The 142,829-nt window shown below is 50.8% G+C and overlaps 2 protein-coding genes across 4 annotated transcripts; both read right to left on the bottom strand.

Moving 5' to 3' along the window:
* Positions 1 to 5,135: 5,135 nt before the first annotated feature.
* On the bottom strand, positions 5,136 to 63,921 carry Rap1gap (RAP1 GTPase activating protein). Its single transcript, XM_077109971.1, is given in 26 exon segments — positions 5,136 to 5,988; positions 5,991 to 6,049; positions 6,051 to 6,142; positions 6,656 to 6,759; positions 7,044 to 7,146; positions 7,811 to 7,934; positions 9,163 to 9,276; positions 10,187 to 10,296; positions 13,083 to 13,214; positions 14,824 to 14,961; positions 15,349 to 15,435; positions 16,016 to 16,087; positions 16,490 to 16,645; positions 17,635 to 17,764; positions 17,896 to 17,996; positions 18,146 to 18,229; positions 19,248 to 19,301; positions 19,717 to 19,795; positions 20,057 to 20,160; positions 23,131 to 23,316; positions 23,769 to 23,807; positions 24,560 to 24,607; positions 25,579 to 25,614; positions 31,651 to 31,744; positions 48,008 to 48,043; positions 63,846 to 63,921. Coding segments are annotated over 23 exon segments (2,232 nt in total). The 5' UTR covers positions 25,597 to 25,614; positions 31,651 to 31,744; positions 48,008 to 48,043; positions 63,846 to 63,921; the 3' UTR covers positions 5,136 to 5,890.
* A 7,123-nt stretch (positions 63,922 to 71,044) lies between these two features.
* Positions 71,045 to 137,631, bottom strand: Usp48 (ubiquitin specific peptidase 48). Of its 3 annotated transcripts, none has more exons than XM_076861097.2 (28): positions 137,532 to 137,631; positions 136,889 to 137,095; positions 121,105 to 121,225; positions 120,042 to 120,198; positions 117,258 to 117,385; positions 116,461 to 116,585; positions 115,851 to 115,959; positions 114,003 to 114,136; positions 113,096 to 113,178; positions 109,392 to 109,571; positions 107,133 to 107,261; positions 106,324 to 106,473; positions 101,840 to 102,037; positions 100,515 to 100,629; positions 99,516 to 99,646; positions 95,401 to 95,472; positions 90,867 to 90,991; positions 90,579 to 90,701; positions 90,255 to 90,316; positions 89,889 to 89,999; positions 88,289 to 88,419; positions 87,855 to 87,961; positions 86,017 to 86,121; positions 81,506 to 81,661; positions 77,351 to 77,476; positions 75,095 to 75,143; positions 73,005 to 73,031; positions 71,045 to 72,083 (listed from the first exon to the last, which is right to left on the bottom strand). In XM_076861097.2, the coding sequence occupies exons 1-28, from the start codon at positions 137,534 to 137,536 to the stop codon at positions 72,061 to 72,063; spliced, it is 3,189 nt and encodes a 1,062-aa protein (XP_076717212.1). In that variant the 5' UTR covers positions 137,537 to 137,631; the 3' UTR covers positions 71,045 to 72,060. The 3 variants fall into 3 exon arrangements, with proteins under 3 accessions (XP_076717212.1, XP_076717213.1, XP_076717215.1); XM_076861098.2 differs by having other exon boundaries at positions 107,133 to 107,258; XM_076861100.2 differs by lacking the exon at positions 137,532 to 137,631 and adding an exon at positions 137,428 to 137,472.
* Positions 137,632 to 142,829: the final 5,198 nt, after the last annotated feature.

Below are 142,829 nucleotides of genomic sequence, written 5' to 3'. Positions count from 1 at the left end.
TGGCTCCTTGCTTCTGGGGGCTGGGACAGGCGACCGTCAAGTGGACACACAGCCCTGAGCTGGAGGCCGGAGGTCTGCAGAGCAGGAAAGACGGAGGGAGAGGGTCTTGGTGATCAGCAGGGAAGGGGCAGGTGCCTGGGAGCAGACACGGATGGCCGGGGCGGCCAGCACAGTCCTGGGCACCTCAGAGCCGCTCGGGAGGGAGCCTCGACAGCACCGGGTCACTGCTTAGCCTCCAGACCAGGACACGACCCTGGAGCCCACAGAGCTGAGTTCAAATTCAGACTCTGCCCACATGTGACTCTGCCTGTCTGAGCCTCAGTTTCTCCCTTAAAAAAAATCACCTCCCCTCCCCAAAATTGTCCCTGCCTCTCACAGCCCCCGTGGGGAGTGACACGTCCCCTAGACAGAAAGTGCCCAACCCAGAACATGGCACCCAGCAGGTCCTCAAGAGACAGGAGCTGCTGTCCCACGGCTGGCCCCGTGGGAGCCCGGACAGGCCCTGGGGGCGCCTCGGCCCGCGGTGGGGCAGGCCAGGACAGCCTCACTGATTCACTCCAGCTGGGGGTGGGGGTGGGGGTGCATCTGACTCCACTAAAAGCCACAATTAGAGCCCAATTTCAAGAAACGCTGGGTTAGTTCTTCCCTGGACAGATGTGATTATAGGCTCAGAGTTAGAGCGTTACTAACAGGATGACACAGAGGCCTGGCCGGGTTCGGCCGGGTGACCAGCCCAGCCCCCTTGACACATAGGGGGGAAAACGAGGCCCAAAGAGCAGGGGCCGGGCTCCAGCCCACCGTCAGGTGAAGGCCCCTCTCGCTCTCTGACAGCCCCTCCGTGGCACCTAGACCCAGAGGGACCTCGGAGGAGCCGCGGCCCTGAGGAGGAGGCTAGGGCTCAGCTGGTGGCAGCCCCGAGGGGAGAGGGGGCTGCTGGGATGGCAAGTGGGGCGCAGGCCATGGAGCCGGCCAGCTGCCCTCCCCGCCCTCTAGGGGCCTTGACCTGACAATCAGCAGCAGCAGCAGCTGACCCCCTCCAGAGCACTTCGGGCTGGTGTCCCTGCAGAATCGTAGAGGGAGGGACCAGCCTTAGTCCTGCTTTAGGGTTGGGTAAACTGAGGCGCGGGACTGCCCAAGGTCATGCTGGGAGCCAATGGCCCGGCTGGCCTGGGGACAGGGGTTCCCGGTGGGAGTGGCCACCCTTTCAGCAGGAGGTGTGGGTGTGGGGGATTCACCTCAGTGAAGGAGGGACAATGAATGAAAAAGCCCAAGAACGCTGCCCCCGGAGGCTGTGACAGGGCCACAGGCCCAGATGCCACCCCACCTGGGGAAAGCCCTGAGGTTAGTGGACCACAGGATAAAGGTCCAAATCTCACCTCCCCAGACTCTGATCCCCAACTTTCTGGGCCTCCGGAGTCCCCCCGGCTTGTCCCAATGCACCAGCTCTGAGCTGCGCCTCCTTGGCCTGTCCCTCCTGCGCAGTGCCAGCCATCCCTCCAGAAGCCAAGGTCACCCTGCCCTAGGTCCCCCTCCGTCTGCACCGTGGTCCAGCCAGCACTCCAAGAGAGACTGGGGAGAGGACAGAGGAGGAGGGGACCTCCCCGCCCCCGTCCTTTTCCTCCCCTCTGTAGCTCCCTTTGGGGACCCCCGAGGGTGGAGGCAGTGCAGGCCCCCGCTGGCCCCAAGGAGCTTGGGAGTGGGGTTCTACAGCCTCATGCTGGCCAGGTGCCCCCCCCCTAAGCCCAGGGGACGGGCTGGAGGCTTTTTATTTATTCAAGCAACACTAAGGAAGTTCCTACTGTGCGCCACCCCAAGCGCCCAGCAGAGCGCATGGACCCTCCCTTCTGCTGCCTATGACTTTGCTGAGAAGGAGACTGTGTTTGGGTGCCATGTACCCCTCACCTTGTTCCTAAGGACCCTCCCCACTCCCAGAAAATTGAGCTCCCTGTGGGCAGGACCTGTGCCTCCCCCCTCAGAGTAGGATTTTCCCAGGGCCTGGAGTGTCCCCCATCAGACTGGCCTAGAGAACTCACTGTCCCCGAGAAGCCTCCCCTCACTCCTGGAGCCTCCCTGGACTGGGGTGCCAGGTAAAACACAGGACGCCCAGTTCAATTTGAATGTCAAATAAACATTTCTTACTATAAGTATGTCTCAAATATTGCATGAGGTATACTTAAAACTAAAAACGATTCCTTGTTTACCTGACATTCAAATTGAACTGGGCACCTTGTGTTTGTGTGTAGCGCCTGGCAGCCCAACCTCTGGAGCTATTTCTCCTGCTGGCTGGCACCTGGCCTGGCCAGATGGCCCAGGTCGTGCCTGGACTTGGCCCCTGCCTGCCCGGTTATAGCTACTGTCGGCCAGCCCCAGGATGGCCGCCCTCCCCACGGGCCCCACCTGCAGCCCTCGCCCCCACACCTGGTCTGGCCTGCACCGCCAGCTTACGGCCCCTCAGGAATGCTGTGTCCAGCCTCCTGGGGCCCAGAGGGAGGTGCAGAGTCACAGCTGCCGGGGAGACACCACAAGCATCAGAGACAGAGAGGGGCAGAGACACTGAATAAAGGGATGCAGAGACCAGGAAATGCAGACGGGGGAGAGGTCAAGACAGAGACAGGGTAGGGCCCTGAGAGCCACCAGGCGGACCCTGGTGGACTGAGGCAGAAGGGAGCCTGGACCCCTGGAACCCAACAGCTTGGGGGCTCCGGCACGGGTAGGCAGAGGGGGAGCCCATTCCGAGCCCCTCCCAGGGGCACACACAGGGACATTCACGGCTTCCCAGAAGGGCCCATGGGGCAGCCAGAGTGGCTTTTAAAATTAGCCTTGCTAACCAGATTTGGTTATTTCAGGAGGCTCCGTCCTGGGCTGTCCCCTTGGTAGGGCAGGCACGGGAAGGAGGGAGGGACCTCAACATTCCAGGGTCCCTGGCTGAGCACCCCCTGTGGCCTGAGCAGTAGAGAACGTCCAGGTCCCAGTCCCCTGGCACTAGGCCAGCCTGGGCCTGTGGCCATCTCTTTGGCAAAGTGCCCTGGGGTTGGACATGGATGTCCAGGGGTGCCCTAGCTGCAGGGGTAGGGGGGACCCTTGGGTTCTGTGCCAGGCACCACGAAAAGAGCCTTAGCAGTTTGACAGCCTCTTTGCGCAGCAGGTAGGGCCTTGACCTGGGCCGCAGGTGAGAAACAGACTTGGAGAAACAGGAGGCCCAGCTGAGCCGCAGAGATGGGGCCGGTCAGTCCCGCAGGTGCCCCTGCTGTCCTCCTATGGGAGAGCCCCCCCTCCCAGGACTTTCCACCACAGGGTTGTTTCTCCACTTCCCGGAGCCCAGCGCCCCCCGCCCAAGCCCTAATTCCAGCCTGGGGTCAGTGTCCTGGCTCGCCCTCCCCACCTCCGAGCCCAGGGCGGGCGCAGAGCTGGCACCTGCACAAGAGAAACAGTGCCGGACACTTTGATCCCAGAGGCCAGGACGGTCCTCAGCCTCCCCCGGCCCCACCTTGGAGCCCTGGGGGTGGGGCCTGGACTGGACCCTGGCCTAGAGGCTCTCCCTTTCCGCAGACAGGGTCTGGCACAGCGGGGAGGGAGGGGCCTGGGCAGGTGGCCAAGCTCCGCACCTGCTCTGCCACTGGGCCCCAGCTGCTCCATCTCAGCCTGGGGAGGGGCTGCACGGCGAGTGAAAGGTGCTTAAGGATGTCGCCCCAATGAGGCCGGGACGCCGGGGCTCAGGGAAGTACCTGGTGGCTGTCCATTCCCAAAGCCAGGCTGGGCTGGGCTCTGCCCAGTGACCACTTGGAAGGTCAGCTGATCACCCCGTTGAGGGCCACTACCCACCCCGTGAGCGAAGCCACACGGTGAGGTCAGAACCGTTCACACCCAGGGCTGGGGTGCAGCACTGGAGGACTCGGCATCCCGGCGGTCCAGATGAGGACTGAGAAGACGGAGGCGCGGCCGAGCCCTGCGGAGCCGGGGGCCCCAGGGGCCTCCAGGAGGTGCCTGGAGGCTGCTCTGGGAGGGGGCAGGTCCCAGGGGACCACCAAGCCCCGAGCAGCCTGGGGCCAAACCAGCTGGGTGGGGTTGGGGGTGGGTGTGAGTCACAGCCCCAGGGTGGTCTGAGGCTTCAGGGTCGTGGTAGGGTCCTGTCAGGGAAGGATGGCACTCCCCAGGGAGCCCCCAGGGTGCCCTCAGCACCCTCACCCTGGGGAGGAGATGGGAGCAGGGGAGGGGGCTGCCAAGCTGTCGGGGAGGCCCAGCGGCTGACCTCACCTGGCTCCTCAGTGCCCCCCCAGGCCAATGCCTCCCAGGCCACCCTGAAACCTGCTCTTGCACCCGACCCCAGGGGAGACCCTCGCCCGCCCCACCCCTACGCTGCACCCCTAGAGCCGCACCAGGCTCTTTGTCCAGACCTCATGCCTCCTAGCACCTTCCAGCCTGCCCACTGTGCTCCTGGCCACCCCTGCCCCCAACAGCCCCCTTGCCCTCTCCTCCCTCCTCTGACCTGCCCAGACTCCAGCGGCACCCACTGCCAAGTTCTAGGGCTCCTGGTTGCCCTGGGCATACAGCCCTGGTTCCTGGCCTGGCATTCAAGGCCACGCAGCCTCGGGCCTCATCCCTGCCCATCTCCCTGTCCCCTCCATCCCCAATTCCCAATTCCAGGTGCCACTGCCCTCAGGCTCACACATGCAGCTCCCTCCCCATCCCCACTCTCCCACGCCTCCCTCCCTCCCCTCCCTTTCTTTTAGGGCCGGACACAGTGAGCACCTGCCTCAGGGACTGACCCACTCATCCCCCTCCCGCCCAGCCAGCCGGGTTAGCTATCCCTTGGTGCCCCCTGGTGGCCACCAAAGGGAAGTTCTTAGGATTTCCCGAGCGATCTTTAACTGAGCCCTTGTTGTGTGCCTGGAGTTTGTGTGCACCAGCCCACTGAATCCTCATAACCAGCCCTGGCGGGGAGAGCGTCCTGCTGCTTCTATGATATGGAAGTAAAAAGAAGCTGGTGGTCACAGACCCTCTGGTTTGGCCTTGGAGGGGTGCCCGGACCCAGCAGCTCTGCTGGGGACAGGTCTGCCCCCTCTACCTTGGAGACACTGGACATCTGCTTTGCTGTTGGCCTGGCGGGGTCACACAAAGCCAGGCCCAACTCCAGGTACAATAGCGATAAATAGAATTTATTTTGTACAATGTCACTGACATACACACAGCCACTGGGGCTTCCAAAGTGGGTGGTGGCCGGAGGCTGGCCTTTGGTGTGGCACCTAAAAGTGTGGACAGACACACGAGGACAGGGACTCACAGCAGCTGTGCCTGGCTGACCCCTCCATAGCAGTGAGCGGGGGGTGGCAAGGCCCGAAGCTCCAGGCCAGCTGAGACCCCTCAGCCTTGGGTGGCCAGGAGCACAGGACAGCAGGGGTTAAGCTGGGCTGGAGGAGCCAGGTGCCCCCCCACAAGGGGTCACTTTTCTGTCACGTGTAGGCAGTGGACAGGGCATCAGCAGATCTGTGGCCAGGCTGAGGCTCCAGGAGGGGCAATGGGCACAGCCACCTCCCTGCCATTAGCCCACCTGGGGCCTCAGGGACCCCAAGAAGCAGATTAGTGTGATGGGAGGTTCTGGGGGACACATTCCCCCTTCTGGTGCAGGTGGTGGAACCAGTCTTCAGTGACCTCTGAAATAATCGTGTCCAGTTGTAGCAGATGCCCAGAGAAGGTGAGTGACTTGCCCAGTGTCACACAGCCAAACCCCAATCAGAAGCCAGGACTCCCAGCCCAGTGCCCACTCCACACATCTCGTGTCTTGCCGCCTACCTGGTAGGCTCTGTGTGCACTGACCTCTCCCAATCCGCCTCTCCCACCCTGCCCCCAAGTCCAGGAGGGCACCCAGGGGTGACAGAGACCCGGGGGGAGGCTAGCTAGAGCTGCAGTCCTGCTTCACTGACCAATCCCTGGCCAAGCCCAGACCTCCAGCCTGGGGGACAGGGTGGTGCCAGCAGCTTCCCCCGCCCTGGTCTGGATGGCTCCGCCCTGCAGAGACAGCCCAGGGGGTGGGCCAAGGGGAGGGCTGGGAGGCCGGGCAGCTCCAGGGCCGCTGGCCTTGAGGCAGAGGTCCCAGCTGCCTGGCTTGACACAGAATCTTCACCTTGTGCTTCTGTGGCCTCATCTGCAGGGAAAAGGGGGGCAGCGACATCATGATGCGGAGCCCCAGGCTCTGGGTCCCCACCCCCCCCAGCCCTGCCCAGCTCCTTCCGGCTCCACCAGTTCCTCCAACACCTCTTCGGGGGAGGCCAGGGGCCTACAAACCCACCACAGAGGTAGGGAAACTGAGGCAAAGGCGCCAGCCCGGGGCCGCGTCCCCACTGGGGACATTCGGCTCTCACAGAGACACCTTCCCCTCCCTCCAGGCGGGAGCTGCTGACCTGCTTAGCTGCACCTTCCGGGCGGGCGGCTAACAGCCCTGCACACGAGGTGGCCATGGAGAGAGGTGGCCATGGAGAGAGGTGGCCATGGAGAGAGGTGGCAGCACAGACGGAGTCGAGGGGCAGGAGACAGGAAGCACAGTCACTGGCTGTGCCCAGGCTCGTGGGCCCAAGCCCTCCTGGCCTCTGGGTCCCCTGAGAACCCCACCCCAATTAGTCCCCTCCCAGCAGGATGTCCCCCAGGGTGGGCCTCATACCAGCTGCGGCAGGTGCTGCTCAGACGTTTCCAGCTGGATCTTGATCTCGGGACATGCAGGGTCCCCCGACTTGCCGGCGTCTGGGTGGGGTGACCGTGAGGGGCCTGGGGAGGGGGGCAGGAGGGAGCCACCTCACTGGCCGCGGGGAGGCACCAGGGAGATGGGGCATGGATGGGCGGTCGGCACCGGTGCTGCCCAACACCGCCAAGTCCCTCCCTTAGGGACCCCCACCCCTAATCCACCCCCACTGTCCTGGGAGGCTGATCCAGGAAGCTACCAGCCCTCCAATCTGTGTCGGGATAGTCACATACCCACCACCTGGGGCGTGGGAACGCACCCACCCTCTGTTCCCCACCCCCCACCCGAGTGGCCCTGCCCGGCCTGGTACCTGGGGAGCTGCCCCCGCTGGTCGTACTGACGCTGTCCTCCAGCCACGTGCTGTAGAGGAACGAGTCCCGCTTGTGGGGTGTCCCTGAGGACGAGACGCTGTCCTGGGGACAAAGGGAGGAAGGTCAGCCCCATGGGCAAGAATGACAGGGAACTGGGGCAGGGGCAGCAATGTGGGCCCCTGGGAAGCCACGGGCCAGGCCTGGGCCGCCCTCTCCACCCATGGACGTCTCCACCAGGCCACAGCATGAAGCAGGAAGCAGCCAGTCCTGGGGGCTGAGGTCTAGGAGGCACGCCAGGCCCACGGGACCCCACAGGGGACCCGGACTGCCTGGCTCCCCGCAGCACCTGGAGCAAGGCCAGCAAGGCACAGGTAGCTGCTAAAGGGGAGCTGGAGGCGGGGTGGGGCAGCCCAGGCCCTGGGAGGGAACAGGGTGCTGGGAGGAGGCCGCCGCAAGTCAGCAGGGGAAGAGGGCTCCAGGGAGAAGTGGCAGGGCACCGCCTGGCAGTGGCCCGCCCGGCACGCGTGGGGGCTGCGGAGCAGCCTGGAAGGTCTGAGGTGGTGAGAGAGAGGGGCAGGAGGCCAGGCCACCAACCGCACAGGCGGGGCTCCCAGGCGGCACTGGGCGGCCAGCCCTGCCCTGCTGAGCTAGGTTCCCTGATCACGTCTCGGCCACGGCCGGGCTCATGCTTCTGCCCAGAGCATCTCCAGGGTCCCCTCCTGTCCCCTCCCATAGTGGCAGAGCACCCACCCCCAGGGCGTCTCACCAGGCCCGTGTCCTCCCCGTCCACGCCCTCCGTCTCCTCCACCACGCTGGCGAAGCTGCTGGCGCTGGACGAGGAGCGGGAGAAGTCCTTCAGAGCTTCTGCTCTCTGGGCTGTGGTCTCCGCCCTGGCACAGAAGCCCCCATTAGCCACACCCACGGGAGCAGGCCGGTCACTGTCACTACAGCACAGGAAGGCCCCGCCCGGAGCCGGCCAAGTGTCTCAGTGGCCTCCGAGAGAGCTCCTGGGCCCCCGGGCCTCCCAGTGCAGCCCCCAACTGTCCTTCCTAGTGCATGGAGCTGACCAGGTCCCTCCCTGCTCCACGTCAGTCTCATGGCTCACCAGTGTCCCCGGACAGCCCCACGCCAGGACTTGGTGTTCGAAGGCAGTAGTGATTAACTGTCACACGGCCACACACAGCATGCTCACAGGGCAGGCGTGGACCAGCACGGTCACCCAAGCTCCCTCAGCCAGACCCATCGCCAGATGAGGAGAGGCCGTGAGGGGGGCGTGTGGCTGGGGGACAGCGACCTGGGCCCAGGCAACCACGGCCTACTCCCCGACCCTCGCTGCCTGTTGCCCTGGGTCTCTGGCCTGGAGTCTCACTCCTTCGCTCAGACCCCAGAGAATCGGACTCCCAGACATCAGCCTCTCCGGCCCGGCTCGCCTGGTCTAGCTCCTGCCACTCCTCTTGAGCCAGCAGAACCCAGCCCAGAGGGACTCAGCCTGTGCACACGGAGGGAGCAGCCCCTCTGGCCTCCCTGCTCCTGGGCCTGTCCCGCCAGCCCCTTCTCCAGACCGCACCATGGATGGGGCTCTCTCATGAGAATCTTCTAAAGGCTCCTATTCCACTTGGGATCAGATTCAAAGCTCTCATTCAGGCTTAGCCCTCTGCCCTCTTTCCTGTCACCCAGCACAGCCCCTCACTTGCTTGGCTCCAGCTGCATACTACCCTTCCTTACAGGTATCCAGCATGCCTCAGGGCCTTTGCATTTGCTGGGCTCCTCGCTGGAGACCCTCTTCTCTCTGTCAGGCAGGCCAGACCTAGCAGGGCAGACTCCTCGCTCTGCTCTCAATTCAGATGCCACCCCTTGGAGAGATCTCCCCTGGAGACCCACTGAGAACACTACGACCCCAGCCATGATGGAGACCACACCCCCTCACTGTGCTGTCTGGAACGGCTTGTTACACCTTGCCGAGGTGGGGGCTGGCGTGCACAGGGTGCTCAGTGGGTGTGTCAGAGGGGGCCCAGGCCTCCCTGAAACCTCGCGGCAGTGTCAGGGCTCCTGGGCAGCCCAAGGCCCAGGATGTCAAAGGGCCACTCCCAAGCCCCAGCTTGGCGGCCAGAGCCCAACCTGTTCTTGGTGGTGGGCATCTCCGGGGAGCTCTGGGTGGACGAGTTCTCCGACTTGGGCTCCTGGGAGACGTGCCCGCTGTCTGGGGTCTTCTGGCCAGCCGGAGGGCTCTCCCTGCGGGGCACACGGGGGCAGCGGGGGGATTCAGCGCCAGGCCTGGCATTGGGGTAGAACGAGGCCCAGGTGGTGAGGGGGGGTCAGAGCACCTCCTGCCTTCACCCACCCACCTTCCAGGGCCACGTCATCCCCGTGCACATGTGGCCAGCGAGGGGGACAGGCACCAGTGCAGCGCCTCTACATGGGAGGGAGCATAATGGTCCCGAGACAGACAAGGAAACTGGGCCTGAGAGAGGGAAAGGGACATGCCCAGACTCGGCCAGCTCGAACCTGGCAGTGCCAACACCTGAACCTGGGATTTATAGCATTCTGAACGTTGGTGGCAGTGAGGACAGTGTTGGCTCCATTCTTGGAATGCTCTTGGTGCCCCTAACCCCCGGTTCACAGGCACAGCACAGAACCCTCACAGCAGCCCCCTGCTATTGGCTGTTTTCTTATCCCAGTTTTTCAGATTAGAATAATGAAGTTCAGAGAAGTACAGTGACTTGCCCTAGGTCACACAGCCCTGGTATGGTGGAAACAGGTTCATACCAGCAGATTCTCTGCTGTCTGGGGCAGCTCTGCTGCTAACAAGGGTTTGCGGTCTACAGGGCCCACAGGCATGCACGAGGCCCCACCCACCGGGTGCCTGCCCAGACCAGCACTGGCCCCTCTCACACCTAGGCAGCAGTGGAAAACCCGGGTGCTGGTCCCAGACAGGGCTCAATCCCAGGTGCCCTGTGCTGGCCCTGTGACCTGGGTGAGCCCCTTGACCCTCCGACCTACAGCCTCCTGATCTGCAGGGCGTGGGCGTCCAGGGAGGCTGTATGCTGCCGAGGTCACGGAGGCACTTCCCGTGGCACCTGTTTGCCACTGGGCAGGGGTCAGAGCAGCTCAGGGGACAGGGCGGTCCTGCCGCGCCACCCACCTCTTCTCCTGCACCTCCTGGATGTTCTCGATCCCGATGGCGCTGCTGCGGCGGGAGCCAAACGGGCCCGACTTCTTCCTTGTGGGGCTCTTCCCAGGGACAATCAGTGACTGTGGGGAGAGGCCCCAACTCAGTGCCCACCTGCCCTGGGAGCCCCAGGCCCCCCACTTCCCCCTGGGCCCTGCCGCCCACCCCCGCCCCCCTGAAGCAGAGGTAATGAGCAAAAAAGGAGAGAAGACGTGCGTTCGGAGGCAGCCCCTAGTTCAGACAGGAAAACAGGCCCAGAGAGGGCCAGGGCCTCTCTGTGTCCACACAGCAGGGATGTTGGTCCAGGAGAAGGGCAGGGACCTGAGGGGCTGGGGCAGCCATGCTGGGCGGGGAGGGAAGGAGACCAAGTCATCAGAATGGCCACCGTCCTGCTCCCTGGGCTTCATGGGGCCTACGGCTTGGACAGGTGGTGACTGTGAGGTAGCAACCCCTGCCCCCCAGAGAGGCTCTGGCCCAGCAGTTGAAAGACCCCATCTGCACACACCAGGGGGCAGGCAGGAGGTGGCCCTGAGGCGCGGAGGGCGGGACCCCCCAGGGCAGTTGGTGGTGGAGCGGGTCAGGGCGGGGGAGGAGCGGCACTCCATGCAGAACCAGCGATATTGGGGGACGTGCATCTGGCAGAGGGGCCTGGGCACCAGATCCCGGCAGGGACTGGGCAGAGCCAGGAGCCCCTGGAAAGGGCCCCTGGCTCTGGCCCAGGTGCCAGCCCCCAGAGAGGTGTTGAGTGCCCTCAGCGCTGCTGGCACCCCGTCCCGCACGCCCTTGGGCCTGTCCCGGAGAAAGGGGGCAACGTCCCCAATATGGCCTCCGTCCCGAGAGTGAGCAGTGGACAGCGCGTGCAGGCAGCCTCCAGAGCCGCGGCCCGCGGGCGACAACCTCCTCCACGGTTCCTATGCCTATGGCACTGCCCCGGCGTCCGAATCTACTCGCGCTTTTCCCAGGAATAAGCAATGACTGGCAAGCAGCAGAGGGCGGGGCAGAGACGGCGAGGGACAGGGATGGCGAGGGAGGGGACAGAGAGCAAAGGGGAGAGCGAGGTGGTGGAGACAGAGACGGGAGGCACGAGGAGGAGGAGGAGACAAAAAGAGATGGGGCCCAGGGGAGGGGGCAGAACAGCAGGACACAGATGGCCCAGGGAGCGAGGGGCAGAGACCGATAAGAGAAGGCAGGGGTGAGGGGAGAGAGAGGGCGTGAGGAGTGGGCAAGAGAAGGGAGAGGAGCAAATGACGGGCAAGAGAAGGAAGAGGCGGGGAGGCAGGGAGGCCAAGGGAACAGGAAGGAGGGGAGACAGGAGAAAAACAGAGACAAGAAAGTGGAGAGAGAGGAAGTAACATGAAGAGAAGAGATTGTGCAAAAACAAAAACAGAAATGGGTCTGGTTACTGCCATGGTGGGTGCCGCTGGCCTGTCCCTGTCCCCGGGGTCCCTCGGAGGCCACCCACAGGAGGCTGGGCCACTCCAATAGGGAGGAAGGGAGTGGCTGGAGAACCTGGGTTGGGGGAGGTTGGGCCATTTCCTCGGATAACAGTGGTGAGCTTGGTGACTCTTGGGCAGCAGAGGCCTTACCTAGCTCCCCAGCTAGATCAGCCCACAGGGCAGGTGCGGGTGGCCCTGCCACATAACAGCCTCAAAGCACTGAGCACAGGGCTTGGCATGCAGAAGACAGGGGCAGGTGATGGCTGATGGAGGGATGGTGGGTGAACAGACAGGTGGGCGGGCAGGTGGATATGTGGGCAGGTGGGTGGATGGTGGGTAGATGAATGGGCAAAGGAGTGGATGGATGGATAGGCAGGTAGAGGAGTGGACTGGTGGGTGGGTGAATGGGTGCGTGGACAGATATGTAGACAGGTGGGTAGATGAGTGGTGGATGGGTGGGTGGGTGAATAGATAGGTGAATGAGTGGATGGGTATGTAGACAGGTGGATGGGTGGATGGATAGGTAGATGGATGGGAGGGTTAACAGGTGGAGGGGTGGATGGATGGATGGAGTGTGGATAGGTGTGAGAGCAGAGAGTGCAGTGTCCCGGGAGGCCAGGAGGTGGCGCAAAGCAGCTAGGCCCCCACGCAGACAAGTTTCTCCTGCCCACAGCACTCCCCGGAGTGAGGGGCCAGCTCTCACAGGGTCTGGCAGACAGTCAGGAGGGGCTCACTCAGGAGGCGTCCACACAGAAGTCCAGTTCCTGACACACAATAGGTAGCCACAGCCCCAGAGGCCCAGGCTGCTGCAGACACACAGTAGGAGGTGCCACAGAGGAAACGCCCACATAGCAGCCGGCTTCCTGACACACAGTAGGTGTTCACTGATATCCCAGGCTCTGTACACATCATATGCTCACACAACAGCCCAGGTCCTGACACACAATAGATGCTCACACACCAGCCCAGGGCTGGCCACACAAACTCAGGACCAGGCCCACATGGGTGCTCACAGAGTGCATGTCTACACAGCAACGCAGGTCCTGACACACAGTGGGTGCCCACAGCCTGACACACATTAGGTGCTCCCAGAAACCCCAGGCTGGACAGTAGGTGCCCACACAGCAGCCCAGTTCCCAGCACACACAGACAGTAGGTACTCAATAAGGATGGGACACAGAGACTGCCCAGGAGCTGACCTGCAGAAAGTCACATCTAAATAAAGGGCCAAAGAGCTGGGGAAGGGGCTGCAGGCTCTCAGCACCCGGGTCCTGGCAGGAGCACTTGACCCCCGTGGAAAGCAGTGGTCAGACCAAGTCCAGAGCCCAGGGTGGGCATGTGGACAACAAGGCCATGGAGCGAGGTGGGCCAGATTTCAGGAGGTGGGGGCACTGAGGGCCCTGGGAGGGGCAGGGGAGGGTGAGGACACTCACTATTCCAGCAGCCTTGGCCAGGTCAGGGTTGTTGGGTGCAAAGCTTCCACTGTGGCTGGTGGACACGGTGTTGGGCTTCTTGTTGCTTAGTCCCATGGCATCCATGGACTGGCTCCGGCTCCGGATGACCCGCTATGAAGGTGAGAGCAGGTGTGGAGGAGGCATAGGGGAAGCCCAGGCCTCTAGTCCCTCCCTATTAATACCACCCTGGTGACCCTAGGAAGTCCCATCCCATCTTCTTGTGAGTTCTAGGTGTCCTTATATGCCACCCAAGAGGCAGGTACGCATAGTGCATAAGAGTAGTTTGGGCCTGGCTCTGTCACCAGTTTGCTGGGCAGCCTTGGGCAAGTCACACTACCTCTCTGAGCCACACAGGCTGCTGTGTGCTGGGTCTCAGGCAGTTGTAGGAACAGGAGAAGATGCTGAGTCATGATGAAATGTGCACAGAACCCTCCAGAAACCTGTTTCTTGCTCTTTTTTTTTTTTGGGGGGGTGTCTCTGAGATCTCCTTTCTCCTTCCTTCCTCCCTCCCTTCTTGTGTGCTCCCTGGGGGACCAGGTGCTTTACATTCACCCTGCTGCTCAGTCCCCCCACAGGGTGTTGATCCTCATGCCCACTTTACAGGTGATGAGATAGGAAGAGGTGAGCTAGAACCCATCTGCCAAATCCTATGCCCTTGACTGTGGACTCTGCTACCTCTGAGAAATTCCCTGACCTAACCTAGGTCGGCACCTTCCTGATGTGAGACCTCTGGAATCCTTTTCAAAGAAACCACTCCAAACCCATGTTCACCCCCGTTTCCTGCCTCCAGTGGGCAGAGGCAGGGCGGCTCCTTCTGGGTCACTGGGCTGTCCCTGTATACAAACCCACAGCCTGGTGGCCTGCCCTAGGGCAAGGGTACAGCTCAACTACCTGGCTGGGCACCCAGAGGAGAGACAGCCCTCTGTGGGTGGAGGAGATGGTAGCCAAGAGGCCACTGCCGAGGTCCCTGCTGCCCAAGCCCCTCCAGGGGTGAGACAGTCTCCTCTGCTTCTCACCTGGACACTCATGCTGAGGCAGAGGAGCAGGCTTGCATTTTCCTTTTGAACTTACATTGTGCCAACCTGACTGCCTTACAAGTAGCTACAGTGGTCTGAGGTGGTTTCCCATTACCCAAGTCCACGGATAAAGAAGCTGAGGCTCAGAAAATGCCTGTGCTGGTAAGGGGCAGAGCTGGGTCTGACCCCTGGGAACCTGTTCTCTCAACACTGAACCAAACCAGGGGAAGCCACCGTAGGTCCCACGGGTCAGGTCCTTCTTCAACAGTTACAGGCTTACAAACCCCTCCTAGGACCTCTATTTCTTCCCCTGGGTCAAGACAGAGGTCTCTTCTCTGCTTGCAGACCCTGGCAGCCACAGCCCAGGACACCAGCAGCACCACGCTGCCACCCCAGGGACTTCGACCTTCAGCGGACTTCCCAGAGGTATTCTGCCCCCAAGCCTCAGCCTCACCTCCGGCCACTACCTCCTCCCCTAGTCACTGTCCCCGCTTACACTCTTCCCCCAACCGGGTACTACCCAAGGCACAGGTACCTCCCAGCTCACCCAGACGGGAGGCACCTGGCCCCGCCCACAACGGGGAGCCCGCCCCTAGCCCCGCCCCGCCCCGCCAGCTGCTTGTAGCCACGCCCCACGCCGGCCCTCGCCCCGCCCCGACTCCGCCCCAGTCCCGCCCTGCGCCGGGGCCATCCGGACCCTCCACCTTGAAAGACTCGAAGAAGCCGCCCCCGCCGCCGCCGTTCTCCATCTTGTCCTCGTCGCCGCCCAGGCCCATCATGGACTGGCTGTGGATGTGCAGCTCCTCGTAGAGCGTCTCTAGCAGGGCGGCGCGCGTCCGCTCCTGCATCGGGAGAGCCCCGGTGACCCGCCCGTCCTCCCACAGTTCCAATCCTGCCCCCTCCCAAGCGCCGGCCACCTTCTCAGAGTGAGGGGGTGCGGGGGGGGGGGGGGGGGCGGGTCCTGGACCCCGGAGCCGCGCCGGCTCCCTCCTTCCCCCACAGGTCAGGCAGCCCCCAGGACTCTCCCGTCCCGGCCCCCTCTTTCTGCCCAGCTGGGGCCCCCGACATGGCCCTCCTGCTTCCTCCCGCCCATGCCCTGCTCGTCTTAAACTCCTCCCCAGGTAGCCCCCAGGGCCAAGGTCTGAACGAGCCTTTCCCTCCCTTGAGCCGGCTGAGATTCTAGACTAGGAAAGGGAAGAAAGGGCTCAGGCCCCAAAGCCCACCCTCACCTCCAGTTTGGCAAACTTCTCGGCCTTGTAGCACGCGTATTCAGCATTGATCAGCTTCGTCAGCAAAAATTCCTGGAACTCAGGCCCCTGGGAGCCCCCAGTGCCGAGGAGATGGGAAAGGGGGTGGGGTGGTAAATGAACGGGAAAGGCCTGCTGAGCCCTGTGAGGCAGGGGCTGGAGCTCCTGCGCTGTGCCTGGCCTGGGTCACCCTGGGCACTCCTAGAAGGGCATCTCCTTGGCTTAGCCCCCAGCCCAGGCACTAAGGGTCATCCACCCCCTCGGGAGAGCAGCCTCCACAGGTTTTAGGGCCTGGGGTAACTGGGGATGAAGCCAAGGCCTGCAGTGTGGCTTCTGAAAGGTCACAGAGACATGGGCCCTCTTCCCAAATATTTTAGAGGAAAGATTGAACTTTCAGAAAGAATAAGACTGAGGAAAGGCCAAGGTCTGCTATAAAAATGGCAGTCATGTCATTTACTCCATGACCTTGGGGGGGGGGACCCAATTCTTATCAAGATCAAGAGAAAAGCCAGATCCCAGGGTTAGGTGCAGGGTTAGGGTGCCCCAGCTGTCCTGGCTTCAGAACCTCATGAGGCAGAACCTGGGCCTCCCAAGACCCTCCCCTTTAGTCCTGCTCTGCACACCACAGGGCTGGGGCAGTCTCTCTCACCTTCCTAAACACCGCCGGGTCCGGAAGGGGGGGTCCAAAGAAGGGCACATCATCCCTTGCCGTGACAGAGACCTGAAAGAGAAGGGGCAGTTGTCCTTGTGGAGTTGGGCGGCCTGTTCCACCCCACACCAGCCAGAAGTCCCTCATTCCCTTCCCCTCCTGCCCCTAGGTGCAGGAGGCTCTGATTGCTGAGTGGAGAATCCTCTTGACATTTCAGCTCCTCCATCCTTTGCCCTGAATTTGAGGGGTGGGGCTGGCCAGGGGACCTCAGATCATTGGGAGGAGGCTAAAGGAGGCAGAGGGCTTGGCAGGAGGCAGGAGGTGGGGGAGGGAGGAGTCTCTCTGGGGAGTGAAGGATGTGGGGGTCCTCCCTGGCCCCTGCCTACAGTGGGAAGGACCGAGACAGGTGTGCTGGGGGGCTGAGCTGTGGCAGGGCCCTTGCTAGTGCCCCTGGAGAGCTCTGAGACCACCCACCTTATAGAGCGGGCCATCAGGGCCCCCACCCTCAGCCTGCACCACCACATAGGCATGCAGGAAGTTGGATGCGATCATGTCGGGCACGAAGGGCGTGTTCTCATCCTGGAAGACCACAGCGACGATGTCATTCCCAATGTGTCGCTTCCGCTGCAACTGAGCACAGGGCCACAGGACTTACAGCCTGCCCGTGGCGGGTGGGGGTGACCAAAGGGGTGGGGGAGGGTTTGGGGTAGACAGAGAGCACATCTTAGGATTTGCTTGCCCCCCCACCCCACCCCCGCTCAAAAATAAGTGTTGAATACTAGTCTTTGAATTATTTTAGTTCTCTTGGAAACCTGTGGCAGGTGAGAAAATCGAGCCCAAGAGAGAAGTGATTTGCAAGGACCTACAATGAGCTCAGAGACCTGGATCCAAATCCTGGTTTCCAGGCCCTTCCTCTCAAATCTTCTCCTATCTATCTAAATGCCCCCAAATGTGACCCTCCATTAAATAAACAAGTTCTACTCCACGTATATTCATGTTGCTCAAAAGAACAGATGATCTTATGAAAAGAGAAGAAAAGAAAAAGCCACCAAGAACAGGAGAAAGTGTATTTCCATTTTTCTCAAGTGCCCCTTTAGCACCCTGGGCTGGGGAAGGGGGTAAGGCAGATGGCCTAAGGCAGCTCGGGTCAAGGTGACACATTTCTTAGTTCAGTTCCTGGAACATGGTGCCTGCGCCTCCTTGACTCCAGGACTTGGCAGAAGCTGGTCTGAAGCATTCTGAGCCTCCTGCCAGCTCCTTTGCAGCCTGTCTTAAAAGCTCTTCCTTACCCCCAATCGGCCAGATCTCAGAACCACTACCAGACCCCATAATGCCCCTCACTTCTCACAAAAATCCTAGCTCACCTTTTTGGCTCTTGCTATGTATCAGAACCTATCCCTATGAGTCCCTCCTCACTCTCACCCACGAGGTCACGCCATTACTATCCTCACTTCACAGAATGAAGTGAAGGTTTCCCAGGGCCCTCTGTTGGAGGAACTGGATGATTTCCGTGCCTGTATCCCAGGGCCCAGCACCAAGCCTGGCGTGGTAGATTCTGAACAGAGGTGGGTGGGGGCACAGGTGGACAGTGAGAGGCAGGTGGTTGGGTGCCAGGCTACCTGCTGGGCGTCCCCTTCTGTGTAGGGCAGCTTGGTGGACACGTGAAACATGATCTCCTTGTTGCGGAAGTTGCAGTACACAGACTCGGTCCCCGTCTGCCCATGGGTCACGTCCAGGCCTCCTCGGAACCTGCCCCCGGGCCCCCCAGGCCACGGCTCAGTCTCAGCCCCAGCCAGGCCTCCATGGGGCCAGGATGGGGGCTCCCTCCCTGCCCAGATGCCTGGGTCGGCTCAGCTGTGCGTGTCCACCCCAGCACTCACCCCTTGAAGTCCTGCAGTTTGACCTTCTGACCCAGGAACTCCAGGAACTCCACGAAGGCTGGGCTTTCCTCATTGGTACTGAAGAGTTCTTCCTCTGAGGTCTGGGAACCAACACAGCGGCCATGGTCACCAAGCTGGGTCTGAGCTGCCCCGCCCCCAGCCTCACTCACTCCCAGTGGGGGACAGTCCCCTGGCAGGTCTAAGGTGCCAGACGGAGGGCAGGGGGTGGGGGCAGGTGGGAGGCACACACCTGCCCGAGCTTCTGATAAATGACTCCAAACTTGAAGTTATTGCTGATGACATGCTCATCAAAGGTGACGATGAGCCTGGAAGCCTGCAGGGGCATGGGGGGACAGTGGTGACCGGACTGCACTTACAAGTTACCCTTCTCTGAGCAGCACATGTCCAGTGCCGTATCTGGCACCATAGGTAAAAGCCACAGCAAGCCCACAGGGAACCTCAGGTTGCCCTGGGCTTCAGAGAGCTTTGGCAATGTGTCCCCAGCCAGCAGCCTGCAAGTGTGTGCAGCGTGGGACTTGACCCCAGTCTGCTGGGTGCCTGGGCTTTGCTATGAGCCCCCCAGCCTGTCCCAGACAAAGATGCCCCACTCTACGCCAGAACGCCCACCTGCTCCCTGGGTCCCCTGCAAACCCGCCTCATCCTTCTAGCATGGCCAAGTCCCACTGGCGGGCTGTGGGGCCTTGAGCAGCCCCTCCCCACCCTGGCCTCAGTTGCCCTTCCATAGTCGAGAGGTGAGACCTGATTCCTGAGACCTCATCCACCCTTCAGGACACCTTTCCCAGACCATGACACCCCGCAGGGACCTCACCCTGCTCCGGGATCCAGTCAGGACCCAGGGTTTACATGTCTTCAAGTCCCACCTCTTCCAGGAAGCCCCCCTGGCTGGCTGCAAACAGAAGCCTCTGTCCCTATCCCCACATGGCCACAGCACCTGGAACTAGCAGGCCCAGCGGGAGAGCAGCTGCTGTGGATGGCAGCATCTCCGCAGGTGACCATGACCCCTCTGGGGTCAGAAGTCAAGGCCCGTGGTAGTCTGGAGAGCAGCTGCCCTCAGGAGGATCCCAGACAGCACTGAGAGTTTCCCAACATGACTGAGGCCTGCCTCCAGGCAACCCTGGATTCAAATGAAGCCTTCCGTATCTGCTGTGCATCCTTAGGTAAGACCCAGAGCTCTCTGTGCTTTCTGTTCTGCAAACTGTGGACTTTCCAGAGAAGACACGAGGATCAAATGAGAGGACTTGAGGGAAATGGCCAGCACACAGCAGGTCGCCAATAAATGCTCAGCTCCGGGGCACCCACCCTCAGTGATCAGGGCCCAGGTCCGGTCATACCTTGGGGTAGAGCACAGGGTAGAATCGATCCACATTGACGTCTTCACACACCAGCTGCAGGAGGCAACAGGGAGGGGCGTGAGGTGTGGGCCAGGCAGGAGGGAGAGGGCCTCCTGGCCTCACTGGCCAGCTCTGGGAGGACAGCAGCAGAAAGGGAGAGGGAAGGGTGTTCTGGGAACAACTGAGGCTGAAGCAGGACCAGGGGCTCATGGCTATTCAGAACTGGACTTGGAAACTGGGGTCCCCCGATATCCGAGCGTGCTGCAAAGAGTGCCAAAAGCAGCCGGGGGGGGTGCGGGGGCACAGGCAGCACGCAGACCCTGTGGGAGCAGGTGGGAAGCAGGAGCGCAGGGTGGGCTGCGGCACTCAAAGCAGAAACGGAGGGAGAGCTGGGGCCCAGCCGCCGCCCAGCCCTGTGTCCCCCCTAGGCAGGGGCCAGTCACGGGAGGCCTGGGAGCAGAGGCCTTACCTTTGCCATCTGGACCACATTAGGGAACTCAGTGAGGCAGGAGATGGGGATGACATCGTGGTATGTCCGGCACTTGGTCCTGGGAGGAGAAAGCCCACAGTGAAGGGCTGGGCGGTGCGGGGAGCCCTCCAGCCTCCACACCAAGACCAGAGAGGACAGACTTCAGGGAGGACCACAGGTAATGATGGCACCAGGCCTGGCTGGGGCACTCACTTGCTGTGTGTCCTCAAGCAAATCCTGCCCTTCTCTGAGCCTCAATTAGAAGAGTGGATAAAATGAGACGGGCTTTTGTAGACCCCAATCTTCCCTGCTGTCTTGGGGTCCCTCACACTGTCCTCACCTAAGCAGCAGCCGCAGGTGCTCTTGATCCCCAATGACATCATACTTGAGTGAAAAGACCAGGTGGCCGAGGGCAGTGTCCAGTGAGTAGTAGTTGAAGTGCTCCTGTGGCGGGGGAGGGGAGGAGTGGGCATGGCTAAGCTGGAAGCTTCTGGAAACCAGAAGCCAACTTGCCCCCAGATGGGTCCCTCACCAAGCAGCAAGTGTTGTGGCCAGTAGCCGGCTCCGCTTCAGACAGATCTGTCACTGGCTGGGTCACCTCACCTCTGTGCCTCACCTTCCTAATATATAAAGTGGGAGTGATGCCACCTACCTGGATCAGGTGGCAGGGACTGGCAAAGATGCAGTGTTCAGAGCGTCTGTAGTGACTTTTGCTCTCTGGCTCCGCATTAAAGTCGGGCCACACTGCCCCTGCATGCCTGTCACAGGCCCTTGCCTTTCTTGGGGATGCACACAATAGGTGCTCAGAAGGAAAAAGCCAAGTAGCACGGCCCTGGGTTCCAGCCAACTATCTGACTGCCGGACCTGTGGCTCTGTGGCTCTGTGGCCCCGGCCAGGACCCATGGGAAACAGGAAGTGGACCATCTCACAACACACATGGCAGCTGACCAGGTGGGTCCCACCCTCCTGCCTCCTGAAAAGAGGGATCGGCAGGGAAAGACACCCCAGAGGGCATGAGGGGTGGCGGCTTCGGGTGACACCAGGAGGGAGCTGGCTGACGGCTCCAGGTGGAGAAGTCGGAAACCAAGTGCTACGAGTGTGGCAAGGTGCCACCCCAGCCTGGCTCCCGGCTCCCTGCCAGTCCCAGCCCTGGGTGGAGCCGGCAGCCCAGCCACACCCACCCGGGGATCAACCTGGAAGTGAATCCTGTTTCTACATGAACCCTGGTGTTCAGCAGCCCGGTAGGAAAAGGGGGACAGGGGATTGGCCCCACAGATCTGCAGTTCAGGGACATTCTGAGTGGACAGGGGCAGGGAGTCCACCCAGCACTGCCTTGCCCCGAGGAGCAGAAACCCCCAAATGCTCAGCACTGTGCCCTGAGGAGTGGCAGGCACCTGCAGGAAGGCCAGTGGCTGGGGAGTTTCTTTGGACACCTGCCTCCCAAGCCCAGAGGATCCCAAGGGACACAGTGAAGGATGGACTCAGGGCCCAGGACAGCAATGCCCACAGTCACCCTCACCTCCTTCCTCACACAGAACAGGCTCAGGGCCCGCACACCTGGCTGCTTCCCGAGGCACCCCATCTGGAGTCCGGAAATAGCCCTGGAGCCCCATCCCCTGTCCTGCTGACCTAACCCCAGTCTCTGTGCCTCTGACTGCCACCTGTACCTCTTCGAATCCCGCTGGGCTCAAGGCCCAGCACCACCATCTGCGGCTCCTCACTGCTTTGGCAACCTCTCCCGAGTGCCAGCGTCTGCTCTTCCCCGGATCCCGCCTCTGCCAGACCCAGCCAAGAGCCTCTGGCAGAGGCCACCTCTGGCTGAGGCCACCTGGGGTGCAGTTCTCTCCACCCACAGGGCTCATCGGAAGACAAATCCCTCTGCGCTCTGCATTTGTCCCAGGCCATGGCTCCTGAGCCCCGCCTGCTGGGTGGACCCTCCTCCAACCCAGACAGTTAGCACTCGTGTTTCCCAGGGTCAGGCCGGTGCCCTGGGCCCAGGCTGAGGTCACGCAGCTTCTCAATCCTCCCAAAGGGCCACCCCCACCTCCTGGGGTGGAGGGTGAAGAGAAGGACACACGGACACACACACACACACACACACACACACACACACACACACACACACACGGCTAGAAGCCCAGTCCTCGGCAGTGCGGCAGGTCAGCCAGGGCGGCTGTGACTCTGGGCTCAGTAACTGCAACCTTGACCAAGTCACTTCACCTCTCTGAGTTTCAATTTCCTCTTCTGTAAAAACAGGATGATCTTGACCTCACCGAGGGATTAGGAAGAGGTAATAACAGCTATGGCTAATTGCTTATCTACTATGCGACACGCATGGTTCTATCTGCCTTCTGTGGCAGCACCGGGGAATGAACCCCAGGGCAGCTCTACCACAGAGCTACCTCCCCAGCTCTTTTTATTTTGAGACAGGATCTTACTAAGTTCCCCAAGCTGGCCTCGAACTTTCAGTCCTCCTGCCTCGGCCTCCCAAGGGGCTGGACTTACAGGTGTGTGCCATCACACCTGGCTCTATATGTTTTAAATGTACTTTTATTATCCCTGTTTTTATAGACAAGGAAACAGACTCCAGAAGGCTAAATAACTTTCCCAAGATGACACCATCAACAGAGGGAAGAGCCTAGACCTGTGCCTGGGCCAGGAGGCTCCACACCTGGGGTGTGCTCCCCCGTTCTGTCTGTGACCCCGCATGCACAAAGCACCGCTGTGGAGCCTGACTGGCAGGAGGCCCGAGCAGGGGACCACCCCTCCGGTCCCCATGGCTCCACCCAGCAACTCTCAAGAACACCGTGAGTGACACTCTGACAAGCTCTTGCAGGCAGGGTCCCTGCTCTGGGGCTGTGGTCAATCCAGGCCTAGCCATCAGGTGACACTGTCCTCCCAGCCCCACCCCAAGCTGCTCCAGGGCGGGCAGAGCCTGTTTTGTTTGCTGCCTTCCGCAAGGTGCGAGAGCAGCGCCCGGCACACAGCTGGAGCTCATTATTTGCTCACCTGAGGAGCGCTTACTTTGTTCCAGATGCCATTCAAACCACCTTATAAGCATGGTCTGTTGAAACCTCACAACAGCCTCGTGAGGTGGGTGTCATTATCCCCATTTTTATAGACAGAATCTGAGGCGCACGGAAGCTAAGCAGCTCACCCCGTGCCTGGGTAGCAGGTGGCAGAGCCGGGGCCCACCCCCTGGTATCTCTCCTGTTAACCGCCATGTCATCCCACCTCCTTTTGCAATAGATGTTTGTTGAATGGATGAATAACCCCACACGCATGCTCCCTGAGACTCAGGACTCTGGGACTGTCACCCAGCCCCATCATGAGGGCGCTCTTCCTGGGCCCATCCTCCCATGAGGCTGGACTGTGACAACCCCAGCCAAACCCCAATACCAGCTGGTCACCCACCTTGCCAAGAAAGTGCTTCCGGTAGACGCGGGCTGTGGGGTTACACTCCAGCTTCACCTTGGTGGTGGGTGACTGCAGTGGCTCTGTCTCGGGGATGCTGGTGATTTCATGGTTGGTGCCCTCGATCCAATAGCCCCCAAACTGGGGCAGCAGGATGAGGGGGAAGGGCCCTTCTCGCCCCAGGACCTGAAGAGGGACTCAGCTGAGAGCCACCCCCACAGCACCTTGATGGGGCCTCAGGACACCCCCAGCTCAGACTTGGGCCCCTTCTGTCATGGCAAAGGGATACTACGGACCGGCCAGAGCTGGGGGACTCCAGGGTGCACATCCACTCTCTCTGGGTACCTGCTCCAGCCCTTTCCCTCCCCGACCCGACAGCACCGAGCCCTCTGTCCCAGACTCAAAGGATGGGAGTTGGGGGCAGGTAGGAGAGGGGGACACATGGCCTTGACCCAGGAGGTGGAAACGTCTGGCTCAGAAGCCTACGTTTCAAGTCAGTCCAAAGTCTGGGGCCTGTACACTGAGCAGCCCAGCAGAGCCTGCAGCCAGGCCCCTGGGAGGGAGGACCTGGTGTCCAGATGCCCTTCACAAAGGCCTCCCTGGGCTGGGAAGGGTGGCTTGGGGGTCCAGCCAGGTACCTCATGGACGCTCGGGTAGGGAATATAGTCCTCCTCTGTCTGCAAAAGACAAGCGGGGGAGAGGCACGGCTGGGTGGTGTCCTCACCCTCCTCGCCTCATCCCCCCAGCTTACAGATGGGGGGTGACTTGCCCCGGGGGGACCCTACAAGGCCAGGTCAGAGGCAGGCCAGGCTGAGTGCTGGGTCTCCTGGGTTCACTCTGCCTGGGGAAAGGAGGCTCTTGCCTCCCCGGAGGAGAACTCTGGGCCACCAGGAGGCCTGGAAGACACAGGGTGCTGCGCCTCACACCAGTTCTTGGTGCAGCCAGGCAGGTGGCACCCGGGGTCTGGCATCCTAATGCTCCCAGATGACCAGAGGCCGCTGATCTGAGCACCATACTCTGAGACCCCTGGCCCTGAAGAGGCATCTGACTTGCTGCCCAGGAGCCTGCTTAGCTCTGGGCCCACTCCCCCAAGCCCTGCTGTGTCTTCTAGGGCCATTCAGCCTTCTAGGGTTGATGGGTCCCAAATCACCAAGAGCAATGCCCCTCCTGGGTGGGTCTTTCTGCAGCTGCGGACGGTAGAGGGTCAGGGAAGCTGCCTGGAGAGGCCACCAAGGACAGCAGGGCGGTGGGCAGGGAGGAGCTCCAGGACTCAGAGCTCTTGGGGCAGTGGCCACCCAGGGCCCAGCACAAGGCACACAGTAAGACCCTTCGCAACTGGGTGGCTGTGGCGCCACATGGAGCCCCTCCCCCAGCCCGCAGGGGGGACCTCTGCTGACCTCTGCTCCAGAGGTCAGGCTGCTTCACCTACTTTGAGGGGTGGCGGGAAGGAGCATCGCTGTTCGTCCATCCTGCTTCCCTGAAAGACAAGGCATCACCCATTACACCCCCACCTGCTGCCAGGCGCCCTTCCGTGCGTGGAAGGCTCGCTCTCCTGCTCTCCTGCGCTCCTGCCCATGTGGAAGGGAAGCCCTGGGAGAGCCCTGGACGTGGGGAGCAGGACGGGTACTCCCAGGGTAGTGGCTGGCCAGCTCATGCCTCAGGCCCCTCTGAAGAGCCAGCCCAGCAGGGAGGGGCGGGGGCTGTGTTCAGGAATGCACGTGCTGCTGGGAGTGGGGGCAGGGGTGCGTGCGCAGGCCCATGTGTGAGCGTGGGGAGGGGGCCACTGCATCATCCAGATCCGTGGAGAGCGGAGAGCGGGAGGAGGTGGAGAGGGAGAGAGGCCGGGAAACAGGAGCGCAGGAAAGAGCAGGGCTGGGGAGGGTGAGCTGACGTCAGGCAAGGCTCCTGAGGCCCCTGTGAGCCACCCCCACGCCACCACCCTCCCACCCATCTCCCCCGACACACGCCCACACAAGACACAGGCGAGGGCCCGGAGACCAGGACTGGATGAAGGTGGCAGGGGTGCGGCAGGGGCAGAGCTGCTCCCCAGGCTGCCCGGATCCTTAACAGCTCCCCCACAGCAGCGCAGCTCTGGCTGACAGGCACCCTGGCATCTGTCCCCTCCGTCATTCTGCCTGGGGTCCAGTACAGCTGTGATGCCTCTTATGGGGTGAGGGTGAGCTGAGCTGATGCAGCCCTGCTGGGGACCTACACAGGGAAGGGAGCTGGGAGCCTGGGTGGGTCCCCAGGTAAGAGAGGTCCCCTCTTCCACTGGACCCCCAGACAGAGGACTCTGGACAAAAACTGCCACCATCTTCTCCTGACATGGTCTATCGAAGACTCCTGGCCTGTCCTCAGAAAGACGTCGGGCTAGAAATACTGAAAGGACCCCCACTTCCAGCCCAGCAGCTCGGTGGCTCCCAGGGCTGGCGTCTCCAGCGTCCTCACCTGCATCTTTTCAATCATCTCAAACAGATCTGTGTTCTGCAACAGAGACGGGAAGGCAGGTCAGTCCCGAGGTGGCCCAGCTGGCCCTGTCAAGCCCCAGGAGTCTCCCCAACCCCAGGCTTCCTGATCCCCTCGGTTCTGACCAGCCATCAGGGCTCGAGGCAGCAAGAGGGGGTGCAGCAGGCATCATAGGAGGGGGCTGCGGCACAGGACTTGGCCAACTGCCAATGGAGGTGAGCCCACACCCAGGTCCTGGGTCCCAGGGAGCCCACCCCACTCAGTCCTTTTTCCTAGGGAGGAGGCTGTGACCCTTGGGGAGGGGCAGATCTCCTTCATGCCACTGCAAGGTTGGCACTGCCAGGACAGGCCCCTGAGAAAAGCCCCTGGTGCCAGCCCCAGAGATGAGCCCAGGTGGAATGAGAAGGAAGGGCCATGGTTCCATCTCCAGGACAGTCAACCTAGGCCACCGGACACTGCTCACACAACCCAACAATACGGGGTGGGGGCCCTGCCGGAGAGGATGCTGAGGTGCCCCATGGCCTGACACCTGTGCCTGAGCCCACTGGCGCCCTCTCATGCCCAAGCCAGCCTGTCCTGAAGCTAGCCAGGGTACACGCAGGGTTAATCAGCATCTGCCAGCTGCCTGGCAGCATGGGCCTCTCCAGCGCCAACTCCCTGAGAACCTTCCTGGAAGGCGGCAAGGATGCCCAGTGGCGGCTGGCAGGGCTGGGGCTGGGGCTGGGAAACCCCCAGAGTCTCTGGTGGTGCCCCTCCCCCAACCCTTCCAAGGCTCCAACAGTTCCTGCTGCCCACTGGGGGCACTGCCTGAGCTCACACACCCATGTTATGGGGTTGTACAGCAGGAAATATGTGCCCACGTGCACACACACACACACAATCTCTCCCTCTCCTGCTCAGACACACAGAGGCTTGACACCAATACTTATTCTCTCAGCACACTACATGTTTTGTGTGCGCTCGAACACACACACACACACACACACACACACACACGGTGTCTAGGTACAGTGATTCTTAGAGCTCTATATGAACACACAAATACACATATTGACATCCTGAGTTATACAACAGCACACCAATTTACACAAACACACAAGTCCACGGACCATAAGAGATACACAGACTAGTGCAAACCCACACCTCACCTGTGCAGTTCTGCACTCTGTACCGCACGTGACGCAGCATGAACATCACAAAACCACCCTCCTGTCTGAAACCAAGACACAGTGACATGCACTCTGGGGGACAGGTTGTCAGGGACACAGAGTCCCCTTTCCCCATCTGGCTACACACGCTGTGCAACAGACACAACAGACCCCATCCCACAACAGGCATGAGAGTTCTGAGCAAAGGAGGCTGCACAGGGCAACTCCAAGGTCATTAATGTCCACAGGAGGGACACAGCCCTGCATCCCCCATCCACCCAAGTCACCTCCCTCCCCCCATGCACGCGCGCGCGCGCACACACACACACACACACACACACACACTGCGCTGAAGGTCACGAGACACAAACACCGCATGTGCAAGCTCTGAAGCCTGCCCACAGAACAAGACATCTTCTGAAGTCCACCTCAGGAGTCCCCAGGAGACCACTTCATGGTCACACAGCCACACCCAAGACCTGAGTGGAGAAGAGACGATTCCATGGGCAGTTACCAGACACTCCTGTCAACTCCACACTCTGTGGGACAGCAACGCTGGCATCTGGGCAGAGTCAGACAACCTCCCATTCCCCTGTGGTTCCTGCAGTTGGGGGCACTTTAATGACCTCCAGGGACCCCACTCAGGGTGACCTAACAGGCAGGACAATGAAATGCAATGCCTTGTTGCACTAGCGAGAATCACTCACATTAACACTGACACATGGTCCTGTCACCCTGAGTGTACACAGCAACAAGTGACACCTACAGTTACAGCCGCACAGGCAGCAGCAGCAGACGCCCTGACACATGGCAATGGAAGGCTGGGAATGATGTGGCCCCGATGGGGGTCCCCATCTCACTTGGGCACCACCACAAAGTTACACTCTGACATTAGGATCCCCAAACCTGGCAGGGAAGACATAAAGTGGCCCCAATGGCAGGACTCACACGCAGTGCCACTGTACCGCGGGGCCACAGTTTCGGGGGTAGCGGCAGGAAGAACCCCAGGCCCAGACCCCCCCCCCCCAGCAGGGTGCGCCCTTGGCCGCCGTGGCCGGTGTCAGCCCAGAAGCTAACACACCCGCTGGGACGGAGCCTGCACACCCCCCTGCCTCGGGTACAGCTGCCGCGCTCCAGAGAAGTCGGGCCGACCCGGGCCCGGGATCCCCCTCCGCCGGGACGCCCCCGCCCGGTCCTCACCTGCCAGCCGGCCCCAACCGGCAGCGAGCCCCTCCGAGGACGGCCTTGGGGCGCTGGGGGCCGCGGCTGCGCCATCCCGAGCCCGGCCCGGCCCGGCCCCCGGCCCGCCAGCGCTTCGGCTGGCCCGGCCGGCTCTGGCCACGCGCGCCCCGGCCCGGGCCCCGAAGCGCCAGGCTCCGCGCTCCGGGTTCCCGCGGCGGCGGAGCTGCCTGCGCTGGGCTTGCCCCGCGGCCGGGCCCGGAGGGGGCGGGGCGCCAGGTACCGGCGGCGCGGGGCCGGGGCGGGGCTGCGGCGGCCCGGGGCGGGGACACAGAGGCCACGCCCCCCGGTGCGGCCCGGCCCGCGGCCGCAGACACTGCGCCTGCGCTCTCCGGGTGGCGCGCTGGAAGCTGGCTGCGAGTTGGGCTCTTGGGGGCACCCCCTGTGGTGGGTCTTCCCAGACTCTGGGTACCCCGATTCGGGGCCTCCTGACGAGCTACTTTGGACAGGCTGTGAAGACGGGCAGGAGGAGGAGAGGTTCCCTGGAGACAGGACTTTTTGTGAGCACTTAGTTTTTGTGAGCACTTAGTTAATACGGACCCTTTGCACATCTCACCATCTCGCCATAACCCAGGAGTTCCAAATGTCATCCCCATTATGCAAATGAGGAAACTGTTCCCGAGAGGTGAAATAGCTTGCCCAGGGCCACACAGCTAGGAAGGGGCCTGGAGCTGTTATTTAGGGCCTCTCCCCTCTCCCCACACCTCTTCCCCAGCCCACAGTGGCTGACTGGCCTATACCCCCTCTTCCCAAAGCCCTAGCTGTCCCCTACCCTGGGGGAGACTGTCACAGTGCTGGGTGGTATGGAGGAGAGGATTTAAGTGGGCTTCAGGACATATGGGTTCTAGCTCTGGCCTTGCTGCAGTTTGCTAGGTGGTATGAGTCCTTGCCACTCTCTGGGTCTCAGTTTAACGGTCAGTAAAATATGAAGCCTTTTCAGATCCTCCCAGCTGACTCTGTGATGTGTCCTGACCTGATAGAGCCACTGTATAGCAGCTGGGCCTGGCAAACCCCTCCTCCAGACAGATGTTGGGAAAGTAGCAAATGCTTCCTGTTCTGTGGCCAAGTCAAAACCAGCTGCTTGGTGCTGCAGGGGCAGGGTTACCCACCAGCCCAGTACCAGACCTCTCTGCAGCTCCCCAGAAGAGCCACCAGCAGCTGCCCACCACCTCCATCCCTCCAGGCCAAGAGATCCTGGAAAGAAGGCAAAGTGTGATCTCTCCTCCCCCACCCCAGATCTGGCCCAGGGTCAGGTTTGGGCCCCACAGCAGGCAGAAACTCCAAGATGTGTGTTCCAGGCACAGAGTAGCTTTGGTTTTAATAATTAACAGCAGCAAATATTGATTTACACAACCACTTCCAGGCCTGCACACTTCCGGGCACCCATTGAAATGCAGCCAGAGGAATATCCATTCCCACACTGGCCCTGGGGGAGGTGAGACCTGCTTGCATCACCAGACCTCTGTGTTCCAGGTGGACAGGAGGGTATGCACACACAGGCTGACCTGGCTGTGTGTACATGGACATATTGTGTTTCTGAGTGCGTGGGAATGCCTGGGTGTGTGTGTGTGTGTGTGTGTGTGTACATGTGTATCTCTTGCACATGTGTATGTGAAAGTCCCTGAGTACACTTACAGTGGGAAGCTGTATCTGTGTGCTTTGTCTGTCACTGTGCCCCGGTACCTAGGTGCAACTAGGCCGGGTATGTACCTGTGTGCAGATTTCCAAACCCTTGAGTGGAGAAACCCCTGTAGGGAGCAGAAGGGCGCTGGGTAGTTCACTGTCTCTTCAAGTATAACTTCCCAAAGAAAAGGCAATGTCCCTGCTCCGTGTCTGTCAGCAATCATGCTGTAACAGTTCAGCTTCCTGATTTCTGCCTTCCAAAGTATTTTCACAGAATGTCCAATTGCGAGCCGGCATGGTGAGTGGGGAAGGAACTGTCAGACCCATTATACGGATGAGGATAGAAGCCCTGGGGAGGTCACCTGTTCCTCAGATTGATTCCATCAATGTTAGAAACGTGCAGATTCAGGGACACTGGGGGAGAAATGGAGAATGTGTCCCAGGCTTGTGTTCCTTCAGCCTACTGCTGGCTTGCTGGGGACCCCACATGAATCACTCAACCTTTCTTTGCCTGATTCCCTCCCTGTCAAAGGAAGATGCTCCACAAACTAGGCTTGATTCTGGGGTAGGGATGGGGTGACTTGGACCCACAGTCTGGGCTATGCTGATACAAACAGAGGCTGCCAACCAGACTGGGCAGGGGCCAGGAGGCCTGAGGACAGGCAGCTCGGCACTAATATGGGAAGCCCAACCCCAGGCTGTCTGAGAGGCAGGACGCAGGACAAGGGGCTGCTGCAACCCTCCTCCTCCCCAGTCAGGATGACTGAGGTCCAGCAGGGGAAGCCATGGTCTGGGGCGTGCAGCCATTGGTGAGAAGCCAGGCCTCCTCCTGGAGAGGGGCCGAGAGCCTCATTCATGAACCAGTGTCTCTGCGAGCAGCTGCCACTGAGTCTCTCCTTCTGTGCTGAACCTTGGAATCCACACAGGCCAGTCCTAGGCAGTTACCCAAGCAGAGAAACCAAGAGAGGGTCTCAAGAACTCCCTTCTGCTACCACTAGCACCTCTGCCTCGGACCCCCATGAAGGTGGTGTCTCCACACATGGACTCCATTCCGTGGCCATCTGCCCTCCCACCCGGGAGAGGAGCCTGGCCCTTACTCCAGGCCAGTGCGATCAGGAAGGAGCTTAGTCAATCCTGCTTCTGCTACTTCCTGGCCACATGACCTTGGGAAGACCCCCCGTTCACCTTTCTGAACATCTGATCCTGGCAGGATGTCTGTCCACAGCTGTAAAGCTACACAGTGCCCTCCCTAGAGAGCAGGAGACCTTCAGTCCTGGCCCCACCACACCCAACCTGCAGGGCTGTGGGCTAGTAACGCAACCTTCCTGAACCTCAATCTCCTCATCTGCGAGATGGGACTAATGACGGTAGCTGCGACACAGCACTAATGGCTGGAGAGTAAGGCAAGATACTGCAGGCGAGCACTAAGCTCTTGGCCAGCCGGGGGTGGACCTCGGGAAGCACTGGTGGGTCTGGCTGGCACAAGTTGCTCGGTCCTTTGTCTCTTTACCAGACCATGGTTCCTGGAGGGCAGGGCCTGTGCTAGGTTGATTTCTGGCCCTTTGGGGCAAGTCCAAGGTTTGGCACTAATCAGGGGCTGGAAAACCTTGATGATGGTAATAAGAGGAACAGCCTCATTTACAGGGCTCTTGCTGCAGGCCAGGTGTCGTGCCTGGGCTGCTTTGTGGGCGCCGCGGCGTGCCCTTCGGTCTGCACAGTGCACTGCCAGGTAGCTGCTGCCCTTCTCCTGACCACAGGTGAGGACGTGGAGGGGATTGTTCATGGTGAAGATAAGAGCTGGGTGGCCAGTTGACACCCAGCTGTTTTACCTAGACCAGCCCTAAGCCACTCCCTTGGACACTTCTCCAGACCTGGGCTCAACCTCTCAGATTATACAGGCCACTCAGGGGTCAGGAATGGTATCCCTTTGGGTTAAACCCCAGCAGCATCTACCCACACATTTTATATCTGATCAATAGCCATTCTTCATCATTGCCCAGCCCTGGCCAGGAAAGGGGCAGTAGGTGTGGAGGGGGACATTTACCTTAGGGTAGAGTGAAGTAGGATGAGAGGGAACTAAGTCCACTTGTGACAGGTCTAGTGCCTGAGGGAAGCGCTGGCTCTGCCCATCACTCCTCCTAGAAGAGAAGAAGATTCTGAGGTCAGGGAGGGCCCCAAGTTGAGGGATTTGGGAACTCTGGGAGGAAGTCCCCTCAGAGCTGGGGGAGCTGAAGGGAGACAGACTCCATGGAGCAAGTGTCCTGGGCTTCCGGGGGGGAGGGAGGAGAGGGGCTTCAGAACAGGACTGTGAAGCAGGCTCTCCTTCCCAGAGACCAGAAGTGTGGGCAGAGTCTCTCCATCAGGCTCCAGGCACAGGATGTCCACAGCCCCTCTGAAGGGGGGGAGACTGGGGCGGGCAGAGAGGAGGGCTGTGGAGGCTGAGGCTTCTGGAAAAATAGGGTGCCCAGGCTCTACTCACTCACCACCCCATGCTTCAGAGAGTCACCATCCCAGGCCAGCGGCTGCCGCCCTGCTAATGACAACAGCTGCAGGCTGGGCCCTGTGCCGAGCCCTCCCTCCAGGCCCAGGACACAAGCCTCCTGCCCCACTGGTCTTCCCACTTTGCAGACGAGGACCCGGATGTGCCCCAGGGTCACACGGCAGGTCTGCAGCAGAGCTGTCACCTGTGTGAGAGCCGGGTGACTTGTGGGGCTCCAGCCACACCCACAGCTCCCACACCCCCACCCAGGAAAGGAGCAGGCCTGGAGAGGGTGGCGTCAGGGCCTGTCACCCTGAGAAGCCTGCTGAGGCCATCTCTGGGGTCAAGGGGAGGAAGTGCCCAGAGGTTCCCAGCATCCAGGGAGCCTGGGGCCGGGAGAGCAGGCCCAGCTTCCGCTGCCGCCTAGGGCCACCCTGACGTGGCCGCACCCCCCACCCAGGTCCCATGGAGCAAGGCTGGTCCCGCCAGGCTGAGTCACCTTCCAGACACTCCTCAGTGGCCTGTGGCAGACTTGAGTCAGGCAGAGCTAGGCCCGCCACACCCCAAGAGGGACCGGCCCTCAGGAACCCAGGCCAGGCAGGAGCCACCCCAGCCCTGCTTGGTGACAGGGCCCCGCCTCCCAGGGTGCTGGCATCTTGAAAGAAGGTCTGTTCTAGACAGCGCTTGACCCCAAAGGATGGATCTGGTGGCAGTGGCATTTCAAGCCGCTGGCATCATTGTGGGGGAGATTCTCGGGCACTGGCCACGTGAAGCATGAGTTGAAGACACACCCTCTCACCCCCAGTTGCCAAAACAATCCGCCCTGGGCTCTGGCAGCCTTCAGGGCCTCAGCCCATGGTCGCTTTCGGCCTCACACATCCCAGGAATGAGTGGGTCTCCCCGTTAGGGTCCCATTGAACATTTGTTCAATGACTGACGGAGTGAGGCGGCAGCAGGGGGTCACTGAGGACTGTGAGCACTTCCTGGGTGCCAGGGTGCACCCACGTGGGGAGAGGCTGGAGATGGGGGCAGGGCCGGACAGAGCCCCATGGAGATGTCCAGGCAAACGCCCCTGGGACCCCACAGGGGCCCTGTCGAGACCTGCTGTGGGCCTGGAACTGTGTCTGCCGTGTTAGACGCCCGCTCCCCTGTCCCCTGCTGGAAGGTTGGTGGCATTGATCCTCATTACCTATAGAGAAACAGAGGCTCAGAGAGCCAAAGCCACCACTCCTACTAGTGGTGACAGAGCTGGAATTTAAAGCGTGTGCCCTGGAGTGAATAGGGACAGCACTACGGGTGGACAGCAGGGGCTGCCCGGGGGCTAGGAAGTCCTGGGGTTGGAGTCTCGGAGAAGCCAGGCGCCCTTCATGGTGGGGACTGCTGTCCTGAGTGGCCCTGTGTGGTGGCTGCTGCTGGATCAGCCTAGTTGAGTGGTACCCTCTGTCCACCCCTCTCAGCCCAGGCTCAGACACTGGCCACTGCAGGTCAGCTCCTACCGCACTTCCCTCCAGAGCACCTCAGCCTGCCTTCCCATGTCCAGGGGCCACTTCCCACAGGATCGCTCACGTTGGCACAGGACCAAGGAGCCGCTCAAGGCTCTGGGGCTCCGCGTCCATCTGGGACCCTGTGCCTGGCCTCTTGGCTCTAGTTCCTGTTGGCCAGAGTCCTGCCCCCTGCAGGGAGCACCCAGCCCTCCCCCACCCTGCCTGGAAGTCCACCTAAAAGGCCAGGACTGAGCCTAAAGGGCAGGGCAGGGAGGGGCAGCAGGATGGGGCTGAAGAGGAAATTCCTCCCGGGCCCTGAAGGGCAGCAGGACAGTAATGACAAAAGCCACCACCTACTCTGTGCCTTGCGCTTTGTTTAATTGCTCAGATGCCACCTGCCTTGCACATGGGGAAACTGAGGCTCAGAAGGGGCATCGACTTGCCCAAGGTCAAGTTAATGAGACACAGCAGGCGTCTGGACCCAACTCCACGTCGAGACCTGAACTTCAAAACGCAGGTGGCCAGCCTGTGGGCCCCGCCTGCCCGACTCCAGCTAGGAACACAGCCGCTCAACAAGGCAAGTAATAGTACCAGGGACAATGGCCGCCAGGGCCCTTGCTACGTGACTGGACTTGTGTGCACTCACTGAACCCTCATCTGCAGAATGAAGGAACTAGGACAGAGAGGTTAAGTAACTTGCCCAAGGTCACAGTCACACACAGTCAGTGAAAGTCCAAGGACTGGACACTGACCGTCTGGGTATCCATGTGGGCCTTCAACACTACCCTGCCCGCCCCTCACCTCCTCCCATCCCAACGCCCCTCCTGCCAGGCTCCCCTCCTCTGCCCTCCTTCCTGCCCGCCCCTCCATCCCCTTCTGCCTCTGGCCCCTCAGGCCTCCTCCCACTGGGTCACTGTCTTCCCTGGTCAGAAAGCGAACTCTCCAGTCTCTCTCCTAACCCACCTTGTCTTCTGGTCCCCACATTCTGTTCACATGGGGTCCCTCAAGTCTCTGTCCCCTCCCACTTTTCTCAAACCCCTCTGACCCCATGGCCAGCTTTGCATTTTTCCAGCTACCACATCTGGGAGGAGCCCAGAGCATGCCAGGACACGGCAGCTGTCCCTCCTCCCTCCCCCTCTGCCGTGACCCCAGTGGCACCCTGGAGTTCATGCAGGCATTATCTCCTTCCACCACTGCAGAGGCTTTCTGAGGTGGGACTTTATCAACCTTTTATCCAGATGGGGAAACTGAGGCTCAGAGAGGTTAAATGATGAACCCAAGGTCGCACAGCCAGGAAAGGGCAGCCATCCCAGCTGCCTTCCACTCAGTCTCCCTGCTCCCCAGGGACCTCCCTAGCTCAGCCCGAGTCTTGCTGCCACCACCAAGCATCCTGCCCAGGCCCAGCTGCAACCCTGCAGGGTCTGGCCTGGACACCTACCCACTGCTGCCTCGGACACAGGAAAAGGCAGCAGCCAGGGAAGAGGGGACTTGTCCAAGGTCACCGGGGAAGCCAGAGCCAACCTGAGTCCAGGCCAGGCACATTCTGGGGTCACCTTGAGCCCTGCAGCTGCCTGGCCACCGGCCAGCTGGCCCCAGCTCCCCTCCCGCTACAGCACCCAGCGTTTTCCCGGGAACGGGAGAGGCAGGGCGTGGGGGGAGGGGCCAGGCGGAAGCCGCTGCTCGCAGCTCCCGGTGTCTTGGCAACTGTCACTACCCCCCCTCCCTTATCTCGGCATCAAGGTAACAATAACAATGGCACCTTCGTGAGAAGGGCTCCTTGTACTCTTCAAAGCCCTCTTTATCTGCTCTCCTGGGACTCTCACTGGAACTGGAGTGGGAGATAAGGCGGTGGCCAGGGTCCCCAATTCCCAGGAGGGCACACTGAGGCCGGGGGAGTGGAACCGCCACCTCACGGTGACCCAGCCAGGGAGCAGACCCGGGAAGAGAGCCCAGGGCCTCCACCCACCCACGGCCGAATGCCACGGGAGGATGCGGTCCTCGGAGGGGTCCAGCGGGGAGGTAGCCGGGGGACACCAAAGACAGGTGACAGGATGCAGTCCTGGGGCGTGTCCCACCTGCAAGCAGCTAGGCGCTGGGGCTGGCCGAGGCACCTGTGTGGTAGGGACTGGAGAGGCTGGAGAGGGGCTTGTGGGTGCCACTGTCGGTCACTCCTGGAGAAGCCAACCTGGGGCCGCCCTGCTGGCCGGGGTGCCCATATCTTTGGACGGGGTCCCCAGGCGGGTCTGGCCCTGCTGACCCTCCCTCCCAGTCTCTGCCTGTCCTATCAACACCCTGCTCCTGTCTGAGGCTACCCACCCTGTCCCAGCCTCCCTCAGCTGCAGGTGTCCCCAGGGGAGCCACACTACCCACGTGGCTAAGCTTTTGAACTTGCTGTCCCCTCTGCTGGGATTCCTGTCTTTCTCTTCTCCCTGGTGACACGTTCATGTTTTGAAACAGGTGACCTGTGACCGTTAGGCCGGAAGACCATGACTGGGAGCAGGGGGTGCTGCACCCTGAGGAGCCCCTCAGCACCCAGTTCAGGAAACTAGACCCAGGAGGCCGAGGAGGGGCCCAGGGAGCCAATGAAGGGAGAGCGCAGAAGGGGCGGAGGGCGGAGGGCGGAGGGCCAGCCTGCAGCAGAGGCCAGGCGGGGGAGGCCCAGGGCATGTCCCTTGGGTCTTCCTGGCTCCCGGACACTAACTGGTTCCACCCAACTGGAGACACCTGGAGGCAGAGGGGCCCCAGGAAGGGGCACTGACTGTGACGGACACTCCCAGCCCAGCCGGGTTCCCCAGCCACTGACACCGGATCTGGGGGGACTCTGATCAAAGCCACAGCCACGCCCTGCCTTGGAGCTGCCTCATCTTGGGAGCCACAGAGGCCCACTGTCCTCGGACCTCCACCAGCCAGCCAGGGAAGGAGGCCAGGGACAGCAGACGAGCAGGTGTCCAAAGCCAGGTCTTGAGGGGCCGCCCCGCCGCCCCAGGCCCACTGGGACCCAGGCAGTGGGACCCAGGCCAGGTCACTCCCAGGCACCTTTGACCTCTGCCAGGTCTGGAGAAGGGGGCAGGTGGGGAAGGGACTGAGCAGGCTTGTTTGGCAGTGACACTGTGATGTCACTTAATCTTTATGACAGCCCCCGAGGGCAAGCAGGCGACCTCGGCAGAGGTGAGCAGGCAGAGGCTCCACAGGGCTTCGAGGAGGACCAGGGGCTCACAGGGACCAGGCGGCAGAGCTGCCAGGGCCCTGTGGGCAAGGGAAGGGGCTCAGGGCTCTGAGCTGGGCAGAGCGGGTCAGGAGGGAGGTGGGTCAGGAGGGAGCGGCACAGGGCCCCACGCTGGCCCAGGGCCTAGACACCCGGGTCCCGGAGCTGGGCCAGGCAGCAGCCTGCTAAGCAAACAGGTTGGCAGCTCAGAGAGGAGGTCACGGGATGGTCCTCCTGCCAGGGCTCAGCACCGGGGACCAGGCCAGCCATCCACCTGCTGCCTGCCCAGGGCTCACCTTTCCCACCAGGTGGCCGGAGCCCAGCTGGGCTATACAGAAGCCTGACCCTCCCCGCTCCCTAGAAACTGCAAGGACAGACTCCTCCCCTCCCCTGGGACTCAAATGACCTGGCCACAGGGCGGGGCCTCCAGCTGGGAGAACCCACACCTGCTCTCCCAGCACCGCACTTCACAGTTTATAAAGGGCCTTCACCTGGACCCTGTCAACAGCCTCCCAGGAGCCTAGACAGGTCATCCCGTCCCCTGCCACCAGGGAGAAGGCAGAACCCCAGTGGACACGGTGGCTTGCCCAGGGTCCCAGCTGAAGCTCAAGCTGGTGCCACCCGACCCTCCCTGGCACAAGACACCGGGGCATCCCGGCCCACCCCTCAGCACCCAGCACAGGGGCTGCCAGGGTACCCCTCAGCACCCGAAGGCCTCCCCACAGCATTACAGCCATCTCCACGTGTCCCCCACACCCCCGCTGGCCACACTGTCCCTCGGAGCTCCTGCATTCCTCTGCTCGCTCGCTGGCCCACGCCACCGGCCCTGCCCCCATCTGCCCTTCATTCCTGTGCTCAGCCATCCATTCAGAAGGCAGGATTCGATGCCCACTCTGGGCCAGACAATGGTGCTACGTGTTGGCATTAGAGTGGGTGGGCCAGGCCTGCCGCCCTCAAAGAACAGTCCCATCCAGACTACCCTCCGTCTCTTCCTGGGGGCTCCTCTGGCCTTACCACCCAGGCGCCAAATCTTCCAGGCCTGAGACCTTGTGGAATCCATCCCCCCCACACACACCCTAGTTGATACTGAAGCTGGGCTTTACCCCCCATGGGCTCCAGGTAAGTCTGGTGAGCAGAAGTCGCTGCCTCTCATGACTGCCCAGGGTGGCCACCAAGACCAAGGCACAACACCCAGGAAGAACAAGGCCACCATCTGCTAACTGAAGACTAAGGAAAGCCCTGGTTCCGTCTCTAAGTCTCCGTGTGCAGCATGAGGTCGCCATAAGCTCCCTAAGCCTCAGTCTCCATTGGAAACTGGTCCCAGACTAGAGGACCCTGAGGTCCAGCTCTGACAGCCCACTGAGGGCGAATGGATGACAAGGAGCTTGGAACTGGGCCCTCCGAGGCGTGGTGGGGAGCAGCACCCGGAGAAGGGCTTTTCCCTGCAGAGAGGGTCCTTAGCCTCCTCCAAGTTGCTTTTCTTCTCTGAACCTCAATTTCTTCATCTGCAAAATGGGCTAGTAAATACCTACTCTCAGGGGATTGTCATGGGGAATAAGTTAGACCTAGGTACAATCTGACTCGCCTGGAGCTGAGCAGATAGTATGTGCTCAGTAAACGACAGGCCGCCTCCGGGAAAGGCAGCAGACGGTCAGACTGCCTGGCTGGAGTCCTGGTTTTGCCATTCAGCCTCGTGTGGCCCTCGCTGAGCCTTGGTTGCCTCATCCATAAGATGGGCGAGTGGGCGTAGTGTGCTGGTGGGCGCCTACATGCCCCAGGCCCTGGTTTGCCCCAGCACCGCAGAAACCAAGCATCATCCGTGTGCGGGTGTCAGTGGGTTCAGGTGTGTCCTGTGCTCCCCGTCAAGTCCAGGCAGGGGGAGTCCTGGGTGGGATCAGGAGACCCTGGCGTGGGGGAGCAGGAGAGGCCAGGAGCTGAGCGCCAGCCTGGGGACCCGAGCCAGGGGAACAAAGGCGGGGTGTGTCCTGGGCCCTGCTCCCTGAGCACCTGGCTCTGTCTCAGTCCTCTGGGAAGGCTGCATGAGTCACCCCTGTTCCCCTGACACCAGGGAGGTCAGCACCGTGACCAAAGTCCTCCAGGCAGGAGGGACAGAGTGCAGGCTCTCCCCTACGCGAGGCAGAGACAACCTGCCCCGAGGGCCAGGAAGAAGTGAGGCAGAGACAGAGCGGCCCAGACCCCGGCTCGGGGCTGTCCTGACGGGGCCAGAGCAGCGGGCGGGCCTGAGCCTGAGCAGGGACAGTCTGGGCACCTCATTTGTAAATGCAAACGCAGGCCCTGCGTCCAGCTCTGGCTTTGTCCAGCTGGCAGGTGCCCGGCCCCACACAGCACCATGCACCGAGGGCTCCCGGGCAGAGGGCACGTGGGCAAGGGCTGCCAGCCCCTACCCCGGAGCTCCAGAGAGCGGTCAATCCTGATCAGTCTGTTGCTGGAAGGACTCGGCCTTGCAGGTGGCTCATGGTCTTCTCATTGAGGGCTTGGGAAGGGGCAGATGGGCACTCGGGTGTGGGCTGGGCCAGCAACAGACCTGGAAGTCAGACAGCCCTGCACTCAGACCCCGCTATGCCAAGCTCTCGCTGTGTGGCCTGGGGCGAGTTCCCTCACCTCTCTGAGCCTCAGCTTCCTCAGGTATAAAATGGTGTCAGTAACAGGGACCCTAAGGGCTGGAGGATTCGGCTGGCACACGTGAAGGGGCTCCCCTGGCACTGCCCCCGGCACATGGCAGCCAGGGCGATGGCTGCATGTGGGTGCCGCAGGCCTGTGCCAACGAGGGGGGAGCCAGTCCTGCCGCGGCGCCGACACTTGTTGGGCCGGGTTTCCTGCAGCTCCGCATCTCCGTGGGTGGGATCGTGACCGGGAAGTGGGTGTGGGAGGCAGCGCGTGTCTGGGTGTGCGTGGCCTGCGTGATCTCGCCACCCACCTGCCTAATGGCTCCCCGCCGTGCGCAACCTCGTGGGGCCACGTGCCTCCCTGCAGCCGCCCACAGCCTGCGGCTCCGACCTCCCCTCTGGCCTCTCCTCCCTCGCAGGCCTCCTTTCAGCCCCTGGACCTCGTGGCCTCCGCACTTCCTGTCCTCAACACTGTGCCTGGCGCACACCTGTCCTCGTCCCTCCCTCCCAGTGTCCCCTGCCCAGGCTGGGAGAAGCCCCTGCCCTGCCCTGCTCTCGCAGGAGCCTGGCCTGCAGGGGTCAGCCAGTCGGCTGCGCCCATCTCACGGAGTGACCAGGGGACGCCCTCAGCCCCTCCCATCAGGACCAGGTGTCCGCAGGTGGGGACTCTGGCGGGTGGACGGTCAACACCCCATGGCCGTCTGCGCCTGTCTCTGGGCAGGACCGAGCTGTCACCCAGGCCAGGGAGGGGTGGGGAGGGAGCGTGGCCGTGTGTAAGGGGTCCCCCCAGGCCCTTGGGCAGGTGGGCAGCCAGGGAAGGCTGAGGCCCTCTGGGCCCCCTTCCCCATCCCAGGTCCCTCCTGAAACGGGCCTGGGGTCTGCGTGCCAGGGCCCCGCATCCCTGTGGGCACTGGGAGAAGCAGCGGGCTCTGCCGGCGGAGGTGCCACCCGACTGTTCCCCGCGAAGGGACCCCGCTTTCTGCGGGCCCAGCCACAATGCCCACCTGCCCTCAGGCCTGCCTGTGGGCACAGCTCTGGGTCTGAGAGGAGGTGGCCTCCAGCCTCTGCCGGGAGAGTATCTGGAGTGGGGGGGGGGCCAGGAGGAGGAGTCCTGTTCCTTACCCTGAACGGGCCCTCTGCCTGGACCACCAGGTGGCCCTGTGAGGGCAGCCCCTTCACTCCACCCTGCCCCTCACTACCCAGCACCCATCTGAAATGACCTTATCTGTCTGCTGTCATTTGTCCTTTACGTCTCGAAAGGTAACCTGTGTGGAGTAAGGGACCATAGCATCTGACCCCAATTCTTACACGAGTCCCTGGCTCAATACGGGGACTCAATAGTATTTGCTGAATGAACAAATGGCCAGTGGAAGCCTTGAGAGAATCCTATGAGGCAAATATCATCCTTATTTGCAGGCATGGAAACCGAGATTCAGAGAAGTTAAGTCTCTAGGCTAAGGTCACACAGCAAACAGGTGGATCAGGCCAAAGATCAAACCCCACTAGAACGGCATCACTCTAGCGGCGTAGCAGAGCGGGTCCTCCCCAGGTATGAAATGAGCCTCAGAGAAGAGTGATATTGCCACAGACCACCCGAGTCCAAATGCTTCTCCCCTCCCACAGCCCGTGCCAGGTCCTGGTACAGGCCACAGCTCGTGCGTCTCCTCTCTCCCCGCGACAGGTCTCACGGTGGCCACGCACCGTCCCCATTCTAAAGGCCAGGGGACTAAAACCCAGAGAAGCCACCGAGTCCCTGAGCCCAGCAGGCGGGCAGCCCCACCAGGAGCAGGGCCCCAGAACCACAGAGCCACACGGGCCCATGTCACAGGGCAAGTCCACACGTAGGGGAGGAGAGGGGGACAGATGCCCACTAGGGCTCCGATCCCTCCAGAGCACACCACAGGAGGTCCCAGAGGGGCCTCGGCCACCGCCACCTGCCAGGCCCATCTCAGGCCCAGCAAACACCGCCCCCTGCCTCTCTCCTCCATGTTGCTGCCCTCCCGCCCCCTCTTCTGGAACATTCTCTCGCACTGGCCTTCCCTCCCCACCAGGCTCCGTCTCTCCTCTGCTCTGTCACGAGGCACCTGGCTCATTTCCACAATGGTCACCTTCTCCAGGAAGCCCCGGACCCGTTCTCTGAGCCTTAGTACCCAGGTCACCCCAGTCAGCACCGTCACCACCATTAGAACAGCCTCCATCTTTCTAGACCAAGAGTCCTGGAGGAGCCACCCAATGGGAGGCTGAGGCAGGAGGATCACAAGTTGGAGGCCATTTAGTGAGAACTGTCTCGAAATAAAAAGGCCTGGGGCTGTGGCTCAGTGACAGGGTACCATTCCCAATGACCCCAACCAAACAAAACAAGGAGAGTCCGTGAGAAGAGTGGGCTGTCCACTAGCTACGGACCCGGGCTTGGGCCCTCTGAGGGGGTCCCCCAGCACCGCTTGTTGAATCAATCTGCTGAGTGAATGAGCAGGCTCCCGGGGAGACCCTGAAAGCCCTCACAGGACCCCGGCTGTCAGGAAGGTCCCCTCCTCCTCAGCACTCCACCAGCCACCCCAGGCCTGACGTCCCCCGCGCGAGTCTCCTTTTGGATCAATGAATCTTTTCTTCCAAAATGCAAATACTCACGGAGGGGAAGAACGTTCCCCAGGACCCACACTGGATGCATTCATGCTAAGCCCTGCCGTTTCCATGGTTACCGATCTGATGCTCAGAGAGGCGAAGCAGATTGGGGTAGGCCACTCAGCGAGGAAGTAGAAGTCAGAGTGAGTGTCTGGACTCGGTTCCTCCTTTCTTTTTGGTCCTGGGCATTGAACCCAGGGGTGCTTTACCACTGAGCTCCATCCCCAGCCCCCCATTTTAAAAATTATTATTATTATTATAATTTTATTAATAATGCATTAATGGTCAATGGACAGATGTCACCTGAATTAAGTATCCTGTGTATTTTCTATATTATCCAACTTAACAATGATTGTTGATAAGCTGGTTTAAAATGTCATCTTGAACCCAAGTTACATAATAAATAAATCTAACTTTTACAATCAACCATCAATCATATCCTTAAAAAACAAGATACAGGGGCTGGGGTTGGGGCTCAGTGGTAGAGCGCTTGCCTGGCACTTGTGAGGCAGTGGGTTCGATCCTCAGCACCACATAAAAACAAAAATGAATAAATAAATAAATAAATAAATAAATATATATATATATATATATATATATATATATTTTTTTTTTTTTTAAAAGCATACCTTCGACTTTTTTTTTTTTTTTTTTTTTTGGACCAGGGACTGAACCCAGGAGTGCTAACCACTGAGACACACCCCAGCCCTTTTTATTAAGTTGCTTGGGGCCCTGCCAAGTTGCTGAGGCCGGCTTTGAACTTGGCGATCCTCCTGCTTCAGCCTCCTGTTTGCTGGGATTCCGGGCATGCGCCACCCCACACAGCTTGAAGGCTTTTTTAATGGTCAAAAGGGTAGGAATTAGACAGGATTCCCCTGCTAAGTGAGGGGCCATAGAAGTGGACCTCAAGAGCCTCTTCCACTTCCAGTGTCCAGGAGGCCCAGATTCTGATTCTGAGATTTGGCGGAGCCAGGAGCCCGGACATGCCGGCCACTGACCCAAGCAAGCTCCTGTCCGACCCAGTTCAGCTTGACCCCCTCGCCGCGCTCCAGACCCGCCCCGACCCCAGCCTCGTCATCCCTCCAGCCACCCTAAGGTCACCGTCCGCAGGGTGTTCTGTGCTTGTGTGTAGCAGCTCCCTGTCTGGGCCCCCTGTCCCTGCACTGCAGGGCCTGCTCATGGCTGGCTCCTCTCCTTCTTCAGGTTGGGTTCCAAGGCCACCTCTCCTGAGTGGCCACACTGAGGGCCAAGCAGGCAGCTCAGGCTGCACTCTGGGCTTTGCTGGAGGCTGAGCAGGCCACGGCCCCTCTGCCTCAGTCCCCTCCACCTTAACCCGGGCGTAATGGCACTGGCCCACTGTGCTGGGGAGCCCCGCCCAGCCCACAGGGAACTCAGGAAGAAGCTTCTTGTGAGCGCATGACCCTCCTCCAGATCCCGCCCGACGCTCCCGTTTGGTTTTCTTGTCTCTTTACTGAGGGTCTCTCCCACCCGCCCCCATTTCACAAGTGAGCAAACTGAGGCCGAGGGAGGGACGTGCTGGTCACGTCCACATGCTGGCCACATCTGGAGGACAGGCACTGAGGCTGGCTAATTTTCCACTCCCTCGCAATCCCCGGACCATGCCCGGCACACAGTAGGTGCTCAGTGGTTACTTGTAGGTCAGTCAGTGACGACCACACAGTCAGGAGCTTGTGCGTCTCAGATCCAGGCCACCTCTGTCCACCTCAGTCCCAGTGACCAAATCCCCAGCCCCTCTCAGAAGCGGCTGTGAGGATGGGCAGGCAGGAGCTCGGGGCCGCATCCATGCTTCTGTCCCCTGTGGGCCCCAGGCTCCGGCTGGGCTAGGGGGACAGGACAGGTGCTGCCCAGAGGTGGTGGCAGGTGTGGGCTCAGGAGGCAGCAGCCAGCTCCCTGGCCGGTGCCCGCTGGGTCCTGCCCACCAGATGCATAATAGATGAGGCCGCCCAGCGGGCTGTGCCTGCCTGGCATTTCAGAGCCACTAATGAGCCCGCCTCGTGCTGCCTGCTGCCGCACACAGGTCCCCAGGGCCGCTGGCCGGGCGACTGCTGAGAGGAGCCACCTGAGGAGGGGGCCACCCACCCAAGCCCACCAGGCAGGCAGGCAGCCTCCAGGAGAGTGAGGGCAAAGGCCGGGGCTCAGGGTGACCGTGTGTTTGCCACTCACTGCCTGGGTGACCTGGGGCCAGCCACATCCCTTCTCTGGGCCTCAGTTTCCTCATCTGTAAAATGGGGGTGCACAGTAACAGTCTCCACCAGGCTGGAGTCCGCTGCCATGAAGCAATTCCAGTGAACACTGGCCCAGGCCCTGGGACCCAGGAAGCTGACCACATGCAGATATGACTGGGACTCACACCGTCAGGAGAGACACCCCAGTGGCTAGGCGGGCCCCTCAGTGGGACACGCTGGGCTGGGCAGTGACTCCTGTTTTGGGGGCATTCAGATGCTGGACTGTTTCACTTTCCCCCTCTTCCCTTGCCCCCAAACCAGCCAGGTCCCCTCCTTGGCAAGAGACAGCGCGCTGGGTTCAAGCCCAGCCCTTGCCAGCCGTGTGACTGGGCCGGAGCCTCCACCTGTCCCACACTGACTCTGGCCTCTAAAACGGGGCCACAAGACCGACTTCCAGGACCGAGGTCACTAATGCGCTAATGAGGCCACCCTAATAAGACGCCAGCCCACTCCAACACTAACCCTGGCCAAGTTCCCTCCCCCAGGGTCCCAGTTTCAAGGTCAGAGTCAGCTCTCCTCGTCTGAGAGGTACTCCCAGAACCCCTGCCCCGTGCAAGCCCACCTGACCACCTCCCACCTCCGCGCCCCCTGTCCCCTCGGACTCTACCTCACATGCCCAGCCCCAGGCTGAATTCCTGGGTCCCTCAGGACCAAGTCACTCCCTGGCTCCCACCCTTCCGCTGGGCCTCCTGCCTCTTCTGTTGGTCACCTACCCAGAGCTCTCGGCCTGTGGACGCCCTGCTGATAAGGGTGGGGGTGGGGACTCCAGCCAAGGTCACATCTGACCTCAGCCAGACCTCAGTACCTTAGGATCCAAGCCCTGACTTAAAAAAAAAAAAAAAAAAAAAAAGATGAGGAAAACCCGTCTCCTCCAGGAAGCCCTCCCAGCCTGCTGAGAGCAGGCTTGCTCCGTTCTCTGGGTGCACTAGAGTCAACTCCACCTCAGGAAGCATTTACTGGACTGGGGTAGCTCGGAAAGACCCGGTGGGGGACACAGACCTGAGGAGAGCAGAGCCTGGCCGGCGGTCAGGGGACACACACCGGGAAGGGGGGTAGCACAAAGTAACTTCAGCAGCCCCTGCTTCGAGGGGCTCAGAGCCTGCTGCCTGCTTCAGGGTGACTGGGACACATTCAACTCCCTGAAGCCACCTGTCTGAAAGGTTCAACTCAACAAACACCTGCTGAGCATCAAGGGGGGCTCAGAGAGGGGGAAGGACCTGGCCAAGGTCACACAGCGAGGACAAGGCACAGGCTGACCCCATCTGCATCCGTCAGATTCAAAACCCACGCTCTCTCCTCTCCTCCAGGAATGAGCAGGGACGTGCCACTCCAGGAATGAGCACTAATGTGTGACGGTGACCTTGGCCGACAGCGGGGAGGCCAGCTGAGGGGACAACAAGGGACCGGGACAGGAGCGCTGGGCCTGGGGAGGGGGACCAGGGCTGTGGGGACTGGAGGTGTCTCACGCTCAGATCTGGACACCCTCCCAAGGCTCCTGAGGGGAAGGCCTGGTCCCCAGCAGGGCAGAGCCCGAGGCGGCCTTGGGGAAGTGGCCGGGTCACCTCTGCAGGGGATGGTCCTTGGGAGTCATGATTTGGGTGGACTCCAGGAAGTGGGGAAACCGCAGAAGGTGGGGCCTCGCGCCTCGTGGGAGGAAGTAGGTCATGGGGGCGTGTCCTGGAGCCTTCTCTGCCCCCCCCCTCAGGCCACCAGGAGGTGAGCAGCGTGGCCTGCCACACGCCCCTTGCCTGACGCGCGGACTCTCCACAGATCTGAGACCTCGGAAGCCCTGAGCCAAGATAGACCTTTCCTCCTCTGTTTTTCTCAGGTATTTTGTCACAGCAACGGACAGCTGACTGCCACACCTGCCAAAGGAAGGAGGTGCGGGGGGCAGGAACTTGCGTGGTGCTGTTGCTGACCAGGGCCATGCTCCCATTGGCTGGGAACTCTGGGGACAGGAAACGGTGAGTCCCTACCAGAAGGGAGGAGGCAGGCTCTGAATACCAGGAGACTATCATTGGTGGTCAAGATGGCCACCATTTACTGAGCATGACCCGGATGACAGGTATACAGGTGGGCTAAGCCACTGGCTTCCAGGGCCCGCAGCTTAGCACCTTGGACAGCAGCTCTCACAAGGAGGGTGCAGGCAAGGCATTGTGGGTAATAAGCTTGCCCTGGGAATTCCAGATCCTTACTTCACAGATATCAACTGAGGCCCAGAGAGGGGAAGCGACTTGCCCAAAGACACACAGCTGGTCAGTTACTATCAGTCCTGGGCCCTCGCTGCTAACTCTTGGTTCAGGGCTCCCCAGGGTGGACCTTCTGGTCCCATCTCCAAGTCTTCCTTCACATCCCTGTCTTGCTCAGACCCTCCCTGTGGCCTGGAAGCCTTGGGACAGAATGAGTGAGACTCAGGGCTCTGCACAGAGTTTGAAAGACCAAGGTTCAGGTCCCACGTCTGCCGCCACGTCACCTGGGGCAAGTCATTTTCCCCCTCTGTGTGGCATCAGGGGTTGTAGACCCTCCCTGCCAGGTGTGTGTGGGGGTCGGGGTGTGGCTCAGTGGTACAGTGCTTACCCAGCATGCACCAGGCGCTGGGCTGGATCCCCAGCACCTCAGACAGAAAAAATGATGCAGAGATGATGCACAGGAAGGCCAGCAGCGCCCAGTAGGCCCTGAGGAGGGGCAGCTGAAGTCCCGCAATGGAAGGGGGCGCCTTCCTCACCTCTGCATCGCCCCTGCCACCCTGCCCCGGGCACAGCACACTGTCTCAAACTGACTGGGCATGGCAGCAGGAGAGAGCCCAGAGAGGGAGAGAAACCGGCCCCAGGTTGCACAGGGAGCATCAAAGGGAAATGAAAAGGCCACCCAGGAGCTCCGCCTGGACACGCCTGCTGTGTGTGGCCTCCCAGGGGACTGTGGGGGGCACTGATGCCAAATGGGAATCTTCAGCCAAAACCTGCAGACCCCAGGATGCTCTCAGCAGGGGCAGGAAGCAGGACAGGAGCTAGTGGGGGTCCGTCCTATGGGGCAAAGTGGCAGCAGGAGCAGCTGGTGCCAGGAAAGCCGGAGGTGCCCACCTGCAGAGCATCCGGCTGGGCTGCAGTGAATCCTGAGGTGGGGCTGCTCCCCCACCACAGCCTCTTGGTGTCGGAGAAGCTGCGGGTGCAGCTGCCTCCCTTCTTCCCTCCTCCAGAACAAGGGAATCCTCAGATGCAGGATGGGATCTGAGGCCTGGGTACCGGGTGGCACTAGAGGGTTTGGGAGTTACTGAAAAAGCTAAGGGCATCCCCAGGCCAGCCAGGAGCCATCCTGAGGTGGGAAGGTCTGGAGAGGAAGACAAGGAAGGATCCCTTTTAGTGAGGCCCACAATATGCCAGGCCTGGTTTGTTTGCTTGACTTTACAGACTTGTGCTCGCAGAAACATCTTAACCCCCATCTCACAGATGAGACAACTGAGGTTCAGAGGGGTTCACGAATCCCTGAAGGTCACACAGGCAGTGGCAGAACTAAGATGGGAGCCTGATCTATCTGACTCCGAGGCTGAGCTCCAGAAGGCTCTATGGAGCAGACCGTGCGGGTACGGGGTGGCGGGGCGGTCTCCCATTCCCGCGTCCTGAGAAGACGTTTGGAGGGTCAGTGGATCTGGCCTGGCATTATGGGGACATGAGTGGATTGGGGTTTTCCCAGGAATCAGTCAAGACAGCCCAGACCCTCCTGAAGGTCCCCAGTACTCACCACACGCTCCGGCCAGGGGAGAAGGACTTGTCCACCCTGAAACACAGCAAGCGGGGCAGCTGTGAGGGGCCGTCCCTGTCACCAGCCTTGTCCTGCACACCGGGCCCAACTTATGCCACCCCGCCCACCGCGACCAAAAGAGGTTGTGCTTCTGAGACTGTCCCTGCTTTCACCATCTCCCTTGGGCCCTTTAGGGACATGGGTAGGTGTGGGGGCTACAGAGTGAGGAAAAGAGGCAGGGGCAGCTAAGGCAGTCCTGGGACAGGAAGGTGACCAGGACAGGTTGGAGGCCAGCTAGGGTGTGGGGGAGGGGCTGGGCCAGCTTAGAGCATCTCGGAGGGCTCAGAACCGGCCTGGGCACCTCGACCCGCCCAGGCAGGAAGATGGCCACGCCTGCTCCAGGCCCACTGCGGCCTCCGTCCCTCTGCTGATTTTAACAACCTTATGCTGTTACACTGACCTTCAGTGACTCACCGACCTTTCTTCCTCATCTCTACCCAGGGGCAATGCGTGAGGACCTCGCTCCCCTCCCCTCCTCCGACACACACCCCTAGTTCAGGGGCACCCAAGGCTCTGTGTTCCCAAGCCCTGTGGGTCCAGCCGCCAGGAGAGTGTGTCTCCCAGACTCTTGTCCCCATTCCTTCTAAGGGCACCTTGGGCTTGGGGGGATGGGGCTGGAGGGACCGCCCTCCTGACCAGCTGGGGGCCCAGGGGCTGGGCAGCTGTTGGGACAACAAACAACTCTTGCCTTCTACCCTGAGGCAAGAAGGGAATGGAAAGGGAGCCCCAAACAGGACTCCTTCAGCTAGGGGGTGTCTTCTGGGGACGCAGGATTGGGGGCTCCAGGGGGCAGATAATGTGGAGAGTGAACTGTGCTGGGGGGGTGAGGCCACAGAGGCCAGGACTCATCCAGGGTCACTCATACCCCCTGGGTTGTCCCTCTGCGTCTGCTGACCAGGAAGCTTGGAGGCCCAACCCAGCCTCCCCTCTCCACCTGAGAGCGAGGTCCGGGAGAGGGAGCGCACAGCCCCATGCTCAGCCGGGGCCCAGCTACCAGGGTGGGGAGGCACTTGACTCAATCCCACAGCCAGAGGGCCAGCTGGGTCCCAATGGCATTCATGCAGGGGCCCAAAGTACTCCACACCAGGAGCCAGGGCTGGAGAAGGTCACACAGCCCCTGGGCTGGCTGGGGAGGGTCTCCGGGCCCAGTCTGTGGAGCCGTCTTCCTTCCAATTTGCTAACTTTCTGCCGGAGGCAAGCACTCCCCCATCCCACCTCTGCACCCCACTGAGGTGAGCCCTCAGAGTCAGGAGGAGTAGTGACCCCAAGGTGGCCTAGCTGCCACTCGACTCCCTGGCAGTCCTCCAGGCCCAGGCGGCAAGCAGCCCTGGGGAAAGGGGGTGTCCCAGGACCAGGGGGCTGAGACGGGGTGCACAGGTGCGCGGGGTGGGCCGGCTGTAGATGGCTTCTGGGTGCCCCGCAGCTGGAGGCAGAGTGGGAGCCCCCGCTGGCGTCGCCCTGGCTGACGGCCACCCCACAGACCTGTGCATGCACCCAGACGTGCGAGCGCACACGCACACACCCAGGCTGAGCCTGGGTCCCCACCCGTCCCACTGGCACCCTGCGCTCGGAGGCCGCCTCGACACTCGCGTCCCACTGTGCGCGCGGACTCGCACCGGAACACGCGCGCAAACACCCGCGCTCACCAACACAGCGAGCCGTGCACGCACCCGGCGCCCCGCACACGCGAGCACACGCTCAGCCCCTGGACGCGCGGCCCGCAGCGCACGGCCCCGCGCACCTACCCGCCGTAGGCGCCGAAGGTGAAGCTGCGCTTGCGGCCGCTCATGGTGCCGCCGCCGCCGCCGCCGCCGCCCGCCCGCCCCTCCGCGCCGGTCACCTTGGCAACGGCGCCCCGCCCCGCGCAGCCCCGGGCCGTCCGCGCCCCCGCCGCCGCGGTCCAGCTGCCCGGCCGCGGGCGCAGAAAGGGCCGCTTGTTGGCGCCGCCCTCGGCCGCCGGCGGGGTGCGCGGGGCTTTCCGAGACGGTGGCCGCCACCCCTCGCCACCGGCTGCGGGCCCTCTTGGGTCCCCTCTGGAGGCCACCGCGCTCTGTGGGCGGGCCGGACCCCGTCATTCGGAGGGGACAGTCACAGCGGGCCCAGCAAGAACTCGGTATCCAGCGTGAAAAGTGGTCTGCCCCGTGGGCAGATGCCGCGAATTTCTCATCTGTCACATGGGCCTGATCCGCCTGCCTCCTAGGGTCCTTGCTGTGAGGTGCTGAGTTTAGGCACCGACAGTGACACACAGCCAAGGCCGATCAGTGCCAGCTGCGAGTGCCACACCGGGTCTGGGACCGCTGTTCAGGTCTAGGAATCAGCGAAGGAGGGAAAGGAAATAGCCCTTCTCTTGCCCACCTCATCTCCTCCTTAAGAATCCCCGGACCAGGCCCTGGTGACGAGTAGGAGCAGAGGGGAACACTGCAGACGCCCCACTTCTCTTGAAAATTCTTCCAGCCCAGGTCCCTCATCCAACCTTGGGAAGCAGAACTGAGCTGGGTCCTGAAACCCCGCGTGCATTTGTGCATTCATTCAACAAACACAAGAGCTGTGCTCCCATCCAAGTGGAGATGGGTCAGCTGACACGGGGACAGTAGTCCTGCCCTCAGGACTTACCAACCCCACAGCAAAAGCTCTCCCTTAGAGGGCGGTCCCTAGGTCCTTGGGGGTTTCCATGGGGCTTTCTGTTTAAAGAACCTGTAGGGAAGGGCAGTGGGGGATGAGGGAGGAAGAGTGAGCGGGTCCCAGGGGCAGGGCCTGGGCCTGGTTAGCACCATCTTCCCCTGGGAAATGACAGTTGTGGGGACAGGGCTCCATAGTCTTCCTCACCCGGGCAGGGGCAGGCAGCTCTGCCAGTCCCCCCCCTTTCAGATAAGAAGAAACCCAGACCTGGGGATCTGCCGCAGCCCCCTCCTGCTCCCGCCATGACCGGTGCACTCTGGGGAGCTAAGGAGCCCCAAAGAGCCCTCTCCGGGGTTCCTCACCTCTAGACCCACCGGCCTCAGCTTTCAGCCTTCAGAGAGGCATCTGGCTTCCCCTTGTCAGGGTGCTCTGGAGCCAGGGCTGGGCCAGGCTGCAGACTGGGGGTGGGGCAGAACCCTGCAGTGGGAAGCCCCCTGGGCACAGGGCAGTCAGGTGGCCTCCTGAGAGGCTCTGGGAGCCCCAGGTTCACCTGAGGCTGAGGAAGTCCCTCCTTTTTTCCTTCCCAAGTGGAAGCTGCAGAGGCTTCCAGAGAGGGGCTGGGTGGGGTGCAAGAGGATCCAGAGCCAGGCCTGGGTCCTGGGGGTGCACACAGTGCTAGGCCTGGGGCCCAAGCCTCCAGTCCCATGTGGGCTGCTGCAACCCCTTGCACATGGCCACAGCCTCTCCAGGCTCGCTTCAGAGCGAGTGACTCCTGAGTGGACTCTACAGGCCCAGCTGGCAGGGAGGCCAAGGAGCCCCAACATGCCAAGCTTCCCAGCCAGGCCTGGCCCCTGGGAGGCCCCACTGGTGCTGGGACAGTGGGCCCTTGAGAGGGGCCAAGGGGGCCGCAGGGTTCCCACGAGGACAAAGAGCCCAGTGTGGACTCCAGCCTCTGGGTTCTGGCCAGCACAGCTGCCTCCTTGGCAAGGGTGGGGGTGGGGTGGTTAATGGGGGTCACGTTCCCTCAGCCAGAGATGCACAAGACACTTCCTGGCCAACTCCTGGCCCCTCCGATGGCAGCAGAATTTAAATGTGCCTCCTCAACCTGCAAGACCCCTCCAAGAATCCACCCTCCTCCTCACAGCACATGAGCCCCGAGACTAAAAGCCAAGGATGAGGGAGAGAGGTGGGCGCTATCTCCTCATCCTAATGAACCCTCCCATGTTCAAATCCCAGTGCTCCCACTTGTCAGCTGTGTGACCTAGGAAAGTTACTTAATCTTTCTGTGCCTCAGTTTCTTCATCTGCAAAGTAGGTTCGATGATGAAAATACCTGCTTCTAAGGGTTTTGCCAAGTATTAAATTGATTATGAATCATAAAGCACTGAGAATCGTATCTGGCATGTGCTGGTTAAGACATTTGCCGCAGCATCATTTGTGTCGGGCTTAACTTATGAAATTGCCATTTCTGTAAGGCTAGCAGAGGTTTATTAATAAAAATTCCAAAACAAACTTAATGGCCATCCAGAGGCAACTCGATAAATAAATTAATTCCATTTACACCGGACAGAATCCTGCAGATGATGGAAAGAATTGGACAGGTCTATGTGCGTGCAAGTGGAGCAACCTCCAAGACAGATAAACAGGCTTGTGCACCACAGGGACACACAGGCACAGGGGCTGCTTAATAAGGGACCCGCCCTGGGGCGGACTGTGGTGCTTCCTGGCTTTGTGACCACAAACACATTATTTAACACCCACCGACTGGGATGTTTGCAGACTGGCACTGGGAAGTCCTTGCCATCGCTGGGGGTGAGGCGCAGCCCCCTTCTGCCTTGACCCTCCCCCTCACCTAGAAAAGAGCCGGCTGCCCTCCGGGGTCCCCGCCTTCCTCTAGAAGTTAGCTCCCCTTCTCCGCCTCCTGGATTTGTTCGGGTTGTTGAGCCACGTGCCCCGCTGTGTGAGGACGAGGGGGGCGGAGGGGTGCAGGGCTGCAGAGCTCCCTTCTGAAGTTCACCCCACCTTGAACTCCGACTTCCACCCACTTGCCTCCAGCTCCCCCTTCCCAGCTCTTGGCAGCTGAAAGGCAAGGGCAGAGGGAGGGGCAGCCAGGGGAGGTTGTGAGGCCTGGGCTCCAGAGGGATTGGCAGGGCCAACTCTCGCCAGGGTCCCCAAGCACTTCCTCCCCTGCCGAGTCATTCTCATTCAGAATATCTGCCTGGGCCAGAGAGGGCAGCCCTGGGCTCCCTGCGCTGGTCCAGATCGCTCCTGTGTGGCTCTGCCTTCATCAGGGTTCCTCCGGGCCTGTTTGCTCCTCTCTTAACCGCCCACCCTCTCTGTGCCGCCTTAAAGAGAACGGAAGCCAGTGCCACCCTGGGAGAACTCCGCCAGCTCCCGAAGCTTCATTATCCTTCCTTAGCCTTGGCCTTTCCAGCCAAGCCACACCCACCAATCCCGGGACTGCAAACCCTGAACTCCTGGAGAAGTGTATGTGGGGGGGTCCCCACAGGCACTAGGGAGGAGGGAGGAGTCGGTGTGGCTTGGCTCACACCCGTCCCCAAGCAGCCTGCTGCCCCAGCCATTCCCTGCTGTGGCAATGAGATCTGTACCCCACTCAGTGGTTTCTGAGATCCCTGCCTATTTAGGGACCAGGATAATCTGGCAGGTCAGAATGACCACAGTAAATGTCCACACTCAGAACCCCACCCCTGAGGCTGTATCTCTGGTCTCCACACAAACTGTGTGCCTCAGGTCCTTTCTCCTTCCTTCCATCATCCAGCAAATACATATTGAACACTTGCTGTGTGCCCGGCATTTTCTCTTGCTCAGAGAATGAGAAGACTGACAAAGTCTCTGGTGGACCCGTGTGCACAGCTGCATGAAAACTTTCCAGGGTCACAGATGCCCTTGGCCCTGGTACCATGCATATGCATGGGGACATCTACCTTGTTCCTGGAAACCGCAGTAAAATCAAAGGTATGTGCATATGCTCACATGAATGTCAGCCCCCAGGCTGCAAACTCACATGCACACACATGTGCAAAGGTCTAATGGAGCTATGCCCACAGGTCCCAAGTCTGGATGACCAGGGCTGAGTTTGCACACGCACATGAGCACACACTGAGGACCACAGATCCTTACTGAGATCATATTATTTTCATACAAGAGGACGCAGCGCATACATTTACTCACATCACACACACACAGAGCACCCAGCTAATGACTGTGAGGAAATGAAGCAGGAGATGGCTGGGATGTAGCTCAGTAAAGCGCTTGCCCAGCATGCATGAAGCCCTGGGTCCCATCCCCAACACTACGATGGCAATAACAGAAGGAAGGAAGGAAGGGAGGGAGGGAGGGAGGGAGGGAAACAAAGTAGGAGAGGATGGCTCTTCGTGGATCCGAGGGGTATACAGACACCATATCCCCAAGGAGAGCAAAGGGGAGGCCAAGGCCACCCTCACATGGCACAGCCTGGCCTCTAGCCAGCCTCCCTCTGCTGCCTTCCTGATAGGACATGGCCCTTCCCGTCCTTTTTTAGGGGCAGGTGGGCAAAGCAGGGAGGGACAAGGCTGGGCTTGATATCCAGAGTTCCACCCAGGGCAGCCGGCTTGACTGAGCCCTGGACAGGGGTCACGAGTCGTGGCTATGGCCCCCAGTTCCATCGGCCATTTGCTATGTTTCCTAGTAAAACCTGCTTCCCACTTCTGGTCTCTGCTGGTCATCTGCAAGATGAGGGCATGGGACAGTCCCTTAACATACCAGTCAGCCAGCCAGCTTGGGACTCTGTGAGCCCTTCGCCATCCATAAAACCCTGGCCCTGGGCTGTGGCTGTGACTCAGTGGCAGAGCACTTGCTTAGCATGTGTGAGGCCCTGGCTTTGATCCCCAGAACCACATAAATTTTTAAAAAATAAATAAAGGTACTGTGTCCATCTACAACCAAAACAATATTTATTAAAAACAAAAACAACAACAACAACAACAAAAACACCCTGTTCTTGGCAGTGACTCTCAATTCGGGGGTGGATTCTGCCCCCTAAAGGACATTACAGGAATATATGAAGGTGGTTTTGGTCCTCAGCAACTACTTGGGGTCACCACTGTCATTCAGAGGGTGGAAATGAGCAAGCTATGCCAGGGACAGTCTGGCTTGAGGAAGACTTGTGTATCCATGGCCCTTCATGTGGGTTAACAGCCTGGGTAAATCATTCTAGAACTTAGCTCATGGTTCGCATGAGTATTTTTCTGTTGTGGCTCTAATCCATAATAAAATTTTCAGAGATACCAGTACTTGAGCTGTTCTGAACTAGAGGTCAGGTACGGTGGGTGAGTTCACGCTCCTGAACGGAAACGTGTGTTTTGACAATAGGTAAAAGCGTTTGTTTTTCATTTTTCTATCCTTTGAAGTAGCCATGCCACAGCATCCATCTAGGCGAGAAGGCGGCTTTTTGCCTTTTTTATGGGAGTATATCGTTGGTTTTTGAAGTTAGGTGGGTGGGTAGGCTTATTACAAAAGAATATTATTTCAGGAAAATAAAGAATGTTTTTCAAAACAGTCTCACACGAGCCTAGAGTCCGCCGCGGTCCCTGGCGCCCTCCACTGGCCAAAACAGGAACTGCAGGCTAGAGCCGGACGAGCTCCAGGACCAGGGACAGCGCCCTGGGGTTGCACCCCTAGACTCTCTCCCTGAAGAGTGGGGACCGGGAGCCGCCCCGCGTCTCGGCCGCAAGCTCCCTCCCGACCCCCGCTCCCTCACCCCTCCCCTCGCGCGGAGGCGGCCCCCAAGCCCGCACCAACCGCCGCGCCTCTCCCAGCCCACAATGGCACACCTGCGAGCCACAATGGCGGCACCTGTGCCACCGCCCACGGCGTTCCCTCCGCTCCCTCTCCCACCCGCCCTTAGCTCCCCGGTGCACGGATCACAGAACCTCATCCACGCCCTGGGTCCTCACAACAGCCCGATGAGGCAGGTCAGAGAGTTGTCTGTCTGCCAGGCCTGATGGGGAAACCAGGGCTGGCAAACTGCAGCCCCCGCTCTTGAGCTGCTCCTGGACACCTCGGTCCCCGTCGCGCACATCCCAGTCCACCACCAACAGCCGACTACTAGCTTCCGACGCCCTGTGCCCAGCACGTCCCCCATGAAAATTAGGTCCAACCATCTTCCTCATTTCACAGATGAGGGAACAGAGGTTCCCAGGGGTTCCCCAAAGGTTGGTGGAAATAGCAGTGGCTGTAAAGACCTCCGAAGCTCTCACTCTGCTCTGAGTCACTCTCAGGGACACTGCTGTCCAGAAGAAAGTGTCAGACACCCACATGGCCCTGCTCCGGCTGCTCTGCCCTGGTATCTGCAGAGGTCAGAAGGCCTCCCTGACTTCAGGGCTGGGGTGGGGTGGGGTGGGACCTCCACACCCCTCACAGAGATGCGCTACTCCCCACCCTCCCAAGGCACCTTCCTGAGACGCAGAGTGGGAGAAGCAAAGTGGGACGGACACTTGCTGCTCGGCCAAAGCCCTGCCCTCCAGGAACTAGGGTGCCGAAGGCATAATCCTACAGGCTGGTCCCGAGGCCTGGACACCGCAGGGCGGGGTGGGCAGGGGGAGGGGCACAGGAACAGGCATATCAAGGGTGGGGCTCGGTGCCCACAGTGGAAGATGGGGAACATCGGCTCTAGCTGGTGGCTGGGGGTGAGTGCTGACAGAGGGGAGCTCACACGGAGCAGCACTGTGCCTCGCGCCCACAGAGGCCTGCGTCATGGTGGGTATTAAAGCTGTGGCCAGCAGGGTCTTCTCCATGTGCACAGAGCTCAGGAACCCCTGCTGCATCATGCCCCCACCCCCGCCATTTCTCCCCAGGGTAAACCAGGTGCACCTGGACAAGCAGGAGAGGCAGAGAAAGAGGTCACAAATGCTGGATTGAGGATGAGAGAAGGGAGGGGCAGCCATTGCTGGTGGGCGTCTGGGGATTCCCTGCCCTGTGGCCTCACCTCTGAGCCTCTGCCCGCCGTCAGTCCCAGGGCCTCATCATAAGCCCTCCACCAGTGCCCTAGGTGGGCTGTCTGAAGCCCAGCTCCACCTGGCTCACAGTGTGCTTGCGGGCAGATCCCTACTCCTCTTGGGCCCCGGTTTCCTTCTCTCCTTCCTGAGGGCTCTCCAAGGGCCCTTCTTGCTCTGATTTTCTTGCCCGGTGTGGGCACAGCAGGTGGGGAGCCTCTCAGGAAGGGGCAGGGTGCACCTCAAACTCCCATCCCTGGGACTCAGCAGCCGGGGCTGGGATGGGGAAGAGGATGAAGGGGAGGTTTGGAGAGGTTCCCGCTGACCCTGGCCTCTCCCAGCCCCCGCTGTCTGTGCGAACTCCCGGCTCCGAAACCAGAGAAATCCTCTGCATCAGAGCTGGAGAGGAGCCCACGGAGATCAGCTGGTCCAACCTCCTCATTTTACAGATAATAATTATTATGATTATGCCTGATGGTAGCAATTCACAAAGGGCTTTTCTGGGTTGTACCAGAGCCCAGGGGGCTGGCAGGACTCCTCTCTTAGATGCTATTCTCCCTTCCCCCATTCTGTGGCTGAGAAAACTGAGGTCCAGAGAGGTGGGGCAATGGGCCTGGGGGCACACAGCTGACATCGATACTGGACTCCAAACCCACATCTCTTCCCCTGAGCCACAGCACCGCCCCGGGCCCAGTGTGATGTGGCTCTGGGGCTCCACCTCACCTCAGAGTGCTGCTGGTTCTGAGGTCTGGGGGGGGCAGGGCAGGTATCAGGAGAGGTTCTGGGATGCCCAGTGATGCCCACCTTCCTCCCTGTCGTGGGAACACCCCCTCCTCCATGCTGGCAGTGACAGATTGATGGGCAGAACTGAAGGAAAGATCCCCAGATTTCCTGGGGCAGCCTTGTCCCCATGGCCACAGCCCTACCCGGAACTGCTTCCACCCCCTAGGCCCTTCCCCTCCTCATCTCATTCCACACTGGTGCAGGGAAGTGGTTAAAATTGAACCCAACAGCCTTAATTCAGAACTCAGCCCCAGTCTCTCACCAGCTGGGTGACCCTGGACAGGCTATTAACCTCTCTGAGCTTCTCATGGTTGCTAATAACAGTTGCTCTGGGGAGTAAATGGGATGGGTCCACACATAGTGCCCGCCACAGGCCCGGCGCACACTAGTGCTCGGTTAACACCCCATCTGGGCTCTAGCGCCGCTTCTCCCCGCACCAGAATCCTCCCGGGATTCCTGAGCACACAGGGCAGGGAGCAGAGCCCCTTCAGAGGCCTCCTCTCCAGCCAAGGAGGGCTGCAGGCCTGGAGACTGGGACAGGAGGGGACTCTGTCCTAGGGGCTCCGCCCAGCCCTGTCTCTGGGGGCCGGAAGCCCTGGAGAGGGGAGCCCTGAAGATTGGCCTGTGCACCTGGGCAAACTCTCACCTCCAGCAGACGCAGGTGTGAACAGGGCAAGGCTCAAACCGCCTACCCAGAGTCTAGCGAAGTGGCCTCCTGAGCCCGCCACCTGGGCTGGCATGAGGGTCTGCGGCAGTCTTTGGGGTATGTGGCCTCTTTCTGGACCTCCAAGGCCAGGGAAGAGGTGGCAGTGTGCTGCTGGCCCACGGCAGCCAGGTGGCACCCCCCAGCACCTGGCATTGCTGAGAGATGAGAGCTGCCCCCGCAGGGCCAGCCCCGAGCTCCAGGGCAGAGAGAAATCCCCAGGTCACCTGCAACCCGGCTCAGGAGTGGAGCCTGGAGAGGGCTGTCCTCTGAGCTGAGTCGGCCTCTCTCCCTCCCACACTCGGGCCCAGGGCTCAAGGGCCACCTCCACTTTTCCCTCTGCTTCCTCCAGCAACCTGGCCACAGACGCACGTGGCTCATGTGGCCTGGAGGAGGTCACGGCCTCTCAAGTGCTCAGGTGTCTGGTCCCCACCCACTGTCCCTCCTGCATTCTGCCAGCAGTCCCAAATTCTCAGGGGAGCCCCAGGAACAGTTAGCAAGAAACATCTTGATTTCCCCAGAGATGCAACGCACCCAAGGATCGCGCAACACAACCACCAGCTCAGCTCACTGGAGTCACTACAAGAGCAATCCTCCACCCCTGGCACAGAGGTCAGGAGGCCACGGAGACTGGGCCATTGCCCCCCGCTAGAGGGGCAGGGCCAGGGAGGAGCGCGAGGTCCTGACTTCCTGTGTAGACGATAGGCCCGGGTCTTCGCTCGGAGCAACTTGTTCCCTGGTGGGTCCTCTTACCTGCACCACAGATGGAAGATGCTGGAGCCCTCTCCCTTGCACACTCGGGAGAGGAGGCCCAGGGAGATGGGCGATGTGGCCTTATTTGCCCAACAGGGGTCGGGCCCAGGACTGAGCAGGTTGATTCCTCATTCCTGGCTAGTGGGCCTGACAGGTACCCATGGTCCCCCTGCAGAGACCCTCTGAGGGGTGGCTTACTGACTCCTGGGGAAATGCCAACTACTCCGCCCAGTATTCAAGGCCTGGACACACACACCTTTCACTAAAACCAAACCAGAGCTGGTCACACCACCAGGAATGCTTTCATGTCTCTCCATGAAACGCACAGTCCTACCAATGACCACATACCATTTATTGAACACCTACTATGTACCAGTGACTCCTCGGGGGGGTAAATTACCCCACTGCCAACCACCTTGGAAATGTGAAGTCATGGAAAAAATTCTCATTTCCCCAAAACACTGATGAAAAGACTTATTTTTTTTTCTTGATGTAAATAAATTTTTGAAGTTTTTTAAAAAAGATTTTTCTCCAGATTTTCCTGGTGTTTGGCCTTCTGTACACTCCTATGTTTTTCTCGGAGTGCAGCTCTGGGTTTTTTTAAAGAAGTTCCTAAGTCGTTATGTCTGACTTCACAAACAACACTCCCAGATAGGCAGGCAAATAAGAGCTCGTCAGCCCTCCATCCCCCATCTGTGGTGAGGGTTATGAGGCTCAAGACAGCAGGTCACTTGTCCAAAGTCACACGGCAAAAACTGCATTTGTTTTCTTTTTTTTTTTTTTTTTTTTTTTTGAGACAGAATCCAAACTCATGGGCTCAAGTGATCCTCCCATCGCAGCCTCCCAAGTAGCTGGGACTACAGGTGTGCACCACCATGCCTGATTTGGACTTGGATTCCTGATGTCTCCTAGCCCATGTCCTTTAAGACTGGACCAAAACCCCACAATGAGTTGGGTACTGACTGATCTTGGGTACTGACCTATGTTAGTCTTTTTTTTTTTTTTGGTATTGGGGATTGAATTCAGGGGCGCTACCCACTGAGCCACATCCCCAGGCCTTTTTATATTTTATTTAGAGACAGGGTCTTGCAAAGTTGCTTAGGGCCTTGCTAAGTTGCTGAAACTGGCTTTAAACGCATGATCCTCCTGCCTTGGCCTCCAGAGTCGCTGGGATTACAGGCCTGTGCCACCATGCCCAGCTCCAAATAATCTTTTTAAACCTTAAAAAAAAAGAAAAAAGAAAACCCCATCCTGTAGGTACCATGATCCCTATTTTACAGACAAAAGAAACAGAGGCTCAGGGAGAGGAGCAACTTGCCCAAGTTGTACAGTTCATCAGCGGTCAAGTTAAAAAGAACTCAGTTCTGCTTCCTCCCAAATGGGACCCAAGAAAGGATGGCCTCGTGTTGGCAGCATGGGCCTCTCTTCATCTGCGACGTGGCACAGTGACACATACCACGCAGGCTATGATAGGGACCAATGAAGGTCACTTTTAGCTCCGGTATCCCCAGTGCCCGTCACAGTCTCTGGGAAATACTACATGCTCATTAAATGCATAGTGAAGTGTGCAGGCGACGCCCCCAGCATGGCCAGCACACTACAGGCAGATAGATCTTATATTGCTTCCTTTCTTCCTGGAGGCTGGTTATCCCAGTGGGACCCCTGTTTTGGGGTGTCCCCCAGCCACTTCTTTCCTCCTCTCTGAGTCATGCTTACAAATGCCAGTCTTTAGCCCTAAAAATAGAGCACATTTTGAAGGATAAAAATACCCACAGATGTAAACTACAACTGCAGGCCCTGGCCTGGGGTTCCCCTCTTCCCGGGGTTCACTCTAGGGGCCTTTCCTGGAAGTCCCAGGCCTGGCAGCCCTGCCTGACCTAGCGGGGACCGAGAGTTTCCAGTCTGCAGGAAGTCCTCAGCCATGTCCCATGCGGCGCCGCTGCTCACCTGAGCCAAAATTCCTTTCCGTTTTGGCTCAGGGCTGACACCTCACACCTCTGACTTGCCTCCCTCCCCAGCTGGACCAAGCTGCCTCCCAGAGCTGGAGCTGGGCCCAGAGAGGGAAAATGATTTGCTCAGGCCACACAGCCAATAAGTCAGGGCCAGGCTTGGACCGAGACTCAGCACTCTGGCCAGTCTAGGGTGAGGGCCCAAGTGAGCGTGGAGGGGCCCAGAGTCCCTCACCATCCCCGCCTGGCAGCAGCTCTGCTGTGTGACAGGTGAGTAGATCCCCCATTCACACCAGCCGGTCCCCAACCTTGCTGGGAGGGTAGAACGGAAGCCAGGACGTGGTCAGGTGGCTGCAAAGGAAAGGAACCCCAGGGCTGCATGGAGCCTGGGGGCTGGGGGTGTCCTGTCTTGGGAGGGACCCCTGCACTGGCCTCTTCATGGACAGGCGGTAGGGAGGGCAGGAGAGCAGGGGCTATTGAGGGAGAATCACCCTCAGGGCAGCCAAGCTGGATTCACATAAAGCACAACAGAGGATGGAGGTGAGGCTCTGCTGGGGTGTTCAGAGGGGCCCTGCCACCTCCGGGGCCATGAGGTATTCACATCCCACACGCAGGAAGCTGACGTAATGCACGCATGTGTGCACCCATGGTGGCCTGGGTGTGGGTGGGTGCAGGAGCATGTCTGCCAGGTTCATTTTTTAGGGCGTGGGGCTTCCTCATGTTCTTCCTGCGTGTGCATATATCATGCCTGCGCAGTGGGGGAGGCCAAAGAAGCGAGAGCCACGGCCGTGAGGGCTCCCAGGGCCCTCTTCCTCTTGCTGACAACCACCCCGGCCGCGTGCACACGGGCTGGCGTCTCTGGAGGGCGCGTCTCTGGTGTGCAAGGGGTCGGGCAGGTGGCGGGGGTCTTGGCCCGGGTGTGTCTGTGTGTCCCTGTGTCTGGGTCTCGGGGTATTTGTGAGTCACACCGTGTTTGCGTCTGTGTCCGTCTGTGCGGGTCTCCGGCTGTCGTGTGCAGCTTGTGTGGCTGCTCAGCCACCTCTGACAGCCAGGACAAAGGCTCCGCAGACAGGCAGGTGGCGAGGAAGACAGAGGTCCCCCCAGCTCAGGATCTTGACAGCTGGTCAGGGGCAGGAGGTGGCGGGCAGAGTCTCAGGGCTCCCTCACTCCACGCCTGCAGGGGCCTCTGAGTCTGGGGTAAGAGACCTTTAGGCCAGAAGGAGACCTGTAGCTCTCTAGAGGAGAATCCTCCTGAGCCCTGGGTGAAGGGTGGTGCCTCCTGAGACCCCTGCCAGGCAGGGACTTGGCCAGGAGGGAAGGAAAAGGGCTTTGCCCAGAAGGCAGTGATCTGGGAAGGGCCCAGGGTGGGACTTCATCATGGCTATGGGAGGGGACAGCAAAACAAGCACAGCTTCCAGACCTTCCGCCCAAGCCAGTCCATCTCCCCACCTCCTTCCAGAGGCACCCGCCCCCCAGAAAGCAAAGGGGAACAGGTCACTGTGACCATTCCAGCCATCAGAGACCCTTCTCCACCCTGTGGCTGTGGAGATCCACCTTTGGAACAGGAGTCAGAGAACTGTAACTGTAAGGGCAGCAGGTGACTCAGTGAACTCAGCCTCTCTGAGCCTCGGTTTCTCACCTGTGCAATGGAGACCTTGGCCCACACCTTGAAATGCTGCTGTGGATAGGGAAGGTGCCGGCTGCCACCTGAGGACTGATCCTAAACCTGGAATCCTTTCCAAGGCACACCCACCCCTTGCCAAAACCTTCGCTGCTGAGGGCCTCTGAGACAGGCTGAGGTCGTGAAAGGGGAAAGGGGAGACCTAGGGGCCCGCGGGCCTGGCCACCACCTCCTCACTGTGCCCGTCTAGGCACCAGATCGGGGATACCTTTGGCCAAAGTTCTTGCTCATTAACTGGGAAACTCGAGGCCACCTCTGCCCCCAGTTTCCTCTACCAAATACCCTCAGGAAGGAAGGGTCACCGCCCTCTGGACCCCTGAGCGTGGGCCCCAGCCTCCCTTGGGAAAGAATTTGTACCCTTCACCTCCCTTCCTCTTGTCTTCCTCGCCTGCTGGCCACCTGGCCTGCTGGCCACCAGGGGTCTGACCCTCTGACTTTGACAGGGAGGAGAAGGAAGCCCAGGGACCGGTGCCAAAGTGCCACGGGAAAGGTGGGTGTCCTTCTTGAACCCACCCAGGTCTGTGCTATGACCCCAACAAAGACTCAGTGGTCAAGCACTCGCTGGGGCCAGAAATTCTGGGGGTGGGGCCGGGGGTCAATGACATCCTGAGCTTTGGAGTGGGTGTTTGGGGTGAATGAGTTTGTTGTATGCGAGGTTTCCTCCTCAAGCCCCAGCGTCCCGCGGATGGCATTAAAGCGCCTGCAGGGCACGGGGACCGCCCTGTGATTTCCCACTGAGTCCTCAGATTCTGCTGAGCCTGGGAGGCGACGAGGGGGCGCCCGACTGCGTGACGCGTGTGCCCGGCTCGCGGAGGGTCAGACAGGGGGCGGGGAAAATGCGCTCTCTCCCTGGGGGGTGCAAGGACATCCCGGCCCTCTGGGCTCCGGGTCGTTGGACCTGAGGACCCCCACTTGCCTCCACTGAGGGCGGAGCGCCTTCCCCAGAGGGGACTCCCCGGCCCGGGTCCTCCCCAGGGAGGGAGGAAACGCGCCCGATTTTCCGCAGACCCTCCTCGAAACCCAGGGCGCCCCCGCCGCAGGGAGAGAGGAAGGCAGGACCCCCGGCCACCAGGGCGCAACCCGAGCCCCAGCCGCGGCCCGCGGGCTCTGCCCAGGCCTCTCGCGGCCGCTGTCAAACCCGGCGGCGCCCTCCCCGCGCCCCTCGGGGACCGGGTCCCCACCCTCTTGCCCCCTCCGGTCCAGCCCGCCGCGCAGGGTCCCGGCGCCGGCCGAGGGGAGCTCGGGCTACCTCCGTCCCCTTCCCCTTCCCGGGGCTGCGGCCGGCGCGGCGCACTCACCGCGGGCCTGGGCCGGGGGCGTCCTGGCTCGGCACTCCGGTGCCCGCGGCAGCCGCTGCAGCTCTGCCCGGACGCGGTCGGCGCTCGCCGCCGCCGCCGCAGTTCGGGGAGGGGGACGTCACGTGACCGCGGAGCGCTCCTTCCCCGGCGCCGCTCCCCCCTCACTGCGGAGCCCGAGCCGCGGGCGCGAGAGCGGCGGGAAGGCCCCCACCCTGCCGCGCGCTCCTGGCCGCAGCTCGCGGAGGTGGGCGCTGGGCGCCCCCATCTTACAGGTGGGGAAACTGAGGGCCAGACAGCGGTAGGACTCAGCTAGGCAGCGGCGGGGCCTGGGTGCTCTGGCCAGCAGCCTGTGCTTCAAGGGGACGTGGACAACTTCTGGGGCAAGTGGGGGCGATCCGAGAGGCAGGGGACACGCCTAAGCCCCACGCCTGCTGGGGAGGGTGAGAGGAAGAGACGCGCTGGGTTGGCCGGCCGAGGCTCGCGGCCCGCACGGCCTCGGATCCGCGCGCCTGCTGCGTGTCCTGGCAGAGGCTGCGCACTGACCTGGCCAGCCGGTCCGCGGCTCCAGACCTTCTCCCGGGCGCGCCTCCGCCCCAGCCTAACCCGGTAACGCGCGCGCGGAGCCTCGCAGAGTGAGCTCTGTTGAGGTGGAGGGGAGGCAGCCGGGGGGAGGTGGCCGCAGCACAAGGTGTGAACCCAAGCAGGAAAGGGCTGCAGAGACCATCCCAGACTGACCTCCGAGGACAAGAGACCCAGCCCAAGGTCACCGGGCAAGTGAGCAGCAACGCAGACACTTGAGCCAGGCCACTCACCGACTCTTCTCTTTGAAGGCCAACAGAGCCAGGGGTTCTGAGCCCACCGACACACACCTCTTCTTTCCTCCACTGAGCTCCCCTCCAAGGCGGAAGCCCAGAGGAAGCCAGGAAACACAGCAGCCTCTAAGGCTACAGCTGTGGGGGACACCGGGTAAAAGGGTGTGGCTGGTACCCCTAAGAACACAATCAACTCACAGACCACTCATTTGAGGGGAATCGCTGCAATCTCTGGCCCTTACCCCATTTTTCTAATAACTGGGGAAATAGGCTGTAAGAGGGGAGACAGACCTCCCCCTTATCAACTATTTCTTATTAGCAGCCAAGCTGACCAGGCCTCCAAGGTCACAAAGCCCAGGAAAGGGAAAGGACACAAGACATGTATTCAGTATATTTATTGAGCATCAGTGGACTAGCCAGAAGTGACTGCCAGTCCCACCTCCCACTCTGTTTTCCCAGCCACAGGGACTGCATTTCATTAAGAAAAAGATCCCAGGTCTTCAGCAATCCTTAGTCAGCTTCTGCAGGATCTGAGACATGCAGGCCCAAGTTCAGTCCCACAGGAGGCAGGGACCAGGGCCATGGTACCTAGCCAAGACTCTCACCCCAAAGGAGAAGAGTTTAGAGGAAGGCAAAGTAGCCTTGTCCCACCTCTCCACAAGCAGGAAAAGCTGACAGGGATCAAGCACTCACTCCTTCCAGTCTGAATTTCTTGGGGGAAGTGCCACAGCTATAGATGAAAAAGCTCCAGCCCAAGGTGCCTCTAACTTCTAGGAAAACAGGAGTGGCCTGTGGATGTGTCACCTGTTCAGTGTTCTGGGGCCTGACTCCTGGATTTGCAATACAACTTTGCAATGTTGTTGGTGCTGCCAACCCCGGATGGCATTTTGAGTGGTGCTGGTGGAACAAAGCAAGTTGTTAAGAGCAAGAGGAAGATGCCAAGGCTCTGGAGAGACTCCTGGAGTGTCACCTGCTCACCGTGGGCCCACCCCACCCCTAGAGGCCTTTCAATTCCTGCCTAGGAATGTACAAGGACTATACAGTTGGGTCAAAGCTGAAGAAAGAAGGGAGAAATCGAATGTTGGCCAGTGCCTTCTGGGGATGATGGGTAAGGGACTTGGTGTAGCGACTGCCCCAGACACAACGCTGTGCGGAGCACTGGTCCAGGAGATGAAATAAATGCTACTTGGGAAATGACAACAGAATGCCTAGAGATCTTCAATGGCATCATGCACTGGCTGGTCACCTGTCTCATAAGTCAGGCTTCAGGATTCTCTTAAGAACCACGTCTCCACCCATCTTTTTTGGGGGGCACAGTGAGCCGGCTGATCTTTGCATTCATTTCCAAGCTCAACCACAATGCCCCTTCCTCCTCTGTAACTCCTTTCCCAAAATAGGGCTCTTCTCCCAAGTTGAGACAGAGACCACGAGCTCCTGAAGTCTCCCAAGGAAGGGAGGCCTGTTGATGGCCCACTGCAGGTCACTGAGCGGAGCCAGAGGTGCCCCACTTGGGCGAGAGGGAGGGGCAGGCTGAGGCAGTGGCAGTGAGTTCAGCCTTTCATGGTCCCTTATCCATGCAGGGTTTGAACCAGTAGATTTGAGGGTCCCCAGGGGCCATAGAGCCTATTAGCATGGGGGGACGCAGCGTGCTGATGCTGAGTAGACCCAGGAACGCAGCTCCGCTGTGCGGAGCCTATTCTTTTTATAATGGAAGAACTGTTCAATCACAGCATTTTCCTCTTTACAAGAAACCTCAACAAGAGCCTTATCATCGCCTGTGTGTCCTGGGGAGCACCATTCCAAGACTGCCAGGGCCCCCGGGGAGGAGGCAACACGTGTCATAGGGGGCTGGGAATGGAGCCTGGCATGGAGCCTGGCTACTGAAGGGAAGATTGGACAAAGGCCTCGGAGCTTTGCTTTCTGTCCTATTTCAATCCAAACCACTCAGGGCTGAGCGCTCACGCACGGCTGCCTGCGGGCACAAGCCTCCTCTTTCTACAACACTCAACACGCTGCAGCCCAGGCCCCACCCTTGCCCTCCCGACTGCTGAGAAATGGAAGCTGGCTCCAGACCTCGGACATCTGAGTCGGCTGGAGAATGGACACAGTTCGTGACACAGTGGTGAACTCCACATGTCAACAGGGCTGTCGGGATGGAGAACCCTACCATGGGAACAAGGCCCTTGGAAATGACTCTCCCTCTCTGCCAGCCATGCCCAGAGGTCAGAGGGGAGAAAAGCTGGGCATGGGCCGTACACTGGAACCCACAGGAGCAAACGCACATCAGCGAGCCCTCCAGGTGTACTGAGAGGCCTTGGGGGGCCTAGGCAGGAAGTGCAGGTGGTGGTGATGGGGTGCTTATCCGATTGTGCCTGAGAAAATACCTCCCTCCAGAGGCAGGCAAGATGGTGAGTGGGAGTCAGCACCAGGCGCGTCTCCGGCAAGGACTTAGCCTGTCTGGAAAGGAGATCACCTCGCTGGTGCTTGATCAGTAAGAGGCAGAGAGGCTGCGACCCTGGGGGGCCCACCCTTGGGAGTTGGGGTTTGGGGTCACAAGCACGAAAACACCAAGATGCCCCACCCCCATTTAAAACACAAGTCAAAAAAGTAGAGATCCTAGGAAGCTCCCCCAGGGTTTTTCTAGTGGACCCTGTGGGTTCACTCATCCCCCCCACCCAGAACAAACCATGTGACAGAGGGGCGGGGGCTGAGGGCAGGAAGTGAGATGGAGTCCAGCGCAACTATGTTAACTCATTTTTGGGGAAGGACAGTTTTGGATGCAGATAAAATCCAGTCCAGCCCCAAACCTAAACAGCTCCGTCCACCTTCAATATTCTATCCCAACGAGCACCACAGGGGCCTCCCACCAAGAGAAGCAGGGACGCACCGCAGGCAGCTGAGCAGAGGCCACAGAAGCTCCAGAGGTGACTGGCAGCCTGATAAGCCAAGCCTCAGAGGCCACCCTGCCTGGAGCTTCCTGAGGGACAGGAGTATGGGAAGGGGATCTGGAGCGATGGAGGACCCACAGTTCCTCCCATGGAGCTTGCACTTGACTTCTGCACATCCCCACTCCCTTGCAGAGAGGAGGGAGGCTCCAAGGGGAACAGACTTGTCCAGGATCATAAAAGGAGCTGGTTGCTAGCAGCAGCTTGGGGTTTCCTTGGTTACAAAACAAAGTCACGCTGGGGGCAGACACAATTGTGAGTGGCCAAAGTACCAGGGGCAGTGATCCAATCCAGCCAGGGGCTGCTGAGGCCTATGGCTTCCTATAGCCCAGGGCCCTCCTGGCTTAGCAGCACTATGAAGCCACTCTGCAGCTCTTTCAGGGCTGGTGCCCCAACCCCACACAGCAGCAAGGTCACTCCACAGGCCCTGGCCTACAAAGTCTTAGCCCTTAAAAGCAGGATTTTCCCCCTTTTTTGAGGCAGATGATGTCCTTTGTTTGGGATTAACACGGTATTTATGCTGGACAAGCTCTTAGGGGAATTCGGACAGCCTCCTGTGCCAGTGTGGTGTGAGGAAGGCCAAGGAGCCATCCAGGTTGTGGGGTGGAGTGCCTGCAGGAGCAGTCACCTAGGCAGGAACCTTGGTTTCACCTCCATTGCATAGCAATGACATAGCAAAGACTTGGTCCAGGTCCCAATTCTAAAAGCAGACCTATGTCACCTCAAGTTCATACAATGCCTGGCAATCTCTTCTTTCCTAAAATTTAGTGGCGCTCAAAAGAGGAACTTAGGAAGTATGTGGCATGATTGGCATTGTGCACACCAACCTGACAGAACTGGTTCTGAGGTGTGCTTGTTGGGGGAGGGGAAGCACATAGGAATGACCTGTTCAGAGTCCTCTGCTCCTGGACAGTGTGACTCACTAAGCCACATCTCAACAGTGAAAATCTCAAAGACAGGAAGTAGCGTCTGGCAGGTCCCTGGCCTGGTCTTCTGCATTGCTTCTTGCTGCCTGAGGCTAGAGGCATCTGCTCCTGATTTCTTGTAACAAAAAAAAAAACTGAAGCTGCCCGCAGAGAAAGCTCTCTCACAAAAGGCATAAATCTTCAACAAACATTCTAACCGTGTTTTGAATACCTGGACAGGATCCTGCACGTAAACAGGGACTGAAGCTGTTGGCCACTGTCCTTTATGTGGGCCACGGGGGGAAAGTTCTAAACAACAGAAGACTAAAGCCTGCCCACCATCCCCAGCTGAAGGGCTCCAGTGCAGTCCAGCAGTAGGCCGTGGAGAGGGGCTAGGGACGTGGGCTGTGTGTTCAAGGCCTCTTTATATAGACTTGCAGGGGGAAAGAAGAGTCCCACATTTCTGAAGAAATGTCTAATTGCAAAGATTTAAAAAAAAAAAAAAAACATTTTAAACCAACAATATTGATTACTGCTTAATCCTTGGTGCAGGAGGCAGTGATTGCTGCCTGTTCCAGTAACTTCTCTTGGTTACAAGATAAATGGCTAAATGACCTGGAACTGAGGTGACCCAATTTCTAACACTCTTTTCAACACCTCCTAAATGTTGTGCTTGCTGTTTGAAGATCTGGTGGACCCACAGTCCAAGCGACTCCATTGCTAGCCTGGAAGAGTCACCCAGTTTAGGTCATATCCAACGGAGAGGTGAGCTTTTGGTCTCTGGGCTGGGCCGTCCCGGGCACAGAACTGCTGCTCAGTGAACTAGTTGTTCAAATTAGTTACTACTATTCTGCAGATTGTGGCAGAAGGAAGGGGCAGGGGTAGCTGCAGGCCCAAGGGCAAGATCCTTAAGATGAAAGTGACACTTCTCATTGGCCTGCACCCTGTTCTCAGTGCCCCGTGCACTTAACAGGCTGAGCATTCATGTGACCCTCCTCCCTCAAGTCCGTGACAGGAAGACAGGCTTCCCTGTTCAGTTTGCTTTAACAGTTTGTTTAGACAGATAAGTCATCCCTTGGGTATTTAAAACAGGTTATTCAATCTGAGCATTAGTTTCTAACGTTAAGCAGGATCTGATTGAGCAGACTCTTGACTTCAAGGCTCCTAAACACAGACATTCCCCCAGGAAGGAAAGATGCTCAAATTGTAAGCCACCTTCAGACAGTGGCAACAACCTGTGCCAGCACAGGATGGTACTCGTCCTCCTGGGATTAAATGGTCAGAGAAATGTGGAAGGGGAACCTCGAGCCCCCGATTGCTGTTGTAGGGCCTGATCTGACATGCAAGCAGATTGGCTTTAGATTATCACCTTGTACCCGCTTCCCCCGACAAAGTGAGTAGGAGGCAGGGGAGCCAGAAAGTTCACCTCATGGATCACCTAGGGAGAAGAGAGGCCTCAGGCCAGGCGCTCTCTGAGTTCTGTGGGTGCACACCTGACTCAGTGGTTCTGAGGCCTGGGCTCCTGGGCTGGTGTTGCCAGGCCCCGGTGAGATTCTGAACAGTGCTGGGAACCCTGGCAAAGTGTCAGAGCTTAAGAAAGAACCTGAGGAGACACTCCTGGAGCATCACCAGCTCACTCTGCACTGAGGCCACCTGTACCTCCAGGGCAGAGTTGATCAAGTGCAAGAGATCAGGGAGCAGCCCAAAGGCAGTCTGCGCACCACTGTGTGAAAGAAAAGCAAAACATCTTAAGGGAAAAAATGAAAACTAGTATCAACATCAAATTGGGGAAAATTGGTTTCTAGGGTGCTGACCCGTCCATGTTGGTCCCCAAATGAACCTCCCCGGGCCTTGCTCATGCTAGGTGAATGCTCTACCACTGAGTGACACCCCAGCCCCCAAACAAGCTTCTCTGTAAAGAAAAGCAAGCCACTCCACCAAGCACTACTGACCTTCAGCCCAATTTACCTCGGGGAAGAATACATTTCTTTGTTATGACTTTTAGGCACCAGCTTCATTTATTTGGAGCCAAATAAAAGACGGAGACCTAAAAAGAAGGATTAGCCATGCACAGGCTCAACCTCAATCCTGCCCAGAGGCCCTCTGCGCTATGCCAGGATGGGTGCTGAGGGAGCTGCGCAGGGCTCCCGCACCCCACTGGCTCATTAAGCACCCCCGCCTTCTGGGGGCACAGACTGAACACACTGCACACACAGAGGGGAACACCAAGCCCTGATTCCACCAACCCCATAATTACCCTCGTGAAAAGCTCTTCACATGGATGCTGCTCGGGACTGGTACTCAAGCTGAAATCTGCCTCCCCATCCATTATTTAAATTCTGATTTTCAACAGAAGGGAAGGCGGGGAAGGGAGTGGGGAGAGGCCTGGCACAAACTTGAGGCCAAAAAATGCAAGAGACCTGCGTCAGCAACTCAGCCACAAACACACACACACAATCACACAGAGAAAACTTTTTTTTTTTAAAGAAACAAACTCTAGTCTGAGGTTTCATCTAAAAATTCTTCATCATTCTTCAGTATATTGCTTTGATTATTTGTCGCTAGTCACAATAATTCTGAGTTGGATAAAACAGGACACCCCATCTACACTCTCATTTGTTTTGCCTTTGCTCAAAGTGACTTAAAAAGATCCTTTCAGGGTATTTCAGGAGAACACTTCGAGAAACAGCAGACTTGGAGAATGGAAAGAACATATTTTCTAACAACCTGTGTTATCAAATGTACTTCAGTTCCACTTACTCTTCTGATAAGGTGGTGGTGAGATTTTTCAAATGCACAAGGAATATCTGATTTTCCACTTGGGAGTAACAGCAATGCTGGAGGAAGCTGCCACTGCCAGGAAGAACCCATCTCCTTGCTTTCTGAAATGCACTAAGGCAAAAAGCCCCTGAGGCCAACAGAGACAGTCCCTTGCTCACTGCAGGCCACATGCAGCTGCCTCTACTTGACCAACACTGGGAAAGACCACCAGCTGGTGGGCTTGCGCTGGCCCGAGGGGCGTCTAAATCTGAAGACACTTCTCCACAATGACGGCAAGTTCTTCACTTTCATGCTTTATTGAAAGTACGATAGGAGTCAAAGACAGGTATTGGTAAGCAGGTTATGTCTCTAAAGAATCACTTGAGCAGAATGTTGTCCCATCTACTGTGATACAAATCCTTTCTGGACCAGCGCATCTGCATGGAACTTGAGCAAGAAGTAGAAGAGAACTTCATTCCCGCCTTGACTACAGATCTCCTTTGTAAACATGATTTACTGTTACGGCTACTAATTGTTCAGTCTTTACTCACCCCTCCCTGCCACCGCCCCCCTTAAATATAAAATTTGAAACATTTCCTTTAAGTTTGATGTCCATCAGTGCAATCTGCTTTATTTGACATAAGGCATTTGGGACAGTCGCTTTTAGATGGATTTTGCCTTTTAGAAGAGTCATGTAATGGTTTAATCCTTAAATCCACCTTTTCTTTAATGCCCTAAAGTCAAATTCCTCTTCCCCTCTGGTCATTTCTTGGTGTCTGCAAGTGTTCAAAGATTAATGTCCAAGTAGACCAGTACCTGAGGAAAGAAACACATTTGCAGGTGTAGCTGTGACCAAGACACTGAGTTCATGTAGTCCCACTGCCAAGAACGCATCCACAGTGAACTTCCAACTTAATATGAACATGGCTTGGCACTGAAGGCTGAGAAAAAGTTATCAGCAGACTTCTGGGCAAGTCCTAGTTCTGTGGAAAGCCCTGTGTTTCCTATGTGTATCTTCATACAAGTTCATCAGATTTTACTGAAGCTCTCATTTATTTGATGGCCATTTTTCCTAAACAAAATTTTTTGCTTTAACCACTACCTCTGTAGTGGTAACAGGGACACAATAATGCCACATGGAGAGGCAGATTTTCAACCTAGGCCAAGAGTTTACCAAAGATCCCCTGGAACAGATTTAAACTTATTTCTTGGTAAAACATGCTCTGGACCTCTAGAGTGGCAGGCAAAGAATCAACATGGAAACAGTTAAATCTGTAAATGTCAAGCGTCTGTATTTGAGGCATTCATGAGTATTAGGGGTGCACAACTACGGTGGCCACGGTGCAGGAGGAGACATAGCCCAGCCAATGCCTGAACTCTGCAAAGAGTAAAGCAATCCTTCCGCTGGGGCTGACCTCGCTCAGCAAGCTCTAGTGCCTCTCTACTCCAACTGTCCTGCTCCAAGATGGGATTAACAGGAGGAGTGGGGAAGTACCACTAGGTCACTCCTGACTTCCCACGAAGGCACAGGGGACTTAGTGCAGGTGGGGGAGCCACAGCACTCAGGCCATGTCTGAGGCCAAGAAGCCGGAATAAAAATGCTTTTAACTAAAATTAATTCCAGTCATGAGACTAGACTTGGATTAAATTTTAAAATCAAATTATAGCCTTCACTTTAATAGAAAATTACAGTCTGACTCTGACATTCATGCACAAAACATGACAAATGTAACTTACCTTTAAACCCTTCTTCTGGCATACAAACTAGAGAGGGGGAAAAAAAAGAATTCCAAAGTGAAACGACTGTCGTGTCAGATAGCAACAAGATGATTTCAACGCCTCAAGATGAAAAGTCTAAAATAACTTTTAATCACCTCAGTCACCTGCGAATGACTGCTTCAGAACTTATGGATGACACTCATCTGATGATGATCTTTCTGTTTTTATTTTTTTGCATACCAATACACATGCACTATTTTAAAAAGTCAAACACTAGTAGAAGTCAGTCTGTACGAGGGTCCATTCTGCAGGACTCAATGAGTGGCCTGGGAAGATGGTGACTGACTCCCTGGGAGCTATGTCTCAACCCCCCCCCCACTCCCCAGTTCTAGAAGCCACTGTCGACTCCTGTAGCGTGTTCTGGCATTGAGCCTCCTTGTTTCTAAACAACTGGTTTATATTGTTATTTCATATAACATCTGAATCTTCTTCAAATGGGAAAAAAATTAGCCCATCTACCACCTCTCACACCCACCCGCCCACCCAGCCTGCTGACACAGTGGCGCTCCCTGCGCAGCCAGCCTCAATGCGGAGGTCATTTCTGAGGTTGTTGCCTTGGTGTTCTAAATTGTCTGGTTCTCTGTGTGCCTGTCTTTCTGGGCCTACAACCCTGGCACCATTCATGTATTTCATTTTATTAACTGTTTTTTGTTGTTGTTGTTGTTTAATTTTTGGGCAGTGCAGGTATGGACCCAGGACCTCAAGCATGATACGCAAGTGCCCTGCTACTGGGCCATACTCCCAAGCCAAGTTGAATTTAAATTCTGAAAAGACCCAGAAGTCTCTTCGAGGCTGTCACTAGCACCTGTCTTTTCTAGTGGATACCCTTGCTCCAAGTGCATGTCCCATCCCAACCCCACATGCCAGGCTGGGGGCCCTCACTGCCTGCTGCAGAACAACTCTTCCAGAACTTCTTGTCACCATCTTCTAGTTGGGTCCATGTTTTAACACTTCCACTGTCAAATTTCTCCTCCTCCTTTTTTGTACCAGGATTGAATTCAGGGGAAGTTCACTACTGAGCCCCACCCCCAGCCTTATTTTGTATTTTACTTAGAGACAGAGTTGCTTAACCCCTCACTTTTGCTGAGGCTGGCTTTGAACTCACATTCCTCCTGCCTCAGCCTCCCAACGTACTGGGATTACAGGCATATGCCACCATACCTGGCCTCAAATTCCTTCTCGTTTAATTCTTTTCTGTTCTAAGAATGACTATTAATATACAGGGCTCAAGGGGTTTCTGCTCATTTTCTTTATATTATTTGTAGGTGAGTTTTAAGCTTTCTCATGCTCCCTGAATTAGTTCCTTTTTGGCTGGCTGACATCTCTTGGCTCCAGCTCTCAGTCTTCCACTGGCTGGTGGCTACTTCTATCTGCTGCAGATGGAGTTACTGTAAAAGTGCTTGAGGCTCTGCTGGGCGGACACCGGTGGGCGCCACTAGCAGGTGCCCTGGAGATGAACCAGCTTTTTACCTCTGAAGGGTCTGTCCTTGAATTGGGCAGTTCCCCTGGAGGGAAAGCCCCTGGCCTCCTTGCAGAGGCAGGAGATGGACTGTTGGCATGAGAGCAGAGCTGGGCTTGGCCTGCAGCTTACTGCAGAAGACACTGTTCCCACGTTCTAAGCTTTATTTCTTCAAAATGCAGAAACTCAAACTCTAGATTGCTGTCCTGAGGTACAGGTGGGGCAGGGACGGTGAGAGCTACTTGAAGGGAGGGTGATAAGAGTGTGTGTGGGGAAGGGTATGTTGCACTTCTGTTCATACTTTTCCAACCCCTCCCCCTCCGGGGCACCTGTTGGGCACCTGCTGGCTCCCGCATACTATGGCTTCCTTGGGGGATGATTGCTCTTCCTTGTGCTTTCCACATTTGTGGACACACCTTTTTTTTTCCCCTTTCTATCATCAATTAAAACTAATAGTGTATAATTCTACCATGAAAACACGTGGAAACTTTTTTCAAGGTAAAAAGCGAAAGCATTGTGCACCAGAGCTCTGGCACCCGGGGTCCCAGCCCCTGACCTTCACCAAGACTCCTCAAAAGACTGTCTTTACCTTGCATGACATCATCCATTGCAGCATAATCTGCAATCGGTTCATCTGCCTGGAAAACAAAGGAGACAACTGAGAGCTACAGGGGTGGGGGTGCAATACACCCATGTCCTGGGATCCAGACGCCTGCCCTACAGGCTGCAAAAATGGTGAACATAGGTAAGCTGTCCAGGAGACAGCGCACACCTCAAGTCATAGCCAGCGATGGCCTGTTAACTGTGTTTGAGACTTGTCACCTCAAAGTAGAGTATTGTTGGGCAGGGGTTGGTGCTGTTTTCTCCCTCCCAAAGCAACTCTGGAGCTAGAAAGGTCTAAATGTCCAGGTGCCCTGAGGTTACTAAAAACCATTGTAATCGTCATGAGTTAAGACCGCAGTGGCGGCACTAAGACAGGGAGACATAAAAAGTTAGAAGTGTCCTCTCAAAATACCAATTAGGGTATGATGACATTTTTTCCTCCTCTTTACCATCAAGAACAAAATTCTGACTTCTGTATTAAGGCAGAGCCCACACTGATGTCAAGCTGAGAATGAGATTAGCTCTAAGGGCAAAGAGGCCAATGAACAGTACAGTCTCCAGCTGCCCGCCTGCAAGCATAGACCCTCCATAAAAGGAGTTGTTAGAAGTCTATGTAAGAGCATTAGGACTCACCAACCTAACTGGTTCTCAACATCATTCCACAGACTGCACAGCAAACAGTACACTGGGGGAGTTGGGGGGTGGTGTCAGGAGTGAGTACAGGTGGGCATCATCTTGCCAGGGCTAACTTATCACATCAGAATTGAGACCTGGGTACAAAAAACACCTGAGAACTCATTCTACATGTGTCAACATGTCATTTGATATAGAGACGGTCCTTTTAGCCACCAAGAAACCAGAAGAAAAGGTAAGCCACAAAATAAGTCCCTTGGGGAGGGGAGACGGGATCAGTGAGGGCTCAGAGGCCCCTGCAGTCTCAAATGTCTCCAAGATCCACTGAATGCAAAGGCATGCCCAGAACAAGAAGCCCATAAGGCCACCTGGGCATTTGGGCTTCTGAGCCAGACACGTGTGTCCTCCGTGTGCTGCCTAAGCTTAACGGGCTGGCACCAGGTGAGCCCCATAATCTAAAATACAAAACGCCCACAAACCCTGAAATCCAAGCAACTTCTGATCCCAAGAGATTCAGATAAGGGATCCTCAACTTGTTCTCTGGAAACAAAATCAGAGGGGTTGGGTTCACAGAACGGTTGTCGATCTGTGAACCCAGAAGGCAGGTGAAAGGTCAGGGAGAAGGATGAATGCAAATATTATGTTACACATTTTCAATATTTTTCTTAAAAATGATAGATTTTAGGGCTGGGGATGTGGCTCAAGCGCACTTGCCTGGCATGCATGTGGCCCGGGTTTGATCCTCAGCACCACATACAAAAAAAGATGTTGTGTCCACCAAAAACTAAAAAATAAATATTAAAAAAAAATCTCTCTCTCTCTCAAAAAAAATTATTTAAAAAAAATGATAGATTTTAAAGTATTACAATCCACACGATCACATTATCTGTTCTCTATCCTATCTGTAGGGGACTGAGGGCCAGCATTCACAAATAGGTTATAGGCAGTGGCACAAATTTTTTTTTCTATTGCTGTTAAACTCTCCAGCTAGTCAAAACAATTGTGTGTTGGGGTGTGTGTGGGAGGTTTTAGACAGAGACAGACACGGCCCACAGAAACTCAGTGACCAGAGACCCAGTAGCCCAGTGGGCCCAGCAGAAGGCACAGTATAGGTGCCCATGGGGCTGACAGTCAGCCCTTAGTGCTCGAAGGGCACAAAGCTTTCTCCCTCCCTCCTAGTCAGAGGGGGTGAGCTCCAGGTCTACACCTGGAGGAGGAAGCCCCATACCATAGGAAATGAGGGACACAAAGGCCAACGTACAGCCTTTGTGCGGGGAGCCAGGAGGGGCTTATGGTATGGGCAGGGGCTGTTGAGACACCACTACTGTGACATCCAAAAATAAGACAAGATAATGCCCCATGCCCCCCCCACTCCGAGGAGGCACAAGACGGCTTTAACCACCATCGCATGTGTCCTTTAACCCACAGCTCCTGGGGCTGGGGTTGTGGCTCAGTGGTTAAGGGATGGCCCAAGCGCGAGGCACTGGGTTCGATTCTCAGCACCAAATAAATGAATAATAAATAAAGACATTATGTCCATCTACAACTAAAATAAATAAATAAATGAAAGAATTGGCCAGGGCTCCTTAGCTGTAGAGCTGTTACCTACCTTTAATAAAATCACAGACTCAGGAATGACACCAAGGGTCCCCAGGGTGGCACAGTCGTCACTTAAAACCTTTCCATCGATTGACAAATTCTGGTCAAAAGGAGCAACTGAAAATGCGTGCATGATCTGTCAACATAGAGGAAACAAAGTCTGAATAAAGCAAAACACAGAGCCCACACCTGCTGTGAATAAATGAAGCACAGATTCTAAAGTTACAATTGAAAACGCTGCAGAGTCCCAAAGACCTAACTGTTTGCAGCCAGCCCGCTGCTACTCTCCTGCTGAGCCCAGGAATCCCTCCAGGAGCAGCCTCCCAGGCCCAGAAGGAAGCTGGGAAACAGTCGCACACTGGGACCCTTTGGTTCTTCCTGGACCTTACTGCTCCTGGAGGCTGGGGACACAGACCTAGTGAGGCGAAGGAGGGCTGGAGGCTGTGGACACTGCTGCCTGGCGCTCTGGCTATGGGCATGGGCATGGGCATGGGCTGGGGTCGTCACTGTCCTCCTGCCATGCTAGGCCCCAATCACTGCCAACAAGTCAAGTCCAAGTTCTTCCTTAAAACCATCTGTAAATGTCCCAGCAACCTGTTTGGACTTTTCTCCCTTCTGTTTGTACTTCTTCAGCAACAGACTGGTGACAAAGTGAGCCCTGGGACTATCAGACATTCTTAGGCTAAGTCATGTCTCTAGGACCCAAAACATGAATTCCTTGAAGTCAGGGGCCATATACGACCCACCCCAACTCTGGCCGAGTGTTAAAATTTAAATAAATTCTGAATGACTTAAGCATAAAGGGTTTTTAAAAACTTGCAAAACCACGTCCCGCACAGCAGCCTGAACTAGTTTAGTGAATAGCACAGCCCATGAGCTTCTCTAGCATATCATTGGTGACTACAAGTTGCTGTGTCGGGGGTAAGAGGGTAGACATGGGACAGGGATTTAACTCGGGGGTACTTGAACACTGAGCCACATCCCCAGCTCTATTTTATGTTTTATATAGAGACAGGGTCTCACTGAGTTGCTTAGCGCCTCGTTATTGCTGAGGCTGGCTTTGAACTTGCAATCTTGGTCCCTCCTTCACCTGAACTGCTGGGATTACAGGTGAGTGCCACTGTGCCTGGCTCAGAAATTCTTTTAATAATGGCACACATAAATAAGAACAGGCAGCATAAGCCAGTCTTCTCCCAGCTGTTGGGCCACATTCTTACCTGGACTTCTCCAGAGACTGAGCCTCTGAAAGCCACACAGAGACCCGTAGCTACAATGCCAAGTGCATGGCATCAAAGACCTTCATGAGCAATAAACCTGTTTCTACTGTGCAAGAAGCACTGAGTGGACAGCTCCACCAAGCCAGCCCCGCAGTCGGCATAGGGCACTGGAGGAGAGCCATGGAGACCCAAGCAGAGCTACCAAGGAGATGTGCAAAAGGCCACCTTAGTGTGGGGAGGGTGACAGCCACTGCAATGCAGGAATGCTCTTCGCTCCCCCAGTGCCTCGGGTCTGTATGTCACCCTGTGAGACCAAGGCTCCCCTAGTACAGAATGGCTCCGCCCATGCTTAGTGTTCTGAGGATATGGACAAGAATGTTTAATGCACTCAACAGTGAACCAGCACTGCCCCACTCCCAAGTAAGTATAGGATGAAACCTGGAGGCTTGACCGCTGGGCTATATCCACAGCCCTTTTATTTTTTGAGACAGGGTCTTGCTAAGTTGCTAAGACTGCATTTGAACCTGAGATCTTCTTGCCTCAGACTCAAGAGTCACTGGGATTACACGCGTGCCCCACTGTGCCCAGCTAATGCTCCTCTTCTTTAACCAGAGGAAACCACTTGCTGAAGAATAAAATAAGAAAACATGGGGCTCGTGGTAGAGCTCAGTGGTAGAGCATAGGCCTAGCAAGCGTTTGGTCGTGGATTTGATCCCCAGGCTCCACAAAAACAAAATAATGCAATAAAACATTGAGCATCTTCTCAGGAAGGGAACAAATTATACTTCATTTAGTTTACAGTAAGACAGGTTGTGGGCAAATTAGTAATTAGGTTAAATCAACTAATTGTTTTTGGTGCATATATATAAGATCAAACATTTAATTTGCAGAGAACGTATTGTGTGTGAAACAGGAAAAAGTAATATTTATTGCTTTGCTAGCAAAGGAAAAACAGGGGTTTTTTAAAGAGGGAATTCGAAGGTTATGCTCCACGTGTTCTTTATGAGTTGTAATTCACTTGTTAATTTGGGAGATAGTCATTAGGGGTTGTCATCATATTAGTTAACAGGATGAAGCACAGTATTCCCAAAGGAGAGTTCTATCAAACACTTAAAAATAAGGACTGTGGAAGTAGCTCAGTGCAGAGTCCCTGCTTAGCCAACTGAAGGCATTGGGTTCCATTTGTAGTGTTGCAAGAAAACTAAATATAATTTAAAAAGGAATTACATCCTTTCTTTTGGTACTGGGGATTAAACACAGGGGCATTTAAGCAATCCCCTACATCCCAGGAAAGGTCTTAACAAATTGCTTAGGATCTCCTTAAGTTGCTGAGACAGGATTTAAATTGCAACCCTCCTGCCTCAGCCTCCTGAGTTGCTGGGATCACTGTGCCCAACAAATCACATCCCACTGTTCTCTTTCAGTTCTGATTCACAGCGATCCTGGATGTGAGAGGAAATCAAAAAGAGCCGCTGCAGAGGAAGCACCCAAAGAAAGCACGTCTGGGGTTTTAATCTCAATAGCTGCTTCCTTCCACAGCTCATCAGACCAGGTACCATGCTCCTGCTCCCAGGAGTGGTTACTTCTGTTGGCTTCTGATTTATTCTTCAAAAATAGCAATCCACAATAAGAACAGCACAGGCTTTTAAAACATCCTTATCCACAGGGGCCCTTTTTGTAATTGAAAGGTTCTGAATGTTCGAGGTTTACCGCTGACATCCAGAGAGCAGGCAAGGGAAACAAGCCTGCTCAGATGTGAAGGGCACAATCACAGAGTCAAGATCTCATGCCAACACGTTTATTTTCAGAGCTGTGGGTTCAACCAAGGGAAATACTGTTCAAGACAATCTGGAACACACATAACACCCTCAAAGGAAGCCTGTACTTTTGCCTCAATTACAACGATAAATATCAGCAACAAGAAAAATGCATAACCAGTAAACTACGCCACATAAAAGTAACAGAGAGGGGAACTCAGTCAACGTTTTGAATATAAAGCGACTGAAACAGATCGAGGCCAGATTTTTTTTTCCCATGGACATCTTGAATGCATCAGCTCCTTGTGCCTAGATTTTGGGATATATCATCAGAATGCTCAGGAAGAATACTTAGCACTGACGCCAAGTGGCGTCACAGGCGCTTTCATAGAGCCCACACTGCCACCACTGACCTTCGAGCCACGCAGGATGGAGGGGGAGATCTGAGCCAGCCTCTACCCACAATTTGAAAACACTACAGTATAAAGGTCAAGACTCTAGCAGGGGAGAGCTCCCCTGTAATCCCAGCTACTTGGGAAGCTAGGGAAGAAGTGTCACAAGTAAAGCAGCCTCAGGAACGTAGTGAGATCCTGTCTCAAAATAAAAGCATAAAAATGGCTGAGGATGTGGCTCAGTGGCCCTGAGTTCAATCCCAGGTACCAAAAATAAAGGTGGGGAAAAAGAAAAAAAAAATCTAAAGATAACATAAAATTCTACCAAGTAGACTTTTCTGCCAAAACTACTGATAAAAGAACTTCCAACTCATCCTAGCAAACAGGTTAGCCAGTGGATATCTTTTGTAACCCGTAAATGTCACAGATTTTGGTAACAGGCCAAATAAGACACATGACACTTTAAAGGGAATGAACAATTATCACTGTTGGAAAGCTACTCACAGCTTGTTCAAGGTTTTAGTCTTTATTTAAAAAAAAAAAAAAAATCACTCTCACCTTCATAGAAGGATTCTTTGTTATTCTGAAAACATTATTTTGAGTCTTTTGATTGGGGGACATTATTTTGAAATCAAAAAAGCCCTGCTCTCTCAATGGCTTAATACTATATAAGCAGAAAGGTGTTTAAAAGGTCAAATCGAAAGTAAACAGATACATGTATGAACATAGGCATGAAGCAAGAATTCATAAAGGTCTCTTAAGTCCAGAGCACAGTTGAACAAATGTTAGATTTCCTCACCTGAATTTTCAATTCTTTTAATGTTTGATTAGCAGAAACGATTAGTGCTTTCTCGCCACGAACTTTTCTATGTCGCATGCTCCGCCGGATGACTTGCTTTTGATAGGCTATGTAATTCTGATGGGATATCTTCTGCCGCTTGGTTCCTCCATTACTCTACAATAGAATCCAAAACAAAGGGATTCCTGAAATCATCCACAATGTGGCCTTTGCTTATAAAGCTCTTTAAGCAAACAAAAAATCTTTGGGCTTATTGGTCCCTTAACCATCCAAATAAATTCAGAATAATAAAGGAGCAGAAATTCCCAGAGTGGCTAGCTGTGGTGACACAGCTGTAAACCCACTAACTCCGGAGACTGGGGCAGGAGGATCCCAAGCTTGAGCCAGTCGTGGCAACTTAGAGACCCTGCCTCAAAATAAAAAAGATAAACGGCTGTGGACCTAGTTCAAAGGCAACACTGGGTTCAATTCCAATTGTCCTCCTCCCACCACGGAAACAGTTGAAACCAAATGTAATCAAATACTCAGACCCAACTACAAACTACAAACTAAGAGTAATTGGAATGTAAGGCATAGGCAAAAGAGTTAAAAAAGAATAAGGAGGCCATCAGTCAAATCCAGAACATGGAACAATCTACAGGAAATCAAACTGGTCTGAAAGTCAATGTCAAAGAGGGCAGAAAGGGGACAGGGATGTACAGGACAGCGATAACAGCCCATGGAGACACAAAACTATGCATACTGGGATTGCACAATGGTTTAAAAAACAGACATATTCAAGTATGGGTATTATGTAATTGGAGCATTCTGCTAATTTCCTTCTTATGAGCATATTACTAGTATTGTATAGAACACCGACATTACTTTTAGGATACGCAGGACTAAGCATTTATAAGTGAAATATAGTGACAGCTTTGAATTACTTAAAGGTTCAGTGAGAAAGTACAGACATACATGGGGTTTAATGCAGACTCTAATTACCGAAGGAAAAAAAAATTAGAGCCAAATGTCCTAGAAATCCACCCTCTGCCCTTGTTTCCCCAGGGCGGGGGATCAAACAAGGACACACACAAACTGAGCAAGCACTGAGCTATACCCGAGGCATCCAAAATATGCTTATAAATGATCATCAAGAGGTTAATGGCCAGCATGGTGGTACACACCTGTAATCCCAGCCACAGGGGAGGCTGAGGCAGGAGGATTTAAGGCCAGCCTTAGCACCTTAGGGAGACTCTAAGCACAGACCCTGCCTGAAAATAAAATCCCCAGGGCTGGGGATGTGGCTCAGGAGTTAAGTACTGTTGGGTTCAATTCCCACTCCCTACCAAAGAGGGGGAAAAAAAAGAAGAAGAGGTTAACATGTGGCAAAGAATCTTCTATTAACCAGACTAGAGAATGAAAGCAGAATTTTTTAAAAATCCTTTTCTTTGGACTGATTAGGAGGTCTGGGTGGATCAACACCAAGGCCCTAACTAGGGATGCCATAGTTTCCACTGTGTGATAACTGTAATAAGCAGGGCGGTCACGGCTCACTATGCACACAGCTGCCCGCGGTCCATCACCAGTTTGATCAGGACACAGAGGAATAGCGTTCTGGAGCCGCACATCAGCAGGGCTCAGGAAGCCTTGGTTGCCTCTGCCCAGCACACAGACACAAATGAGTCAAAGATTCATTAAAAAATGCTTGCTAGGCAAGCACTCTACCTCTGAGCCACAACCCCAGAAACAGAAACTAAGTGAACTTAGGGGGACGGGGGAGGTGTTTTGATAAAGTATTTCTTCTCAATCTTAACTGCTGGAGGCGGGGGCGGGAGTGTCAAATTGAACCTGAATTCCACACTTGAGAATATAAGGAAAAATACCTACAACAATATATTATTTGACTTTAGAAGCACAAAACACAACCCCAAACCAAAGCCCTGAGCATTTTAAAAAACTGATGACATACTGGTTTAAATAGTCTAAAAACTTCTGCTAGAATTATCTTCCTTTTAAATCCATAGAATTTATATCCACCTTAACTGACAAAAGCCAGTACCCTTGTTCCAGATTACCTAAGTAATAGTCAACACCAAGTGTATTATTAACCTACATTTCAGATAACATCAAAGGAACTGGGTTGATCAAGCTTAGAGAAGAAGGAAGGGGATTTGTTCAACTCCACTAAGGACAAACAGAAATGCATCATTTTTTATTGCAAGGATTTACGATGGCAATCGGAGAAGCTATCTGCAGATGAAAACACACTGATACTTTTCAGGGACTATCCACTTTTTCCCAAACTAGGACGGTCAGACTTGAGATCTTTTTTGCGAACCAAAAACATTTAAACATTCTCGAGTATTACAACATCCAAACAAGGAGAAGGAAGACAGAGGAAAATTATAAAGTATAAAAAATAATTACAGCACAAAAAGCAACGTTCCCCAACATTCTCTATCATATTTATAAATGAAAAATCTGTTGTTATCCACAACTGAGGAGAGCAATTCCACATCTAGTTTAAAAGCATTGCTGTGGTTCTGACCACAATGAATAAAACTAGACATTCAAAAAAATCAGCCTTTCAAAATCTAAATGACTTGAAATTGTAGTTTCTAAGCAACTCAGGCTGAAAAGTAAATCCTGAAACAGAAACTAAGAACAATAAGTATATGTATTGATCATACCTAGTTTACCAGAGAATAAATCAGTGAAAACAGACCATAAAAGATTGGAAAACAAAAGAGTTCCCACTGATTATTGATCCACACTACTAAGTGACAACAACTAGGCTAGTGAGAAACTGCCTGGCAAGAAGAGATGAAAGAGGACACAGTCCTGAATCACGACGCATAGGTAGTCCTGGGGTGCGTCCTGGACTTTTTTTAAAAATATATATACTTATTTTTTACTTAGAGGTGAATACTGGAATTCTGCACATTCCAATAAAGAAAAAATATCATTTTTTATTTTACGTGGTGCTGAGAATCAAACCCAGTGCCAAATGCATGCTAGGCAAGCACTCTACCTCTGAGCCACAACCCCAGCCCCCAGGGCTCATTTTTAATATGCCAACTAAACAAAGCAAACAATCTGTTTTAACCGCCAGCTGTGGTGGCCCCATCTGTAATCCCAGTGACTTAGGAGGCTGAGACAGGAGGCTCTCCAATTCAAGGAAGCAAGTTAGTGAGACCTGATCTCCAAATAAAAAATAAAAAGGGCTAGGGTGTAGCTTAGTGTTCGAATGCTCCTGGGTTCAATCCCCAATACCAGAAAAGGAAAAGCCAAAGTCCAGAGTAGGCCTACTGCAGTATTTGTGTATATAATCTCAAGGAACAGAAGACACACACATACATGTACACAGATTTCAATAAGAGCATCACCCATCAGAGGAAAGTAGCCCCTTGAAACTAAAAACTTACATTGCTAGAAAAGCATGGATTTGGCTAGCACTTAAGTAAAGGGCAGGCCAAAGTTGACAATTTCAAAATTCAAAATTTTGTAGAACAACTTTTAACATTAGAGCTGTCAGCAGGCACAGCTGTTCCTTCAGAGATGGTTTAAGGTTAGTCTATGAGATTCCAATGAGCCGTGAAAATAAACTCTGACATGTCCTTTACACCCCTTGGGAAACTACAAGGAACATTCACCTCTGGTAGGCTAAGGGCCAAGACTTGGTCAACAGGGAGGAAAAGGGAGGAGCAGTGGCCAATGAGCCCAGGTGTGTCTGCTCGATGACACACAGCAGGTGGCTACTGTAATACTTCTCATGCTTCACAGAGAATGCTATCCATAATTTGAATACCCCATTTCAGCTTTAAAGGTGTCTCGTTCTTTAAAAATGAAACTGGATAGAAATTCCATGGATGTAAAATATTTAAGAATATGCTGGGAACATAGCAATCTGACCTGAAAACTGAAACCAAGCTACACATACACAACAGCCCTACACGGCCCTTAACAAATCCCTGGAATGTTCCTCAGCTTTCTCTGGGGAGAGGTAGGAAGTCTTAATGAGGTAGGTCGATCATGATGGAGAAATTGTTCACAATGGCAAACAAGAACATAAGGTATCAGATGATCTGGTCATTAAACACCTCGATGAAACAGGACAGTCCATTCTGCACACTCCATTGTTCACACTGTTGTTCCTTTTGTTCAATGGATCAGAATCTAAGTTAAATAAACACTTCATACGTGAACAACCCAACAACTAAGCAACATACCACGATATGGGTCCTATTTTAAAATGTCTTCTTTTAGGGCTGAATACGTTGCATTACATTTCAGCCTTTCCCTCTCAATGGTTAGAACTGTATTAATTCTGGAAGAAGGTATGGGCCACAGCTTTAACGGGAAATCAGGACAGCTGTAGCAAACCACCAAAATGAGAAAAAAGAAAGGATCACGTGCGCGCGCGTCTATGGGTAAGAACCAATGCCCCATACAGGGCAGAGAGAAGTCAGGGCTTGGAGTGCTCTCTTGAGGTCAGTGGAATGTGTGTGATGAAAAGCAGCTTCAACACATACTTGATTAAAATCTGGATCTTTCTCTCCATCTGGTTTGGCCTCTTCCTTGTCCTCCTCTGTTTCAGAACTACTCACGTTCAGCTCCGGTGCGGCATCCTTCATCACCTGAATGTGTGAAGACCACAAAGAGAAGTGGGTCAGAGCTGAGGAAGCCACACTGACCAGTGGCCACCTTTTTCAAGAGGATACATTTCTCATGGTGAGACAAGAGTCAATTAAGAATCCCTTGCTGTTCTCTGTGCTTTTTAATATTAATTTTTTAACCCTATGACTTATTCTCCAATTTGACATGCTCACCATGAGTTTCAGACATCTCTATAAAAGCAGGTATTACTATCAGCTTCTACAATGATGCTATTTTGCAGAAGATCAAAAACACTACACACCTTGCTAGATACTGATTATCAAGCCTTTTCAAGCCCTGAAACTGAGGTGCCAGGAGACCAAATTATCCTTAAGAAATGAGAAATTAGGGTGTTTGACGTGCTCTTTGGCAGAACACTATCAGTGATATCTACTAAGCCAAAATACACAACATATGCTACAAGGGATACTATTTTACACTCAATTCCAATGTACATATGTACTAAAAGTTGCAAAAAGTTTAAGGAACTTCTGGGGGGGGGGGAATTGAGATATATACATTCATTAACTTCATTTTCTCAGCAATTTAGAAATGAAGGCCTTTGCTTGAACTTGTGAAGCAGAACCATAAACATCTAGTGCATAACTTATAAGTTACCCTTCTAAAACAAGTGCTAACTAGCATCAAATAATATGTATTCTAAGGTCTTCAATCCTCCAATCCTGGAATTGAATTAATGAGAAGTCCAGAGATCCAGGTCAGGATTTACCCAAGGGCCAACCCTAATCATTACAACTAAAATGTTCTAGAATCCAATCTGCCCTTGCAGAGGAACACTTGAGACTCTACCTTTTCTCAGCCCTCTTGCATCCTTACCAGTTCCAAACACAATGGCCAGGGTGACTTTTTAAAAACCATAAATCGGATCATACCATGATCTTGAATAAAACTCTCCAGTGACTGACATCTAAGAGTAAAATCTCAAATCCACAGCATATGGAAAACTCATACAGAAACCAGTCTGTCATTCCTTATCACTGTCTGTCCTGGGAATAAACTTTAACTAGGGAACAGCAGTGAGTACTATGGTACCCACTAGTCCCATGTGGTACTTAAACTTAAATGAATTAAACTCAGAGTCTGGTTCCTCAACACAATATTCACATTTTGGGTGCTCCAAAGCTGCACAGGGCTAAGGCCACTGTGTGCGCAGCTCACACTGAACCTTGCTCTCTGCCACCAGGCACTCTAGTGGATAGCACTCATCTAGGTACGATGGCGGTGGCTGTTCCTTGAGCACACCAGGCTCCATGCTTCAGCCCTCCTTTGCCTGGAACACCTGTTCAAAGCTGGTTCCTGGTGGTGACTGCCCCACAAGCAGCCCCTTCATTCCTGTCTCTCCCTTTAGAACAGGGAACCTCCGGTCCTCAGGCATCTCGCTCCACCTTGCAAGATTTCCTCCCATCTGCTCACTGCTTCGTGAAGTCTTCAGGTGGATCTAGGAGTTCAGTCTTCACCTTCTCATTGGGCTTCTTTTTCATTGCATCCCAGCACCAAGACCTTTCCTGGCCCTCAGCTGATGCTCAGTAAATGCACGTCAGACTCACAACCAGCTAAAACCATATACAATTCCAATTTTATGCATGATTCCAAACAGCACTGGTACTAAACTGGTATAGTCCCAAACAATCCTCAGTGCAAACACAAAGCAAGCCTGATCTCCATGAGCCATGGCCACAGGGGGCACCAGTACCTTTTTATTGTCCACAACTTTGTGGACATAGATGGTGGCTTGAGTGTACTCACGCAGGTCCCTCTGCTGCTGGCACAGCAGGCCCTCCCTGCATTCTGGACAGAGTTCTAAAGAGAAGAAAAGCAGAAGTGGGTGAAGAGGCACCAGTCAAGGCCTCAAACAATGTCTCTGAATGACCAGTTGCCCATTACTGACTATTACTAATGATTTCCACCAACTTGTTATATGCAAATGATGACAATAAGGAAATCCATTTACTGTCCACAAATAATCAATCACACGAGTTGTTACATGGTAGTCCCCACCTAGGTAATCTGAACCGCCACAGGATCGTCATCATTTTTAGTAGAGAATAAATTACTGACGTTGTCTTTCCTTTCCCCTTAAAATATCAACATTTGACTATCAAAACCAAAAAGGATAAGAAAACTTACTAGGCTCAGAAATGTACTGTTTCTCTGAAGGGTTTGCGTCTCCCACTTCAATTCTTGTGATTTTAATTACATGATCCACAACAAAAAGCTTTTGAATCATTTGCCACTCGGTGGGCCATATGAGAGCTATACTGTGCAAAAAATCACAACATGCATTAAGATACAAGGAGAGTAAGAGAAATGACAGGATCGCTGGTCTCCTAAAATACAGTTATTCACACTATTACATAAGGCAAAGAAACCAGAGAAAAGATATGAAGCAGTTTTTTTAAACAAAATAGTTACAGCTTCAGTCAAAGTAAATGGTGGACATTACATGAATCAAATGGTTAAAAGAAAACACAAGATGGATAAATATGATAAATATGATTTTTATAAAATGGCCTCAATACACAAGACATTACTATCTGCATGTATTATTTGTTAAAAGAACATATTCTGAGGGCTAGGGTTAGGGCTCAGTGGTAAGGAACTTGCCTCACATGCCTGAGGCACTGAGTTTGATTCTCAGAACCACATTTAAAAAAAAAAAAAAAAAGATAAAATAAAGATATTGTGTCCATCTACAACTAAAGAAAAAAAAAACAAACAAACAAAAAACAAAGAATACATTCCAAAACTGACAGTCCTCAAATTTAGGTCAGTGATTAGTAGAGAGGAAGGGCAGGAAGGAGAAGCAGGAATAGCAGGAAGCATGTGGTCCTTCAATTATATGTGCATTGTGTGCCCTTGACACTGACAGTAGCATATATTTATCTGTTTTATTATTAGAGATATTTTCCTAAATGTCTGGCATTTACAATGATAGGAGCAGGAGGGAAGTGGGTAAGAACACAGAAGAAAACATACATTCACACTCTGTTCCTTTAAATAATATTAAAGAGCAATAAACTCGAATCCAGCACGGTCCTCAGGGCCTGGGGAAAATGACTGACCGCAGGCCTTATCGCGCTGGCACATGCTCTACCACGAGCTACAACCGAGCTCGGGAATATTTTATTGGTGTCTTTAAGTTTGTTCTCCCATGGCTTTCTGGCAATGCTGGAGGCACACCACCTTCTCTAACACAGTTAATTAAAAATTATTTAATAAAATAAAATGGCAACACCCAAAATGTCAGATGAGTTCTTCTGGGGGCACATGGGGAGAAGGAAATTTTTTGGTCCGAAACACTAGAACTCCAGGTGGCCAGCTCTGCAGCTCTGCTCTGCTGCTCCAACCCCAGCCTTTCTCTTGTTCTCTGAAGCTTGGCAGCTGCAGGAAAAACAACTGTATCCAGACTATGTTGATTCTGATTCTGGAAAAGATGTCTGTTAGAGGCACATGCTGGTTACCAGCAGCTTGGCGTGGAGTGGGGACAAGTCTGGTCAATAGGACAGGCGAGGAAGGGGTACAGGGCACACAGCAGCCCAGGTGACCTCGGCCTTGTTGGAACAGTCTGTCTCTTCAAAGACAAGTGTTCACTCTATAGAACATCCAAAATACTGTAATTTAGTGAACTAGATTCTTAAAATAGACTGCTTATACTGAATGAGATGTTTCTAGAGCATATTTTTTAAATCATTAGAAACAGAGAATCAAAAGAAGAAAAGAAACTCACAGTTTAGAATCTTCTTTGGTCATAGAAGAAAATGTAAACATGAGTCCCCCATGGGGACACAGAAGGGCGCTGTTCCCAACTGATGACACAGGGCTGCATCTGGTAGGCTTTCTATTCAGAAGAGACAAAGAGGATAAATACCTCATGGACATAAGATTTCTTAAAGAATAATTATTTAAAACTAACAGATATATGTAAAAGGGTAATTGGTAATTCAATGTTTCTTGAGATTATTTAACTTAAAAGAAAATTTTCAGTATATGCTACTAAAAATAACCAAGAATGGTACTACAAACACAAACCATGAACGCTTAAAAAAGCACGAGTCAGCTCCAAGAAAGAAAATAGGAAATTTCTGGTTTCTACCTAACAAATTTCCGCCATTCTTCTACAAAGAACTGGGACACAATATAGAGGACATCCGTATCCTAGAACACACACACACAAAAAAAAACAATCACAAAAAGAACACATTAATTCAGCCCATTTTCACAAAAACCCCTCAAAGTACAATGTGGGCTTTTTTATTCAAACTCTACAGTAAAATGGAAATAGCCCCTGCCCAGCAGCAGCATGGGAGAGCCCAGACGGGGCCTTGCACAAGGGGGAGCACAGCTCCACGCGCCTGTGAGACGTACTGGGTCCTGGCAAAGGCCTCAGCAAGGCTTCTGTGTGAGGCATGCGTTATACCTCTGGCCAGTTACTGAGACATGGTCGGTTTTTGTCCTGGAAGAGATTCGGAAGAGAAGTCTTTTGCTCGTTGGCAATCATCTTATGTAAGGCTTCGTTTTCTTCACCTTCTCTTTCTAAAATCTGAAAGAGAATGAAGCAATCAACTGTCTCTGCTGACAGCCCTGGCAGGCCTACTCTGCTCTCCCACTGGAGCACACCCCACGTCCCCGGGGACAGGGAGGGGGACACGGGGCGGGGGAGTGGGGGCGGCAGGCCGCTCCTCGGTGTCAGTGGAGAGCACAGTACCTTGCACTGGGAGCAGCACTCTCTGTAACTTGGAAACTCAGGAGCCTTTGGGAAGTACTGCTGCAGTTTGCTCCAAGCCTCTTTGGAAACAAGTCTTCTTTCATTTTCTGATATGCACAACTCCCCTGATGTTTAAAACAAACAAACAAACAAACAAAAAAGATTAAAAAAAATGTAGTTTTCATTTTTTAAATTTCAGAAAAAATTCCAGAAAATCTGTTTCCTAACTCCTCGAACTTTAGAGAAATCCTTATGTCCTATTTCTTATTTGCAAAAATCTGATTCATTTTGGGTACTGGCACACATACATTCAACAGAAAACAAACAAAAACCCTCTAGATTTTTTATTTCACTTTAATTTTCAAAGAGCTACCCCTGACTCCAATTTTAAATCCTCATTCTAGGTTTGTGGATGGAGAATCAAGAGACAGAAAGCAAGTAAATAAGGCAAGAATCATACATTTTAAAACCTTTCTCCCTGCCATTAAGGCAGCAGTAAAAGGGGGTTGGGCGGGGCAGGGACAACAGAGCCCTGACATTCACAGAACTTCATTTACGCAACACTCAAAGGTCTGCACTCGGTTCCCTGGAGACTTCATCGACTACCATTTGATAGTTACTGAAATCATCTTGCATTGAAATGATAGTTGTCACGGTTGGGCAGGCCTCACAGAACTATGGTCTAAGTTATTACCAATTCAAGCAAGCAATCTACTGATCAATCTGAAACCATCTTCAGTCTGGCTCTAATTTGCTATTTGCAACTTATTTTCAAGACCACTGCAACTTTCCAAAATCCCATGAGACAAGAAGAATGACACTAGTCATGGACACCTGCATTTTCTCAGATCTCTGGAGTGCCAAGGTCCTAGCAACCTGAAACCCTAGCAGACCCTCCTCAGTTTACCACTTCATTGGATACATTTAACTTTTCAGGGACTTTCTCTCTGACTAATTGTGGTGATGTTTTCCATTCTTCCAGCGGTTCCCAAGAGACAAATTAGTGAACCACACTTCTCTTCAGGCACATGTAAGTTTCCCAAAGCATTTTTCTCTGTGCCTGTTGGCAAGGTACCTATACATGCATTAAGAGTAATAAAGCCAGTGAGTTTCTAAACACCTGATGCGTACCATGCAATATCCAGAGCGATGATCAGAAATGTGACCCCACCACAGTCCAATCGCACAGGTCCACCTCAACCACACCCCATAATCCCAACACCTCAGAACGCACCTTCTCAACTTCTAGCCCTCATCTCTTACTGTGCTTTGAATAATCCCAAAAGAAGATGATTGTTTTCATAAATTCATTAGGAGATAAATGAGATTATAATGTATTTTTATAAATCTTTCTGAGAAGGTTGTTCATTTTAACTTCTTGAGATTAAAATCACTTACTCCAAAATGTCTTATACTCAGGTATCATTAAGGAATTTGTTTTTTAAAAAAAATGTGTACAGGGTTGGGGATGTGGCTCAAGTGGTAGCGTGATTGCCTGGCATGCATGCGGCCCGGGTTCGATCCTCAGCACCATATACAACAAAGATGATGCGTCCGCCGAAAACTAAAAATAAATATTAAAATTCTCTCTCTAAAAAAAAAAAAAAAAATGTGTACATCCCTTGTAGTGACACACACACACACACACACACACAAAGATCAAGGTAGACTTGTACAACCTGATTCAGAAAGAACTTCAAGGTTCCCTTTTCCTTTAAAAAAAAAAAAAAAAAACCAGACAGAGAACACTTGCCTGGCAAGCCTAAGGTCCTGGGATAAAGCCCAGCAGCAGGCCCCCAGACATCCCCTCCAAGCCCCCAAAGGACTCTTTCTTTGTATTTTTGTGGTATAGTCTTATCTGATTCAAACAAGAAAACAAAAGAAACAATAGTGTGTGTGTGTGTGTGCGCGCACACACACACACACTTTAACGTGTGAATCAGCACAGGGCTGGTGTGTAGCTCAGAGGCAGGGCACATCCCTAGCATATGCGTTGCTCACAGGAATTAAAAAAAACAATCCTTACTTCTGAAATTATTATCTTATTTATTTTTATGCAGTGCTAGTGATTCAAAAGTTTGTAGAAATTTTTATTTGGAGGGTTGGTGGTTACTGGGGATTGAACCCTGGAGCGCTTTACGACTGAGCTACACTCTAAGTCTGTTTTATATTGTTGTTAATTATTATTTTAAAATGAGACAAGGTCTCCTTAGCTATTAGGGCTTCACTAAGATGCTGAGGCTGACCTTGAACTTGTGATCCTCCTGCCTCAGATTCCTGAGTCACTGGAATTACAGGTGTGAGCCACTGTGCCTAGCCAAAAAGTTATTTTAATAAGTCATTTGCTGTAGTCTAAATGGTGATAAATACAAAAATCACTCTACTTAGCCATGTTTCTAAATTTAACTTTATGTATATATTTACACATATACATACACACACATACATACACACATTCTTTTTTAAGAGTAGGATTTATTCAAGTGTGAAGAACAGAAACAGAACTCTTGCAGAGACAAGAAGGGACCCAATAGTCTGCTGCCCTCTCATTTAACCTACTGATGGTATAATTAGAACAGTGTGTACAACTTCACCACAATCAATTTTTCCATGTAATATACAAATTTTTAGACATTAGACTAGTAGCCTGCAATAAAAAACATTTAAGTAACATTTCAAGAAAATGCCTATCGAACTCCAACCTTTAAATACTACCTCTCAATAAGATAAAACTAGTCGTGAGGGATGCAAACATAACTGGATACTCTAATACTCAAAAGCTTCTGGCAAAAATATGAATAGACTTTAAAATGAGATTAGATTCTGGATAAACAGCCTCCCACCCCGTAAAATCTAGTTCATACCATAATAACACTGGCAAAGAACATCCAAAGAGGAATGAAAAAGCCCCCAAACAAGAAGTAAACAACTTTGAAGCAAATGAGGTATAATAAACAAGATCATTTAAGGCAGGTAGGAGGCTCCTCCCTCCAGAGCGCAGGGGAATGAAGATCCATGGATTGACCACACCTGCCACACTCAAACAAAATAAAAAAGAAACAAAACCTAACAAACTGATCACAAGAATCTCCAAGACACTTATGCTTGAGGGTCTGTGGGCGGGACCTAAGGCCTTGTGCTTGCTACAGGCACCCACTGAGGGCACTCCCAGCCCAAAGCCAGGTTTCAAAACCATGTTTATCTTCAGTGCCTCCTGAAACATCATTCAAGAGGTTTTCTTAAATATAGCAAACTACAACAATGAATGAAGAGAATAGAAGTAACAAAAATTTTTAAGGTTAAAAAAGAAGATGGATGAGACCTTAAAAAAATTAACTTTTAAGTCGGCAAAATTGGGAAGCATTGAGACCCACTGTTGTGCATGACCGTCTGTCCCAACCCAGAAAGCAAGGGCATGTGAAAGTGAAGGAGGGGTTAAAAATCAAAAGTCAGAAAATGGATTGTCTATTCAATTCTGGGAGCTATCCCTTGGAAATATCAGATGGCCAAGTATGGCACTGCCTAGAGCGGCTGAGCTCCAGGGGAAGCTCAAGATAGGAGCAGTGTAGGGGCGCTGAGGGGGAGTCACTATGCAGGGGGCACCTGAGCTCACTGGGCCCTGCCTCACTTTCTGGCCAATCTGCAGACCCTGACATGACAAGAGGTGGGAAGGGAGGGGAGGAAGAGGAGAAAGTGGCAGGCTGTTTTGCTGTGGCCAGCTTAGTTGGGCAGCACGAAGCCTGAAATGTGCCACAGCTCTCGGCACAGGTCAGGACGCCCTCCCAGGCTCTGAGTGGGCAACACTGACGTGGAAGCACCACTGGAAAAGTCTGCCTCTTTTTGGCTCTCCCATCCCGTACTATCCACCCATGCTGCCGCCACTCAAGCCACCTCCTCTGCACAGCTGTGCTCCTACTGTAGCCTAATGTGAAAAGAACAAATGGAGAGACAAGGTGGACCAATGAGAAGGACTTGGAGCCTGGGAAGCCAGAGAGTCCCCAATTACCACTCCGGAATGACCCCCACCTAGTTATGTGGGCCACAAATAAAAATAAAATTGTCGCTCACCTAGAAAGCTAAGGTTTAGTGAGGCAATCCAAGTGCCGGGGCTGGGGCTCAGCGGCAGAGCACTTGCCTCGCATGTGTGAGGCATTGGATTCGATCCTCAGCACAACATAAAAAATAAATAAGGGAAATAAAGATATTGTGTCTATCAAATTGGATGAAGGTGCAGACATGGTAAACAGTCTTCCCACCAAACTCAGAAGTTTTTAACATCACTAGGTGACAAGAAGTCTGCTCCCTAGGGTTTCCTATGGAGGTGAAACGGGTGATTATATTTTATGCAAGGTTAAGAAAAGATATGAAAGACTGACAAGCCAGGCAGGAGAACAGAATGTTAATATTGAGTATGGTTCAGATGCAGCACACTACTGCACTGGACCTGGTACCTGGAACAGGTTGGGGACATCACGAAGAAATTTACAATTGGCTAAGGTCAAACTAATAACAGTTTAACATGCTTCCAGCTTACCATGTGGACACAAAATGTCTTCATTAAAATTTAATTCCTCCTCCTCTTCTTTTCTTTCTTCCTTTGATTCATCTAATCAAAAGAAATACAGGTAACAGCTCTCACAGGTGGACTTAAAAGTTCACAGCAGCAGACACGCTATTCCTCACAATTTGGAACAAAGAGAACTTTAAATGATTTTGAAAATTAGATTCAAGTAATTCCTACACAGTTCTGTTCAAAAGTATTATATTTCTCTCCCTTAAAAGGAATGAAAAATACGTCAATGACAGTTAACTTTTCAATGATTTAGTTTATGCCAAAAAATGTGCTTTCTTCCAATGTGAAAAATAATTTACATATCCTATTAATTCTAGTTAAAGTCTGCAGAATATTGTGCTATATACCAAGTTAGTCGTCTTCATGACATGTCATTTTCACCTACCTACTCTTTTATGGATTGAACAGAAAGTTCCAAACACAAACAAAATAAAAACTTTAGCATCAAGCATACTATAAAAATTCTGCTTGCTGTTCCTGTTAACATTTCTCTTCCAGTATCTGATTTTCCTGCTTTACCTACACACTAAAGCATTACCAATTATTAGTTATTTTATCCAAAAAGAACAAATCTTAAAAATAAATATTTTAAAAAAATAGTCCTTGATGAAATCTGTATTTCTAAAGCAGACTCAGAATAAATTTTATAGTTGTATTCATTGGGACCATGAATAAAGAAATCTTGAGTATTGGAGATCAGAATAAAATACTCTTTACACATGCAAAGACCACTTGCTAACCAACAAACACCTCTAATGTGGTTACGGATGTAGTGGTGTGGTAGAATGATTGCCTATCATGCATGGCCCTGGGTTTGATCCAATCACTGCACAAAAGCAAAGGAAATAAACAACAACAACAACAATAAAAAAAAAAAAAAAAAAAAACTCAAGCAGAACCAGGCAGAGTCCTCTGTGGGAGATAAGGTAAAGGAATCATAACTTTGAGGTCAGTATGGGCAACCTATCTCAAAATGAAATATTTAAAAAGGGCTGGGGATGTGGTCCTGGGTTCAATGCTTGGGGTACGGGGTGGGGTGCTAGGGATGCAGTTAAGTGTTGGAACACCCCTGGGTCCCATTCATAGTATTACAAAACAAAATGAACCCCACACCCCCTGGGAGGGGGGCACACAGAGAGGAAGAGAGGTTGGGAGGAAGGAAGGGGAAAGGGAGGGAGACAGGCAAACAAAACATGTGACCAGATAACTGTTGTCACACACAAATATGAGTAACTTTTCCCACTGAGAAAATGATCAATCTCAATAATTTTTGAAAAACATAAATCTCAACACTTCTAAGTCATTTTCTTATGTCAGACTTATAAAAAATTAATGTGATTGCTATATTGTATTGAAAAAAGGATACAGAAACAAGATCTTAATATACTTTCTGAAGGAGACTCATTAACATGTACCAATGTGTCAGTATGTAGCAATTTTCTTTTCTTTCTTTCTTTCCTTCCTTTTATTTTTTTAAATATTTATTTAGTTGTAGATGAACACACAGTATCTTTATTTATTTTTATGTGGTGCTGAGGATGGAACCCAGTGCTTCACACATGTGAGGGAAGCGCTTGCCCACTGAACTACAGCCCAGCCCCTTGCTTTTCTTTTTGATTGAACCCAGGGCCTTATGCATGTGAGGCAATCACTCTATTAACGAACTATATTCCTAGCCCACTAGGTAGCAATTTTCTAATCTAATAATTTCTTGGATTTGATCTCAGAAATAATCTGAAAATGTGACAAAAATATAGGTACAAGAATACACTGCTTCTGATCTTTACATACTAATTATAATAGGCTGAAACAGAATTGGGTAAATAAATATAATACATTCACTCCATGAAATTCAACCAATAAATTTTAAAATACAAAATAGGCAGGGCTGGGGATGTGGCTCAATGGCCAAATGCCTGAGTTCAATCCCTGGTAGTCCCCCCCCCCGCCACCACCACCCAAAAACCTCTATTTACAGTGACTGTGTCTTGTGTGAGGGCTTTGAAGCAGAACATTTTAAAATTTGTGCTGTTTCAAGCTTTTAAATTTTCTGAATTGGGAAAGGAGAGAAGCATATTATCTTGAATGCAACCAGAAAAATATTTTTGAGCTAGGCCAACATCAAGGTGCTTTTTACTTTATTTTTTGTTATTTCTTTTGTAATTCTAGATGGCCAGCATGCTTTATTTTAGTTGTTTTTTTCTATGTGGCGCTAAGGACTGAACCCAGTGCCTCACACATGCAAGGAAAGCGCTCTGCCACTGAGCTACAACCCCAGCCTTCAGGGTGCTTTTTATTATGGCATCCCACTTAAGTAAACGAAGAGATTGTCATGTGTAGCTATTTAAAAAAAAATAAAATAAAATAATTAAAAAAAAAAAGAAGAGATTGATATTGATATATAAGGAGGCTCAAAGAAACAGCAAACACTCAGCACACACTATCATGGTAATACCTCTAAAACAGCTTGCTTTTTCAAAAAGGTCAGGGGGACCCCTGAAATTAATGTTAAATTTATAAATATTTTAACCAAAAGAAAAGGGGCTGGGCTGGGGATGTGGCTCAAGTGGTAGCGCGCTCGCCTGGCATGCGTGCGGCCCGGGTTCGATTCTCAGCACCACGTACAAACAAAGATGTTGTGTCCGCCGATAACTAAAAAATAAATATCAAAAAATTCTCTCTCTCTCTCTCTCCTCTCTCACTCTCTCTTTAAAAAAAAAAAAAAAAAAAAAAAAAGTTCATCATGGACAAGTTCCTCAACAGCTGAAGTAGAATGCAGGACAGAGTTCTGTGCGACTTCACCAAGTTCACTTTCATCTCAAAGCCTTTGTCCTTCCTTCCTTCCTTTCCTTCTAAAGAAAAAAAAAAAAAAACAAAAGAAAAGGGGCTGACAGGATTGTTCGGTGGTGGCCCTCTCTCAACCACAGGCACCCAACCAAGAAGATAGCTCAGAGAGCTGAAGATTCATGATGACTACTGTGGTTTAATTTTCTTTAAAAACATGATAGTAACATGGCAAGACCTGTGCCAAATAAATAATATAAAGTGAGAAAATGCTTGAGAGTAGAACGTACCAGATATTTCAATTTTAAAAAAAGGTTATGAATATTAAGTTATTTGGAATATTAAGGTATATGAAAACAAATATATTTGTTTTATTAGGAAATGAGAAATTAAGTGAGGCTGGGCATATTGCTCAGTGGTAAAGCACTTGCCTAGCATATGGGAGGCCTTGAGTTAAAACCCCTATACAATAAAAGAAAAAAAAAATAACCTATGTGGGGGTCATTGCTTAGGGTAACTAAGCTCTAATTCGGTGAATATTATCAAATCCCCAGTCTCCATTTTAATCCTAAAATTAATTTCAATGCCTTAATTTCCTTTGTGTACTAAGTGCTGATTATAAAATAAAATTTAATGATTTTGGTTGTAGTTTACACAATTTTGTATTTGAAAACATTTTCAGATTTCTCAGGTGTCTCTGAAGAACTTACAAGTAAGCACCTATTTGAAAGCTGCCCTCTCTCCCAGGGGAAAGCACACAAGTTCACATGCATTTTCTTGACCAGGGCAACCCATGAGTGTGGCACCTAAACCAGAAACTAAAATGCACTGAGCTGATAAACCTCTGCAATACGCAACAGACTCCCTAGAGCTCGGTCAATGTCACGCATAACTGGTCATAAATGAATTCCACATGGAAAGGAGTCTGTTGAATTTCAAAAGTTTGCAGATCTCTTATTTACCTGAGCACGGTGGAACACAACTTTAATCCCAGTGACTGGGAAGGCTGAGAAAGGAGGATTCCAAGTTTGAGGTCAGCCTTGGCAACGTAACTGAGAGACTGTGTCCAAACAATAATAAAAAGGACTGTGGGATATAGCTCAATGGAAAAAGGTCCCAGGGTTCAACCCCCAGTACCTACCAAGAACAAACTTTTTATTTGCCCTGGCCTCTTTTTGAGATATTTAGATTGAATAAAAAAAAAAAAATTGTCTTCAAATTACATAGATGGGTATTAAACCAACTTTACCATAAACAGACATGTTTAATTTCACAATGAGCTCCCGCGGTACCTTTACTGAAGGTGCTGCCGTTCACTTTCCCGTTGCTTTGGTCTGCTTCACCATCTGGCTCGTCCAGTTGCTCAAGCGCTAGCTGGCGCCAACTCCGCAAGGAGGATTTCCCCACCCAAAATCCATCAGTGCTGTGGAACATAGTGAATGTTAGCATCATCCTAATGTTCTCCTGCATTCTAGGTCTGTGAAGGCCACACCAAAAAGAATCCCATTCAAAATCAGCTGCGGTGCAGTTTTCCTTAACCCACTTCCTCATTTTGTCCAGCTCAGGCCTCACTACACGGACCTGCAGGTATCCAACAGCTTGTTTCCATCCTATCCTACTTCTCCTACCTCCTATTTACATTTATACTAATTGAGCCAATTACACAGGCATATTCTGTACTTGGTTCTACTCCCATTCACATAGCTGTGTGTTCCAGCTGCTGTGCACAACTCCACTACGCCTGCACCACAGCACATCACTCAGCAGGCTGTTTGTGAAATGACCCAAGATAGTCAACTATATTAATCTTCATTGGAGAGAAATTAATTTATTTCTCAAATTGTCAAAATTCCATCCATTAATGATGTCCCTGAGCACAAAGGTGCCCTATAGGTGAGGCCCAGCATACTCCAATGTGCTGACCTTCTCTGAAGAGATACACCACTGGGCTCCAGTGATTGCCATCCTACTTCAGCCTCCCACAGGGGTCCTCAGTGCCAGCCACTTCACAGGCTTCACAGAAGAAGGGGACTGAGCAGCCCCCACCCCAACAGGGCTTCAGACCCACATTCTGTTCCTTCCTCCCCAGTGGATCGAAGCCGCAAAGAGTGGCTGACTTGACACTCATGTTGTCACTAGGCCACTAATAACTGCAGAACTTAACTTTTGATCTAGTTTTGCCATCTACTTCAACCTTCTTTTGAAAACCCAAACTCGTTTTTTTTAATAAGATGCTTTGTTATTACTTCTTGATTTTCAGTTTACCATGATCAATGTGCTGTGCAACGTACCCCTTTACTGTTGCTTTTAGAAGATTATTAACAGCTTTATAATCTTCATTTAGCTGGTTCTTCAGGCGTAAAACACGACAGCGCTCAACTACACATTCCTTACACAGGGCTTTCACTGCAAGCGAGAAAGAGTGAAAAGAAACACTTTATTCACACACGCTTCCTTAGGAAAAGGCTGTAGATACTTCATAAACAGGGGGATTCTAAACTGTGACAAACTTTGGCAATAAATATTAAAATTCTCTCTTTCTTTAAAAAAAAAAAAAATAGAATGGAAATTTAGAAAGCAAAACTCCAGGTGTGTATATAAGGACAGAAGTCTGTAGTTAAATCTCAGTTAAGAGTAACTTATAGCCAGGCACAGTGGCGCACACCTATAATCCCAGTGGCTCAGGAGATTGAGGCAGGAAGATCATGAGTTCAAAGCCAGCCTCAGCAAAAGCAAGGCACTAAGCAACTCAGTGAGACCCTGTCTCTAAATAAAATTCAGAAAAGGTCGAGTTTTCAATTCAATTCCCAGCACCAATAAAAAAGGAAAGAAAGATGTACACAATCAGAAAACAGCATTTATTTCAGAAAGAGGGAGGGTGCTGTGCCTCCTTTATAATCCACAGAGGGACCAGTGTTGCCAGTTTTTCACTGAAAATAAAATGTTTCAAGGAAAGTAAGCAGAACCAAGAGGTCACAGACACCTGGCTATACAGAGCTCTATCATTCAAGGTAAAATCAAGGAGTTACTACTTGTAGACTAAGTAACAAGCAGCAGCATAGATGGTTACCTGAGTACCACTCCACAGCCTGTCAGAAATCCCCTAGAGCCTGGGAGGACTGGAATATAGAATCGACCAAAGTTTCAAATACTTTGAAGAGAATAACGGAAATCCACAAACTACCACAAGACAGTTTTCTCTAAAGGGTCCTATTTTGTTTACTTGGCACAGTGGGGGTCAGACGGGCATCAAATAAACTTCCTCTAATAACACTGCTAAACATCTACTTTATTTCACAAATCCTTCTTCCAAATTATAGGAACACTTGGTCTAATTGTGTCAAATCACCAGACCCCAATTCATGAGGCCCACATGCACTCTTTTTCTTTTTTTCTATACCAGGGATTGAATCAGTCAGGGGCAACTGACCACTAAGTCACATCCCCAGCCTGTTTTTATTTTTGCTAAGTTACTTAAGGCCTCACAACCTTGCTGAGGTTGACTTTGAACTTGCAATTCTCCTGTCTTGGCCTCCCAAGCCATTTGGATTATAGGCGTGCACCACGGTGCCTGGCCCACGTGAACTGTGGATGCTGAAAAGAAATCTGGAGTTACCAGTTAGTCTTGGGCCTCCTCCGTATCTACTGTAGAAAATGTCAGCCGCATACTCAGATATTCTCTTCATAATTGAAATTTTGTCAGGGTGAAGCTTGTCGTGGGAGCACAGGCAAGCGTGATTATCAATAGGCTTGGTGGGTGTCGACTCATCCAGCCATTTCTGAAGCCATTCCAGGGAGACAAACTCATAGGGCTCTGAGGAAGAAAGCAACAGAAAGACACTATGTATTTTTACAGTGTTTGTACTAAAAGATATAGTCACTTTCCTCAAAAGACAATGCACCGTCCAAAGTTAGCAAAATCAGTAGGATCATTGCTTGGAGTGGTCTAAGGAGCAAGGTGAAGCCCCAATTAATCATCTCCTCTGCTTTAGGGGCCAGTGTCAGAGTCTGCACAGCGCCCTATGAGATCGGCTGGTATTATTAACCCCATTCTACAAGACGCATCCACACAGAGAAGTGTCTTGCTTGGTAGCACAGCAGAGCTTTGATCAGGACACCCTTGTGTGGAAACTACAAGTCATGCTTCACACTGGCTCATAAATCACACAACTTCATCCCTCACTATGTTTATTTCATCAATTACTTTTATATACACTTTTCATGAATGCGTGATATATATTTGAAAATTAAAAAAGAAACAAGGCTGAGCTTAGCAATTATCGTCCTTGACAGTTACAACCGCATTTACAAGTCTATTGCAACTACTGACTTTTCTGCATCCAAAATAATATTGGTGTCAATTAAAAAAAGTTATATCCCCCTTCAAAATCCATGTCATGATCCACTCATCTCATTATTATTTCAAGAAAGTAACATTTTAAACAAGTTCCAGAGTAAAGTACACTGGAAGTGAATTATGATCAATTTTTCAGTTCCAAAAATTTAAAACCAAACATCTCAAAACGAATTTTAATTTGGAGAAAGGGAATCCCAGCATTCCCTAAAAGTCAAAATTAAAAATAAAGGGACAGCTTTTGATTACTTACAAAGGTCTCCAGTGAGTCCCAGCATAAAACATAGAAGAAAACATACAGAGGTTGAATTCACGTGTTTGTATTAGATCCTACTTTTGGTGCGATCTGAGGGACATATGCTTCAACACAAAGCTATTTTGACCAACTTTACACTTCTAAGGGTTATATGTCTAGAAAACTAACTCCCACTGTAGACTTGTCAGTCTTTACAAAAACAAAACGTGGAACTGTCAGACCTCTATTTGGGCTAAAACTGGACATCATCAAGGAGCTTTCAACTGGGAGGCTCTAAGATAGGCACTGGAGGAAGAGCACAGGACCTCCTGTTGGGACCAAAGTCTAATCCAAGTTCTGCCAATGAGAAACTGAACTTGAGCAAGTCACTTAAACTCTATGCTTCAGGTCTTTTATCTGTAAAATGAAGGTAATAATACCTGCCTTCTACCTACCTCACAGGGATGTTGTTGAGTGTAAAAGATAAGATATATGAAGCATTTTGAGCTTTTTGGAAGGAAAGAGATATAGAAAAGTTAATTATGCATTCACACAACATATAAACCAGGAGACCTTAAGATGTGGTACAGGTCACATAGTTCTGACATCCTATAACATGGTAAGATCAATTATTTTCCAAACACCTCCAATTTCTTATTTGTCATTTATGCAGTTTAACCTGCAAGGACAGGGCACACTGGGTATATCTCAAGAATGTAAAGATAAATGAGCACTAAGAGGGAAATAAAAGGCTCAGTATCTCTAATCTTGTCCCAGGTATATCACATAGATTAAAATTATGAGTCATCTGAAGACTCTCAAAGAAGGGTAAATCAGATTATGATACAGAGCAACTATTCAAGAAAATTTACTAGGTGTTCTGATCAACCCAGGCTAGAGAGAGTGAAGAGAGGGCAATGTCTACTTTGCCAATTGAAAGAATAAAACCATCAGAAACTACTCATTATAAGGAAAGGAAATATAGGAAAATTCAAGTGTACGTAATTCCTTTCCCAGGAGGTATCTGCTGGAATCCAGGCCCAGGATGACCCTAAACACCTATGAGTCAAAAAAAGGCAGGTACTTTTAACATCTTCCAATCCCCTGTTAGAGACCTATTGAAAACTTCCAAACAAAGCTTATTGTTCTAGCTTTTAAATAGGTCAATATAAGATACAAAGTTTTAGAAAAAGTATGCATGGTTTTATAGTAAGAACAGAAGAGAGCAGAAAATGGGTTCACATAGTGACCTAATACCACACTGATTATTAACTCAGCCATTTTCCAGATTTCATTTTAGTGTGCTGGGGGACCCATAAAAGAAGAGTGGCTATGTTCACAAGGTCTATTTTCAATTTATTTTTAAGAACTGTATGGATCTCTCCAAGAGTGTCCCTGAGAACAGGGGTATAGCACAAGGCTTATTTAAACAAGATAGACTTTGCTTTTGGCAAAATTATTATACTACAAATGTTTCTCTCCCTAAAAAAAGACTCAGTAGCAAAGCTCTCAAAGGTGGCCCCTAGTATTTTCCATTCAGTCAACTGCTAAGTATTGCCTTCCAAAGGCATACAGCCAACTCCCAGGAAGGAGTCCACTCTCATGGTCAAGGTGAGGATACCAGACTGTATGTCATCTCAGTGCTTGAACCAGGAGAGCAACTGTTAAAACATTTACTGAAGGGAAATATAACAAAACAAAACAAAACAAAAAACCCCTCTGAACCAAAGTTTAAAAAAAAAAATCTTTTGAATGCAACAAATTTTCTTTTGGAAAGATACAAGCCTAGAACAATCACAGTATCAAAGATATTTGAACAGTCACAGTACCAAAAATATTTGAAACACTTTACCTAGAAATAATTTAAGTATGTTTCAAACTAAATAATTAAATAACAAGAGCCAAAGTGTTCATATCCTCAGAGATGTTAGGATAATTGGCCCTTTAAAAAATATGTTCACAAAGATTTAGAAAATGCATAATGAAAACTTTGGCAGCACAAAACATGGTCACTGACTTGGAGACTTTTACATCATTTTAAGGACAACGTAACTTCCCACAACGCAAATTATTACTAATGGACAAAAAATATATATATAAACCTTGTAGTTGATAAAACATGGAGAAATACTCTAAAAACATAAGCACAGGTTCTTATACACTAACTAAAACAGCCATGGGAAGCACAGTGATAATTTGACATATAACAACTTTGGACCGTATAGTTTATAGAGTGGTTCACAATATTCACAGCATTTCTTTCTTTCTTTCTTTTTTCTTTGTTTAGTGCTGGAATCGAACTCAGGGCCTCTTGCGAGCCAGGTAAGCAGTCTACCACTGAGCTACACCCCCAGCCCTCACAACAGCATGTCACTTTAGATCCAGGAAGTCTTTTTCTCTTGTGCAGAATTCAGGAAACTGTGAATCAAGTTCAGAAAACAAATTTCTAGGTCCCAACTCCTTTGAACAAGGCGGATAAATTTAGGTGTGAATCATGGGTTCCTTTCCAAATAATTTCCTGTTGAATTATCAGTCCAATTCTTTAGGATAATCTCAACCCTCAAACAGCGTTCAAATAACAGGTTACAAAGAAGGGTCAGAATCAAATGAAGAAGCAGTTTGAAAAGAACTTTTTTTTAAGAACTTTTTTTTTAAGGTGCTGGGGATTGAACCCAGGGGCTTGCGCATGCTAGGCAAGAGCTCTTCCACTGAGCTAAACCCTAGCCCCTAGAAAGATTTTTAAAAAGCTATTGTTAAGGCAATTTGTAATCATCTTTGTTTAAAGGTGTAACTGTAATTGAAAAATTAAGAGATCAAAAAGAGAAAACCATAAGTGCAAGCTGCCTAGAACTAAGTTGCCTTCCATCAGCTACAATTAGATATGGGGAACTCATGTCTGTGAAATGACAAACGTAACTTATAACCAAAGGCATGTTAGCCTTCAAAAAGTTGGTTTCCTTTTTGAGACACTGCATACATTTGGATAAACAGTAAAAAAGGATGGCTGGATTATGTGCACTAATCTAAAGAAATCAATGAACCAGAAAACTATTCTACCCCCCTTGTAAGATTTGGTAATAAATTCCAAGTTAATCAAATACTATAAAAATCATCCTCATAAAAATATGCCTATTAATACTATTAGGGAACAAAATATGCAAAGAAACAAGAGAGACAAACTGCTTCCAGAGTAATGCAATTAGATAATTTTTTAGAAACAAATGCGTATCTCACCAAGTGGAAAAATCTACAGAAGTCACACCTGCAGAGTGCTGGCCTACACCTTACAATTTATTAACAGCTTCCCAATTTTAAAGTACATGTTAATGAGAACTGTAGGGAATGCTACACATCATGTTATTACTGGTTTACATAGTAATTTCAAATGTATAAACTGCTTAAATGGGGTATAGAAAGGGCAGGAAAAAGTCTGCTCAGATACATTTTTTGTGAACATAAACAACACAAGGCACTTAATGACAACAGTGCTGTCCTAGAATATCTTACAGACCAGCTCCAGCAGGTAACCTTTGGTACAGCTCCTTAACCTCTTCGTGTTTTGCTTTTCCTTTATCCACACTTTGCTTACGCATCTCAGCCATTTCAATACACCATTCCTCAAACTTGGAATTATCCCGATCTACCAGCTCTTGAAGAAAGGCTATTCAAAACAAAAAGACAAAAAACAACTTTATAATTCAGGTAGTAATGTGGATAAAGATATCAAGTATCAGCTAAAGCTTTGGAGACAACTTCCTACTATGGTCTCCCATTCTGGTAGAAACTGTCAATAACACTAGAAAAATCCCCTTCTACCTACTACTACGTGTGTGTGTGTGTGTGTGTGTGTGTGTGTGTGCTCGCGCACGCACATATGGTGCGGGGAATTACACCCCAGAGCCTTGTACATGCAAAGCAAGCACTCTAGCAACTAAACTATATCCCCTGCTCCCTACCTACTTCTCTATGACATGCCAGTCACCTAGAACCACCAAATGGCTCAAAAACACCACTTTGTAACGGATGATGCCACAGAGGTTGGCACAGAACTAGGAAAGCCAACAGAAGACTGCCTTGGGCAGTTAGTAACTCTTTGCTCTATAAACTGAACAAGATAAAACCAGAAGTCCTGATTACCTTTGTAATTGTTTAAAGACTGCTTCTGCTTTTCTTTGGAGTGGGGGTGGGGAAGGTAATGGAACAGTCCTAAGGCTCTTTATTTCAAAAGCTCACTACTTTAAAGGAATCTCTGCTTATCATTAACCTTTGATCATGTCATTCCAAAACACATTCCTGGTATGATCCAAGGAAAGGGATTACCTGGAACTTCAACCATCGTGTTGGGCTTTTCTTGTGTCTGCAGTCGATAAACCAACATGTATGCATTTCGAGAGCAATGCGTTCCTTTGCCACACTTTGGTTTTCGGGTCTGGGACTTAGAAGGTTCTGCTGAGGTAGAAAAAACAGAAGAAGACTTAACTAGAACGCCCTCAGTCTATTTGTTTATCATTGTGGTTGGGGCACTGTAAAAACAATTCCAAAGATACTTTAACATGAATCTAATAAAACATTCAAAGTCCATAGCAGGTTCTTAAGAACTACTTAAATTCATGGTGAAAAATGAAGGATTTTTAAAAATACAAAGGGAAACAAAAGTTGTTCACCGTTCTTCCACATAATACCTGAGTAAAAAAGTTGGAAGAACACTATACTACTGTAGGGAGCAAAGAGGAAAGTGAAAATGTTCGTCTCCACCTGAAGAGCATCATTACCTTCTATAACACAGAATATAAAATAACTCAAACAAGTTCAGGATGGAATACAGTAATGAATGTTGAAGGCATTTTTTTTCTCCCTTTTGTGCACCAGGGATTGAACCCAGAGTATCACACATACTAAAATAAGTGATCTACCACTGAGCTAACTTCTAACATTTTAGTACTACCTATATGTAGAAGATAGGACAACATAAAGGGACTTTTAATCGTATAACTCTCTGACTAAAATGAGTATTAATGAAGACTCAAATAGCTGGGTGCAAATGCCTGTAATCCCAGCAATTGGGGTGGTTAAGGTAGGAAGATTCCAAGTTCAATGACAGCCTCAGCAACTGAGCAAGACCCAGTCTCAAAATTAAAATTAAAAAGGACTGGAGATTCAGCTCAGTGGTTAAGTACCACTGGGTTCAATCTCTGGATCAAAAAACAAAACAAAACACACTGAAGGGGCTGGGGATGTGGCTCAAGCGGTAGCGCGCTCCCCTGGCATGCGTGCGGCCCGGGTTCGATCCTCAGCACCACATACAAAGTGTTGTGTCCACTGAAAACTAAAAAATAAATATTAAAATTCTCTCTCTCTCCCTCTCTCTCTCTCTCACGCACGCGCGCACACACACACACACACACACACACACACAGAGATATCCTGTTGGTTCTGTTTAAAAAAACACTGAAAAGTGAGGCATACATACTTACAAAGATATAACTCAACTGTGTTCCCAGGAAGAATCCCACAATTAAAAAAAGTATATAAATGGGGGATGGGCTTATAACTCAGTGTAGAGTGCCTGCCTAGTACATGTGAGGTACTGGATTCTATTCTCAGCACCACATGAATAAATAAAGGTATTGTGTCCTCTATAGCTAAAAAATAAGAAATTTTAAAAATATATATAATAATTATTAAGAACTGAGTATTCCCTATGTAAAACAGGAATTTTACTAAAAGTCTATAAGCATGTAAATGTGATTTAAAATTAAATTCCGTCTCCAGAATGTAGTCAGAGCCTGAGTAGACACAGAGACCATCATGCCTTGAGAGCACCCTAACTGCAACGCTCCTCCCTGTGGACACCAAGGAAATCGGGCTCTAACCCTTTAAATAGCAGTGGCAGGGGACTCAGGTCTACTCCCATTCCTTTTCTCCTGTTCAGATTCCTCAACCCAAATGACAGGGATGAGGGGAAGTTGCCCAAAAGCTCGGGTGAGATAGCTCTACCTAGAAAGGGTGTCCACAACTTGGGAAGTAAACGGGTACTTTGGCCAAAGACAGTGGAGACAAGGAGAGCATTACAAGGAGCTTTTTTCCGACAGATCTGGCCACTGCACAACACCAGGCAGCTGGCTCCCCAGAGGTACCACATCACACCTGAGAAGGGACAACACACTCAACAGGTAAGAGGAGACACGAAGAATGAAGCCCTCTTTCCCAGAATTAAATATCTTGACCCAAGGAAAAGAACAAATCCTACAACATTGAGTATACTCTTCATCTTTTTCAGCTTAATTCCCACAATCCTCACCTGCCCCATGAAATAAACCTGGTAAGAGAAAAATTAATTATTTGCTATTGAGTTTTCCTGAAAACATGATATTATGGAACCATCTCTACAGCAAAACAAGTTTTCTTTTAAAAGCAGACATTAATAAGGAAAACTTTCAGGGATTTTGCGAACACTTCAATGCAGAAATCCTCGATAGTCCACGACAATCTTGGGCCATAATAATGTATCAAATATTTCCAGTAAAAAAAAAAAAAAAGTTATATTTTAAAAGGGCACTCACAACTTAAAGGTTTTACCTAGATCTTCCTCAATCCCTAGTTGTAATTTCTTCCCCTCCATCTTTTCAATATCTTCATCATTAAATTTATACCATTCCCCCGACTGTGGATCTTTCACATGGGCGATGTAGTGGCCGGAATAAGCACTCACTCCTCTATGTATGAGGACTGCACTGAGTTCATAGGCGTAAGACCCACCTACAGAAGGAGAGAGAACATAAAGAAATTTCAGCTAACAATATTTCTTACATGCAAACATGAATTATGATGAATACAATTCCTTGAGTCTATCAAAATTCAAAGCATGTCACCTAAGATTTAAAAAAAAAAAAATTTTAGTTTAACAAAGTAACGTAGAAGACAGCATCTTAACAGCATGCCCTTGGGATCTCCATTCCCTTTATAAATTCTACTGGTGGATATTACAGAATTCTATAAATTCTACCAATGTCTTCTGGGCAGTGGGGTTGATAAGTTATCCGGCAGCCTAGCTGTGCTACACACTTACGAAGAAAACTGCTGCCACTCACCATGCTACAAATATTGGTTAAAAATCACAACAATCAGATGTAATAGTAAAATGAAAAGACTATCATTAAAAGATAAATGTACAAAAAGACTGGGGGAAAGTAATTAAGAAATTTTGCTTTCAAAACAGGCAAGTCATTGGTCAAAGAGTACAAATTTCTAGTTATGATAAGATTAAGTTCTAGGGATCTCAAATAGCATGGGAGATGAGTCGTGTAAATTAACCCCATGGTGCTAAATATTAGTTTCACAAAACACACGTGTCATAAGACAGTATATCCTAAGGTCATACAATTTTATTTTCCCATTATGCTTCAATAAAGCTGAAAAAAAATAAAATATAAACCTGTAGGCAAGACAATTAGAAAATATAAGAAGACACTGGTCAATGCTATCTCTCATCCTACAGCAAGAAGTTCCAATAGAATTTTGATTCAGGGGGAAAAAAAAAACGAGAAAAGAGAAAACATTGAGAATTATGGTGAATCTGCACTGAGATTTCTTCATAAGATTTTTACATTCTGATGTCATTTTAAATAAATAAAACCTGCAAATCACAGCCTTTATGTTATACATGTGATTTATCCAAGAAAACACTATATGTGTGCATCAAAATTTTAGCAATAGCCAGGCTTGGTGGTGAACATCTAAAATCCCATAGACTTGGGAGGCTCAGTCAGGAGGTGCTAAGCAACTCAGTGAGACTCTGTTCTCTAAATACATTACAAAATAGGGGCTGGAGATATGACTCAGTGGTCAAGTGCCAGTGAGTTCAATTCCTACCACCCTGGACCCTGCTAAAAATTTTTTGGAAGTGATTGAACACAGTTGTGCATACCGGTCACCCCAATAATTTACCAGGCTGGGAAAAGAGGTTCACATGCCTAACAACTCAAGGAATACCCTCAGCAACTTTGTGAGACTTTGTCTCAAGGTTAAAATATAAAGGACTAGGGATACAGCTGAATTGGAGCACCCTTGGGTTCAATAACCAATACAAAAAGGGGGGGAAAAAGGATAACATATGCTTTATTAAAAATCAGAATAAGGCTGGAGTTTTGGCTCAAGTAGTAGACAGCTCACCTAGCATGCGTGAGGCACTGGGTTTGATCCTGAGCACCACATAAAAGTAAAATGAAGGTATTGTGTCCACTTACAACTAAAAATATATATTAAGAACCAGAAAAAGAGGCCAGGCGTGGTGGCACATGCCTGTAATCCCAGCAGCTCAGGAAGATGAAGCAGGAGAATCACAGGTTTAAAGCCAGCCTCAGCAATTTAATGAAGCAGAAAGCAACCTAGTGACCCTGTCTCCAAAAAAAAAAAAAAGAAAAAGAAAAAAGGAATGGGGATGTGCTCAGTTGCTAAGTGTCCCTGGGTTCGGTCTCTGGCTTGAAAGCAATTGGGGGGGGGGGGGTAGTTGGGACTGACAGAAAAGGGGGCTGAAATTACCTTGATGGCAGAACAAGAACAAACATCTAGCTTAAGTGAAGTCTGGTTCCATCCCCAGCACTACAAAATAAAAATAGAGTCCAGGGATGCACACCTATAAGCCTGGCTACTCAGGAAGCAGAGGCAAGAAGAGCAAAAGTTCAAGGATAGCCTGGACAACTAAGACAGACAATGTGAAAACAAAAAATAAAAAGGGTTAGGGGTACAACTCAGTTGTAGAGCGTTCCTGGTATAGTCAGTCAAGTCAAAACTGATTTCACAACCAATTTCTGGACTCTAAAAGCCAATAACCCAATAGACTTCCCTAATTCCACACAATAACCTGAAGAATGGAGACAAGAAGCAAACTAGGTGAAGTGTCCAGAGCCACATTCATTCATTCAATGAATATAACAACAATGAGGCCAAGAAGCAATGTTTGTAACAATTTCCTTCTGTGGATATGCAAAATTTAAACCACAGTATTGACAGAGCATCACATCTGAAAGCTTATTTATTTATTCAACACAATCTTCCCCAAAACTTCAATTTCTTTAAAAGTTTTTTTTTTCTGCTTATTTCTATTGTAAGCTGCCTCAATATTCTGGGGGGCAAAGGAGAATTTGTTGAATGCTTTAAAATTACATTAGTAGTAAGAGCAAATTAGAAGAAAAACGGTCCTTCTAATCAAGGCAAGAGCAACAAAAGTATAAGATGTTTTCTCTAACAGAAACCATGCGCCTGATAAGATTAATAGAACCCTCCCTACAAAAAGGAGCAAAAATTGGTTCTTGTTCAAACTATACACAGCAACCCAGGACATAACAGCAGTTACAAGATGAGGGAATTACAGCAGAAACACTGGAACTATGTCACATAACGTTTCTTTTTTTTTTTTTTAATATTTATTTTTTAGTTTTAGGTGGACACAATATCTTGATTTTATTTTTATGAGGTGCTGAGAATCGAACCCAGTGCCTCACACATGCTTGGTGAGTGTGCTACCACTTGAGCCACATCCCCAGCCCCACCACATAACATTTCTAATAAAGCGGGTTTTGTTTCTTTCTTTCTTTAGCAAAATGTGAACGGGACTGAGGGTGTAGATAGTGCTTGTTAGCACCAAAATCGAAAACAAATGTGAATATAAGCATAAAACTCTAATGAGGACTCACAGACAACAATATTCAGACTAAGGTAGTAAGCATGAATACAGAAATAAGTAAAATACCCTTTCCATTTTTCCAAATTATTTGTTTTTCTCAGTCCTGGGGATTGAACTGAGAGACCTCATCACTAAGCTTTACCACCAACTACTCACTGATTTGTTATTTTGACATAGGGTCTTGCAAAGTTGTCCAGGCTAGATTTCAACTTAACCATCCGCCTGCCTCAGGCCCCCAAGAGGATGTGATTCCAGACTACAAATTAAATTGCCTTTAATCATGTCAGTGTTGATGAACCACCTAATGTTTACTCTGTGCTTACTCATAGAAAATGGAAATAACTGGACTAGGGTTGTGGATCAGTGGTAGAGCGCTTGCCTACCATGTATGAGGCACTGGGTCCAATTCTCAGCACCACATAATAAATAATAAAAAAAGAAAATGGAAAATAACATCTTGTCTGACCTCATAAAACATCTGTTCCCAGACAGGTTAGCAAACAGAAATTACCAGTAAATTGTTACTCAATATTTATCAGAATATAGATTACAAGCTCTAATCTCCCTCATAATTTTTACTGCTTGGTAAATATATTACCTTTATGTTCCACATAAGGCTCCATATCCAAAATTTCTGAGAAGCCAATGTAGGTATTCAGCTTTTTTTTATGTCCAGTTTGCCTAATAAAGAGGAAAGCCAGTTATATTTAAAACACTCAGAAGACAACGAATAAGCTCTATCAAGTCATTTTAATAAACAAAAGTAGCTAGGTTTTGTTTAGCAATCTTGCATAAAAGCCTGTACAATTCGATAATTGCATAAACAGTGACTAACAGATTAAAAAGGTATCAACGCAAAGTACTGATTCCAAATATAAATTGAAAAGTATAAAACGTGCATATATACAAAACTGCCTTGATTTTAAATACAAATGAAAGACATATCCTCATGGAAGTGGAAGTTACTATAATAAGTAAAAAAAAAAAATTACTTAAAATTGACAGTAATAAGGAATGCAGAGGTGATTCAGTTCACTGCAGTTTTTACTAATAATTCTTAGGATAAAAATGATTCCCTGGGGGGAGGGGGGATAGTAGAGGATAGGAAAGGCAGCAGAATACAACAGACACCAGAATGGCAATATGTAAATCAATGGTTGTGCAACTGATGTGATTCTGCAATCTGTATATGGGGTAAAAATGGGAGCTCATATCCCACTTGAATCAAAGTGTGAAATATGATATATCAAGAACTATGTAATGTTTTGAACAACCTACAATAAAAATTAATTAAAAAAAAAAGATTCCCTAATCTTCTAGTTCTTGATTGCATATAATTGGCTTAAAGAATTTTATGATAAAATCATAACATGCTAACTCTTTGAAATCACAGGTTCCACGTGTAACTTCCACAATCTAATCCAGAGTTTCACTTGCCCCCATTTATTATCCTGCCCAGGACAAGTCTGTCTCAGTCCATGCACTTCCAACATGCACATTCTCACCTGTCAAAGACAAAGCGCATCAGCTGCAAGTTCAGAGTGCAGGGAAGGCTAAGAAGCCTGATCTTCCTCGTGGCATTCTGTTTGCTTTGACAATTTTCACAAAAGTATCGATTGTCTCCTTCTAATTTTTCTTCCTGATCAAGATGATGACATATTAGTTTTACCTGTGCTTATATATCCAATGTGTGATTTTTTAAAAATCTAGGTAATTTTTTTTGAAGTGTCCCATGTACTTTGATGCAAAATTACTTAAAAATAGTGAAAAGGGGGCAGAAATTATATTTAATGGTATATATTTGCTTAAAATTACTAAATCAGGTTCATGAGATTAAGCCAAGAATGCAAAAAAAAAAAAAGGTTTGGTTCAGTGAGGTGTTTTTGCTTTTGTTTTTTGTTCTACGGATTGAGCCCAGGGGCATGCTTAACCACTGAGCCCTTTTTCTTTTTCAAATTTTCCTATACATTTCCATAACAGCTCTTTGATACAGATCAGTACAATACTGACGGGCTTCCTTTCCTCACTTGCCTTCCAGGATACCACACTCACCCACCGTCCTCTAACTACACCCCTGGTGGCTCAGCTGGTTCCCTCACCTTTCTCCACTTCCTCAGTGGTTTTGTACACCCCGACTTCTCCCCAGAACTACACTTCTTATATCTAATGAGGTCAAAACTTTTCTTTCGGGGGAGCAGAAACCAGGGGCTATGCCTGCTAGGCTAACTCTCCGCCTAAGCTACAGACCCAGCGAAGCTCTTAGCTCCTTTCCCAGCCCTGTTCCCACCTTGGTCCTCCCATCCCAATAATGACAACTCCATTCCCCAGCTGATCAGCCCACAAACCCTTGTAATCCATGACTCATTCTCTCCATACTCAGTGCTCAAGTGTTGTTAGCTCTACTTTGAATATGTATGTAAAGCAAAACAGTGTTTATCATCAACTCTTCAGCAAACCCTGGCCCCTGCCTCCACCTGGTTCTCAAAACCCCACCTACAATGGTCTGGTTAAATTCACTGTATCACTCCTGTGCTTATAAGCCCAAGGGCTTATAAACAGGAGTGATATCTCAAAAGCCAAAGTATCTCAAAGCCAAAGTCCTGAAAAGGGTCTACTCTTCTCTACTTGGTCTGTCTGCTACAACCCTTAGCTACCTCAATTACTCTTTTTCTATCATTTTCCCTGTGCTTATTTATTTGGCTCACTACCCCCATACCCCAGACTCCTTGCTGTTCTCAATCCACAGCATAATCTGACACACTATAATCTATCTTACCTAAATTTATTTTCCTGACCCTCTCTGGTATTCATGGCTCTGAGCTGCCAGTTCCATAAAGGCTAAATGTTTCTGGCTTGTTCACTACTCTCATTCCCAACAGCTCAGACAGTGCTTGATACAAAGTATCAAAGATGATTACTTCAGGCATGCTAACAAATATGGCAGCAAAGTAGGTAAAGCACTTGAAAAATTAGTTATGCAATAAGCTGTGTTTATAATTGTAACAAAGATTTCCTCTTAGTTTTCCACTCAGAACAAAAGGGAACCACTTTCATATCTCCATGTAAATAATCAATGATATAAAATATTTGCAATTAATGCATTTTCATTCTCATGACATGAAAAGGTAAATCAATTTTATGGTCACAAAGTTCAGATATCCCCATCACACACACATACTATGCATGACTTGTAATAGCCAAAAATTACTTTAAGATGCAGCCTGCTTCAGTACCTTATCAAAAGTTTTAGATCATCACAGAACTTCTTACATCAAAAATGCTGACATAATACATTTAAATACTATTCAGAACATCATTTAAAAAACAAACAATAAATGCCAAAATGTGAATACCTTTAAAAATTCTGAGATACAATCTGTTAACTGTTTGTGGCCTTGGATATTTAACTCCAGTTCATAGAACTTTGATAAAAGCTTAGACTCTCTGCCACACTGATTGCAGCTACAATAAAATGAGAGTGACAAAATTAAGATCAGAGTGAGAAAAGCAATCATGTTTTATTATAGTACATTGTAGAAAGGTGGAAAGAAGCATCGTATCTTAATTAATTAGTTCTCTTTCATAGAAATTTTGTACAACACATACTAAAAAATTACATAAAAACAAAAAGTGGTAAGGCCATGAATTGCATGATCGGAAATTTTTAGAGAGGTAGTGTCCATCTCTGAGTGTCCTATCCAGCCCATTTTACTCATGCTTCACTCCACACAGCCATAAAGCAAATGGCAAAAGTCCAACCAGTTACAGTTCCCAACACCTGGATGGCTCAACTGCAATTATCAAGTGGTTTGCTTATGGGTTCCCATGGAGGCATATGACTATAAATACTCCAGGTCCCATGATCACCCATGAAAGCTACACCTGGGACCTGAACTGAAACCCAGATAACACAAGCAACTGTCTTAGGAGAAAATGTACCATGAGAAGTTGAAACAGACTTACACAGTTACATAAGCATATTCCCCACAGAACTGCTGCTGCACGATGTTCCGCACATCTGGATTCTTTTGTTTAGACAAAGTATCTTCCAATAAGGACATAAAAAGTTTTGAGAATTCTTGGGCATCCTACAAGTTTGGATTAATGAAAAGAAATACTGTATTTTTGCTTGTCAACCTCTAATACAAATGGTAAAAAAATTTCCAAAAACTGATATTTTCAAGTTAGTACTTTTTCAAGTTAGAACTACCTGCCATGTGGAACCAGTTTGTACACATGAATTTTCAGAAATGAAATTATAATGTGCAATGTAATGGATTATGTAACAGATCAATTAATTCAAAATGCAAAAGAATATGTAATTTTTTTGGCAGTACTGGGAATCAACCCCAGGGTCTTAATACATGTTAGGCAAGAGCTCTACTACTGAACTACACCCCCCGGCCCCATCACACACGTTAATTTTTAAAAAATGTCCTAATTCATCTTCCCTTAAAAGCATTGTAAAGTACACTTAAGAGTCAGGTGCAGTGGTGCATGCCTGTAATCCCAGTGACTTGGGAAGCTCAGGGAAGAGGATCTTGAGTTCAAACCCAGCCTCAGCAACTCAGCAAGGCACTTTGAAACTCAGCAAGACCTTTTCTCTTAAAAAAATTATAAAATGGGGACTGGGGATGTGGCTCAGTGGTTAAGTGCCCCTGGGTTCAATCCCCAGTAACACCAATAACAACAACAACAACAACAAAAAACCACATTTTTTTAAAGATTTCAGAATATTAAAAAGTAAATAAAGTCCTTACCTGCTGTTGCCCAGTGTCCAACCCTAAGGCTTTAACAAATCCAGATGGATCAATGTATCGTCTATTACTGTTTTGCAATAAAGCAAACAAGTATTGCAAATGCTCACAAATTGTCTGAGGCTCGTAATCTATTGAAAAGAAGTTTATTTATTAAAAGTTGCTACTTTCTATTTTAAAAGTCCTACTTCCTTTCCACTTGAGTACATAATTAAACACCCTTACATTTAAACTATACACCTATACACCTTGGTGCAGGCCTATAATCCCAACAATTTAGGAACCTGAGGCAGGAGGATGGCAAGTTCAAGGCCAACTTGGGCAACTGATGCAAATAAGAACCTGCCTCAAAAATTAAAAAGGGCTGAGGCCCCTGGGTCCCATCCCCCAACCCTCTCCCCGACACACACAGACACACACACACTTTAAGGGAAGAGGCTGTATAAATGGTTACACCACTAACACCAATAATGACGACTTTTTTTTTTTTAGTATCAAATCATATTGAGACATCCATTCTTGTATCAAAAACTAGCATATGATGGCCAAACACTTTCCAATAATCTCATTAATGTGGACTTACCACAAATGGAATAATTAAAAGAACCTCAAACACACAATGCTCATTTGAGTGAAAAAGATCAAATCCCAGGTTGGTGCAGCTACTGAACAGGCTTAAACAGGAGGATCACAAGTAGGAAACCAGTCTGAACTACACAGAACTGGTTTCATACATAAAAATACACAAACATTCTCCAGAATTTTCAAATGTTTTTGAGTTTTTCATTCTCTGATGCTGGGAACCGAATACAGGAATGCTCTATCACTGAGCTACATCCCCAATCCTACTTTTTGAGATAGGGTCACACCAAGAGGCTCATACTGGCCTTAAATTTGTGATCATCCTGCCTCATCCTCCCAAGTAGCTGGGATCACAGGCATGTGCCACCGTGCTGGGCAGTGTATCAGGTATTATACTCAGGGGCACTCAACTACTGAGCCACATGCCACATCCCCACCTCTATTTTGTATTTTATTTAGAGATAGGATCTGAGTTGCTTAGTACCTCACTTTTGCTAACGCTTGCTTTGAACTTGTGATCCTCCTGTCTTAGCCTTCCCAGCCTCTGGGATTACACGCATGCGCCACCATGCCCCTTTAAAACGGGATTTCACTAAATTGCTAAGAGGCTATTAAGTTGGTGAGGCTGGCCTGGAACTTGTGATCCTCTTGCCTCAGCCCCCAGTGTCACTGGGATTACAGGTATATGCCACTGTACCAGGTTACACCACTACTTTAAATAAAATACTATGAACACAGATTTAAAGATGCAGAACTAGCTAGTATGGTGGCACATGTTATCTATTCAGGAGGCTGAGGCAGCAGGATCACAAGTTCCAGACCAGTCTCAGCACCTTAGCAGGACTAGGGTGACTGACTGAATCAAAAAAGGTTGGGGGTGTGACCTTGTTTTCAATCTCCAGATTGAAAAAAAAAAGGAGAAAAAGAAAAGAAAATCCAACTACAGGAATGAAGCCTTGAAGAAATTACTTTGGTCATTTTTGTTAGAAATTTTTTTGTTTTTTGTTTTCTTTGGCACAGGGATCAAACCCAAGCTTGTTAGGCAAACACTACCACTCATCTATAATGTAAGTCCTAAAGAATTTTTGAGCTAGGTGTGGTGGAACATGCCTGTAATCCCAGCAGCTTGGGAAGCTGAGGCAAGGGGAGCAGGAGTTCAAAGTCAACCTCAGCAATTTAGTTAGGCCCTAAGCAACTCAGTGAGACACTAGGTAAAATATAAAGAAGGGTTCAGAATATGGCCGAGTGTTAAAGCACCCCTGAATTCAAGCCCTGGTACCTTTAAAAAAAAAATTTTTTTCCCCTAAAGAATTTTTTTTGAGCATCATGTTTTGAAGCAAAGATTGCTATTAACCAAGACCAAACTATTACCACTATCTATGGGGCTACATGATGTCATGGGCATAAGAAACCTGCTTTCTGTCTTGGATCCAAAGACTTGGGCCATGCGCCTCTTTCAGAGAAGATAAAACAATAGCACAGGTCTTGGAGTTGGGAGGCACGAGTTGGAAGTTCCCAGGGTGAAGCCCCCAGACCTGCATAATCTTAAAACACAAACCCCTACCTTCCATCTTTGAGAAGAATCGAATTCATTTCAGAAAGCCCCAACTCAAATAGGAAATCTCAAAGCATTAAAGCAATACCATTCAAAAATAATTCATATACTGTGCATGAAAATAAGTTTCCAGTAGAAACAGTTTGAAACTGATTCTGCCAAATTTACGACGAGGACAGTAGCATGTCAGTGGTTGGTTTTGCCATGGCTAATAAGTGAAATTCTCTAAAATTAAGATTAAATTTAAGTCAGCCAATTGGGAATGAGGCCCAAGGACTGTGGTTACACTGAAATATTTATTAAGTTTGTCAAACTAGGCAACAGAATAACAACCTTTTCTGCCTTACTAATTTTTACCAATCACTACAAATTAAAAGACTATAATCACAGAGTACTACACAGAAAATCTATAGATTTAAACTTACTAAGAATAACCAAATATGCTTCCTTAATTGGAACAGTAACCATTTTCATGTCAAAATGATCTCTACAAGAGAGGGAGAAGGGAAACTACCTTAAATTCCGACTCCATTTCTATAGGACCCAGCACGGAGCCTGGCACCTGCCATGTACTGGTCATTTGGTTTCACTCCCTTCAGCTGGATCAGAAGGGCCCTGGCTGGCACACTCCCCTCCCAATCCCAACCCACCTTTCTCTTCTTGGACACCATCTCCCATTATGTAGTCACTACAGGTGCTCGGACACAAGTACAACGCCTGCCGCAGCTCCAAGTTTAAAAACCACACTTGAAGAAATGTGTTGACATAACAAGTGGCTCCCAGGTTCGTCAGGCCCACGAATGAGTTCTGCAGAAATAAGATCATAAAATTCATTCCCTTTTAAACAAAAAGTCTGTAGGGAGCATTATTTAAAAATTTTCAGATTAAAGATTTTTAAGACTGCCCCAACCAACATGGTATACAGCCATCTTGAGCCTCCACAGCTAGTGGCAAGCAGTCTTAAGGGAACCTCTGTGGTGGGGAAGAGACTCTGGTGGCATGGACTGCTCCAGCCACTCACACCCAGGTACTGCAGCAGGGTCCAGAAAAGGTCAGCTCTGAGCGTCACATACCCTTTCTATTTGCTGTATTCCTGAACTGCCATAGTTCAGTAGGACAACAAAGTTTCTAGACCAGTTCCTTTACATCCTGGAGATTAGAGATGAGGTATGAGAGACTGGGAATGGGGGAAGGGAGAAGGCTCTTATTCTTTACAAAGACTGAAAAATCCGCAATTTTACACAGATTTATTCTTTTTAATAAACAAAATAGCTATGTGACAGCTGTTTTGTGAATGTCAAGTTTTAAGATTAGGAATATTGACCTTTTTTTAAAGCATAATTGTTTTATATAAATATACATAGAAAAACTAACTTAAGAATAAGCCCTAGAAAGCAAAGTTATGTCATTTCTAGGAGCTTGTTCCTTAAATTAGCATCTCCTTTAAGGACATTTTAAGTTCTAAATAAAACATGCAATTAAGCAAAGAGAGAATGTGTATTCAAACTAAAACTCCTAAAGGCTAACGGACCGCACATCTCCCTCTCAAAAGCATAACCGTCAGAACTGGTCCAACTCGAGTGGCTCAGAGTCGCGAAGTCCCATTGCTATCTTAAAGCAAGAGGTAATATGAAGTCTGAAATGCTTTTAATAACAAGCAAAACAAAAACCCAGAAACATGACACAGCAATCACTTAGAAAATGAGGCATTACCTTTTTTCTCCTCTCACAATTGGGATCGTCGATGTTATGAAAACTATTTTCGTCTATTTCTCCTAACCAAATATGCTCACCAATGCCAACCAAGCAATTTGGATTTCCTTTGCAGTTTCGTCTATAGGGAAGAAAACAACAAATATTATTTAATTTTAAAATACCTGGAACAGGGGAAAGAAGTGATGACTAAAAATGGTTATTATGGAGCTTCTTTTTTAGGTGGCAAAAAATATCATATGAGCGTGATGGGCTGGCGATGTGTCAATGGCAGAGCAGGTGCCCAGCCCACAGGAGGCCCTAGGTCCACCCTCAGCACTGCGCATGTGTGTAAACGCCAAGTGCCAATGTGGTGTCGCAGCATACTGAGAACCACTAGACTGTACACCTCAAATGGGTGCGTTGTATGGTACATGAATTCTCAATAAAGCCACCTTTTTTTAATGTAAATTAAAAAAATAAAAATTCCATAATTTCATGATGAGAAGCTAAAACTACAATAAGACATAATTTGTCATCTACTTATCATCAATAAACTAGCCAAACGGAGAAAGCACAAGACACTCTGAAACAGGCAAGCGTGCGTTACTGTTGGGAATGGAAACTGTTGGGGCTTGGCTGAGGGGGATTTCGCAACCTCTGACAGACCTATAAGGCTTTCTTTTGACCTCAAAAATCTCTTTTCAATTGATTCTCCAAAAAAATAACCTTAACAATGCAAAAACAGGAGCTGGGATTGTGTCTCAGTGGTAGGGCGCTCACTAAGTAGTGTTGAGGATCAAACCCAGGGCCTCACAAGTAAATAAAATGAAGGTATTGTGTCCAACTACTTCTAAAACAAATACTTAAACAAAATGCAGAAACATTTAAATTAGGTTACTTATTATAGCATTAAGTTAGCACTTAACCCAAAACATTAAAATGACCCAAATGTTCAAACACAGAGAATGCAGCAAAACCCACAATGGAGTACTAGACAACTGTAAAACAAGCAAACAAAAAAATGAGATGTAACCAATGCGGAATAATTTCAACAATACACTAACACTAACGTATTTTAGTGTCCTAAACAGCATCTATAGCACATTATGTGCATATGAGGAAGGTGGGCAATCTGAAAATAGACATGTATTGGCTCATTTGAACAGAAAGAAACAAAAAAGAATAAACCAGAATCTAATAAAACTACCAACAGGAACATGGTTCAGGGCCAGGGATGTAGTTTAGTGGTAGAGCGCTAACCTAGCATATGCAAGGCCCTGGGTGCCATCAGCAACAACTTGCAAAATCAAACAAAACAAAATAACAACAACAACAACAACAAAAAAAAAAAAAACTAGAGTTTAAACAGGGTAAATGGGCATATGAAACTTCCAAATCTACCTATCCGTGTATTATTTAACTGGGGGAGCACATTAACATTTCTTATAACACAGGGACACAAGAATTGTAGGCATCCTAAATTCATATTTCCCCAGAATGAAATATGGGGGGCGGGAAGGATGCCCAGGATCAAGTCACTTGAGAGTCATTAATTAGCAAGCTCATTGGGTAATGTCAGTAGGCTAAAGATAAAAAGGATAAACTCTAATCAGTAGGCTTCCTTTTCAGAGAAATTAGCTAGCAATTCAGAAATATTGATATTAATTTCTAAATAGTCTTTACTAAAAATTACTAAAACACCCAAATAATGTGGGATAATTTCAACAATAAATTAAGTAAAAACACTAATGTAATTATTACTAAAAACATCCAAAGCTTGCTAGCATAATGGTACAGGTCTGTAAGCCTAGCTACTTGGGAGACGGAGGCAGGAAGATCCCATCCTTGAAGCCAGCCTGGGCAACTTAAGGATATCTTGTCTCAAAATTTTAAAAAAGGGCTTGGCGTGTGGCTTAGTGGTAAAGCACTTGTCTGTTCAAGGCCCTGGGTTCAATCCACAATACCAACACATACACACACATGGGCGCCAGGTGCAAACTAACTGCACACACACAAGATTATAGAGGAAAATATTCAACTCCAGAGAAATGCAAATTTAAAACAGTCATGAAAGGTGTTTTGACTTATCCAATCATTAAATTGTGTAACATTAATACTCGGAAGAACCAAGGTCAAGTGAGAGCCCCTGTCCGCTCACTGCTAATAACTTACACCATTGGAGAAAGAGTGCTTTTCTCCACTCTAACTTCTGATACCAGATGCACAGGCTTTTCCCACACTGACCAAATCTGATGTGGCAAAGTGTTCTAAGATTCAATTCTGACACTATAACCAGAGTTAGGGTGAGGGAACTCTGCCACAAAACTGCCCACTCAGGTGCCAACCAAAGGTCTACAGCACTCCTAACTGGCTTTAAATCAGAGGTTCCCATAACCTCTTCCTCCAGTTTAATGGTTAGAAAGGCTCACAGAACTCAGAGCAAACTTTGATTATGCTTACTGGTTTATTACAAGGGACATTGTAAAGGCTACAGATGATCAGTCAAATGAAGAGGTACAGTGATGAAGTATGTAAAGGTCAATAACAAGGAACTTGGATTAGAAACCTGAGGCAGGAGGATTGCGAGTTCAAAGCCAGACTCAGCAACTTAGCGAGGCCTTAAGCAACTGGGTGAGATGCTATAAAAAAGGGTTGGGGATGTGGCTCACTGGTTAAGCAATCCTGGGTTCAAACCTCGGCACCAAAAAAACTAAAAATGAAGGTGGGCTGGGGTTGTGGCTCAGCGGTTGAGCACTTGCCTTGCATGAGTGAGGACCTGGGTTCGATCCTCAGCACCACATAAAAATAAACAAATAAAAATAAAGATATAAAAATAATAAAGGGAACATCTATCCCTGTGGAATTAGGGTACACCATGTTCCCAGCACCTGGCAGCATTCACCAGCCCGGAAGCTCTATGAACCTGCCCTGTGTTTTTATGGAGTCTTCACTAGGTAGGCAGGATGGAAGAACTCACCAGCCACCAGTGATCAATTCAATTGTTACTCTCCCCTTCTTGGAGGCCAGGGGGTGAGGCTGAAAGTTCCAACTTCCACTCCCTAGCCAGCCAGTCCCCATCTGGAGGCTATGCAAGAGCACCAACACTGAGCAACCTCATTGGTATACAAAAAGACACTTATCACTTTAGAAATTCTGCATGTTAAATAGTATTACATTAGGAACTTTCATTTGAATTCAATTTCTCTGAACAAGTTAAAAAAGAAAAATCCCCCAAAGCAAATTAACTACTAAAATGTTAAAAAGTCCTCCAGGAGAGGGCTGGGTTTGTGGCTCAGCAGTAGAGCGCAGGCCTTGGGCCCTGGGCCTTGGTTTTCATCCTAAGCACCACATAAAAATAAATAAATAAATATAGATAGATAGATAGATAGATAGTATCCAACTACAACTAAAAAATAAATATTAAAAAAAAAAAGTCCTCCAGGGGAAAAGAATTCAGGACAATAGTCAAGTAGAGTTTTAAAGGCTGCCAGACACCCTCCTCCAGCACCTGCAGAGGGCCCTGTTCCTTACGCCATGTTGAACTCAAACTGAGAGGGAAAAACCAAACTCAGCTGTTCACCCCTGCTTGTTAAAAAAAAAAAAAAGAAAGAAAGAAAGAAAAATGAAAAAGAGCGGAGGAAGAGCAAGTGCTTACCACAATTTGTAAGCGCTGGGTTCAACCCCTAGCACCAAAGACACCATCCACTGCTTCTCCACATGTCCTGCTGCATTCTCATGGGTCATAAATCTTACACAATTATAACAAAAATTGTTCAAGCCAAGCACACATATATTGTGGACTTAATGCAAATGTTAAAATAAACTGCTAAAAGTACAAGGCAAGAGTAAGCCCTATCAGATACTGAATCTTAAGGTAAAGTCACCAAATTAAAACAATGTAAAAATCCATGTGTTGGAAACTCAATCCCCAGCGCAAGTGTCTGGAAGTGGAGACTACCAAAGATGGTCAGGTCATAAGGGTGCTGCCCACATGAAGGGATTAATGCCCCCAGTCCAGGTGGGTTCTTCTTCTTTCATTCTTCTGGCCTGTAAGGACAGAGTCCCTTGCCGTCCCACCCTCTGCCATGTGAGGGCATAGTAATGGAGCCCACACCAGATACCGGAGCCTTGATGAACTTCCCAGCCTCCAGAACTGTGAGAATGATCACTATGCCAGTCTCAGGTGTTTTGTTGTGGCAGCACAAAGTAAACTAAAACAACAGGGCGTGATGGTACAGGCGTATAATCCTAGCTAATTGAGACTGAAGCAGGAATCTCAAAGTCAAGGCCAGCTTGAGCAACTTAGTGAAATTTTGTCTTGAAATAAAAAATAAAAAGGGCTGGGGATGTAGCTCAGTGGTAAAGCATTCCTGGGTTCAATCCCCAGGACCACAAAGAAAAAATAATAATAACTAAAAAATAAATATTAAAATTCTTTAAAAAAAAAGGGGGGGGGGAGCTGGGATGTGGCTCAAGCGGTAGCGTGCTTGCCTGGCATGCGTGCAGCCCGGGTTCGATCCTCAGCACCACATACAAAGATGTTGTGTCCGCCGATAACTAAAAAATAAATATTAAAATTCTTAAAAAAAGAAAAAAAATAATAAATAACAAGTGAAAACACAAAATAAACTAGATGCGGGTGCCTTGTGTGGTCATCAACATTGCTATTTACTGGGCCTTTCTCCTGCTGGATACCTTCTGAAGGAGTAGGACCATGAAATAAGCTTAGGTCAACCAAGTTATGAACAAAAAACATGCATGTACTTCCAGGACAAACATTTCTCTAATGGCCTGAAATCCTCCAAGTTTCAAGCTGCGACTGCTGCTCTGGGTATCCAAGTGACTAGGAGGAGCCAGCCTCCCCACCCCACCTACCTACACCAATACTCCAGGGAGCAATATATATAACCTCTTTCTTTCCATCACTGAGCTCTAGGAGTTACCAGGACCCACAGCATAACCTAGCCCATTCTAGTACATTGGGTCTTTCCTATCATTTTGGCAAAAGTACATATCCTCTAACAAGGCCATAGGGTCACAGGTAGCTTCTCATACATGCTAGTGAAGCTAAAAAATGGAATGATATCTGTGATGAACAGTTTCTGACATTCACCAACTTTTGCAGTGCATTTACCCACATATCCTGCAATTCCACTGAGTTTTTATTTTACACACATACCTACACACATGCAAAATAAGTTAAATCAAAGCCACTGCTTGAAGCATTGTTCCAAATAGCAAAGACTGAATGAAAGCAAGCCCAGCGTCCATTTATGGGAGATTGGTTAATTAAACTTTGACACATATATACAATGTAACTGTACATAAGAATGAGGGACCAAGAAAAAATGAATGCAAGTATCCAAGTTGTACACAAAAATTTACAGCAACTTTTATACACCTCAGTTAAAAACTGCAAGCAAAGGCTGGGGGTGCAGCTCAGTGGTAGAGCACTTGCCTAGCATATGCCAGGCCCTTTGTTCAATCCCCAGGATCCCCCCAAAGTGTATTAAAACCTATAACCAGTGATCCAGTGTCCATCAGTGGAACAAATTATCATATATTCATACCACAAACACTATTAAGTAAAAGACTAATACTTATAAATAATCTAAATTTTTTTTGAACAAAAGACAGAGACATAAAAGGACAACCACTCTTACAGTCCATTAATGTGAAGTTCAAGAATAGGTGGAACTAATCTGTGTAGACAGAAATCAGAACAGTGCTGCCCACAGGGGTGGGTGAGCTAAGCAGGAACAAATGTGAAGAACTTTCTAGTGACAGAAGCGCTCTTGGGGCTGGGGTCGCGGCTCAGTGGTGGAGCACTTGCCTGGCATGTGTGAGGCCCTGGGCTCCATCCTCAGCATCACATAAAAATAAAGGCATCCTGTTCATCTACAATTACAATTTTTTTTTGTTTGTTTAAATATGGGGGCACTTGGGGTATAACTTATAGTTAAGCACCCAGGGTTCAATCCCAAGTACCCCCTGCAAAAAGGTGGAGATTAGGTGTGAAAGACGCAAGCAAACATAATAACAAAGTTATCAAAACCTGTCATCTAGCATTTATATCCCCAATCTACCAGGACAAAATACATTTGGAAAAGAATTGACCCAGTACCACAAAAAATAGAAAAGGGCAGTAGTGGGGATTAAACCCTGGGACACTTTACCACTAAGCTACATTCCACTCCTTTTTTATTTTAAAATGAAATGACTAAGCTATGCTTAGGCTGGCCTCAAATGTTTAATACTCCTGCCTGGGCCTCCAAGTAGCTGGGTTTATAGGTGTGTGACACTGCGCCCAGCAAAAGTTAACTTTTTTGAGCCTAAGCATATATTTTAAAACTTAAGAATTCAACCATCCAACCAAAAATTAAATACCTTTACTTTTCCAAATCTCAAAAGTTAGGGCTGGGGTATAGACAGCTCAGTGGTAGGTCACTTATCTAATATACACAAAGCGCAGGGTTCAATCCCTATCTCATAGAACAACAACAACAAAAAAAAACTTGTAGAAGGTGAAGTAGTATGTGATTATACCTCAATAAAAAATTTTTGTAGTAACAACAAAAACAAAAGCTTAAGGAATCAAAAACTGCAGCTTACTGGCTGGGAATGTATTCAGTAGGGCACTTGCCTAGCATACCCAAGGCTCTGGGTTCAATACCCAGAACACGGCACCCCTCCTCTCACACCCACCCCCCCCCAAAAAAAACCCAAAAACACCCGCAGCTTATGTTATAAATATGCCCCAAGACTCCTTAATTGCCATATTAATCCAGCTGGCCTAAAATGTAGGCTTTTCGGGAAAGGGGGACTAGCCAAGCAAGGGCACTGAAAAGTGACTATCTGAAAAGACTATTAATCTCCTTTGTAAAAAGCTACCTTCCAAATTGGGAATAAAGGAAAAGGTTTCTGGGCGGGTCACTCACTGGCAAGTCAAGTAGTCTTTCCCTATCTAAACAGGTTTATTTAACTAAATATAAACTAAAAAATTTCCTTTTTCTTTCTTTGCCTCACAGTGGGACTTCTCAGTTCTCCAAAGATGATGAGGTGTTTCCCAGGCTTTTTACACCATTTGAAAAACACTGCCTCATGGTTCAACTTCACACGTGATCAAAACATACCCTCTTTCTTCTGAGAGAGTGGGAAGATGGGAATGCTCAAATCCTCACTCACAGCAGTAGGAGCAGATCCTGGTGACTAGTTGTATTGAAAGATTTAAAGTATTCATGCCACTTGTACAACTTTTTCCTGCTGCAGTGGCACACATCATTTACCCCAGCTACTTGGGAGGGTGAGGCAGGAGGAGCACTAGTTCAAGGCCAGCCTGAGTTTAAGGAGCACCGGCCACAGGCATGCTCAGCAATGTCTGGATGTGATGACAAGGACTATCAACTAGAGATAGGCCAAGTAATGCATGGTTACCAAGGTTACTTCATGGGCATATCCAGTTACTACTCCCTCTGGGTGCAACCAATGGATATTAACTGGAAACCATTTAAACCACTTGTCCTGCTGCATCAGAGTAGAGACTGGCCACCTTGCTGTCCATCCCTGGACTGACTCCAGCATTCCCTGTGGTCCAACCATCAGCCAGAGAAAACCACTGGACAGAGACAATGTTTGCTCTCAAGCCAAGAGAAGTCGCGAGGCAACCGAAGCACCTTGGGACTCACGGTTGCCCTGGGATTGTGGTGTGCTTGCTTTGTTTGATTATTGTGAACTGAGTTAGCTTTGTGCTTGATGATTGGTACGATCAAATACACACTTGCATTCCAAGACAATCCGCCTTCGAGTAATTATTAAAGTGCCACTCTGGACACTGAGAAACTTAGCTAGACCCTGTCTCAAAATAAAAAACAAAAAGTGCTGGGGATGTGGCTCAGCGGTAGAGTGCCCCTGGGTTCAATCCCCAGTACTGAAAGAAAAAGAACCAGAAGAGTCCCACTGTCCTTGAAAGCATGAGGAAACCAGATCTGTGACAGACAGCTAGAGTTCCACAAAGTTCTTTTTTTAAAAAACCTTTATTTTACTTATTTATTTTTATATGGTGCTGAGGCTCGAACCCAGCACCTCGCACAAGCTAGGTGACCGCTGGACCACTGAGGCACAACCCCAGCCCCACCATAAAGTTCTTAATCTTACTGGTGTGTTGGTTGACCACAGCCCAAGCCTCCTTTATCCCGAGGAACCATTCCCAGAAGCAAATCCGAGAGGCTCTTAGGCCTGACCTCCAAACCAACACCCTGTCCTCTGTCCTCTCAACTGCCTCCTCCTGGTGGCTCCCACAGGCCTTTAGTCAGCACACTACATCCCACGCAGGCTATACCTGTCTGTAGAACACGCACACTTTTTGATCTTGTGTTTGACTGCCCTTTGGATTTCTTCCCCTTTGCTTATAGACCACACTTTTTCTAGTCTCCGACATATTTACTCTCAGCAGTCATTCAAGTAGCACTGTTCTACTTTGCTAAACCCACAGCTATGATATGGACAGTCTGCTGGGGTCCCCCAGGTTCCATGGATTGAGCCCATGGTCCCCAGGGTGGCAGTATTTGGAGGTGGTGGAATCTTTATGTGATGGGTTTTTTAGGACAGGAAGGTCCTCAGGTCAATGAGGAGCCCTGCCTTTGGGAAAGAATTAAGGCAGTTTCACAAACAACGCCTAGTCTTTGGCAGTTCTCCAAAGAGTTCTTGCCACTGTCTGCACCTAGCCCCACCCAGACTCTCTCTGGCTTCCCATTCGATAATGTGACTGCTTGCCATCCCAGGTGATCTGAGGTACCCAAGAGGGCCCTCACCACACCATACAACTTCCCTTGAACCTCCACAACTGTGTAAGTTAAATAATCTCTTTTCTTCACAAGTAGCCTGTGTCAGGCATTTCATTGAAGTACTGAAAAGCTAACTAATACAATCATAGAGAACAGTAATTCTAAATTCTTCCATGCCCTCCCTACCCAACTGACAAGAAATCCATTCCAGTTCAAGGCCAACCTTAGCAACTTGGCAAGACTCTGTCTCAAAATAAAAAATAAAAAGGGCTGCGTTTGTGACTCAGTGGTTAAGCACCCCTAGGGTCTGTGCCTGATAATCACCACACACACCAAAAAAAAAAAAAAAAAAAAGAAAAAGAAAGAAATCCATTCCAGATGGACTAGGGATCTAACTAAGAAGATAAAATAAGGGCTGAGGATATAGCTCAGTTGGTAGAGTGCTTGCCTCACATGCACAAGGCCCTGTTCCCCAGCACCAAAGAAAAAGAAAGGTAAAATAGTCAGGAGTTATGGTGCACTCTGGGCTACTTGAGAGGCTGAGACTGAAGGGACTGCAAGTTCCATGCCAGCCTCTGTCATGTAGCAAGATACGGTCTCTCAAAAACTAAAAAGAGCTGAGAGTGTAGTTCAGTGCTAGAGCACCCATGGGTTCAATCCCCACTACCGAAAAAAAAAAAAAACATAAAAAGGCAAAAGTAGAAGGTCCCTGCAAGGTGTACATTTACCACAGCATCTGTAACCACAATAAAGGACCTTAGGGCAGGCAGAGGCACACACCTGCGATTATAGCTACTGGGGAGCCTGAACCAGGAGGATCCCAATTTCTTCCCACTCAGTCCCCAGCCCAAAAAAAAAGCAAGCAAGCAAGCAGGCAGGCAAAATGAGTTAGTAGGCAGTACTTTTTTTTTTTTTTTTTACAAAAAAAAGGGGAGGGGAGAGAGAGGGAGGAATTTTTAATATTTTTTAGTTTCGGTGGACACAACATCTTTATTTTATTTTTATGTGGTGCTGAGGATCGAACCCAGTGCCCTGCACATGCCAAGCGAGTGTGCTACCGCTTGAGCCACATCTCCAGCCCAATAGGCAGTACTTTTTAGACCATATACTTGTTATATGAGTGTTAATTAAAAAAATCAGGCCACACCACAACACCTCTAACAGGTGCTAGAAGAAATGCAGCAATTGCACTCTTTCCTGCTCATGAGAGCATGATATTGTGAGGGGCTGCCCATGAGCTAGTTAAGCATTCTCTCAGCCTTGAGCCAAGAGTATAGGTCTGGCATTGCAGCTCCCTGTAGGCTGCGGAATGCAGGTGGCCTCCACCTTCACTGGGCAAAGAAGTTTTGCTTCCTCATGGCTCAGGACCTGGGCATTACCTAGGGGAGCTTGACCAGGCCACCCCCTGCCTTATTTGGAGAAGAACATTCTATCAAAAACACTTTGTTAGTTTCCCTATAAATAAGGAGATTCCGGGGGCACATGCTCTCTTGCCCTTCCTGCTTCCAGCAAGACAGCAGGATCTTTAAGGTCACAAAGCTGTCTTACCCCCAACTGTGTGAAAAAACTATTCCCTTGTCCGTGTAAGCTTTTCACAACCAGCCCACAGCATGCAGAGGAACATGGGTGGCATGATATGGTACAACCACTTTGGACAACAGTATGACATTATCTCCTAAGGCTAAATAAATGCTATGATGCACCAATTCTGTTTATCAAAATCTGTATGTATATATAAGCCGGGCACAGTGGCACACCCCCAGTAATCTCAGATACTTCAGAGGCTGAGGCAGGAGGATGGAAAGTTCAAGTCCAGACTTGATAACTTAGTGAGAGAGTGAGATGCTATTTCAAAAAAAAGAAAGTATATATACTGCCAGGTGTAGTGGCCATAAACCTGTAATCCCAGCAACCTGGGAGGCTGAAGCAAGAGGATGACAAGTTTGAGGCCTGCCTCAGCAATTAGGCAAGGCCCTAGCAACTTAGGGAGACCCTGTCTTAAAATAAAAAATACAAAGGTCTGGGAGTGTTGCCCAGTGGTTAAGTATCCTTGCATTCAATCCCCCGTACCAAAATAAATAATGTGTGTGTGTGTGTGTATACATACACACATATACCCATATTGCACCAAAAAGTATGTTATGTACAAGAAAGTTCATTGCAGCCTTATTCACAATTTCCAAATCCTGGGAAAACTGCAAATAACTATCACCAGGAGAAAGATGAGATGCAGTCACCCAATGGAACACCACACAGCACTAAGATGAACACTGTTACCCACAGTGTGGATGGATCCTGCAGTGTTGAGCAGAAGGAACCATAGCTGCACATAGTTTTACACAGGCTAAATCTGTGGTGTTCAAAATAAGGATGGTAGTTACCTTGGAGGAGGAGGAAGAACATGGCAGGGAGCAATAGGAGAAAAGGAGAAAACGCAGGCAGGCTCGCTCTGGAGAGCCAGTAAGGGGTATTGTTCCATTGTTTGTTTCCTACTGTTCTAGGCATTGAACCCAGGGAAATTCTACCTTTCACCTATATGCCAGCCCTTTTTATTCTTTATTTTGAGAAAGTTCTCACTAAATTGCTGAGAGTCTTGATAAGCTGCTGAAATAGCTGACCTTGAACTAGCAGTCCTCCTGCCTCAGCCTTCCAAGTTGCTGGGATCACAGGTTATGTGCCACCACAACCAAGCTTATACATAAAATTACATCACAATTATCACAAAAGAAACATTCTTATGCATCTGTTGCCAGAATCAAAATCTTACTAGCTCTCCCAGGCGTGGAGGAGCCCACCTAAAGGATGACGCAGGAGGCTGGCAAGTGAGTGTCCAGTCTTACCAACTTAGTAAGACCCTGTCTCAGAATAAATAAATAAAAATGTAAAAGACTGGGGGTGTAGCTCAGTGGTAGGACACCCCTGGGTTAAACTCCGAGTACCACCAAAAAAAAGCATGACCACACAATCTAGAACACACCATCACACCATTCACAGAAGTACAAAGAGTAAATACAGAAAGAGATGCTCAATGCCTCCAGCAAAACAGACAAATGGAAGTTTATACGCTATCTTAAATCCAGGCGGGTGGCACACAACTGTAATCCCAGCAGCTCGGGAGGTTGAAGCAGGAGGATTGAGAGTTCAAGGACAGCCTCAGCAGAAGCAAGGTAATACGCAGCTCAATGAGACCCTGTCCCTAAATAAAATATAAAAAAAGGGCTGAGGATGTGGCTCAGTGGTTGAGTACCTGAGCTCAATCCCTGGTATCCTCCCTTCAAAAAAAAAAAAAAAGATGTTATCTTTCACTAATCAGATTGGTGGTGAGAATTGATAATGCTCTGGCCAAGTAATAGAAGCACTAACTGTAGATGGCAGTGTTAAAGGGTATGAATGTTTATCATGTATCTTTTTGTTTTCTCTTTGCACCACTAGGGATCAAACCCAGGAGCATTCGATCTCTGTGCTAGATCCACAGTTCATTTTATTTTTTCTTTTCTTTTATTTTCTTAATAGTTGTAGATGCAGGGGCTGGGGTTGTGGCTCAGTGGTGGAGTGCTCGCCTAGAACATGTGAGGCCCTGGGTTCGATCCTCAGCACCACATAAAAATAAATAAATAATAGTTGTAGATATACGCAGCATTTATTTATTTTTCATATGGTGTTGAGCATCGAACCCAGTGACTCACACAAGCTAGGCAGGTGCTCTGCCACTGGGCTACAGTCCCAACCCCCCCCCCCTTTATTTTTTTTCATTTTGAGACAGGGTCTTACTAAGTTGCTTAGGACTTCACTAAATTGCTGAGACTGGCCTGGAACTTGTGATTCTCCTCTCTCAGCCTCAGAAGTGGATACATTACAAGAGGCACTGTACACAACTCAGTTGTCAAAATTTTAGGCAGCCATGTCCTTTACACCACCAATTTATCATCCTACAATCTATGGGAAGATACTCAACACCCAACAGCACTGTCTGTAATATCAAAACCTGGAAACTTGGGGCTGGGGCTCAGTGATAGAGCGCTCACCTGGCACACATGTGGCACTGGGTTGGATCCTCAGCACCACATAAAAATAAAGGTATTGTGTCCACCTACAACTAAATATATTTTTTTTCTTTTTTTTTTTTAATGTGAAAACCAAAGGTCCATCAATAGAAAACTGGTTAAATAATTTATAACACATCTAGCCAGGCACAGTGACACACACCTGTAACCCCAGTGGCTTGGGAGGCTGAAGGAGGAGGATCACAAGTTCAAAGCTAGCCTTGGCAACTTAGTGAGGCCCTAAGCAATTTAGCAAGACCCTGTCTCTAAATAAAAATAAAAAAGGGCTGGGGATGTGGCTCACACCCCTTGGTTCCATTCCTGGTACCAAAAAAAAAAAAAAAATCAGGAACTTAGCAAAAGCATCCCTTAGCTTACCAAGAACCTGTCTCAAAACGTAAAATAAAAAGGGATGGGAATGTCGTTCAGTGGTAGAACTCCACCAGGTTCAATATCGATAAAGCAGGGACCATTCCAAATCATTTTTGGTCCTAACTACTGATTCTAAAATTACAAAGTCAATTAAGATTTACAAAACTTGATGTCACTTACTTTTGCACCCCCCCACACAAAATAACTGAAATGTTGGATGTTAATGCACTTCACTGTGGCAACATTTACTATCTACCTCTCTCCCATAACAGCATGCTACATACTTAAATGATATAATGAAATCCATTTTTTTTTGGGGGGGGGAGCCAGCACAAAGCTGGAAGTCTTCCAGTATAAGATTTTTTTTGAGAGAGAGTAATTTTTTGTTAATATTTATTTTTTAGTTTTCAGCGGAAACAACATCTTTGTTTGTATGCAGTGCTGAGGATCGAACCCAAGCCGCACGTGTACCAGGCTTGAGCCACATCCCCAGCCCATGAAGTCTATTTTTTGAAAAAAAACAAGGCAGAGCTGAGGATGCGGCTCAGTGATAGAGACTTGCCTAGCACTCTCCCCCCACCCACCCAAATTTTGAATTTAACAGATACCAAAAAAAAGAGAGAAGAAAATGCCTGGGCTTAAGCAAGGGATTTTGCTTTCATGCAACAGTTGGTTAGGGATGAAGTCCTCCCAGGCACACATGCCCTGGACAACAGAAAAGACATGCAGGGATGACATGCAAGGACAGACAAGGGCACTGGCTCATGGAGCATGACACCTAGAAAACCAATTATACAAAACTGGTGATTTTTTTAAGAGTTCATTTGGGTTAAGGAGGAAAAGTGAGGTGTGCCAATGAGGTGTGTGTGTGGCACACACACACACAAACACAAAAGCCAACAATGTTATAAACCAGATTGTGGTGATGGCTGCACAATTCCACAAATATACAAGAAAAAAAAAACCTGGATTGTACACTTTAAATGGATGGATTGTATGATATGCAAAATATGGCTCAACAAAGCTGTTTAAATGTTTTAGGCCAGTCACTGAGGCAGGAGAACCTGTTCAAGGCAAACCTTCAGCAAATTAGCAGGGTCCTAAGTTACTTCGTGAGACCCAGTCTCAAAATAAAAAATAAAAAAGGACTGTGAACGTGGCTCAGTGGTAAAATGCACCTGGGTTCAATCCCCACTACCAAAATAAATAAATTTGCAGGGCAGATGTCAATCATTTCACTAACTTACACCTGGGAGTCAGATTTACCCTCCTTGTGCCCCAGATGCCCTGAGCTTGGAATGATTGGCTTGCTATATTTCTGGAAGCTTCCTAACTTGTTCCACTTCTTTTTTTTTTTTTTAAGAGAATGTGTGTGTGTGTGTGTGTGAGAGAGAGAGAGAGAGAGAGAGAGAGAGAGAGAATTTTTTAATATTTATTTATTTTAATATTTATTTATTTTTTTTAGTTATTGGCAGACACAACATCTTTGTATGTGGTGCTGAGGATCGAACCCAGGCGCACGCATGCCAGGTGAGCGCACTACCGCTTGAGCCACATCCCCAGCCCCTGTTCCACTTCTTAAACAAGGTAACTCCAAAGCCAGAGACCATAACTTCCATTCCTTCTGGATCCCACAGCAGAATGTAAAAACTCCAGAAAGCGGGGCTGGAGTTGTGGCTCAGTGGTAGAACGTTTGCCTAGCATGCACAAGGCACTGGGTTCGATCCTCAGCACCACATAAATGTAAAATAAAGATATTGTGTCCACCTAAAACTTAAGAATATATATTAAAAAAAAAAAAAAAAACCTCGGAAAGCATTTACTAATTGCCTGCTGAAAGAAGGCTACTCACTTGAGTATGCCCAGCTTGGCCAAGTCAACTCACAACATTCCGGAAAGAAAACTAGAAATACAGTTACAAGGCGGGGGAAAAAAAAAGCCAAAAGACTGCCAGAATGCCTAACGATTCAATCTAAAAGATAGTGTTATGAAAACGCAAGATCTAAGGGAAAGCAAAAGAACAACATTTGCATAGCTCAAACGCGCAGTCGTATGCAATCAGGACGACCCCCGCCCCCGTAAAAAGACTGAGAAAACTAAAACACTAGATCTCAAAGAGTGAGGGAAGGTCAAGTGGGGATGGAGGGTACAGATGACGTAGGTTAACCAAAGGTTTCCCTAAAGCTGCTCTCTCCAAACACAATACTAAGATGATAAGGCCTTTGGCGTCACGGCTACCAAGATGAAGCTCACTTCCAGCAAGTTCCTTTTAACAAGTGAAAACCCCTAGCTGTGACCAAGACAGACAAACCATCAATGTTTCCTTGGCTCTCGGTCCCTACCTTCAGCCACCTCCACCGCCATCTTCTGGATAAGAACCCAGCACCTTTTCTAAAGGGCTTTCAACAGCATCACCTCCGCGCAGAGCCCGGGAAGGTTGCATTTCCCAGGTCGCGCAGAGCGCAGAAAGGGGGAACCTTCACCTGGCTCTTCCCTGCGCCTCCCAAATGCACGCAAAGGGCCGCCGTCTTCCTTCCCCCAACCCGCCCCAGTTTCCCAAGCTCCAGCGCCAGGGTCCCGCGAAGCCCGGTGCGCGGGCCTCACCTGCACACGCCGCGGATGCAGGGCTCCAGCCAGATTCGGTAGGCGGTTTCAATGTGCTCCTGCGACACCTCCTCGGGCCGCACCGTCTCCGCCCAGCGCCAGGCCGCCTTCTCCAGCTGCAGCCGCGGGGCCATGGCCCTGGCACAACGAGCGCCCCTCAAGCCCGGCCGCCTCCGCCTCCGCTGCCGCCCGAACGGGCTCCGCCACCTGCCAGCGAAGAGGACCAAGTGCTCTCTCAGCCAGATGACCAGTCAATCACCTGTGCGCGCCACTGTTGCCGCGCCCGCCCGCGCCCAACCCGCACGACTGGCCGCAAAGCGCCGCCGCCGCCACCCGACACCACCCGCGCCCACGGACGTTGAAGGTGTACTCCCCGCAGCGGTGGGCGCATGCGCGTTCCCAGCAGCCCCTGCGCCACCCGCGCCTCTAACCGGACGAGCGGCGGAAGGGGGAGAGGCTGGCCAAGACAGTGTTGCCACGTCTTCACCGTCGCAGCGGGGGAAGCAACGTCTCAACCCCCAGGGTAGCGTCCTGCGTACCACTATTCTAACAAGCCCGCGACCGTGGGGCAGAAGGCTGAGTGTCCTTGCCTCCGGTACTTCCCCTTTAACAGTGGAATCACGCGCGAGGCTACTCAACGCACACCATAGGTCCTCCTGGATTGCGGGGTGGGCCCTGTTTACAGCAGAAACCGGGTCACCACAGAAACCAGGGTCACCTCTCTTGAGGAAGACTTAACTTGAGCCTGAGCTGGTTCCGACTCCTTTCCCGAGCCCTGCTGACGTCACGGGGCGTTCTTGGCTTTTGCTGAGCCAGAACGGGACTACAAGTCCCGGCGTGCACTGCGTGCTGTCCCTCGGTGCGGGGCGCGCTGGAATATGTAGTCTTGCAGATGCGTGGCTAGGGCCGCTGCAGATGGTGTGGGGCGCGCGCAGGGTCTTGCAGTGGGCTCCCGTTTCTTGACCATTTGTTGTTATTGGAGATCAAATCCACTAGTTAGTTATCACTCAACATTTTGTTTTTGTTTAAGACAGGGTCTCGCTCCTTTGCTGAGCCTGGGGGTCGAAATTGGCGAACCTTCTGCCACAGGCAAATGGACAGGATTTCGGGCGGCGAGACCACGCCTGGCTCCCTCCTCCCTGGCTCCCAGGCACGAAATCATTTACTTTCAGCAATTTCTACCACGAGGCATAAAAAGTAACCTTTATCTGAATGTTTCACAAGCTGTGAAGGGTGCTGTTAATTTACATTTGAATGGGAGCTCTAAGAGGGAGGGGTCTAAGCTCGAATTTCTGAGTCAACTGCTTTCCAGCTGGGTAACCTTGAACTGGATTCTTTAGGCGTGTTGAAAAAAGTGGTTCCTGCCCTTGGAGTTGGGTGAGGGTCGAGCCTTAGAAATTCAAAGATATCCTTCCCTGTTTGTTGAAGGGTAAGGGGTGGAGTACTTGAAAAAAGGCTTCCCGGAAGAACCCCGAACCTACCAATTAAAAGATGAATGGAATAGTGTGCCACAGCACTCGTGTAATCCCAGGGACTGAGATTACACTGCTCAGGGGCCTTATTACCAAAAGCTCCGTCCTGGTCCTCCATGCTAATCCAATAAGGAGAACACGGCTGGGAAAAAAGGAAGAAATTTTAGTGCTTTGCTAGCAAAGGAAAAACACAGGGAACTCCTGTCCCAGAGCCTGTGATTATGCACATCAGCAAGAACCGGGGGCTTTTAAAGAGATCATTCAAAGGCTACATTCCCTGTGTTCTCTGCCTGGAGTTGTAATTGAGTATTAATCTGAGAGAGTCATTTCTTAGATCTTCTGGAGCCATTCCCAAATCTGAATACTTGTTGTGGGTGGGTGGTGAGTGTGTGCTTAAGGACAGATAAATAAATGTAAGATGGGGAAGAAAGTTTATCCAAAGCCAGAAAGAGAGAGGGAGAGATTAGGAGGGAGGAGGGGAAGAAGGGAAAGAAACATCAATTTTAAAACTAAATTGCAGGGCTGGGCTTGGTGGAACACACCTGTAATCCCACTGACTCAGGAGGCTGAGACAGAAGGATCTTAAAACCAGCCTCAGCAATTTAGCAAGGCCTTAAACAGCTTATGGAGACCCTGCCTCAAAACATAAAAAGGGTTTCGGATGTGACTTAGTGGTTAAGCACCCCTGGATGCAAACCCCAATATGAAAACAAAAATAAGGAGCTGAGGTTATAGCTCAGTGGTGTAGTGTTTGCCTAGCAAATGTGAGGCACTGGGTTTGATCCTCAGTACCACAAAAATAAAAGTAATGTGTCCAGCTACAACTAAAAATATATATGTTTAAAAAATAAATAAAAATAAATTGCAATGGCAAAGCAGCAAGGAGTATATATTCAAAGCACATACTGGACCCTGTTACACTCTGAGTTACTTCATTTTATAAAGTGGTAATTGGCCATGAGTTACTCCATTTTGAGTTTAATTGCTGAGGTTGATACCAAAAATGGCCCTTATCCCTTATGCTGATCCAATAAGAAAAATAATTTTGAGAAAAAGGAAAAAGAAATTTTATGGCTTTGCTAGCAAAGGAGATACAAGGGACTCCTGTCCAAGAGGCTGAGGTTCTATCAGGGGAACAGAGGGTTCTTAAAAGAGGTGATTCAAAGGGCACAGCTGGAGTGTAGCCTATCAGAAATCATAATTCTTTTGTAGACTTGAGAGCCATTTTTTAGGTTTGTAGTTGCCAACTCCCAAGTCAGACGCCTTCATTCCTGTGGTCTGTGAGCTTAAGTACAGATAACTTGGCCTTGGGAGGGAAGAAGGTTAATCTTGTGTACCCCATGATTAGGGAGAAAAAAGGGGAAAATATCAGTTTCAAAATAAGCTTCAGTGGCAGAGCAGTGAGGGTCATGTTCAAAGCATGAAGTGGGCCAGTTGTAAGGTAGAATGACTGCGCCTCATTTGAGTAAACCACCAACCATCACTGTGAGCCGAGCACAACTGAAAGGCACAAACTGATAAATTAAATGTGCTAATAAAATTATCCACCTGTTAATTTACTGAATTAGAAGCACGTGGATGCATGGGTGTATCAGAAAACCAGGCTCATCGGAGCAGAGGCAGGAAGGTCCCAATTCAAAGCCATCCTCACTGAGCAACTCAGTGTAAGGACAGCCTTAGGCCTGAGTCTAAGCAACTCCATTTTAAAAACTGGGGTTTGAAACCTGCAGTCTCACCAGGCACGCCTAAGGGAGCCCTCCACAAACAAGTCACTTCTCCCCACCCTGATAAACTCAGATTGAAGCTTCAGGCAGGCTGTCCTTGCTAAAAGGCAAAAAGATCAGAGTGGGGACCACACCAGACTCATGTTTTCACCTCAGGGTAAATGATGTAACTAAGACCTGGTGGCAGCTGATAAGGATTAAAAGGGGGTCAAAAGCCCCAAAATTTAGAATAAATGGGGCAAATGAACAAATATTCAGCCAGCCGACACTGATGCACGCAGCCTGAGAGCCTAATAAGGACCTGGACTGACATCCCAAACTTTTTTTTCATTGTTTGCCTGATCCTGTGCGTTTTCCTCACCAATCTCAAACTCTGCAGCCACATCTTGACCCTGGTGAGAGCTGCAACTTCTTCCTATGACCCTCTCCTCAAGTGGCCCCTCAGCTCCACCCCAGGAGAAGCCTGTCTTGGTTCAAAGCCTAAGGCTTGAGACTTTTGATCTGACACTTGAACTTAGCATGCAGAAGGAATGTCTGTCATGAGCCTGTCACGATTAAGTGTGGCTTAGAGTTAATCTAGAATTGTTTGCTGTGAATTGGTCATCTCTATTGCAGTGCCTGGCATTAAGGATTGTCATTTCTTGATTAAGAACCTTTAGAGTGGGGCTGGGGATATGGCTCAAGCAGTAACGCACTCCCTTGGCTTGCGCGGGGTGCTGGGTTCGATCCTCAGCACCACATAAAATAAAGGGGCTGGGGATGTGGCTCAAGCGGTATCGCGCTCGCCTGGCATGCGTGCGGCCCACTTACAAACAAAGATGTTGTGTCCGCCGATAACTGGAAAATAAATATTTAAAAATTCTCTCTCTCTCTCTCTCCCTCCCACTCTCTCTTAAAAATAAATAAATAAATAAATAAATAAATAAATAAATAAAATGAAGATGTTGTGTCCACTGAAAACTGAAAAATAAATATTAAAAAATTCTCTCTGAGGGCTGGGGATGTGGCTCAAGCGGTAGTGCACTCCCCTGGCATGCGTGCGGCCTGGGTTCGATCCTCAGCACCACATACAAAGATGTTGTGTCCGCTGAAAACTAAAAAATAAATATTTAAAAAAAAAAAAAAAGATTCTCTCTCTCTAAAAAAAAAAATTCTCTCTGGGGCTGGGGTTGTGACTCAGTGGTAGAGCACTTGCCTAGCATGCATGAAGTACCAGGTTTGATCCTCAACACCACATAAAAATAAACAATTAAAATAAAGACATGTGTCCATCTACAACTAAAAAAATATTTTTAAAAAATTATCTCTCTCTCTTCTCTCTCTTTAAAAAAAAAAAAAAAGTGAAATTGTATTGAGTGATTTGAGTGAATGAAGCATTAACTAGGGCATTCTTTATTTCTCACCCTGGACTGCTTAAGTCACACCTTTTCCCCTTCTTGACACTCAGTGAGACCCTGTCTCTAATAAAATACAAAACAGGGCTAGAGGTGTGGCTCAGTGATCCAGTAACCCTGAGTTCAATCCCTGGTATTCCCCCCAAACAAAACAAAACCAGGCCCATAGCTGGGCATGGTGGCTCATGCCTGTAATATCAGCGGCTTAGGAGGCTAAGACAGAGGATCACAAGTTCAAAGCCAGCCTCAGCAAGGTGAGGCACTAAGCAACTCAGTGAGACCCTGTCTCTAAATAAAATACAAGATAGGGCTGGAGGTGTGGCTCAGTGGTTGAGTGCTCCCAAGTTCAATCCCTGGTACCCCCCCCCAAAAAAAAAAAAAAAAAAAAAAACAGGCCCATAAGCATATAGAACATGTCAGACCACCAAGTGAAGCAACCTGACATCCAATACCCATCAATTCATGGAGGATCATGAGACTGGACACCAAAGCACAAGGACCCTGTCACCTGCTCACTCCTCAACAGCCTTGCCCAAGAAAATCCCCACAGTGATGGACCCCAATCTCTGTCCTTGGGCTTTGGCAGAGTGTGGTTTCTATTACCATGTGGACTACTCACTCCAGATGACACCCTGAAAAGAACATCTGTCCCTCTGGACCTTGCGCTAGAATAAGTTCCTGCACTTTGGCAGTTCTGTACCCTGAGTAAGTTCTTAGGATTGTTTTGTTTTGTTTTGTTTTTTTGTACTGGGAATTTAACCCAAGGACTGCATCTGAGCTGCATCCCCAGTCCTTTGTAATTTTCTTTTAGACAGGGTCTGACGAAGTTGCTGAGTCTGGCCTCAATTGCAATCCTCCTGCCTAAATTGCCCAAGTCACTAGGATTGCAGGTTCTTTAATTTTATTTCACTATTGGCTATGAATATCTACAGACTGGTGTGAGGGTGGTGCATGACTACTAATCCCAGTGAGTTGAAAGGTTGAGGCAGGAAGATCACAAGTTTCAAGGCAGCATCCATAACTTAACAAGCCCCTCAGTAATTTAGGGAGACCCTGTCTCAAAAATTAAAAGGATGAGGGATGTAGCTCAGTTTTAAAGCACCCCTGGGGGCTGGGGATGTGGCTCAAGCGTAGCGCGCTCGCCTGGCATGCGTGTGGCCCGGGTTCGATTCTCAGCACCATATACAAATAAAGATGTTGTGTCTGCTGATAACTAAAAAATAAATATTAAAAAATTCTCTCTCTCTTTAAAATAAATAAATAAATAAATAAAATAAAGCACCCCTGGGTTCAACCCCCCAGTACCAAAAAAGCAAAAAACCCTGTGATTACCTGCTATGACTCTCAGGTG

This window comes from Callospermophilus lateralis, chromosome 7, assembly GCF_048772815.1.
Source record: "Callospermophilus lateralis isolate mCalLat2 chromosome 7, mCalLat2.hap1, whole genome shotgun sequence".
NCBI lineage: Eukaryota > Metazoa > Chordata > Mammalia > Rodentia > Sciuridae > Callospermophilus > Callospermophilus lateralis.
Note: the sequence above shows the minus strand (reverse complement) of the source record. Positions and strands in the feature narration are given on the sequence as shown.

Excerpts from the sequence above, each read along its gene's own strand:
- Usp48 (XM_076861097.2), bottom strand. Across the intron at positions 109,572-113,095 it reads GCCTTATGTGGAACATAAAG|GTGGGTCTTACGCCTATGAA; the intron begins GTAATATATTTA and ends CTCCTTCTGTAG. Across the intron at positions 107,262-109,391 it reads AGGGATTGAGGAAGATCTAG|CAGAACCTTCTAAGTCCCAG; the intron begins GTAAAACCTTTA and ends TTTCTACCTCAG.